Genomic DNA, 143,677 nt, shown 5'->3' with positions numbered 1-143,677 from the left:
ATCAAAGAAAATATCAGTATCCTCCAGCGTTAGAAACGAAGTGGCCACCCCCTTCCTTCCTGCGCGTCCTGTTCTTCCGATCCGATGCGTGTACGAGTCGATAGAGCAAGGCATGTCATAGTTCACTTGCGCAACATCAGCGATGTCGATACCGCGCGCCACGACTTCGGTAGCCACAAGAACATTGAACCGGCGGTTCCTGAATCCTTCAAGGCTGATGTTTCTCTCGTTGCTCGACATGTCTCCGTGTAAGGCTGTGACACGGAAGCCTGCGTTTTCAAGACCCCTAGCACAACTATCCACTTTCTTCTTGGTGTTGCAGAACACAATGGCTGCCTGCTTGTCCCTGAGATCCCTGAGCATCCTCTGGAGCCGCCGCATCTTCTCCGACTCCTTCACCATGATCACAGTCTGGGTGATCAGATCGGTCGCCGTGCTGGGCGTGCCAATTGTCACGACAACCGGGTCCAGGAGGTACTTCCTCGCAAGCCGCTCCACCGCAGGCGGCATGGTGGCACTGAACATGTAAGTAGTCCTCCTGTAAACCCTCTTCCCCTGAAGCTCCTCCTCATCCTCACTACTCTTGGGTTTCAGGTTGCTCCATGGCATCACGTCAAGGATACCGGCAACCTGCGGCTCGAAGCCCATGTCGATCATCCGATCGGCCTCGTCGAGCACGACCTGCACTGGTTGAGCACAAGATACCTCCTCTCTAGGAGATCAAGAAGCCGACCCGGTGTCGCAACCATGATCTCACAACCATCCTGATACCTCAATCTCTGACACTCAATGTCCTCACCACCAACAATGGCGACAACCTTGTTGATGCCTAGATAAGCTGCGAATTTCAGAGTCTCCTCCTCAATCTGCTTAGCGAGCTCATGCGTTGGCACCAGGACCACCGCGTAGGGACCCTCATCCTTGTTCGCCATGGTTAGGGGTGGCAAGCAGCGGGCAATGTAGGCGAGCATGGGCAGCACGAAGGCCGCCGTCTTGCCGGAGCCGGTCCCGGCGACGCCGATGGCGTCGCGCTGCTGCAGAACAAGTGGAATGGCGGCCATCTGGATCGGCGACGGCTTCGTGTACCCGGCGTCCTCGACGGCACGGAGGAGCTCTGCCCCGAGCCCGCTCTCGCTCCAGCTGCGCATCGGCCGGGGCACGCGGGAGCCCTTGCAGGAGATGCTGAAGTCCTCGAGGAAGATGCGCCAGTCCCGGTCGGTCATCTCCTCCGGCGCCTTCTCCGACCAGTGCCTGCCGACGGGCATGTCGCAGGCGGCGTCGTACAAGGCACCACCGGCTGGAGCCTGCTTGTCGTTCTCCGCACCCACCTTGCGCCGCCGCTCGTGCGCGGCGGCGGCGGCGGCGGCTTTCTTCTGCTCTCGCCGGTCGATGCCGGCGAGGAAGCCCCGGCTGAAGAGGAGCCGTGCGGCCCCGTGCGGCGACTGGCCGTCGATGATGCCGCCGCCGCAGCTGGTGTCGTCGGAGCGCTCCCAGTCGAAGGAGAACCGGAACTTGTCAGAGGGCTTGGCGATGGCCCGCTTCTTGGGCTTGCCGGACCCCAGGTACTGCTCCTTGATCGCGTCCAGCTCGTCCTGCCGCTCCCTCGCCGCCGTCTCCTCCGGCCGGTTCAGCTCCCGCCGCCGATCCCAGTTGTGGTCGCCGCTGCGGCCTCGCTTCCGGTGACCCCGCCGGTCTCTGGAGGACTCGTCGTGTTCCTCATGGCCACGGTCGCGGTCTCTGCCCTGATCGGAGGTTCCACGAGAAGAGGGGTCGGAGCCGGACGCGGGAGGCGCCGCCGGGGGCGCGCGCGGTGGCTGGCCGGAGACGGCGGCCTGGCGGCGCTCGACGGCGAGGCGCTCCCGCTCGGCCTTGGCGACGAACACCGGCGGCTTCATCGGATTCGTAACGTCCGCGGAGTGCATCTCGATTCTCGACGACGAGGCTGGGGAGAAGTTGAGGTAAAAAAACAGGGCAGCAGGATAGGAGTAACCGGCCTGAATACGGGCACCGACTTGAAACACGGCAAGTGAGATTAGAGCTCTACGTACGAATTCTATTATACTCGCACTTCAATAAGTTCTACCATGGTCAAGTTTAGGATGGATTGAATTTTCGTGCTGCTTTTATTGTGATTTTTTTTCAAATTGTCATCATGGTTATTATTTTAGAAAAAAACGAATTGTTTCCTTCCTATGCAAGTGCACCTAGCCAAGTTCCTACATAAATCTCATCAGCACCAACACTGATCATCATTAATAAAAGGGAAGTACTAGCGCCCGGACGACCGATCCATTGGACGCTCTGTCATCCCACTGTAACAAACATTACACGAAAAAGTAGTATCTGCAACATATGAAAAAAATAGCTACAACAGGAAAATATTGAGTATGCAACATTGAAAATGTACATCAAAAAATACACCTCTTCAATCGAATCCACGAAAAAAATTCCCACCACAACATTTGCACCATGTTTCTTGCAACATTAGTCAATAGCAAGAGAAGGATGTTTGCAACATCAAAAAAACATAATTGCAACATCTTCAAAAAAATAATTGCAACAACAAATATCTATCACGAGGCATTCATTAAAACATCCCAAAATCTCTACAGTAACATCATGATACATAACTACCGATGCCCCCTTGTCGCGCCTTCGCTCCTCCTCTGCAACCTCCCGAAGCTATCCACCATGGCCACCGCCCTAGAGCTCCTCCGGCGGCCGAAGCAACTCGCCGCTGGCGTGGAGCGGCGACCGAAACGGGGAAGGCGCGGGGAGCTCATCCGATTCTATTTTTCTAGACGGTGGGCTCAAAAGTAGCAGCAAAAGTGGATGAACGCATCTAGACGGTGGAAGCCTGCTGGGAAGTGGGACCAAGCAGCGTCCGATTTGTCGGACGGCCGGACGGTACGTAGCATTATCCTTAATAAAACGAAAAAACAAGCACACATCCCGTGTCTAGCTCGCCAAACATACGGACGGCCTCTCTGGAGCAATGATCGCAGAATTATTTTAATTTTTGTCAAAAATCAAGTCATTATGTGTACGCCAAATAGTAGCACATAATCGCTGCAACCCTAAAAAGATTAATTTTCTATCTTTCTTTTCAATGCTTGTTAACCCTATAGCTGCCGCTATAGCATTTAGCCCGATAAAACGGATATAACCCGCTAAATGCCAGCTATAGCCCGCTAAACGTCTTAATGGCAGCTCTGCCGCTAAACGCCTTAGCCGGCGATTTAAAACCATGGTTGTTATCATTGTTATACTTTAGATGTTGTCCATATCTATTTTTCATGCCATAAAATTAAATAAATTATGCTATAAGAAACTTTGAACATCGAGATGTACCAATAATGACATTATATAAAAGTTTTACGAACATTTCCAATGTATGACATATCTAATAAATTATTTTGAAACATTTATCAAAATTTTCATAGAATTTGTTTGTGAAACAATTAGAAAATCCTTGTATTTTTTAGACTGAAATTTTACTGGATCAAATTTTGGTACGCAACTACTCCATTTGCTTCATATTAGTCACTGTGTTTTGTTATAGATTTACCATGTTTTGAAACATATACTCATGATATACATAATTCATGTTGCTAAACTATATGAATTTTTAGGAATCGATGGTCAAAGATACAACTTTTTGACATGGGACAAAGATACAATATGACAACTAATTTGAAACAATGTGAAAAAGTGAAAGTTTAATTAAAGGGAACAGAAATTACAAGTGAAAAACGAATGAGATCGAACCAATGTCTCGTTTCAAGTAAAAAAAGATATAATCAAGGAGAAACCTTGGCCAGGAGGTCCTTGATAAGAGAGGGAAAACTAGTCATTAGATGGTCAAAGCCATCCGTCGCCATGACTGCCACTGTATTGCCAGGACACTTGAGGAAATTGATGCACCGTTCCTTGAGACGACGGCAGCCGTGCTGCTCAGCCAGTACCAAAGTAGTCGCCGCGGTGTCGGTGTTGATGAAGTTGCACATCATGTCCTCGCAGATCATCTTGAGCCTCTCCAATCGGTACCGGGCCGCCGCGACGAGCAGATGCTGGGCCATCACCCTCCTGTCACCTTCGTCCATGTCGGGCAAGGAGTCGGTGTAGATGAACCGGAGCATGGCCCGAAACACCCTCGGCTCCATGTCGTCGATCCGGACCTGACCGGCCTTCCTCTCCTTCATCCAGCCGAAGAGCTCGGCCCGGAACACCGGGGAACGGGCGGCGAGGGTGCTCCGGTGCGCCGCGAACGTCTCCTTCCCGACCTTGATCTTGACATCGGCTCCCACCTTGCTGTCGAGGAGGTCGCCGAGGAGCCGGTGTACGTCCATCGGCGGCGCTGGAAGGAAGTGCGGCGCACTTGACTCCTCTGTGCAGATCTCGTGGACGGTGACGTGGCAGCTGACTTGGAAGGTGTCGTTCTCGAGGTGCGACGACTCCTCCAACGCCTCGTGCTCGATGAACTTTGTCCAACCGCAGGAGCGCGATTTGGGGACGGAGAAGCTAATTCGCTTGCTGCAAGCCTGGTGTAGGACGGCACGGCGTGTCCCGTCTGGTCCAGCAAGCTGAACCCGAACGTTGCCTCGAGGATGCTGCTCCGGCTGGACCCTCCATGATCGTCGAGCAGGAGGAACAGTGAGCTCGTGCGAGCCGGTCTCCGTGGCGGTGGTGATGGTCGACGCGCTGCCGCGGCCGGTGGCGGCGGCGACGACGGCAGGGGCACCGGGGGAGCTGGGCATCTGTGTTGTATTCTCTCTTGTCTTTGGTTTTTGGAGGAAAAAAGAAGAAGGTGGATCGAGCACGGACAGATCTACTAGCTACTTTGTGTCGAGACACGGCGTCGTCAAACTATTATCGTGTATCATACTCGGAGACGGCTCTCTGTTTACTCTTATCACGAGAGCCCACCTAATCACCGTCCATCCGACGTGCACATGTTTTTTTGAACTCGAGACCCACCGGACGTGAGAGCGGAATCCAAATTGATTTTGAGTGCTTCAGGCTTCAATGGCGGACGCAAGGAGCGATTCCATTTCGCTCCTCTCTCCCCCCAATCACTTTTCCCCATCCATTCCTGCCCCAGTGAGGTTGGGGGCGAGGGAGGTGATGCTCGGGCAGCGGAGGTGACGCGTCGCTCCTCGTCGGGGGAGTCCACACGTTGTTTCTCGTCGACAGTCTTCGCCGCGCAGCACCACGCAGAAGGGAGGCGAGGCGGAGCCGGCGTGCTGTACCACGGCGAGGCGAGTCTACGTGCGGTGAACGGGGTCGGCATGCCGTACCAGGACGAGGCGACCCTACGCGCGGCGAGCGGATCCGACTTGTTTCATCGTGCCGTACCACGCCAAGGGAGGTGATGTGTGGCAAGCGGAGTCGACGCACCACACCGCGCCGAGACAAGGCGACTCGCGGTGGTGCTGGATCTCTGCTATTCCATACCAGATCAAGGGGAGTTTCCGCCTCCGGTCAGGTACGCATGAAGGAGCGGCTTCGACCAAACGCTGGGTGATTTCTGCAACATCATTCCACTGGTTGAAATCAGTCAAACCTATTTCTTGCTAGTCTACTTATGACATGTTCATCTCCTTTTCATTATCCCAGATGTTGATTTTGTTCTGCCTACTTTTCTCTAGGGTTTCCTGATTAATGTAGTCTACAATTTTTTGCTAACGCCCATCTAGATTATGGATGCTCAAATCAAATCTTATGTTACGTTATGTTTAGAAGTAACTGGCGATATTAACTATGTTTTATTTGTTCAGCACCTAGCAGTCAACCCTTCAATTGGTTTTGGGTTCTAACTGGGTTTCATTGTATTTGGGTTTATTTTATGGATCTATTTTGTTCGGTGTGAATCAGTTTGAAGTTACCAACTGGTCTACATAGTGTTGCTTTGTACTAATCAAACTGGATTGGCTTTGTTCTACGCATTGACCTATAATTTTTCTAATTTGTAGTTTTCCAATTATGGTACACTAAGTTAACCTTCTTGTCGTTGATCACTTATTTTTTTTCCCAATTGTTTGAGCTTATGCTTTGTTACGTGCAATTAGCAAGCAGACAAGTAATTTAGATACCTTTTCTTATTCAGAACTATGTTTCTCTGAATTTTCTCAGGTGCCAAACAGTACCCATGGATAATGCTTTGATATGTTTTATACTTTTTATATCATTTTAACAGAGTAACTTTTGATGTTAGCCGTATATAGATTTATCTGTATTTTCAAAGGTTAATCTGTCACTATTCTTTGCTAAAATGTAACTTGTCAGTATTTACATGAACAAGGAAGTATCTTTCAATATTCACATGCAAAAGAAAAGTAATTTGTAAATGATTTGAACATTATAGGAAGTAACTTCTCAATTCAATCTAGAGGGGAGTTCTTTTTGTGGCTATTCAAATGACATGATAACTAACCTTTCACTAATGTTTCCTTCTGTTAATTTTTTTTTGGAAAACTTGAAAAACTTAAATTCCAGTCACTCACCAATCTTCTCGTACTGCAGCCACATCTTTCCAATTGATATTTTATATCATTTTTTTAAAAGTTTGTGCTTGCTCATGACTATTTTTTGTAGGTGCAGCTAGCACATTTCCGTTCAAAAGTCTTTTTTTAGCTCCTCTTTGATTTTGGTGCATATCGTGGAAGAGTTTCTTTAGACTTAGTGGTTGGCGCATATTCATTAGGTATCTACCAAACATATACTTCCATCTATGATCACTTTAATTTTGCTTTGTTCATACTTCTTTCAATCCGATATGTTTAGTTTTAGGCACTACTAATGCATCAGTTGTTTTAACTCTTAGAGAATTTCCATGTCGTGATCTTATGGAACTTTGCATTTAGGTGGAGAAGAACAATTACATGCAGATGATCTTTTATCATGCCTACTTTTTTATTCATCAGCTGATTATGTATGATTAGAAAATTACAAAATCCGAATAAATAGTGTTAGCAGTAGCTTTGTTGTGATTTCATTTATCCTCCGATTTAACAAAAATAAGATGTAACTCATTCCTTTTTTGTATTTTGAATAGCATTGAACCTGTCACTGCAAATCTAGTTTAGAAAGTAACTTATATTTTATTGACATGAGTTACAAAGTAACTTGCCCCTGATTTGTAGCACATAGGAAGTAACTTTTATACATTTATCAACATGAGATTGGAAGTAACTTGTCCCTGATTTGTAGCGCATAGGAAGTAACTTATCATTGTCTTACACAAGATAGGCAAGTAACCAGTTCCTGATTTGCATGGAGGAAATAACTAAACTTTTATTTACATCAGATAGGAAGTAATTTGCCCCTGACTTGGAACATGTATGAAGTAACTAAACATTTATTCACATCTGATAGAAAGTAACTTGTCCTTGATTTGAAACTTGGTAGGAAGTAACTGAATATTTATTTACATCAGATAGGAAGTAGCTTGTCCCTTATTTGAAATTCAATAGGAAATTACTTATCAATAAATTTACATGAAAATAAAGTAGCTTTGTTCCTATTTTTTCTTTTTTTTTCTCCATGCCTAGTTTGACTCCGTCAAATAGATGGTATGTTTGTGTTTTTTTATTATTTTTTCCTTTTCAGCAAAGCTGGTTTTTAAGAAAGACACTAGATATGCACCATGAACCCAACCCATAATTCCGTTGGCACTGCTGAAGAGCAGTCCACCAGCAAAAATAAAGATGATAAGTTGAAGGAAAAGCTCAAGCCAATTCCTATCAAGATGAAGAAAGCAAATCAAGGCACTTCTGCTGTTGGTGATGTACTGATGTAAAAAAAACCAAGAAAAAGCTTCAGGTTTGTTTCTATCACATGTTGCCACTATTTTAGTAGTGAGGTGCAATGTGAACCTTCTGTCACTAAGAAGTCTGATCAGAGCCTTTGCAGCAATGGAAAACAACAGTTGAGCAGTAAAAATAAATTAAAGTTGACAAGTTGAAATACAATCTGAGGCCCCTGGCCACTAGGATGAAGAGAGTAAATGAAGATGCTTCTTTTATTTTCAGGAAATAATACTTTTTAAGCTGTATCCTGATATGATTGATTACCATCATTTGTATGTTAAATATACTGATGTACCCAGCAGTGGCTGGAAGCAAAATATGATGTGCAAACAAATGTGTAGTGGGTTTTCTATATTACTTGGCAAGTTCCATCAAGAATTTCACCAGCCAACAACCTGACCAACCATGAACTGAGTGATAATGAAGAAGATAAGGAAGAAAATGGTGACATTAAGATGACTGAGTAATGTCTTCAGATGAAGTAAAAGGAGAAAGGAAACTTTATCCTCTCTTCAAGGATTGCTGTAAGATCTTTCTCTGTCTCTCCCCCCTCTCCCTCTGCGCCTCTTCATCTGCTTTATACTATGAAATGAAGAGGTAACTTGTCACTATTTGGGTTAATTAGGAAGTAACTTCGATATTATTTATCTATTTTATCAGGTGAAGATTAAAAGGATTTAGATGCCCAAGAGACAGAAGTAGCTTTTTTTTTAGGGGAGGGGGAGGGGGACATGTACATGTATGCAGTACTATTTTCTTGTTACAGATGCAAAATTCCTTGCGGAGTTGATTGCCAGGCTGTTGGTGCGAAAAGACACATTCACATAGTTCTATAAGGTGTTTGTAGGATATGCAACACATCCTCATAATGCACTAGTTAATTTCTCTGAATTTGAATCACTTATGTTGAATTTTATAAGAATTATTTTGTGTTGTTGAATAGAATCTGGACCTGTCTATCTACATTGGATGGATGCTTCTATCTCCATTTTGTTGTTCATTCTATTGCTTTCTTCTTTCTTACTTTTTGTCCTCCTAACTTGTGGTTTGATGCGGATCGTTGTCTGGGTCTGTTGTTACTTCCATGGCTGTCAGATTTTTGTACATGCGAACGAGCCGTAGCTCGAGTGGCACGCTCGCCAGGTGCGCGAGCGCGCCCACCCGCGTTCGATTCCCATCGGGAGCAACGCGATTGTCGCACTAGGACCGAGCAAGTGGTGTGCGTGTGTGCGTGAGTTTGCTCGGTAGGTGCATCTCGAGACTGCTCGGGCAGCCTAGTCTGCGTTAAGTCCGGTTAGCGTGGGCACCCAACCTCTTACATGACTCCCCAGTGCTCCTGGGTGCTTTCAAAAAAATAAGATTTTTGTACATCGGATCTATCATTTTTGGCGCCGAATTGTTTTTTGGTCATGCTAGATAGGTGCTCCGCACGGGCCGCTTGCGCGAAGCTAGCAGCACTAGAACCATGTCACGTGCGTGTGCAAGGGGGATTGTTTTCTTTTCCGGGGAGGAATAATTGTTTTTCCATTTTCGATGCATTTGCTAAATATGGTAACTAGTGAGGCTCTCCGCTTAGCGCTAAGTGGAGAGGGCTCTCCACGTAGTTGCCTCCAACTATTATTTGTGACTACAGGCAGGCCGGCTAGGCTATACTCCTCTGCCGATTCGGAAAGGTCAGGCTCATTCTGCAATCAACTGACGTGGTTGAAAGGGAATTGAAGCGAGTTTACTACAATGCGTTTCCGAGTGTGGTTTGAATCGCTGCCAAGAACTCGTCGATGAGTCCTAATCTGAGTTTGCAATGCTAGACTGACAAGTCTCCATACCGGCCAGCCGTGCCGAGATTTGTACTAGGTATGACACGACTCGTACGTTTGTGCCAATCCAACATGGCTTAACGTTGGACGAGATCTGGCCCAACTGTTAAATCTAGTTTTTTCTCTATGCACGTCGAAATCACACCTTTATCTATACCATCTATATTCTTTTTTCTCTTTTCTTCTCTTCTCTTCTTACTATAAAAGTTGAAACAATTGATTTTTTCTTCACCAAAATTAGACCCACCGTACCACTCACGGGAGTTACATTTGTCGGGCCAAAAGGTTTAACGAAAGAGGATGTAGACCCACGAAATTGATAAAAGGGAAATGTTTCAACCAAAATCCTAATTCTTTTTACACCACAAACATTTATATACCCACCTTTTGTACCCGCATATTACTTTCCTTTGGCACAAATTTTACTTTCCTTTGCATATGCATTCACACATTATTCGTGTCATTAATTGTTTTGGAAGGATAATAATTGTTTTTTTGGAAGAAAAAGAAAGATGTGTATTACTCTTGGAAGGAAAATGAATGACATCGTCGCAACGTGTGGCACGTACATCTCCACTAGTGTTAGAAAAAAGTAAGTTTGTGATATGTTGTATGCAGCTTATGAATGAAAATTAAATTTGGGCTCATGATAGGAAGTTTGTGATTAATTTATATGATAGACCACAAATAAAGTAAGTTTTGTTCTTTAAGAAATTAGCTTCACTATTTTGATCTGCACATATTCAAGGAGACTTTTTTCTAACGTTCTTGCTAACACGAACATAATGATGTAATCGTACGTTTGTAAAAACTACAGTGTTTTCGATTTGAATTGATCATCAATCTTGTCTTTTTGTCCTTTCATGTGCGTATCTACTCTTGCGCTGGTTGCTACATGTTCAGTGACGTTGCTGTATTATCGATTGCTTGGGTAGAATTTGACGCACACACCTGGAACACACTATTGCCTTTTAACCGTTCTGTCTTGACAATCTCAATCTGATTGCACGAACAGCAAATCAAACACTAATGCATGTACTTGCAAGCGCATCCTACTAGAAGTACACAAGACCCATCAATTAATGAAAATAAAACTAACTTGCTTGCTACCATCTTAATAATGAAAAACATGCTCAGACACGGTCGAAAAAAAATACTAACTTGCTCGGACTCCTGACTACAGATCGGTGCCACACTGCTAACACAAGAACACGGCCAACGATACGCGACTAACAATGCAGTAAATAACAAGATAAGTCCAACAGGCAAGGTTGGAGTTGGATATGTGTTGGTGGTATATTGAAGCAACCAACTACCCAACAACCGTCAACTAAGATTTTTGTATGCCAGAAAATTTGACGCACACGACCAACTGCAAAACGATGAACTCGAGACTACTGCCTTTTAACCGTTTTTCACTTGATAGTCTTGTTGACGCAAAATCTGGTCACACACTCGAATGCGCTAGAACGTGCAAGATCGTCAAAACGATCAACACTAGCAGTCTCCCTGCGCCGACCAGTTAGACCGGTATAGCGGACCGGTCAGACCGGTACTCCAGGAAGACGGCGAAGACCTAGAACCAAGAGCTCGGGAGGGACCCCGTCGGAGCTAATGGAACTAGGGTTGCTCTGAGGTTGGCTGGCCACTCAGAACGCCATCGAACGCCGTGGAGACGAGCGAAAAACAGCAGATAGGATTGAAAAAGTTAGAGTTTAGAAATAAAAAGTAAGTTAGAGTTGATGAATCGATTGGGATTACCCTCAATCGGCCGTGGCACTTCATATATATAGGGTGGGAAGGTCTGTACCCATTAGGAGTCGAAACCCTAACAAATCTCGTGTCAAAATACAACTCCTAACTTGGATTTTGTGTTTTGGACCAGTCTGACCGGTCTGACCGCCCCTGGACCTGTCAAACCGGTTAGACCGGGGTGCAGGTCTTCCGGGAGGCATAACTTCCTCGTCCGGACTCCAAATTGAACGTTCCATATATGCATTTCGATCATCTCGACTAGATCTACGCAATGGTGCAGTCCAATTGGTGATTTGACAAACTTTTCCTAACCGGTCTGACCGGTTTGTACAAGAGGTATGACCGGTCCGCCCAGATTATCCAGAAAACCTGAGTCGTGCCAATTTTGGGTGTCAACATATGCCCCCTATTTCTTAGTAAAGCTTGCGTGCCAAGAAATATTTCTCCAAGCCAAAACTGCACTGAAACAATGAAAAGCACTTGTGCACCAGTCACATCTTGTCTCTAATGATGAAGAAATCCAATTAACCACATATCTTGATATGGCTCAAGACGATGGTTTCACCTTACTGCTCATATTCCTGCATCTCCCGTAAGATATGAATCTGAGTACACACCACTTCGGCAATTATTGTTTGGAATACGGTCCAAAGTCAATCTCACACTTCAAATGACCATGGATGCACAAACCGACCCAATTACAATGAATAGCAATTGGTCTTTTGTCTCCTATAATCACAGCTAAGAGCGTATAATGAATATATATACCATCCACTAGCCTCATATCCATGAATCATAAACTTCTAGTCGAAATAAAAGAACCATATTCAGCTTGCTTGTTAGTGCAAAATATTCCAATCGACCTCATAAATGAATATGGCACAATCAGGATGCAAATTGCCAAGATTAGATTAGTGTCAAGAACTAATCTGCACTGAAACAATGCAAAGCACCTACGCGCCAATCACGTCTTTTGCAAGAGCGATATTGTATATCGGCCATGTCATCTTGTATAAATGAGACAAGCCTGAGTATATATTACCTCGGTTCTAAATCATGCTCTTCAAGGGAACTGCTTCAGTTTATTTAGTAAAACAATATGTAGCAATTAACACGAAGCAATGCACTTTTGAGTATAGAGGATTAATCTGACCAATGAACTCCAATCCTCAATCTCGGAAAGACCATAATTTGATAATAGGATGTACCAATGCAGCGGGCACCAACTGTAAATCACCAAACCGCCGACATCCTTTACAACCCTTATATTATTTGAAACAATCAGACATCATGGTAGGGCAAAAAGTTGGCTCTTCTAAACAATCACTTCATCTTGGGAGGCGATTACCGCGTACACCAGTGCCTTCATGATCTTTCCTTATGGAAACTCTGGCTTGATCTGAGTCTAAACACTTGAGAAACAAATATTCGGCAGTTCAAAGATAGAGCTCACTATCGATCAAACAATATTCGAGTTTTATACGCCGAATATTCCTCTCTGCACCGTGACTAGGATCTTTTAGATAAGAGATTATAGGATCCCTTCAAATCCTGATCTTCGGCTTTAGTGATTAAATGATTTTCATAGCCGAATTTGTGTCTCTAGTAGTCTGGGCGGTCAGACCGGTTGTATTGACCAATCGGACCGGTTCGTCCAGAACCTGCAACTCGGCTTTTGCTTACATCGGCTTTCGAATGTGAAAATATTTCTTCACACTTGCGCAGCCAGATGCTTGCTGAGTCAGAGTATTAGCCTGTCCATTCTCCTTCCTTGGTATACGTCTTATAACAAATTGATGAAAGGAAGAAATAATATCGAGGCACTTGTCAAGATATGCATTTAAAGATCCATTGTAACATTAGCATACCTTGGATACTTGCTACACCACCAGAAGTAAATCATCAATGGCTTCCACATGATTCACGCCCATAGATTGCAGAAATTTGAAGCCAAATAAAAGGGCTTCATACTCAACTTGATTATTTGTGGAATCCTCTTTAACCGGTTTGAAAACTCAAAAATAGCACCACTTGGAGAAATCAAGACAGCACTATATCCTTTACCATTATCCCAAACCAATCCATCAAAATATAACTTCCATGGTGTGCAAGTAAAATAGCCGACTCCCAAATCATGTTAATCATTAATCCGATGCTCAACAACGAAATCCGCTACAATTTGGCCTCTCATCGATTTTAAATATTCACAATCCAAATTGTATTCAACTAAGACATATGCCCATTCGCCGATTCAACCATTCAAAATTGGCTTTTGCGACATACGTTTGGTCATATCGGTTTGACGCACTACTATGCAAGCACTAGATAGTAGATAACACCTCAATTTGGTACAAGCATAATAGAGAGACAAGCATAATTTCTCAATAAAAATATACCTTGTCTCTGCATCAATAAGTTGTCGGCTTACATAAGTGAGCATATACTCCTTGCCTTCGGTTTCTTGAGTCAAAACAGCCATAATACCTTTGTCTTCTATCTCCACATAAAGCCTGAAAGGAACCCCTCTCCTAGGCGCCTTGAGCACCGGTGGTGAAGACAAGTATTGCTCAATCTTCTCAAATACTCCTTGCTGTTTTGCCCCCCAAGTGAATTCGGCTTCATTCTTTAACCGAAGAATAGGAGTAAGAGCATCAATATGCCTAATTATTAACAGTTTTCCAACTTTCTAGCTCGAATTGAATAAACTTCTAATTCGGCTTTATTTACTGATGTTAAACCTTTCAAACAGCTCAAGATTTTGAAATAAAGCATAGTCAAGATCTTGAGAGCCTTTTGCAAACTGATCTATTGAATAAAAACTTCATGAGGTAAATTATCACCTACCAATAATTTGCCCTCCGAGCACTTAAATGTCGTTGAGCCCCATATTGTTGCGTTTTTGGTGTGACCTCATGATCCACTACCTCCTCACCACCTTGTGCCGAGAATGATAGTGGTGTATCTCCATCGCAAGGAACCGAAACAGGCATTGCTGATTCGGCTTTCCGCTGAATTAATGGGCCAACTGGTCTGACCGGCTGTTCAGGGCGGTCAGACCGATCGGATGTACCGGTCAGACCGGTCGCCTGAGATGGCTTGACCGGTCGTGCTGGCTGGTCAGCTGATTTGACCCTCCATACCTTGCCCTGAGGGACCATGGGTCTGCACTGATTGAATTGTTTGTCCCTCAGCCTCTGGATCTCCTGCTCCTTCTTCTCTTGAAAGCGTAGGCGTTGCAGCTTCCTCTTTTGAGTACGAGTCAACCCCGAAGGACACCACCTTGGTTGAAAGTACTTCGATGCTGAACTACTGCTGCCGGCCTGATGATCATTAGCCCTGATCAGCCTCTGAACAGGAGAATTAACCAATTTATCAAACATTATCGGTTTTTTACCCACATTATCAACAGCCACTTTAGTATCACCAATCTAAACAACAGCATTGGTTTTAATCTTCTTTGGGTCAACAATAGGCTACACTTCTACTTTCTTTCCCTTGACACGGTACTCTTGTCTTGGGAAAGGAGCTTTGCCCGGCCTCCGATGAGACCAGTCTGACCGATGCAGGCTGTTGCCTTTGACCGGATTGGTGGGGTCCCAATCGGTCGTGCACTGGTCTTGTCACCCTGTAGAACATAGGTCTTCTGTGATCCTCCTCCCTTCGGTGAGATGGTGGGTGTAGCATCGGATAACAATACATCCAAAATCCTTCATGTTCCCATGCAGGATAAGAAAAATCCGATGTCGGTGGTGCCCATGGCGTAGTAGCATACACCTTCTGAGGAGGAAACATTGTAGTGCTATCTCTCCTATACTTGCTGGATTCTCTCCTAGGAGAAGAATGCTTGCCTTGAGGCAGAGATGAACTTGATTCTTTTTTTAGTGGCTGATCTTTTGGAACGGTCCTCGTGTACTTGTTCAATAATTGGTCAAAGGTAAGTTTTTGCTTCTCAACCTTTCCCACGTTTGATTCATTAACCTTCCAAGTACCAACTTCCGGGCTCTTAGGCTTGAAAGTTTTGGGTCGGCCTTTTGGCTGACCGGTCTGACCAGTTGAAGCGACCGGTCGGACCGGACGTGCCTGGGCAGCAGGCCGACGCGTGTCTTGCGAGGAACTCTTTTGCCCCCTGGTCTTGAAGCTTTGACAGTAATTTTTAATGACTCCTTACCATCAGGAGTCTTCTCCAATGTTACTTCCCTTACCAGAATTTTGTCATTAATATTCTTCGGCCTTGGCTCACCAATGATAACATTTTTTCCTTTAGCTCCTTCGGTTTGTTCTAGCTGAATGAGCGCCTTGGCATTATCTAAATCAATGGAATGAACTGGGGATGATGCCTTGTCAACTTGCATCTCATGCATTGCCAATCGTCCTTCATTAACGGCCGATTGGACTTTTCGACGAAAAACATTGCAATCATTAGTTGCATGAGAAAAATAATTATGCCACTTGCAATATGCTTGCCGTTTCAACTCCTCAAGCGGCGGTATGACATGAGAACACTTGATGTTTCCTCTCTTAAGTAATTCATCAAATATGCGATCACACTTAGAAACATCAAATGTAAAACGAACTTGTTCTTGCCTATTCTTCGAAATCGGCTTAAGCGATGAACAAGCGTATGGCTTAGCTTCTGATGGCCATATGAACTCAGCAACTTCCTTTTTCTCATTGTCCGAATCAAATTTACAATCAACATACATGGACTGATGAGTTTCGAAAATATCTTTTGCATTCTTAAATTTAAATTCTAAACCAAGGGCTCTCATTTGCAAATGATTAACAGTAATAAAATCAAAACCATCGAATTTTTCTTTCAAGTAAGAACGCAAACCATTGTAAGCCAAGTTTGCCAAATCTTTTTCAGAAATTGTCAAATTAAAGCATCGGTTTTTTATAGTTTTGAATCTTTGGAAATAATCCAAGACAGACTCATTCTGACCTTGCCTAACCGATGTCAAACCTTTAAACTTAGCTTCATTGTGACCAGCCAGATCTTCTTTTAATTTAGCAAGATCGGCTTCGCATCTACCACTCGTGGATGCTTGTGATGCAGAATTAAGACGATGTGCTATGGGATCATCTTGTTCCATCGTCTGAATCGAACTCACCGGTGCACGCCCCAAAGAATTTTCATATACATTATCAAAAATCGGTTCATGTGGAGAACCAGATTCTTGTAAAAGCAATGGCGGCACAGAATTTGTTAACTCATTCATTTGGCTAGGAGCTGCCGAACAAGGAGTTGACGCAATCGACAGGCTGACTACCAAAGCATTGGTCAGATCGGCCATCTCGCCCATTTGACCAGTCTGACCGGTCACATGGACCGGTTTGACCGGTCCTGCGTGGACTGATGAAGGAGGTGGTGTTTGCCCTGCAAAATAATCTATCGGCATGCCGTATTGTGGTTGCTGAGAATATGCTGGCATAGCCGATAAGCAAGGAGTTTGAAAAGCACAATTATCATCTATAGATTTGCCTTTTTTCATAATTTCTACCTGACCCTTTAAATCACTAAACAAATCATTCGTGGGTTTATACATATCGGCAATTTTCTGATCCACAATAGATGATAACTAGCTAAACAAGTTGGAAGATGAAGTGCTTACGTTGCTTATTACATCGACTTGCTTATCCTTAAGCGTGAAGGAGGGTATCACGAAGTCTTCAACCTTCGTTACTTGGCCTTTTTTGTCTTTCTTGAATCCCTTCAAGAATTGTGCCTTGAGGTCCCTGGCCACCAAGTAATCTTGGCGCTCCTCCTCGCTGAGATCCTCGATAGATGCGGGGATGTTGCCTTCGTCGAGGTCGGTGATGACGCCCATCTTTTCTAGGGAGTAGATTAGATTGGTTTCGAATAACCAGATTAATCGATCCCCAGCAGAGTTGCCAAAAAATATGTTGATGCAAAATCTGGTCACACACTCTAACATGCTAGAACGTGCAGCAAGATTGTCAAAACGATCAACACCAGCAGCCTCCCTGCGCCGACTAGTTAGACCGGTCAGACCGGTACTCCAGGAAGACGGCGAAGACCTAGAACCAAGAGCTCGGGAGGGACCCCGTCGGAGCTAATGGAGCTAGGGTTGCTTTAAGGTCGGCATACCACTCAGAACGCCATCGAACGCTGTGGAGACGAGCGAAGAACAGCAGATAGGGTTGGAAAAGTTAGGGTTTAGAAATAAAAAGTAAAGTAGAGTTGATGAATCGATTGGGATTACCCTCAATCGGTCATGGCCCTTCATATATATAGGGTGGGGAGGTCTGTACCCATTATGAGTCGAAACCCTAACAAATCTCGTGTCAAAATACAACTCCTAACTCGGATTCTGCATTTCGGACCGGTCTGACCGCCCCTGGACCGGTCAGACCGGGGTTCAGGTCTTCCGGGAGGCATAACTTCCTCATCCGGACTCCAAATTGGACGTTCCATATATGCATTTCGATCGTCTCGACAAGATCTACGCAATAGCGCAGTCCAATTGATGATTTGACAAACTTTTCCTGACCGGTCTGACCGGTTTGTACAAGAGGTTTGATCGGTCTGCCCAGATTGTCCAGAAAACCTGAGTCGTGCCAATTTTGAGTGTCAACAAGTCTCAATCTTATTACATGAAAACGAGCAAACACAGATGCATCTACTACTTCATTAATGCAAATAAAACTAACTTGGACAGATTCCTGACTACTCGATCCGTGCCACACTAGTAACACAGGAACACGGCCCAACGATACGCGATTAGCAATGCAGTAAGGAACAAGATGAACCCAACAGGCCGCCTGCTGCTGCTAGATCTCACTGGCGGCGGCGAGGTGGTGCCGGCGGTGATCATCACCCGACCCGGTGGCATCACCCGCTCCTCAAAATGATCTCCATTTCTAGGGATAGGTGATGCCATCACCCGTCCTTAGAAATGTATTTTCAGGGGCGGGTCAACTGCTACAGTAGCTCGGCTGTCTTTGTAGGAGCATGTTACCTTTTGACCCGTGTCTGGAAAAAAAGTGGAACGTTCATACAAATCCTTCTTGTAGTAGTGTGTCACGATGCCATACGCAACCTTTGCAAGCGTGGCCGGGATGACGTGAACATCGTGCTCTCCGGCCCAAAACCTATTCCCTTGAGAGTGACCAGTTTGCACTGAGACCAGTTTAATGTTGCACGTCACCTATATGAAACTTATAGGTGACGTGCTTTGATATTGCACGTCGCCTGTGTAATAACAAAGGAGACGGGCAACATTTTAGGGAGGCCCTGAAGGGGTCAAAGGTGACGTGCATCATCTTCGCGCGTCACCCATATAGCAAAGGTGACGTGCGACAACAACGCGTCAACTTAGGGCGTTTCTTACATAGTGAAACTTATAACATATATTATTGAAGCCGTAGTCTTACAGAAAGGCGACCTCAAAGAGGAGCCAATTAAAAACCAAGTCCAAACAGTCAGACACACGTGAACACCTTCACGCATTGCAGAAGCATGACCTCGAATGAATCTCCACGTGCAAGCTGCGAAACACCATTGTCACCACCGTGAAGCTCGCCGGTGAAGGCCACCAAAGGCAGCGGCGTCCAAAGTGGCCCACAATGATGCTTGGAGCCAATGCGGAGAAGCCTGCCATGAGGCTCGAAGACATGGGGTGATGCGTGGAACATGGGCTTGTCTGCTCCGTGCACTTGCTTTGGCCTTTACTACGACACTTCTCCGGCCAGTCGGAAAGCGACAGCTCTCGGTCTAAACTAAACAGTGTCCAACGATGGCTCATTACACACTAACAACGTGCAAACAAATGTCCATTTCATTGAGAGAAATTTGATACCTTAGCAGGTAGGTATGGCAAGTTTCTAGATGCCCTCAGCAAAACCCTGGAGCTCGAATAACCTCGTAAATTAAACGTTGTGGGGCTGACGTGAGCATGCAATGCCATGCATACTAGCTACCTGCTCTCCGTCCAAAAAATTATTAGTGACGCTCCTGAAAAGCGGGGCTCTTTTGTGTTCTTCAACATTGTGTGTTTTTTAGAGGTGATATGTATTTTCGTTCTCTGCTTCATCAATAATACAAACATATGAATTGCCTTATGCCATTCATTTGAAAAAAGCACATTAATCTATTATTTTAATAGGGGAGTGTTAAAAGAAGTCACCATGTTTGCCTAGAGGGTCTAGAAATTCCCACATTAATCTAAAAAAAAGAAGAATTTACACCATTGGATTTTATAAAGATCAAACAGTCTAGACTAACTTAAGAGTCAATATCAAATATGATTAATAAATAGCTCATTTCATAATTAAAAATTTAAGAAAACTTAGGATATGATCAAAGAGTCCATACCGAGTACGACTAGTAAACAAATAAATTTGGAATTAGAAAAATAAGAAAACTCAAGAGTCCATATATATCAAATACAATTAATAAATGGCTAATTTAAGAGCTAAAAGATTACAAAAATTAGGAAATGACCAAGGAGTCCATACCAAGTACGATTAGTAAATAGATAAATTTGCGATGAGCTATTGATGTGTGTTTAGTAAAAACTCTACAAAAATTAAAGATTAATTAGACAACACTTAATTATTGCAAAGCATAATTAGGTGACAAGGGAAGCATAACCGGTAAACATCAGATGTGTCTAGCCGCAACATCATCAGACAGTGATAAGAAATTGATGAAGATGTGGATTGGCTGCATTATGCTATTTTAAAAAAAACAAACAAATACTATGTAAGAAAAGCCCTATAGTGACGGGCATTATCGCGCTAAGTTGATAGGCATTATGTCCGTCACCATTATCACATCACTAATGACTACTCAAAAGTGACGGGCATCAGTATTAGCCCGTCACCTATGGTAGTTTTAGCCCGTCACCTATGTCAACACGTAGGTGATCGGGCATCATTCTTTTGCATATTAAAATAAATATTTTTAGTGCAAATAAAAATTAAAAAATATTTTCTTTTTCCCACCGCGCTCGTGTGTCAAGTCGCAAGTCGCGCGATTTTTCCACCGTTATCAGGATTCGAACCCATGGCCTTAGCCTCGCGCGTACCCTTCCTTACCACTGGGCTACACCATCACATGTGACCAACAATGAGATATTTTTCTTTTATCATCACTTTTAAATGCCTTATATAACCCATTTTACAACTATAATGATCTCAAATGAAAATCTTTTCAACTATAAAGTTGTAGATCTGGTCGGGCCTGCAACTTTCATATATACTATTTTCCCATATGAGGTCATTTGTAAATTTTGAAAATTTAAAATTCAAAAATGAAACCATGTATTTGGATGCCAAGACAACCTCAACTTAAAAAATTTTCAACTACAAAGTTGTAGATCTGGTTGAGACCTACAACTTTTGTATAGACCATTTTTTAATCTGAGACCATTTGAATTTTTGAAAAACCGCGTGTTCAAATATTATAAAAGTCACAAAGGTGATGCGCCTTGATGTTGCATGTCACATATGTCATCACAAAGATGACGCGCTTTGATATTGCCTGTCACTATTGTCTTGTCAATGCCCGTCACTTATACTAACCTTATAGGTGACGTGCTTTAATGTTGCCCGTCACCTATATGAAACTTATAGGTGACGGGCCATAAATGTGGCCCGTCACCTATAACAAAGGTGATGTGCTTTGATATTGCACGTCGCATGTCTAATAACAAAGGAGACAGGCAACGTTTTAGGGAGGCCCTGAAGGGGTCAAAGGTGACGTGCATCATCTTCGCCCGTCACCCATATAGCAAAGGTGACGTGCGACAACAATGCGTCACCTTTGTGCGCGCATCACCTTAGGGCGTTTCTTACATAGTGAAACTTATAACATATATTATAGAAGCCGTAGTCTTACAGAAAGGCGACCCCAAAGAGGAGCCAATTAAAAACCAAGTCCAAACAGTCAGACACATGTGAACACCTTCACGCATTGCAGAAGCATGACCTCGAATGAATCCACGTGCAAAGTGCGAAACACCATTGTCACCACCGTGAAGCTCGCCGGTGAAGGCCACCAAAGGCAGCGGCATCCAAAGTGGCCCATAATGATGCTTGGAGCCAATGCGGAGAAGCCTGCCATGAGGCTCGAAGACATGGGGTGATGCGTGGAACATGGGCTTGTCTGCTCCGTGCACTTGCTTTGGCCTTTACTACGACACTTCTCCGGCCAGTCGGAAAGCGACAGCTCTCGGTCTAAACTAAACAGTGTCCAACGATGGCTCATTACACACTAACAACGTGCAAACAAATGTCCATTTCATTGAGAGAAATTTGATACCTTAGCAGGTAGGTCTGGCAAGTTTCTAGATGCCCTCAGCAAAACCCTGGAGCTCGAATAACCTCGTAAATTAAACGTGCTGGGCTGACGTGAGCATGCAATGCCATGCATACCAGCTACCTGCTCTCCGTCCAAAAAATTATTAGTGACGCTCCTGAAAAGCGGGGCTCTTTTGTGTTCTTCAACATTGTGTGTTTTTTAGAGGTGATATCTTGTATTTTCGTTCTCTGCTTCATCAATAATACACACATATGAATTGTCTTATGCCATTCATTTGAAAAAAGCACATTAATCTATTACTTTAATAGGGGAGTGTTAAAAGAAGTCACCATGTTTGCCTAGAGGGTCTAGAAATTCCCACATTAATCTAAAAAAAGAGAAGAATTTACATCATTGGATTTTATAAAGATCTAACAGTCTAGACTAACTTAAGAATCAATATCAAATATGATTAATAAATAGCTCATTTCAGAATTAAAATTTTAAGAAAACTTAGGATATGATCAAAGAGTCCATACCGAGTACGACTAGTAAACAGATAAATTTGGAATTAGAAAAATAAGGAAACTCAAGAGTCCATATATATCAAATACAATTAATAAATAGCTAATTTAAGAGCTAAAAGATTACAAAAATTAGGAAATGACCAAGGAGTCCATACCAATTACGATTAGTAAATAGATAAATTTGCGAGGAGCTATTGATCTGCGTTTAATAAAAACTCTACAAAAATTAAAGATTAATTATACAACACTTAATTATTGCAAAGCATAATTAGGTGACAACGGAAGCATAACCGGTAAACATCAGATGTGTCTAGCCGCAACCTCATCAGACAGTGATAAGAAATTGATGAAGTTGTGGATTGACTGCATTATGCTTTTAAAAAAAACAAACAAACTTATATCATATATTATAGAAGCTGTAGTCCTATAGAAAGGTGACCCTAAAGAGGAGCCAATTAAAAATCAAGTCCAAACAGTCAGACACACGTGAACACCTCCACGCATCGCAGAAGCGTGACCTCAAATGAATCCACGTGCAAGCTGCGAAACACCATTGTCAACACCGTGAAGCTTGCCGGTGAAGGCCACCAAAGGCACCGGCATCCAAAGTGGCCCATAATGAAGCTCGGAGCCAATGCGGAGAAGCCTTCCATGAGGTTCGAAGAGGAAGAAGATCCCTTTGGTGAAGACCAACGCAAAATCCGCAACACGAGCTAGCAAGCAGATCTACAGTGACTCTAACCAAAATAAAAACTAAAACAAGCAGATTCAGATAGAAACATGGAAGCAAGAGAAGGAGGGAGAAAAGAGGAGGGAGGGAGAAAAGAGGAGGGAGGGAGGAGGAGGAAGTGGAAGTGGACCCAAACCATGGGACCGAGAAAATGGAGGAGAGGGGAGGAGATTTGGTTGGGCGAAGCAAATGGAAGAAGAAGAGGGAGAGAAGGAATCTTTATTCGGGTTTGCCCTGCACCCACCAAATTGGAGAAGGCGACGAGGACGCCAGCTCATAGGGAAATTTCGGTTTCAGTAACTACACCACAATACCAAATTAGCGACTGCTAAAAATCAATAATAGCCGACGAGCCATCCGTCGGTATAAGATTGATGCAAACCATCCATCGTTACTTCAAGCTCTGCCTTGTTATTAGTAAGTGAACGAAATAGTAGCAGTACTAGCCGATAGCCCAATACTATATGACAGTTAGTGTTGTGTGTGTACATAGCAAGACCACACCTTTGCTTCTCCTATAAATATAGGAATGAAAGCCTGAGGAAAGGCACCCAGTCCAGCACAAGCAACCATTCGCTCCTCTCCTCTCCTCTACGGGTGTATTTCAGCGTCAGTGAGTGCGAGAGTGCTACTGGTATCCGGCGTGAGTTCTGTACATGATCAGTGGTGAGATTGAGAGGCACAGTACTTCCAACGTCCGATTCGGGAGCCTCCGGCGCGGCCTCGAGACGCTTGCTTGCATGCCTGCCCGGGGGAAGGAAGAGATGGCCTCGCTGCATTATTCCGGCAGCACTGCTGGTGGGGTTGACTCAGACCAGGTCCGGCATTGTTATGTACGTGTGTGCAGTTATTTATGTTAAATGGTTTGGAGGTAGTTTGAATAATTTTAGAGAAAACAAGCTATTTTTCTTTGATTTTTGAGCAAAAAATTTGTCTACCTCTGATAAATTCCGGTAAAGCCGATAATCTCGTTTGTTGATCGGTGAGCTCCCATAATTTTTTTCTACTGGTAAGGAAAAACCAGGTCTACCTGAGGATTCATGATCTTCCCCTAGCTCACTCTCTCCTTTTTGTAGCTTCTGCTGGATTGATTTTTTGCTAGTTGCTTGATCTTTTGCGTGAACTAGCTGTAGTAATCTGGGAAGAATGAATAGTTAGGCTTCGATGATTTAAAAAATCCTGCTACGATGGCAAAATGGCCATCAGTCAGCGAGTCGTATTGTAATGCCATACTTCAGGGTGGGTATTCGGTTCTTCAGTTCGGTTTGGTTTGGTTTCTCAGTTTTTTGAAAAAATTTGGTTCCTAAAAAACAGAAACCGATCGGTTCCAAGAAATCTCAGAACCGAGTATTTTGGTTCGGTTATTGGTTAAATTTGCCCACCCCTACCCATACTTGATGCTGAGATCTAATTGGACCAATCAGCAGGTTAGTGAGGTTTCTGAAGCTGTTACATGCGAATTGTGAGATGAACATGTGCATGCTCCCGTGAGTAGTACATTTTCGCAATATGTATTGGACAATTATACACTGAGATCTAGTCAACAACATGCTCAACTTGCTGTACTAGAAACGTTTGGTGGTTGTTACCAGAACTGAAAGCATTTTTTTCCTATACTCTATTTGGCAGCTTTTGGTAGAAGCAAATGGCTCTACCCGGACACTAATTTTGAACAGGCCAAAGCAGCTTAATGCACTTTCCTCCACAATGGTATGCTAAGAGTTCACTAGTATTACAGTACCCAGATTTATTACTTTTAGAATAGTGGGTACAGGATGATTGTTCTTTCGTGTTGCAGATTAAGGAACTCCTGAGGAGTTTCATTGCTTACCAAAAAGACGATGGAGTTAAACTGTTGATTATGAAGGTATCTCCTTTGAGGTAGCCTAACTTAGATTTTAGATGTCTTTTAGTGTTGAAGTATAAGTGAATAGGCCACTCCCCACCCCCACCCCCACCCACCCAAAAAAATCATAGACTTTTGGTTTGAATTAGTTGTTGCATAAACTCAAATAATTAGAGAGACAGAGTTCCAACAGAAATAACCAAGTAGCAAGGTAGTGATGGGGAACATGAGTTACCCAAGCATCTCCCATAGCAATTATTTACTCTTATCTAATTTTAACCGTGTGATTTGTATTGAACTTATATGAGGTACTAATTATGCCTGTTGCCATGCTAAGGTCTGCAAAAAGGAAGGGAGCGGTATTTATAAATGTTACTGCTTGTTTATATATTGATTCTAACTTGCTGTTTCTTTTCCCTTCAGTTCAGTTTCTTTCTCATTTCCTTCTATAAGGTCCTTTAGATTGACTTGATAGTCACGATCCCTTTATTGCCATCTATTGATCTTATGTTTTGTCATTTTATTGAATCGTCACTCTTCCAGGGGAAAGGGAGAGCATTTTGCGCTGGAGGTGATATTGTTGTATACTCCCAGGCTATACTTGATGGTAATTACAGCTTTAGCTTGTCTCTGCGGTATCCAATACTATCCAAAGCTGTTTTTTTACATAATTTGCAATTGTCTTCTGTTATCTGACTTAGTACTAATGTTACATGTTACATATGGGTCTAATTTTGTTCGTTGTGGTGTGCGTTTAATTCTTAAATCAGTTGGCTGGAAATGGGGTGCTGATTTATTCGAAAATCTGTATTTCCTAAATTATATAATTGCAACTAGTATCAAACCTCAGGTGAGCTGCATTCCTTTGTAGTTGTTATTCATTTCTCTATTCCTTGCCGTTAAAGTCATAATTTGACTATAGGTTTCTCTTCTAACTGGAATTGTCATGGGTGGAGGTGCTGGTATTTCTTTAAATGGAAGATTCAGAGTTGTCACTGATAAGACGGTACATGCTACAAGCATCCCTTTTGTGAGCTTGATCATTGCTAGTCTACTCGTTTGGAATAGTATGGAGAATCTTGATTGCTTTTTTATTGGAAAATCATAATAGTTTCAAGTGCCAAAATCTTTATCTTTTACATTTTGAATATTCATGCAGGTTTTTGCAATGCCCGAAACAGCTCTGGGTTTCTTTCCGGATGTCTCATATTTTCTATCTAGGCTACCTGGGTTCTATGGTTACCATATATCTCCCTTGTTAATTCAGTTCAAGCATATGTAACCATGCCATTGCTATCTACTCCCTCAGTCCCAAATTATAGTCATTTTCACCTTTGTAGATTCATAGAATTTGCTATGCACCTAAACATAATATATATGTAAATGCATAATAAACTTTATGAATCTAGAAAAGCTAAAGTGACTAATAATTTAGGACGGATGGAGTACTTAATATTCCTGGATATTTTTTCATAGTCCTGAAATATTATGCTCCTAATAATCTCATTTGCAATTTTAGAATCACCATGAGCTTAATTGATTTTTAGCAATTGTGCCTCTTGTGTAAATTAGCTATGGAATTGGTTTTGGATAAATAACAATATATAAAGAAACAAAGAGTGACCTAATTACTGGTTTTCTATTTGATTTGGTGGTTCCATAAGGTTAGTTATTATTTGTACAAAGTACGGTCAGCCTTCTAGTTAATGGCAAAAGGTTGGCTTGTGATATCTTGTTCACTAAACTGTTACCATGTATTTGTCCAGGAGAGTATGTTGCTCTTGCTGGTGCAAGACTGGACGGCGAAGAAATGCTTGCATGTGGTCTGGCTACTCATTTTGTCAGGTCAAATGTGGGTTCACTTGTGACTTACATCTTTAACTATTGCACCACCAAGCACCCTTTTTTCTGTACACTGCAACAAAAAACCGAACACTAAAGCTATCTGGAACATGCTACATAAATCCTGACATCATTGATATAATATTTGGATGCTTTCAGTTTTTATTCGTTTCCATCATTAACATTATGTATGTACTATATCAGTCGATAACTCCTAGTAAATACTCTTTGTTCCCCAGAGGCTGCCATTGCTGGAAGAATCGCTTAAAAAGGTGGATACTTCCAATACTTTTGTTGTTTGTGGTATTATCGATCAATTTTCCGAACATCCATCACTGAAAGAGAACAGCTCTTTGAAGAGGTAAGAGTGTTTCCAATTGAATGACTGAAATATGCCCGGATTCACATTTCATTAACTTGATTCAATGGTGCTCCCTAGCAGGTTGGAAATCATCAACAAATGTTTTTCCAAAAGGACAATTGAAGAAATTATATCTGCTCTTGTGAGTTTAATATAGTAACGACTGCAGCTTTATATGGGTTCACCTGTTCTGTCCTGCAGAATTAATTAATGTGCATCTTGTCAGGAGCAAGTGGCCTCAAATTTGTCTGATGAATGGGTTACTGCAACAATCCAGTCCTTGAAAAAGGCTTCTCCTACTAGTCTGAAAATCACCCTAAGATCGGTATCCTCAGAAAAACTCATATCCATAATATTATTCTGGTACCTCAGTTCTGTCCATGAGAATATAGGTGTTCCATTGTTTGTTTTTAACTGTAATTTCAGATAAGAGAAGGGAGAACACAATCTGTTGGGGATTGCTTACGTCGGGAGTATAGAATGGTTTGCCATGTCGTCCGTGGTGACTTCAGCAGAGACTTATTTGAAGTAAATATCCACATATTCGACACTGCTCATTTTCTTTCAAGATCTATCTACATTCTCATCTTTCGGGGCAAGGTTTCCATGCCTAACATCCAATTCCTCCTGTTGCAGGGATGTCGAGCTATAATGATAGAGAAAGATAAAAACCCAAAGGTTCAGATAATTTTATATTTAGCACATCTAGATGAAAAATTACTTCTGCTGGTGTATTTCAACTAAAATAACTTTTTTGATGGTGCCATGGTGGTGATCTTTTTCATGCTGGTACTTGCAGTGGATGCCTCCAAGTTTGGACCAAGTGCATGAGGAGGCAGTTGAACAATATTTCTCCAAAATTGATGATCCACAATGGGAAGAATTGAACCTACCTTCCAGACATTCGCATGGAAGAAATATCGAGTCCAAACTTTGATTGAAGTCTTGGGCAAACGAGTTGAACAGAGCCTCGATGGTGGCCGAAACAACACATCATTTCAAGTTTGGAGAGTCTCTGCAAACTACCGATGAAATAAAAGTAAATATGCCGTATAGGTCACCTTTTATCACAGTAGAAACTCTGTGTTGTTTATTCGTGAAGTTGTGCCCATTTTACAATAATTATAGCCGGCTTGTCGCTGCTATGATCTCTTTTGTTTTGGTGACAGCACATGACCTTTGTATTGTCATTCTAGTGTGGTCGTTCTATCTTCAGAGTTCAGTTCAGACGCACTACCACTAACTCGTCGCCGGGTGAGGGGATGATCACCGTTATGCTGCAGATATATTTTGGACGGAGCAGTCGTCTGGGCTTTGGAACATAGACATGTGGGCTGCCCCAATTCTATATATCTTCTGAAAGATTTTTTCTTACACAGATTTGTTCAACCAATCTCATCGATCCATCATTTTCTAACCCTAACCCTACTACCCCACCCGCCTCCTCCTACCCACCCCTTGCGCCGCTTCTGCTGTTCACCCCGCGGGCCGCCGCCTCGAGCTCCCTCCGCCACGTGTTGCGCCGCCGCGAGCTGCGCTGCTGCGCGCCCCCCTGCACCACATGCCACGCCGCGAGCTGCGCTGCTGCGCGCTCCCCTGCACCACATGCCACACCGCGCCAGGCCACCGCCGCACCCGCACACGCTGCTGCCGGCCTCGCTCCGCCGCACACTCAATCCACAGGAGAAGAAGACGCACAGCTCGTCGGAGAAGAAAGCTCATGTTCAACATTTCTAGTATTTTCAATATTTTATTCTTCCGATTTCAACATTTCATCTTTATAGTTTGAACATTTTATAAGCAAGTATTGAACCTGTTTAAGAAAATGCTGAGTTAATTCTATCAAAATATTGAACATGTTTGCAGCAGATAATAGTCCAAATAGATTTTAAAAATGGATGACTTATCTATCTTCTCCAAAATAGATAGGAGCCTTCGTGGGCTGGATCGCCACTAGCCTATCCAAAATGGGCTGGTATTCACCTGCGCAATCCAGCTACACTAAGCCCGGCGCCAGATATCTTTATGGGCTTTCTCACTCCCACCATTTGATTGGCCCGCCAGCCTATATGGTGCCTGGGCTTCAAAACCGGCCTGCTTTGTTCCTCCTGGGCTTGAAAGACCGGGCCAAAATTGGATCGTTGGGCCTCGTTTGGACGGTGCGAGCCAATATGAGCCGGCCAGGCGCGTCAAGCTAAGCCATTATTATTCCGGTCGGCCTGTTTAGGGCCCATATGGAATTGGAATGTGCGAACCTAAACCCTGGTCCCCCGAAGCCCATCGAGACCCGTGCGACCCGGCGCCTCCTCCGCCGCCGCCGCCGGGCGCACACCCGAGGCCGTAGGGCGCGTCCCGGTTGCTGGCGTCTCCACGGTCCAGAAGGTACGCCTTCCTCCCGGTCCCCCTCCTCTCCCTCCTCCTTCGGCGGCGGCGGCAACAACCTAGATCGCCGCCGCCGGCTTCGTCTAGCCTGCCTCGGATCTCTGGTCCTCTCGGAAGACCCGCCGACCTGCCGAGTGGCGCCGGCACCCGCCAGCCACCCAAAACCCCAGCCCGCGTAAGGCCCGTAGAGACAGAGTTGCAGAAATGGAAACCTCGGGCTGCTTTTTTTTCAAGAATATGCAGGAGAACTACGTATCATTGTATTAAGAAGAAATAGAATAATAGCAATTACAACGCCAGCCTTAAGGGGCCGCACGCACACCTCGACCTTGACACTGATTAGCGGACTATACGGCACTAGATTACAACAACAAAAAACGCGGAAAGGAAACCTCGGACTGCTACTAAAATCTCTCGGAGCTTTAGAATCAGCAGGCTACACACATCGCTCATAAGTATTTGTGTGCAATATGGTTTTAAGAAAAAAAAAAGTGTACCAACTAATGGCCCATTGGCTCCGTTCCGTAAGGACAGGAGCAAACGCTCAATCGTCTGAAAAAATGGTTTCTTTGTAAGGTGTAGCGAGAAAGCTTTAGATTTGTTTCGATATGCGTCCATGTCTATACATTTCAGTCTGAGAGCATGTCTTGATGTATGGCAGGATATATGCTGCAAAATGGCTCAACCTGTTGGATTGATCTCCTCGGCCTATTAGGCCCTTAATCCGCGCTCTGATCGGGGGCGCCCAACCCTTAATTGTTGGTGGGCCCCCGCTGTACAGCGCAAAAATAAAAGGGGGTGAGCGACCGGGGCACTCGGTACGAGGTTCACCACGCAGCCTACACCCTCACCCACAGAAACCCTAAGCCGATCTACTAGGGGGCGCTGGAGCAGCAGGAAGTTCCACCATAACCGCCGCCAGCTCCGTCCCGCCGTCGCCGCCACCTTCCTCAACGCCGTCGCGCCGGCATCGACCTCTCTGCGTCACTCGTCGCCGCCTTTGAGCGTATCTCCATCAACGAACCCGAGATGGCCAGCTCAAGCTCCTCTGCAGGCGCTGAAGGTCCTCTCTCTGTGTGTGTACTTGTGTAGATCTAGGAACTTCTCGTACTCAGATCAAGAAAAGAGAAAGAGATCCTCACTGATCTATGTTCTAGTCGATCCTAATAGTATAACAATGGTATCAGTCGCCTTGCTAGCGCATAGATCCAGTAGGGGAAAGCATGATTCAAAGACGAATCAAAAGAAACCAACAACAGAAACGGCAAATCGATCATGGATCGAAAAAGTGACAAACCCTAACCCTAGTCAAAGAACAGAGACGGCGAGGCTTACCTAGGCTCTAGTCGCCAGCACATCAAGGGCACCCGCGACGCCGGTACGCCGGCGCACGGGATGGACCCGCTCCGCCGCTCATCCGCAAGCGGCACAGAGCCGGACTCCGCGCGCGCGGGTGCTCCGGAAAGGGCTCCACCGCCAACCCGCTCGACGGCGGCGCGCTCCCGCACGGGAGAGCGCGCGCGCCGGCGAAGGGGGTGACGGCGGCGCCGGTCGTTTCCTCCTCCGCCCAGAGAGCCGCCGGCCGTGCACAAAAGAAACGGGGGAGGAGAGAAAACTGATTAGGGTTTGGTTGGGGAACCGGCCGCCAGCCGGTTTTGCTCCTCCGAGAACACCGTCCAGTCGTCCGATCAGCGTGGACGCCTGAGATCGCCCCAGTGCGGATTGGGCCGGCTTTCGGCCCAAGAGGGCGAAGGGGGCGCGCCGCGGCGGGCTGAATTGGCAGCCTGTCCGTCGGCTGTTGGGCCGCGGGCCCAGGCAGGCGCGGATCGCCCTAATCCGGGCCGAAAGGTCGTTTGGGCCACGAGCACAGTCACGATTACCTTATGAATTTCATCTTTATTCAGAAGTTTTTTCTTATTATTTTGTGAATAGTTTTGATCTCTATTCAAATTTGAACCAACGAGATAATTTGTTTAGAGAAAAGTAAAGTTGTACAGTTATATTGCTTCTGAATAAATGTGTTTTACATGTTTCCGCTACAAAGATTAAAGTTATTGCTCTTTAATTTAATTCGAACCAACGAGACAATTAAATTTAAGAGCATGTTTAAAGAGTTTTCTTGAGAAGTGAATTATGATATTGTTATTTTCTTACCAACGTTGTTAATAGAAGTATTATAATTTTTGGTATAGTTCTTGTGCATTTATTTCTATTTCTGCCCAACGGTGATATAGATTTAATTGCATAAACAGTTGTATGTTCTATTTTGACCAATGTTGGAATTATTACATGCAATTGTTGTTATTATGTTCTCACTATTTTTTGAAATTTTCAGCGGGGATGAACTTGATGGGATTTATTAATCACATCCCAACTCTAAAAGGAGACAACTATGGCGAATAGATCAAGAAGGTTGATCTTGCTTTCGTCTGTGGAGAGGTGGATGAGATAATCACCACTCCAAAGCCCACTGAGCCACCGGCTCCAGTGAGAGGGGAATCTGACACTGATGCTAAGTGGCAGGAAAAGGAAATGGACTATGCTCCTTTAAAGATGGCTTATGATCTCCAAAAGATAAAGTGGAATAATGCCAACAAGAAATGTGTGGCAGTGATAAAGAACACAATTGATTCTAACATTTTGGGTTCAATTGGAGAGTGTGATTCAGCTGCAGAGTACCTTAAAAAGATAAAGAACCAGTTTACTGGTTCTTCAAAGACTTATGCCACACAGATCATAAAACAGTTGGTCACAAAGAGGTACTATGGCAATAACGGTACTATAAAAGATCATATCATGGGGATGTGCGCCTTGAACTCCAAGTTCAAACCAATGAACTTGGATCTTAAGGAAGAGTTTATGGTGCACCTGGTGTTCGCCTCTCTGCCAAAAGAGTTTGCAACATTCGTTGTAAACTATAACTCACAGCCAGAGAAGTGGAATATGGAAAATGCAATTGGCATGTGTGCGCAAGAGGAAGATAGACTCAAGAAACAGAATGGTGGGTCTATCAATTTTGTGCATAATAACAAGAAAAGGCCCTTCCATGCTGCTTCTTCCCCGAGGTCCAAAGACAAAGCCCCTATGCCACAGAAGTATTAGCAACAGCGCCCTCCAGCTCAAGATGAGTGCTTCCACTGCCATGACAAGGGGCATCGTAAAGCAGATTGTCATGGCTACTTAAAGATGATAATGGCAAAGAATGGTGAGAATGTAATTTCATTTGTTAATGAATCCCTGTATATACATTTTTCTAAATCTACTTGGTGGATTGATTCTGGTGCAACTGTGCATGTTGCAAATTCTTTACAGGGGTTCCGTTCGACAAGGACTACGCTAAGAAGTGAAAGCCACATTAAAGTCGCGAACAGAGTACAAGCAGATGTGGAAGCCGTTGGCGATGTCTCCCTCGAGCTAGTTAATGGTTTCATGCTTGTATTAAAAGATGTTTTATTTGTTCCTTCGCTTCAAAGAAACGTGATCAGTGTATCACGCTTAGACACAGATGGTTTTGGTTGTCATTTTGCGAATGGCAAATGTGAACTATGGTTTGATAATAATTGTATTGGTGATGCTTTCCTTTACAATGATCTTTATTTATTATCTATGCGTGATAAAGTGCATTCTGTATGTGATGTGAATGTAAATGAATCCTTGACAGAGAAAGAAACAAAGAAAAGAAAGAGAACTCAAGATACTTCATCGAAATTATGGCACTGTCGTTTAGGCCATATTTCGAGGGGGAGAATTGAAAGATTAGTGAAGAGTGAAATTCTTCCTCAGCTAGAGTTCTCTGATCTTGAACAATGCATTGAATGCATTAAAGGAAAATTTGTAAAGCAAATTAAAAAGGGTGCCAAACGAAGTGCAGTAACATTAGAAATAATCCACACTGATATATGTGGCCTGTTTCCTATGAAAAGTGTGGATGGCTATGATTCGTTCATAACATTCACAGACGATTACTCCCGCTATGGTTACATTTATCCAATTAAAGAAAGATCTGAGGCATTGGATAAATTTAAAATATTCAAAGTTGAGGTTGAAAATCAGCTTGACAAAAGAATTAAAATAGTAAGATCAGACCGTGGAGGGGAGTACTACGGTCGACATACCCCTTATGGTCAAATTCCTGAACCTTTTGCAAGATTTTTACAGGAAAATGGAATAGTTGCCCAATATTCCACACCGGGGGAGCCTCAGCAAAATGGAGTAGCTGAAAGGCGCAACTTACACTGATGGATATGGTGCACAGTATGATGAGTTATTCCACACTACCATTGAGTCTGTGGATGGAGGCGTTAAAAACCGCCATCTATATTCTCAACAGAGTGCCAAGCAAATCGGTGCCCAAAACACCAGGGTTTATGGGGGTGGGAACTAAACAGGGCCTAAGGCCCCGTTTAGTTCCAGCGTAAAATTTTTTTACGTTTGAATCTTACTAATTTGAAGTACTAAATAAAGTATATTTACAAAACTTTTTGCACAGATGGGTTGTAAATCGCGAGACGAATATAATGATACTAATTAATCCATGATTAATCAATAATTGGCGGATGGTTACTATAAAATCACTGTTGTAAATCATGGGTTAAGTAGGCTCATTAGATTCGTCTCGCAATTTACAGTCCATCTATGCAAAAAGTTTTGTAAATAGACTTCATGCATGAGTCGAAATATTAGATGTGACAGTTTTTTAGTGTTTACGGGTTTATGGGGTGGAAACTAAACATGGTCTAAGTAAATTTTGAGTAGTTAAGGCTTGACGAGATGCCTGCCGTCGCGTCAAGAAATTTTACCGTTGCTTGCTTTTTTGTTCCGGGGAAAAGGGAGCTAGCAAAGCTGTGTTTAGTTCCAAAATTTCTCTCTCTAAACTTCACTATTCACTTATCACATCAAAATCTTGCTTTATGCATGGAGCATTAAATATAGGTAAATAAAAAAAACTAATTGTATAGTTTTAATATACACGACGAGATAAATTTTTTGAGGCTAGTTAGGTCATGATAAGACAATAATTATCACAAATAAACAAAAAATGCTATAATATACTATAATGTCTGATGTGATTTTTTTTACCACTATTTTAGGAATCTAAACACAGACTGTGTGGGGGAGTGGAGGTGAAGGTGGAGTAGTAGAGAAGCTAGCCCTAGGACCAGGAGGAGTACAGCCAGGAGTGTCAGTCGCCAGTGTTCTTGGCGTGCTCCTGGTGGCTGGATGGATGAGTGTCAGAGCAGGTATTATAAGTCCCTGTTTAGATTTTTACCTGTAAATCTGTAAACACAAAAAAAATCATCATATCGAATGTTTCGATACATATATGGAGTACTAAATAAAGTTTATTTATAAAATTTTTTACATAGATGAGCTGTAAATCGCGAGATGAATCTAATGAGCCTACTTAATCCATGATTTGCAACAGTGATGCTACAGTAACTATCCGCTAATTATTGATTAATCATGGATTGATTAGCATCATTAGATTCGTCTCGCGATTTACAACCCATCTATGCAAAAAGTTTTATAAATAGATTTCATTTAGTACTTCAAATCAGTAAAATTCCAATAAAAAATCGCTCGAACTAAACACAAACTAAGCCTGCGTAGGCGGGCGAGTTGCTGGACATGTCAGCAAAAAATTTTATTGGCAGAGAGGGAAGAGAAAAGAGAGAAGGGGTGTGTTTAGATCCCACAAAATTTCCAAATTTTCCATCACATCTCCTATCACATCGAAACATTAAATATAGCAAATAACACATGCATGAGGTACTAATTATAGCTAAATAAAAAAACTAATTGCATATTTTGATGTATGTTGCGAGACGAATTTTTTAAGCCTATTTAGATTATAATAAGACAAGGAGGCGATGTGACTTTTTCTCCCACATTTTCCCCGTCTAAACACAGCCAAGGAGGCGAGCGAATATTGAGACGCCGGCGTAAGCGGGCGCATATACATGCTTCCCGGTCTGCTATTGGCTGCGCGTTGCTGCTGAGGGGCGCAGCACATTAAAAGCTTGTGGACCCAGCCACTACAAGCTGTGCGTTATTTTTGAGTTGGAGCACATGTCGCCGGCTAACAGGCGCATCTATAATCCTTGCTCTCAGTCGGCAGTCAGGCGCCCAGACGCCCAGTACTCCTCCTCGGTACCTGGAGGCTGGAGCAGAGCACGGAGAGAGGGGACAGAGCCTGGCGCGCGTGACGTCCGCGCGCGGCGAGCTGGGCACCGGGGCGCCATCCATCCATCGGATCCATCCCGAAAAGGGGCGCCTGCGCACCGTCACCACGGCCAGCTCCGGCGCCGACGCGACGCGCCTGCCGCCGCTGACGGCAATGACGTGCGCGCGCTGGCGCCAGACGAGGCACCTGGGGCACTGTGCCATTCCAGTTGCGGTCGCCGATCCTCTCCTCCGATCCAGCGGGGGCCCGGGGAGCGGAGAGCCGGACGACGGGCCGACGTGATCGGCCGCGACGCGCGCGCGCCTCCGCCTCGCCTCGGGAGGGCGGCGGCGCATGGCGCGGCGCGGCGCGGGCAATGATGGCGCCGGGACGGGCGGCGCGCGACGGCCGACGCCGACGCCGACGCGACGCAACTCACACTCGCGTCCCGTCCGTCCGGCAGTCCGCCCGGCGGGTGACCGGCCGACGGGACGGTTGGACTCGCTGGAGCACGGCTAGCTGCCCTGCCAGCATTTACGACGCTGCCTCCCGCTCCCGCAGTCCCGCGCGCAGCTCGCCGTCTCGTCCGGGGACAATGCAGTCAGCGCTGTGTTTAGTTCCAAAAATCAAAATTCTAAATTTTTTTCCCAACACCCGCATCGAGATTTAAATCTAGACAAAATAAAAAACGCATTGCGACTGCTACATGTAAATCGCGAGACGAATCTAATGAACCTAATTAGACTGTAATTAGACGCTAAATTAATACAGTAATGCTACAGTAAAAACCTCTAATGACTGATTAATTAGGCTCATTAGATTCGTCTCGCGATTTACAGACGAGTTCTGTAATTATTTTTGTGATTAGTCTACGTTTAGTACTTCAAATATAGAAAGATGTATTTTCAAAAACTTTACGAGAGGCAACTAAACACGGCCTGTGAAGGAAACCGCCAAATTAAAACTCCAAATTAAGCGTAATGGCCGTCATTTGAACACATCGGGCGCATTAACTTAATGACTTAATTTGGCGATCCTTTCTCAACCCACGGCCCGATCGAAACAACACCAGAAGTCCCACGCGAAGGCGGGCGCAAATGGTACAAGCACGACAAAATACTTGAAAATATACAAGGATGACAACCGATAACGAGAGTTTTACAAATTTAGTTCCAAACACAAGCTCACGTAATTTACATAAATTACATAATTTACAAACTTTACATAGCGTAGCCAAGCTCAAACGGAAAAGAAAACATACAACTACATTACTTCACTGGTTCCGTTCTAACACCACCGGTTAGACCGGTACGTCTCACCGGTCAGACCGGTCCACTGATCGGTCAGACCGGTCAAAACAAAACTGAGGGCTGCACACCCTGCCCTCAAGTGTGCAGCCCACCAAATCCCTAATTTAAGGGTCTCTATCCACCACTTCCCACCCCTCTGTATCTATGCGGATGAATTTGACGCAGCAGGGCAGAAATCAACGTCCGGGTGTCCTGTAACAAAAATTGGTGGCAACAAACCCTGAGCAACTAATACTCAGCAAGACTTACCTGACCAGTGGGTATAACTTAGTCCACATACCTAGACATGCGAGGCTTTTGGCTGGTGGTTAATTTTTGCAGAACAAGCACTAGAAGTAAGTCCTTATTTTTCCAAGTTTTAGCTTCCAATTATATCAATAAATTGACTAACCATCTATGAATTGCAAGGCTACAACAATCAAGGTGAGCAAACATTCATTAAATAATATCAGCCCTCATTGCATCTCATCTCATTCTTATTCCAATTCCTTTCTACGATGTGACCAAGAGATCAATGCCCTCATAACCGCGAAACACGGCGAATCGATTCGATTTAACCTTGCAAGGTGGACCTAACGAACACAGCACGCAAAAGCCCCGTCGGACCCCACGCACCGACTTTTCCCCTCCCCGCCTCGAACTACAGGAACCAGCCGAACGACATATGGTCAGCCGAGCTCAACGTGAGACCACCAAAAGTAAACATACGCATCCCCATTTCTCTGCGACTACTCGACTACCCCAAGAGTTGGTAGTGGGTTCCTGTACTTTCGAAGCAAAGCAGTACTCGGCTTACCGGTTTCGACTAACTCCTACTCCCGGCATGCGGTTAGTACAGTTCAATCCCCGATCAGCACAGCCGACAACAAAACGGTCCTTAATCAACACAGACGGGGCTACACCTTCCCCCATCCGGTCTCCCATCCCATACCTTCCATCTTGAATATAATAATTCATATATTGTAATATAAAGACATCCTATATCTCGCGAGTGACAGAATTATCACTCGACTTCTATCGAGCCCTATTAAGCATAGCAGTGCTAATGACCTATTCATACTAGTATAAGGCCCAGGAAAACCTAAGGATCATGCAACTAAGGTTTCAAACAATTCTTAAATCTAATGCACAATTATTAGAGACATATATAGGTGTCATAATTTGAAATAGTAGGATGTGCACCGGGGCTTGCCTTGAGTTTGCTGCTTAGCACTAGGGTGAGTTGGGCCTTGGGCCGACTCCTCGCGAGCCTCCTGCTGCGGGGCTTGCCCCTGGGGCTCCTGTGGCTCCGCAACCACTTCGTATACCACCTCCTCTGCCGCGGCTGCTACACGTATGCATATGATATGAGTTAATACAAATACGATTTTATAATTACAATTAACCATCGGCCGAGTACAACTACTAAGGATCTACCCCAATTGCTCTTGTCCACCCAAAAATACCCAAAAACCCGGAGTATCCGGACACCTGCTCGGAGTATCCGGACTCCCAAGTCCGGAGAATCCGGACCTAAACCCGAAATGTCTAAACCACCACAAACCCGGAGTATCCGAACCAATGGCCGGACTGTCCGGACCCCTACCGGTCAGACCGGTCCCTCCGGCCGGTCAGACCGGTCCTGCCCAGATCAAAACCTAGAATCCTTGGCGCGGCAAAAATCGCCCACAAATTCTAAAACCCTTCTAGGTACTAGTTCAGGGATACATTTGGACGTTTTTTACCAGAGGAAATCTCCTAAAACCTCCTAGGAAAAGAGATCGGCTGACACAAGCGTCATACCTTGAGTGAGCTCCTTTGTGCACAAGAACTTGAATCCCGGCCACCCCAGGGAGGAAATCGTGGGAAGGGTGATCCACCACGCCGATTTGATCCTTCCTTGGACTTGGAATCAAGTGGAAAGGGTGGATTGGTGGATTTGGACTTGGAGAGAGGGAGAGCTCGGGGTGGGAGCGTGAGGGAGCTGAGGGAGGTGGATGAACTGATGAGAAAGAGAGAGTGAGTGATTTAAATGTTGTGGGCCCAACCAGTTGAACCCAGTTCAACCGGTCAGACCGGTTGCCCCGACCGGTCAGACCGGTCCGGCTGAGCTGAGACCAAAAACTTTGGTTTTTTGAAGTTTGGTCGTATGGGTTTGTAACTAATGACTGTGCTTAATCCTAATTATCAGTGATTAACACCTGAGGTGTTACAATCCCTCCCCCTAAAAGAAATCTCATCCCGAGATTTAATGGAGAAGTTAAATTGAGAGGTAGGTAGGAAATTAGGTACCTTTGTAGGCTTGTAACAATTCCGGATATTTAGATTTAAGAAACTCTTCAGTTTCCCATGTGGCTTCTCGCTCGGAGTTGTTGCTCCATTGCACCTTATAGAATTTGTTGGTTTGATTTCGAGTAACTCGAGTCTTGAAGTCAGCAATTTTGACCGGGTGCTCTGGATAGACGAGATCCGTCTCCAACTGTAACTTCTCCATCTCAACAACATCAGTTGGAACTCGAAGACATTTTCTGAGCTGGGACACATGAAAGATATTGTGGACCGCCGACAAATGCGGGGGAAGTTCCACACGATATGCCACCGGCCCACAATGCTCAATGATAGGAAAATGCCCAACATAACGGGGTGCTAATTTGCCTCTCATGCCAAACCGCTGCACACCCTTCATTAGAGACACCCGAAGGTAAACATGATCACCAACTTAAAAAATCAGAGGCCAGCGCCTCTTATCTTCATAGCTCTTTTAGCGGGCCTGGGCAGTTTTCAAATTTGCTTGTATAAGGCGGACCTGGTCTTCTGCTTCGCCAACCAAATCAGGCCCAAAGAAATTCTGCTCACCAGCTTCTGATCAATTTAGTGGAGTCCTGCATCTCCGATCATACAAGGCTTCAAAGGGTGCCATTTTGATACTTTCTTGATAGCTATTATTGTAAGAAAATTCAGCGAGCAGCAGACACTCATCCCATTTCTTACTATATGAAAGTACACAGGCCCGCAGTATATCTTCCAGAATTTGATTAACTCTCTCAGTTTGACCATCTGTTTGAGGATGTTAAGCTGAACTGCGGATCAATCGTATGCCCAAAGCGGCATGGAATTGTTCCCAAAACCATGCAATGAATTGTGCACCACGATCTGAAATAATGGTTTTAGGAATCCCATGAAGACTCACAATACGGTCCAAGTATAGCTGGGCATACTGCCTTGCCGTATAGGAGGTCTTGACCGGAAGAAAATGAGCTTCCTTTGTAAATCGATCAACTATTACCCAAATAGAATCATACCCTTTAGAGGTGTTGGGTAGTCCGACAATAAAATCCATACTGATATCCTCCCATTTTCCTGATGGAATATTCAAAGGTTGAAGCATACTGGCGAGCTTCAAATGGCATGCTTTGACCCTTCTGCAGGTGTCACACTCGGACACATATTTAGCAATTTCTCGCTTCATCCTCGTCCACCAAAACCTCTGTTTCAAATCTTGGTACATTTTATTGCTGCCCGGGTGGATTGAGTATCTAGCAAGGTGAGCCTCATCAAGAATCTGCTCCCTAAGCTCCAAATCTTTAGGTACCACTAATCGATTCTTGAACCATAACACCCCCTCATTATCTTGATGAAAACACTGAACTCTGGGATCATTTTCACTGAGCCTCTGTCTAATCTTACCCATGCCCACATCACTTTTCTGAGCAGCAATAATCTGATCTCGAACTGTAGGGATAAGGGTAATATTAGCAATTGTGCCTTCAGATACAATGGCCAAATTCATCTTCTTCATTTCTTGGCACAAAGTTTCTTGCAGAACTGTAGCTGAGACATAGCTGCTACTCGCCTTGCGGCTCAGTGCATCGGCAACGACATTAGCCTTGCCGGGGTGATAATGAATCTCCAGATCATAGTCCTTGATCAATTCTAACCACCGTTTCTGGCGCAAATTTAGCTCACTCTGGGTAAAGATATACTTGAGACTCTTGTGGTCTGAGTATATATGCACCGGATTGCCCAGAAGGTAATGGCGCCAAATTTTTAAGGCACGCACCGCTGCTGTCAGCTCCAGATCATGGGTAGCATAATTCTCCTCATGCCTCCTGAGAGCTCTGGAAGCATAAGCAATTACCCTCTGATCTTGCATGAGTACACAGCCGAGACCCGTGCCTAATGAACTACAATAAATATCAAAGGGCCCAGGAATAACGGGCTGAGTCAAAACAAAAGTGAGAACGCAGCGAAAACTCGTACCTGATGCATCACAATATACATCAAAGGGCCGAGTAATATCCGGCTGAGCCAGGACAGGGGCAGATGTCAGAAGCTTTCTCCGGGTCTGAAAAGCCTGCTCACATTTGTCATCCCAATCAAATCTCACCCCTTTCTTGAGTAATTCAGTCATGGGTCTAGCAATTTTTGAAAAATCCGGTACAAATCGGCGATAATAACCTGCTAGCCCAAGGAAACTCCGGAGGTAGGCTAGCGCGAGCCTGCTAGGCTAGGCCATCAGTAATGGCAGCGACACCTTGGAAGAAGCCACAGGAGTTGTACAGTGGTGAACAGTGCGCAGTGCCATCCTCGCGTCAAGGCTCACAAGGACGAATTGCATGCTGCACCCACAGCTCCCCACTCTCGTGGCACTGCGCCACTGCCGTATTGCCACGAATGATCTTTTCGCAGGGAACCGTCCACGCTTATAGATTTCCAAATGGCAGGCCCGATGGGTGGCGCGAGCACGGCCCTATAAAGCACAACCCTAACCTGACCCTAGGCACGACTGATCGGGCCACGGGCTGGCCCGGCCTAATGTATCGTTAGTGTTTGGGCCGCCACCCCGGCTTATAGTGCCGGCCCGATAGCAGCTCGATAAAAAATATATACTCCCACCATCTACCAACACATGGCCCATTAAAACAGAAACTCTAGTCTTATCCTCTCTCATTCTACTCCACCCCCCTCTCTCTATCCAGTCGCCCGCCCACCTCGACGCCCGCCCTTTCTCCTCAACGGCGCAGGTCGCCTCTGCCCCCGCCCCTGCCCCTGGCTCACGCGCCTATGCCAGCCGCCCCTCCATGAACGTGCCCGCGCCCGCGCCGGCCACCGCCGCCTTCTCGCCGGGCGCCACCCTCCCTGGACGCGCACGGTGAGGTGGAGCCGCGCCAGCCACCGCCGCCGTCTTCTCACTGGGAGCCGGAGGCCGCCGCCGTCCCGCCCCCTCGGCCCCTCCTACACCGGCCGCTGCCCCTCCAGCCCTACCTCCTTCAAGCGGGGAGCGCACGGCTGCCTCCGCGGCGGAGCGGCGCCAACCTGCCTGTGCTACTGCCGCCCCTCACACCGGTGTAAGCATCTAGGCCCTCTAGGTATGTTTCGATGATTAATGACAACCATTATTGTGACTAATGAGTTTGTGCAGCTTAATGAAACATTATCGCTCATTTGGTCATATGTCAAAGAGGCCCCTCAATTTCATTATTCAAAAAGGCGATCTCGGTATTCAACTCAAGTATGTATCAAGACTAAGGATCTTTCTAGTCCTAAGTGTCGTAAGGTTGAGAAGGACACTTAGGTTAGTATAGGTTTTATAGTTTTGTAGAGGTCGCACTATTAAGAGGGGTTAAGGCTAAGTAACTTGAGCATGGACATGCTCAATCAAAAATGGATGCACACTATGGTCACTCAGGTTCTAAGAAGTTCAAATAAGTGGTTTTCAACTTATATCTCAAGAATATTTGGATTTCATTCAAGACTCAAATCAGAAAAGTCAAAATTAGAAAAAGTCTACACCGGTTTAACCGACGACTCTATTTTTCTATACGTCGGTTAAACGCAGTTATCAGAGTCTGGACAAGTACATACACCGGTTAAACCGACGATGTTTGAAATTAACATCGGTGCAGTTGTCCAGAACGTTGGTTTTCTAGGATGTTTTAAGTTATATTCACTGGTTAAACCGATGATATTTGAAATTAACGTTGGTGCAATTGTCCAGAGAGTTGGTTTTTCCAGGGATTTCAGAAGTTATACTCACCGGTTAAATCGACGATGGATTTGAGTTAATGTCGGTGCAGTTGTCCAGAGAGTTGGTTTTTCAGTTGATCAGTGGACAACTACACTCACTGGTTACACCGATGATACGTCGGTTAATCTGCCCGAGTTGTAACGGCTAGTTTTCCAAATGGGCAGTTTACATTCATCGGTTAAACCGACGTTGACTATTGGAGGGCCGTCGGATTAACCGGCGTTGCGTACTTTTCTGGCAGCTTTTCTCCAACGGCTCTATCCGCGTGAGCTGCCTATATATACCCCTCCAATGGGTCATTTTGAGCTCTCTTGACACCAGGCAACATTCATACACTCATACTATTGTTGAGAGCCACCTTGAGCTTCATCTTCCACATATTTGATCATTCAATCATTCAAGAAGCAAGACTAAGGACTTGAGTAGAGAGAAGCTTGTGTGCATCCGTTCTTGGTGATCGGTTCTTGCTCAAGTGAAGACCCTAGCTTGTTACTCTTGGTGATTGGCAGCACCTAGGTGATCTTGGTGATTGAGGTGTTTCTTCCGGAGCTTGCCAAGTTGATTGTGGGAGCCCGAAGAAGTTATGTACGTGGCTTGAGCTCCACCACGCCGGGATGGTGAACGGAGACTCTTAGTGAGCGCCCTAGTCTCGGTGACTTGGGAGGTGACAAGACTCTTAGTGAGTGTCACAACGTGGATTAGGGTTGTGTGCCAACACATCGACACCACGGGAAAAAATCCGGTCGTCTTTTGCCCACTCTTTACTTTCAAGCACTTACTTTCATGCAATTATTCATGTGCTTGACCTTAGAGATCATAACTTAGCTCTACCTTGCTTAATTTCATAACTTGTTATATCCTTTATAGCTTGTGTAGTTTGCTTAGTTAGCCGGTTGGTGAATTGAGCCTTACTAATATTGCATAGGTTAAGGTTGTTTTACTTTGTCTTAGAAATTTGAAAAAGGCCCAATTCACCCCCCCTCTTGGTCCATCGATCCTTACAATTGGTATCAGAGCCTCGTTGCTCATTTGGATCATTAGGCTTCACCGCCTAGAGCTATGGCCAAGATGGGTGATTCACCGCCTCACTTCATGGGCAAGAACTTTTCTTATTGGAAAGTTCGCATGGCCGCATATCTTGATGCGATTGCCCCCGAAGTGTGGTTAGCGACAAAAACCGGGTTCACCGGAAATCCCACTCCCGAACAATTAAAGTGGAATGCTAAGGCTAGAAATGCAATTTTCGAAGCTATTAGTGAGGAAGTCTTTGCTAGAATTAATGGCATGGACTTGGCAAGTGATATTTGGAAAGAGCTCATTGAAATTCATGAAGGCTCCACAAAAAGTTCGTGAGCAAAAATATCACTTGTTTAGAGCTAAGTATGATTCTTTTAAAATGCTAGCTCATGAAAATTGCAATGATATGTATTCTCGCTTGAATGTCATTGTCAAGGACATTAATGCTCTTGAAGTATCTAAAATTGACAGTGGCTCCATTAACCGCAAGATTCTCATGCTCCTTCCGAAGTCCAAGTACAACATCATCAATGCTATGCTTCAAAAGGAGAATCTTGATACGATGGAAGTGGGAGAGCTTGTTTGCAAAATTCGCGCTCATGAAATGGGTATCCTTGGTATGTACGAAGAGCCAACTACAAGTAAAACAATCGCTCTCAAAACCAAGGCCAACAGCACCGCAAGCTCAAGATGATCAAGCAAGAATCAAGCTCAAGCAATGAAGAGGATGATCATCATGAAAGCTCATCTGATGATGAAGATGATGGAGAACTTGCTCTTATGATGAGAAAATTCACCCACTTGAGTGACAAGATCAACAAGAAGGGTTACAACTTTAACCCTAAGAGAAGAATGTTCCGGCCAAGGGAAGATGTCAAGAACAAAACATGCTACAATTGTGAAGAAAAATGTCACATCTCTCCCGATTGCACCAAGCCGGACAAGAGAAAGAAGGACAACAAGAGCAAACATCGCCCTGATTCAAGCGATGATGATGAAGATGAAAAGAAGAACAAGAACAAGAAACTTGGGAAGAAAAAGAGCAATGACAAGAAGATCAAGCTCTTCCCAAAGAAGAAAGGCCACACCAAGAGAAGTTTCTTGGTGGAGAAACAAGAATGGGTGACCGATGTCTCATCAAGTGAAGATTCAAGTGATGAAGAAGACATCGTCAATATCGCTCTCACCAATGGAGAACCATCGCTACCTCCACCTCCCATGTGCCTCCTGGGCAAAGGTAACTCTAAGGTATGTGAGAGTGAAGATGATAGTGATGATGAGCTTGACCCTAATGAGTTTACTAACCTCATTAATGAGTATACATCCGTTATCAAGAGGGAAAAGGGCAAAGTCAAGCTTCTTGAGAGCACTCATGCCAAGTTAGAGCTTGACCACTCCGATTTGCTTGGCAAGTATAATGATTTGCTCAAAAAGCACAATGAATCACTTGTACTTGCTAAGCAAGTTGAAGAGAGCCACAAAAAGCTTAAACAAGAGCATAGGGTGTTGGCTCACGAATATCAAGAACTTGAATTTGCCTATGAAGCAATTGACCCGAGTCTTGAGAACTCTATCAATGAAAATGTTGAAAAGGTCAATGCTTCTACTTCATGTGATGACCTACTCATTAATGAAGATGCTACTAGTGTTTTGCCCAAGCTTACACCTTCTAGGGAAAACGAATTGATGGATCAAGTAGCAAACCTCAAGACTAGTGTGGAGAAGCTATCACGAGGAGAATACATCCACAAGGAAATTCTCTTCAACAATGCTCGTGACTATGGCAAGAGAGGTCTTGGTTCATTTCCGGAGCCAAATCAAGGCACTACTCCATCTCCGGAGATCAAGACTAGCTTCATAAAAGAAGTTTGATCATATTGCCAACATTGCCAAGTCACCGGGCACCACACTAGGTAGTGTCCCTTGCCATCACGTCATTTCCCTACTTTACCTAAGAATTACTCATCTATGCATCAAAATAACCATTTTCTTTTGAGTAAGGTAAAGGGCAAGGTGAAGGCCAAATTCATTGGCAAAATCACAAAGGAAGCAAAGAAGAAGCTCCCCAAGCAACTTTGGGTCCCCAAAGCACTTGTCACACATGTGCAAGGCCCAAAACTCGCTTGGGTTCCAAAAACTCAAAATTGATTCTCATGTGTGTAGGTGAACTACAAAGCCGGTGGAAAATATTGGGTACTTGATAGTGGTTGCTCTCAACACATGACCGACAATGATAGCATGTTCACTTCTCTTGAAGACCCATTTCGTAATGAACAACTTCATGTAACACCCTGATCTACGGTAAATTTACATTTATATCAGATTAATATATTAGTTTAGATGCACATTCTCACTGCGACCTTCCATAGAACAATTGGGTACTTTTCTGTTCATACAAAAAGTAGATTTGGGTACTTTTTCCACATAATACTCATATTTCATTGCTCAACCAACGGAACAATTTTACAGAAAATAAAAATTTTGCACAAGGAAGCTAACTAACAATTTTGGATAACAAGGAACCATTTTAAGGAGAACAAGCAATTATTTTGGAACAATCGGTGTTTTAGTGAAACAATTTCTTGCGAACGAAAGTCGGATCATTTTACAGTTTAAATTGAAAGGCAGGTTTGGCCGCGTACTAATTTACCGTGGTTGGGGCGTGTGGATGAACAAGAGTGAGGAGTAGTAGTTATATATGATAAGTTCTAATAACTGATAATCTGATACATGTATGGCACTGATCAAGAAAACAGTCAAACCATAACAGTAGACTTTCTAGTAGAACTAGTTGGATGCTTAGAGAATATGTAGAGCTCACGGAGCAACGTTGGCGAGCAGCTCGTTGAGAAGAGACGGGCAGCTGCTCGTCAGATGCTGAAACCCATCGCTACCGATGATCGCCTTCAGATTGCCCGGAGACCTGAGAAAACTGAAGCACGCTTTCTTGAGCCCTCTGCAGCCATGCTGCTCGGCAAGGGCCAGCGTAGTCGCCGCCGTATCAGTGCTGATGTAGCTGCAGAGCTTGTCCTCGCAGATGAGCTTCAGCCTCTCCAGGCCGTACCTGTCCGCCGCGACGAGCACATGCTGCGCCATGACTGCCGCGTCGCCAGTGTCCGCCGCCTCCGGCAGCGAGTCGGTGTAGATGTAGTGGAGCATGGCGCCGAACACCCCTGGCTCCATGTCGTCGATCTGGATGGGGCGGCCCGTCGTGCGCTCCTCCCTCATCGGGCCGAAGAGCTCCGCCGTGAACACCGGGGACCGGGCGGCGAGCACGAGCCGGTGCGCGTCGAAGGTCTCCCCGCCGACCCGGAACGTGACGTCGGATTCTGCGCCGGACGAGAGGAGACGGCCGAGGTGCTGGTGCAGGTCCGACGGCGGCACGGCGACGAACTGTGTGGTGTCCTCTGCTCGGAACTCCTTGGAGACGATGATATCGAACCTGATTGCAAAACAGTTATCTTTCAGATAAGCTGATTCCTCTAGAGTCTTCTTCTCGATGAACCTTTTACATCCCCATTGTTGGCGTGTCGAGAGCGTGGCTATAGCGCCCCAATTAGTGCAATGCGATGGGACTGGTTCTCCCATCTCGTCGAGTAGACTTAATTTTAAGCTTGCCTTCACGCTGGTAGCATCTGAATGTTGGAGTTGCAGATAGAACGATATCCAGCCAGCGTTATCCGAGCCGTAACCATCCGGGTAGTATCTGATAAACCACCGATGGCCTCCCACATCGAATGTGCTGGATTGGATGAACTCGCCACCGCCGAGTCCCTTGGTCCGGGAGTACCCCTCGATGTTGAGCACGTGTGACCCGGTCACGGCCTCCGCCACAATGGCCGACGCACTCTTCATCACCTCGCCGCCGCCTCCCGGCTAGGAGCTTGGGTGGTCTTGTGGACGACGCAGCAAATTAGAGCAGGGTGAAGAAGGAGGATTTGTAGGCGAGACGACGGAACAGATGGGGAAAGCTTCGGAGGGGAACGGAACGGTCGTGCCCACGAGGAGACTGCGCGGCGGCGATCCGCGCGCTAATCAGAGGAGGAGACCGTGGGGAAGACAAGTTCGGAGGAGACTATACTACTCAAGATGGTAATGAGCACCGAAACCGAGTACCCAACGGGTTTTATTCTGTATGGAACAATTTTTCTATCCGTCGATATGTTATTGGGCAAAATTCTATACCCATCGGGTATGACTGGTATGGGTACTGATGTGTACTACCCATACCCGCAGACAAAAACAAACCATCCTAAAAACCTAACTCATTTGAGTCCATATAGCCTATGAATTTGGCCCAAATGCTCCTAGTATATATATTGTTGAACCTCTGAACCCTCTTCCTAATCCCCACTCTCCCCTTCCAGTCCCAGCCGCCGGCCGCCGCAAACAGCCTCGCGGTCGCGGCCTCGCGCGGTCGAACCTCCCTCGCCCCTCACGGCAGCGCGTTACTTCTTCCGTGGCCGCGCCTCCTCCCTCCAGCAGCAGAGCGCGCGCCCTAGGCTCCCAGCCGCCGCCCGCATCACACACGCAGGCACGCAGCGCGGCAGCGCCTCGCGGCCTCGCCCTCATGGCCGACTGCGGCTGGACAGGAACCTCCAGCTCCCGTCGCCGCTCGTTTGTGAGCTGGCCTCAAGGCCCCCTCACGGGGAATCAAAGGATGCAAGAATTGGTTGAAGTACATGTGCTTCCTTTTGATGTCTTATCTATTAATTGTATTTTTGAACTTGTAAGCGTCTCTCTTTAATTCATGGTAGATCAATGAAGCTTGGAATGACTTATTTTTCATGTGAATGTCTCATATTTATATGTGATTGTCAAGTATGTTTTCGGGTGCGGCTTACCCGTCGGGTACGAATTACCTGCCATGTACGGGTATGGAAGTATTTTTATACCCGTGTGCAGGTGCGGGTAACCCGACGGGTAAAATTTTGTCCTGGTGGGTACAAGTATGGGTGGCTACTACCCGTCGGGTATGTACCCATTGCCATCTTGATATACTACACATGGCCAGATAGGCCACGCTAAGATGGCGTCGATCAAGTCGTCGAGGACAATGGCGAGTCAAGTAGGCGGTCCCTGAACGACTCGAAGGAGGCTTTGTGAGAGGTCGGACACGCGTCGACATCGGTGGTTTGGCCGGTTTGGCCTCAAAACCAGATAGTTAGTCACGTCGTGTGTGGCGTGCGAGAGGGTTTGACCGGATTGGCCTCAAAACCAGGCGGAGGCAGGTTTGCCGGTTTAGGCCTCAAATTAAAACAAGGGCACGCCCGGTGCGGGCGGATGGCGGTTGCGAAGGGCACGTGGCATCACCGCGAAGCTTGCGTCGACGCGAAGCGAAGTTGTGAAGGCCGTCCGGTAGTGTCCAGTAAAAAGTTGGATGGTTTTAGCCCTAGAGGGTATATATATAAGAAAATTCCTTCTACACTCGCTTGTAGCTACTCCCATGTGTGTATCTCATGTTATATGACATATCTGATCCAACGAAAAGCATGTATGTGGAGTATGTGTTCATACTAGAATATCTATGATGATATATATATATTGGGTAAGTGACCATACATTGAGTATATGGACATACTTATTTTATAAACTAATACTAAGGTATAATCATAGTATATTTAAAAAATAGGGCTGATTTTGAAAATTTTCATGTATATACCTTTGAAGTATCTTAGAATAAGTATATGAACATACTCAAAGTGATAAATGAGTATGCAGACATATACATGATTGTATACTGGTGATGAGAGTAGCTACACACGAGTGTAGAAAAAACTCATCATATATATATATAACTACTTGCAGTGTGTTGAATATTATTCAACACACCGGCGGCTCCGTCCACAACTTCGGCGAGTAAATATGCATTCGATATTTACTACCCCACCAACACATACCGCATTCAACGCAATTAAAAGCAATACCGTGATCACCCACACATGCAAACCAAAGCTGTGAAAATCTAGACCATAATTTTACGATCCAAAGATCAACCTTTTACGGTGGTGTGGTGGGATTGGTTTTTTGGATAAAAGATTCCGGAATGGTTCAGAACGCATGGAAAGCACACCATTGATTGCTACTTATTAATGGCAAATAATATAGGCATAATTACCATATTTATTATGGTTATTTTGCTCTATAATTGGTGGCAATTAATTATCTTAATTTTGTTTACCTTAATACTCTCCTCACTCGTCAAAACTGCTATGTAACAATGCATGGATTAGGACAGCAACCGTAAATATTTTAGTAGAACCGTAAAATGCCAATGGTGCAGATATATAAACAAAGGGCAATCACCGTATGTTTCGTTCTGCATACACCGCCACCATCCCTTCTCTTGTTCTTTTCACGAGCCACTCCATCACGACGGCGTCGGCAAGCACTAGTGGTGGAGCATGCGGAGGTTGCAGCCTGACCTACCCAGCCATGGTGCGTGTAGGCAGTAACCCAGGTGTGAGTTCAGGCGCCACCTCCCTCCCCCTTCCTCCGGCCCCGCCATATTCAACCCAAAGCTACATTCGATGAACACACAGGCCATGGTTTCTAATTCACCGGCCGGAGGCCCACAAACAATTGCTCCCACACACATGTATCCCTCACGCGCATTGGAATTGACTGCCCTAGGCATCCTTGCTGTTCTTGGATATTTTTAGGCAATGCTTTCCGTGAAGGAATTGCTAGCCTTTTCTAGGTAATACGAGCTGTGAAGATTTAATCTACTCATGTAATAGTTAAAAATTACCGCAACCACTACATCTATTTACTATCGTTCTAGAGCATTCATTATTTTTTAGGGTCTTGAAAACACCAATTTACTGATTACAACCGATTATATGTTTGGAGTAATATATAACTTCATTAGTGTCTCGATTGCTGATATTTTTTGTTGGCCAAAGTAAATTGTATATCAGCCTGACCTTTTGTTTCTAATGTCGTGCAGATAACCTTGCATACCTTGTGTTCGAGAAGCTTCAAGCTAGAAGGATGCAGGGACATATGCATGCATGGATATTTATTCGCTTTCTTTTGTTCCTGGAAAAAGTTTTGTCAAGTTTTGTTCATATGTGTATGTGGAAATATCTAGGAGTAATTATTTGTTGTATAAATATTACTTGTTACTACATTTAAAATTACTCCTCGAAAATTACTCCATTTGAGGGAAAAAGGTGTAAGTACTCCTTGTTTCGCATAGAAAATTACTCTGCTTCCAAACTAAGTCTTATTCCGAAGTCTAATTACTTCTCTCCTTCAATTATATAGTCCATTCACTAAATGAAATAAAATTGAGTTAGATTAATTACTCCATGTATAACTAGTTTTGTATGAATACTTACTCCAGGCATCTTTTACAATCTACTCCTTTTCCCCATGACCAACTTTTACAAATTATTCACTGTTTCACTCATTACGGTTTAATTGCACCTAGAATCTCTTCATCAACTGCAATAAATCTCCATGGAGAACGCACACACTGTATGCAAAAAAAAAATCATGCACGCATCTGGCAATGAAAATCTGGCAATTAAAAGGATTATAACTAGAATGCTGCATGATTTTTTACTATCCGTGATGAATAGGAGTAAAAGTCCATCGAATCACCCTGGGTATACGTGCAAGGCCAGGTCATTACTCTTTACTTCCGTGGGCTCACACTGGGTATACTGATGTATACTGATGATTTTTTCCGTTCACTGCGCTAAGACCATCGAATCACTAGTCTTTACTTCCGTGCGCTCTAATTTACACTCCAGCGGTATACGTGCAAGGCAGCCCATAATATACACGTCTCCAACAAAAGAGTACCTATAACCTAGATTTTTTACTTTCACATCTTCTGAGTTTATACTCCGTCAGCACAATTACATCGTATTCAGAAAGCAATTAACCGCCGATGGAGTCCATTTTCCTGCTTCATTCAAGGGGTTCTCAAATCACACAGGAAAGGGAAAATAATAATTTTATACCCTTCATTTTACGTGCATGCAAGATTGTGTGCCATAATCACGCTTCCTCGGTTCATTTCCTCTCAAAGTCTGCTCGTCGCAGCTGACCCCCTTTTTTTCGATTTTTCTGGCCCTGATTGCAGGCAAGGTTAGATACAGATGCACCCACACGACCAACAAAACTCAGACGTACCTTTTTTACTTTCGCAGAGTATTGTTTATAGAAAAACACTACTTTTTACTTTCATATAATCTAATTTATACTACAGAGTTATGCGGGCAAGGTAGCCCATAAGACACATACGACTAGACCAAAAAAAAATTTGGGTGCCAAGACCCGCACGTAACTGTAACCTAAATTTTTACTTTCGCATAATCCAGTTTATACTCACTCTTCACATCTACTTAAAATTCGAAAAGTAATGAAATGCTGATGGCGCCATATTCATTGGTCAACCAATGCTCAAAAAACATGCAAAAAATTGAAACTTGAAACTGTAATAAATACTCCAGTCCCGCGTCAAAACCATGCGAATTTGACCAGACCCAGCGCAATCTACATTAAATACAAACTCAATGCTATATTTTACTCCCATCTTAACAAAGCACCATAAATACCTCTCGCCAGAGGAGGGGCGGCGCTCCGCCGTGGGTGTCTATTAATAAAACGGACGAACCACTTATTTTTACTTCCACACATGGCACTTTAAACACAACCCGCCCATTTCCATGCATCTCTGAAATTACTGACTTGACCGTAGCTGAACGACCCCTGCATGGCGCCCTTTTTCCTAGTAATTCAATGGTTTATTGATGTGCGAGAAAGTCATACGTGCATTAATACAGTCAATAACCGCGACAAATTAAGGTCTTCATGGCCAATTATGCATTGAAAGCATATAATCTAAGGATTTTACTACCCTCACATTGTTGCACCGTAATTTTCCCTCGCCGGAATGCTGGTGGTGCTTCGCCGTGGGTGTTGAATATTATTCAACACCCGGGATGCTAAATAGACCAGTCGGGATGCTATATATGTATATATATAGTTACTATTCACTGCACTATTTAAATTCAACCATTACTATTCAAATTCATGGCACTATTCAAAATATCATGTACTATTCAAATTCAGAATATGAATAGCGCTCGAGCACTTCAACTGAGTGGCTCAGGCACCCAAATTCACTTACTATTCGATGCACTATGCAGAGCACTTCTTGTGATTATGCAAATTATATGGTACTTGATTATGATAAGTTGATGCAGTATGGGTGTGCAATACTATTCAACGATAGCGACCTTCGTGGATGGTGGACGAGTGCGTGATTATTATGCGGGTGACTAGCGAATATTAGGAGTAAAAATTCAAGGCTACTGGCTATAGGATGATAGCGACGTATGTGGATATGTGCTCGATTAGTATCTAATATGCAGGCGGGTTATGGTGTACGTGCGATTCTCAGGATCTTTGGCAGGTTGGCGAAACAAAAAATTCAGCCGGTGGAGTGTCTTATGCTTGTGTAAATCCTACTCAGTACTCACCGCATGCATCGCTAGCTTGCTTCAGAGTCAGGCCTACCCGGTCTTCTCCCGAACTAACCCCGGCCACGCGCACACAGGACTCAGGCTCTACCGTCTCCCCAGGCAGTTCCACCCGAAGGGAACACTTCTCTGCAGACACAGGCTCTAAGACGCCTCTCCGTGGGCTAAACGAGAGCAACTCAACGCAGAGGTTTCTCCTCAAGGGTCCCTAGCGTAAAGACATCGCCCCGTATGAACGAGTTCAAAGGAAAGTAGGGAAATTCACAGGAAAGCTTAATCCATTTCCACAGAGCAAACTTACATACGGCTTTTCCTTTCGGGAAGCCCCAAGCACTTACACAAACTAACTTGGCCTGAAGAATACATAAGCTATGAAAATAGAAAGGGGCAAACTTGTATTAGGTTTGTAGATTATAAAGAAAAAAGTTTGGATGATTTAGAAGCATCTAGTTCTGAATCAAATGTAGAAGAAAATAGAAGACATAGTGTATGTGAATTTATAGAAAAATTAGACATTGATAATGAAATAAAACATTATGAGCAAAAGCTAAGTAAAATTCCTAATGAATATAATATTCCTATGCTATGTGAATGGTCTGCTATAAGAGAAAAGGAAATTTACTTTAGACGAGAAATTTATAGGCTTAACAAAATTAAAAAGGAAAGAGAATTAAATAGTAGAAATGCTTATTCACCAATAAAACAAAATAAAAATGAGCTGAAACTACAAGATAATTTAGATAATAAAGAATGAAAGTTGCAAAAGGAAAATGAAGTAAAGATAGAGAATACAGAAGATGATATTATTAGTGAAGATGAACAGTGGGAAATTAATAATAAGTATTTATTAGAAAATTATGAGGAAAAGGATGAAGATATAAATGAGTCATATAGCAAAGATTTAGAAATATATATGTCTTTACAAGACAAAGATAATTCTATAGAAGCAATGGACCTTGACTCTAGTTCATCTAAAAGAAGACGAGGTCCAGAAATAAAAACTGAAGGAGAAAAAGAAAGACCTTCTAGAATGTCAGGAACTTGGCCAACAGAAAAGGAAGAACCTGCATATAGCTATATACCTGGACAATATAAATATATGGGTTCAAAAGGAAGACAATTTGAAAAGACAGTTCAATTTCAAAATTATAGAAGTGATGGTGCTATATTAAACTTAGCAGCACATGACCCTATAGATTAGCCGAATATAAACAGTATATGGAAAGGATTGATAGTGCAAAAATACATACAAAATCAGCATAATATTGGAAATAGAGTAGAAGATATGCTTACATATTTAGAAACATTTTTAGGAGAATCAGCTAAGGTTTTATGGGAACAATGGATAGAAGCCTTTCCTAATTATTATGAAGAATTAAAAAGAGCTGGTAGTAATCCATATAATTTTGCAAATATTATTTCAAGCATTGTCATAGGAGAAGACTCTCAATTAGGATGTACTACATTACAAAATGAAAGATTAAAAGAAATAGAAAAGCTAACGTTAACAATCTGGAAAGGAATAAGAGAATTCTCTTAGCACTATTTGTATAATGCTACGACTGGTAAGCAAGGATATAATAAAGGAATTGTCGAAAGATATTTTAATAAATTGCCAGAATAACGTTAACTCCATGATATTTGAAGAATATAAAAAGGAATGTAAAGAATATAATATTTGTCAAGCTATAACATTTGTTTTTAAGCAGCTTAGAAAGATATGCACGAATATACAAGCTCAAAGGTCGATGAAGCAATCAGATTATAATTTTTGCAATAAGATAGTTCAAATACCTTTGACATATGGAGAAGATAAATCTAGAAATAAAAGATATCCAAAGAATTACAAGAAGGGAAATGTAAAAACAAAGAAGAGATATTTTCTGAGGAGATCAGATAATAGAGCTCCTTTCCTTCATAAAAAGAAATGTACGAAGATATAGTCCTAGAAAGAATTATGATAGCACATGTAGGTGTTTTATATGCAATTCACCAGATCATTTAAGTAAAACTTGCCCTAATAAAGATAAGAAAAGATATTCTAGTAAGCAAGAAGAACAAGAAAAGGTGTTAATAATAGATAGTGTGAATGAGAATATCTTAGTTTGTGATGATGATATAATGGACGATGAGTCAATATATTCTATAATAGAGACAGATGAAGTAGAATATGATGAAGAAAATGAATCAAGTGAGGAAGAATTAGATTTAATTGATGAGCTAGCTGGACTAAAAATAGAAATGATGGATCAAGTAATTAGCAAACATAAATGGCATTATTAAGAAGGTGAGTCTAGTATAAAATGTGTTCATTGCATATATTACCCAGACCCAGAAGAAAGAGCAACATGTACTCTCTGTTTACAGGAAGCCTGTAAGGCATGTCTAGAACAGAAAAATAATGAGAAAGTAGAAAATAAAATAAAACTAGTAGAAGAAGTTAGTTTAGAGAAAGATAAGAAGGAGAATAAATATTTAGGCAAAACTCCACAAGAGTTTCTAGTTCCTAGAATAAGTTTTAAGACTAAGCAAGTCCTATCATGTTTCACGTAGGATATTATAGATCTAATATGGAGCAAATATGATGAAAGACAATACAAAACCTTTTCTTGATATACAAAATTATTTTATAAAATTATATCAAGGAAAAGAAAGGCAACTAGGAATAATTGCCAAAGCAAATATCTTTCCTTTACTCCATATTGATGATAAATTAATTGTCAAGCATCGTCATAAATTTATAATATTCAAGGCTGATATAAATTTAAAATACTTCAGAAGTATACAAAGAAATACTGGAAATGATATCTCTTTACAAATTATTATAGACCATGGTTTAGCTCATGATATATATGGAACACTTGGAGAAATATGTCAATCAAACCTTGGAATGGCTATTAAAGAAGTAGCTTAAAAAATTAGCTTGTGTCCAAGGAAGATATAGAATTAGATTCTGCTCTAATCCACCAAAATTTACACAACCTATAAGACCAGCAAGCCATGATATTTATATTACAAAAGGATCATATAAATTTCCTAATACTTGGTCTTCTGATATATGGCAGAATTATGAAGAGTTATTCGCCAATAATGCAAATCATGACAAGTGGAGGATATTTACTGAAGCAAGAGAAATAGAAGGAAATATAAATTTTGATCCTGAATATTATATGATGTATCAAAATAAGATAACAAAAATATTCCTACGAGAATATTATGACAAAAATAGTATCATACAAAGAGAAGTGGGAAGACTGATAAAGCCTAATTATGGTACAGAATGTGAACTAAGAAAAGAATATCGAGAATTGTTGGCATCGTATGAAATATGGCAGCTAGAAGACCAAGTTAGTTTGTGTAAGTGCTTGGGGCTTCCCGAAAGGGAAAGCTGTATGTAAGTTTGCTCTGTGGAAATGGATTAAGCTTTCCTATGATTTTGCTGCTTTCCTTTGAGCTCGTTCATACGGGGCGATGTCTTTACGCTAGGGACCCTAGAGGAGAAACCTCTGCGTTGAATTGCTCTCATTTAGCCCATGGAGAGGCGTCTGAGAGAGCATGTGTCCGCAGAGAAGTGTTCCATTCGGGTGGAACTGCCTGGGGAGATGGTAGAGCCTGAGTCATGTGTGCACGTGGCTAGGGTTAGTTCGGGAGAAGACCGGGTATGATTGATTCTGAAGCGAGCTAGCGATGCATGCGGTGAGTACCTCACCGAGTAGGATTTACACAAGCATAACACACTCCACCGGCTGAAATTTTTGATTTCGCCAACCTGCCAAAGATCCTGAGAATCGCACGCACACCATAACCAGCCTGCATATTAGATACTAATCGAGCACATATCCACATACGTCGCTATCATCCTATAGCCAGTAGCCTTGAATTTTTACACCTAATATTCGCTAATCACCCACATAATAATCACACTGTTGGCGCTCCTTAAGTATCCATTTTATCCCTTGTTTATCCTTGATAATGGCATGAATTTAATATCAAAATCACTAACCGTCCTAACCCCGGCCTAATTATTGGTCATTTTCACATTTGAACATATATTTTGGAGGAACTTCATTTTTGCAGGTTTTTGGCCTATTTTGGAGCATGAAATGACGAGGCCTGTGATTGAGCGCTAACACGGAGAAAGACGAAGGCCAAAGCCCAAAGGAAGGACCAAATCCCATGTTGATTCGAAGCCCATTCATGCACATCCATCCTCCAAGAGAGCCCAAAGGACCAAGCCCACGAAGATGAGATCAAGATACTTCGGGATTAAGCAAAGCAAATAAAGATTTAAGGAAGGATTCCCTATCCTATCCTTTACTCGAAGATATCTCCAAGATAACGACAGTCCAAAGGGGTGCAATCGTGAAGGACATAAACTCTAGAAGATGCGAGGAGTCTACACGCGAAAGATGAGACCGAGGCGGGCCTGAAAGAGGGTAGGCCGGCTGGCCTAGGCCCATGATCCGGCCGGCCTAGCCCGTTTCCGAGGCGGTTCGGCCTCCCCTTCGACCGGTGGCTTCCTCGGCTCATAAATAGCTCGGACCTTATTCAACTCGCGGCATCCATCCACCCAGAACTCGACGAAAACCTAGGGCCAAGACTAGATGGAGACGACGGCCGCCGCAAGTCTTCGAAGTTGTCTAGGAGATGGCTTAGGCCACCCCTAGCCGCCATGGCCTCCATGCGTGGTTGTGCCATGGCGGAGTTCATGAGCTAGTTGGATTCATCAATGGTGTGCACACGGCGGTGATGATCCAAACACATCTATTATGTGAGTAATGATAATCATGTCTTCCGAATCTATTAGCGATCATGTCTCTCCTTTTTGATTTCGTTCTTGCTTTGGGTGTGCTTATTCCTAGATCTATTCTCGAGATAGATTGCATGGGATGTTCTTGTAGCTATGGTGGCTAGGAGTTCATACCGGATGTACCCAAGGGGGTTCGACACGTCTAGCATGCTTCGGGGTGCTTTTGTCCAAAGGGAGCGTCGTGACAGGGCATGGCCTGAGTAGAGGGGTTCCCGAGGAGTTGGATTGGAGGTTTTGATTTAAGGATGCTATTGATTGAGATGCATGATTTATTTGCTCGTTAGCTTGAACTACAACTAGATGACGATAGGCCTAGTCATGTCTTTGGTTTTGCTATGGTTACGCCTATGTTCATGGATGAGATCAACCTTTACACAACACTCATATCTATTAAAGGTTTACTCTATATGTGCAATTCATGCTTCATGTTAGGATAGATCCGTTAGATTAGATGGAAAACCTTAGGTAGTTCTTTGTCGATCCACGGATTGATAAACCTTGGGGGAGTACTCTAAGGGAAAAGCTACCACGATCCGTGTGCTTGCGATACAAAAATTGGGGCGCTAAGGAGCATCAACAAGCTTTTCTGGCGGCCGTTGCCGGGGATCGGCAACTCGAGCCCTAGGGCGATCTATCTAGTTTTTTTGGACTAACCCTAATTTTTATTATTGCATATACCCTTGTTTTCTTGTTTGTGTCCTTGAAAGCAGGATGGAAAAAGCTAGACACCAAACTTGGACTTCGAGAAGTCCATAATCCACTTCAACAAATTTCAACAATCGGCAACAAGATGATCGAGGAGCCTCGACATGGAACATCGACAACGTCCACATCGACATGACGGCAACAACATCAAGATTCGCTCTTTAGTGGTAGGTGCTAACTTTTGTTAGTGGACCATAATCCGCTATCGAGTCCACACTCCCCAAAGCAAAAGATGATAAATAAGGTATGCTGCCGTGTCAATTAATTTTAAAGACTAATGTTTTTGGGAAGAATTGTTTGTTCAAGCAATAGGTATGAAGCAAGCCTGCGAAGAAAATCATGCGATCATCATCACCTATGAGGTGTTACTGTTGTGATGAGTTTTTCGTCCAAGATCAGAGAAGTACCATGAGCAAATAATAGATTATTTTGAAGCTCCATCAAGTCTTCTTTCCAACGGATCAAGAACCATCAACTTTGGAGATCGGTGTGAAGAGTTATGGTAAAATATTTCAACGTTGCGCGTTCTGAAATCCCTCTGAACAGATTGCAGCGCCGTAATAAAACAAGCATAACTTCTTTATCCGGAGTCCAATTGGGGCGAATGACCACTTGTTGGAAAGATAATTTGATGCACCTTGCAATGGAGCAGAAGTTTGGTACATGTTCTGCACTGGATGAAGGGGAATTGAACGAGGACAGAGGCAGTAGCAACCAACGAAGAAGGTGATGACGATGTCAAAGGATGATTGGAAGGCTGTGTACGCAAAAGATGATGATTTGAAGTTGACCAAAGCTGGAGGCAATAAGATTAGAAGAACCACGACACCACCTATCTTCTCTAGTGGGATGCTCGATATACTTCTAATCGAGTGATGCTATCAAGGAAGGAAACCGTTCATATCATCAACACGAAGCACAGGAGCATCTTCCAATCCCGACACCTTGGGTAGAGCAAAAACAATGGAGAAGACACATCATTTAAGCCGTGATATTTGCTAGTAATCAATGGTGATGACCTTGAAGCCTACAGACGCACGACACTACGTTCCAAAGACCACATGATCGAGATCATTGACATCTTCGGATGAATTCACAAGAAGATATTGTTCTCATCAATGTCCAGCTCGACCTCAGAAGCAAATAGCAGCATATTTTTGGATATTCAAAATCTCCACGAAGTTCCCGTTTTAACGAATCAAGAACCAAGTCAATCAGAAATTCCTACAAGCGGGTATGGCCAAAATATTGAAGGTTGTGCACTCTGAAAATTTCTGGACAGCACGCAGTGCCAAAAGTGAAACGGGTATAACTCCCTCGTTTGGACTCGGTTTAAGATGAATGACCACTCGTTGGAAAGGTAGTTTCATAAACAATTCAATAGGTCTATATTTTGGTATATGTTCTGTTGAGTATACAGGAGAGATTCCACGAAGAAGAGGCAGGAGCAACACGATGAGAACAAAATAGAGAAGATGACGATAACAACAATGAAGGGGAGCTTGGGCGATGCTCTCATCAAGCGTACATGATAAAATTTAGAGGCTTGGAGTAGAGGAAGAACCCCAATGACATTGGCAAATGAAGACATAAGTGGTCGACCTTCGACAAACGAAGATGTTGCAAACAAACCACGACGGATTACAAGAGCGCAACATTCAACACATGGAGACGTGAGAAGCAAACCACGACAGACCACGAAGAGTGCATCAAGATGACATCTCGCACAAAGCACCATGACTCCAATGAGTATGAAAAAGCTCCGAGGCCAAGGTATACATTGAATTCTCAAGCTTCTATTGGTTTTGTTGATAATCTTTAAAAATCTCATGCTCGAACCGATAGTCGGAATGAAAGTTTAAATTCTATGCCTTGTTCTTTTCATGATGATAGGCTAGAGTTTCTTGAGAATGTTGATCTCATACTTAAAGAACCTCTGCCTAATAATGAGCTCCGCGCTATACAAGAAACACTTGCTGCATTTAATTACACCATGCCTTGTTGATGAAATTTAATTAAGGATGTGATTATGTTGCATATGTTTACAAATAATTGTAAATCTCGATCTTGCTTTGCGCTTGGTCAAGCTCATGACCCTAAAAGAGCACATGTCGGGAGAAGCCCCGAATTTCACTAACCATGCAGGACATGAAACTCAAATGATGAGGAGGGAAACCTGTGCCCAAAATTTTGAACACCATCATCAACATCTTCAAGTTTCAAGAACGGACGTCGCTAAGCCTCATCAATTTTGTGCACAAGTCCAGAGATTTACAATGCAAGAAAGTTGAATATTCATTATCTCCGTCAAGTCCTCGGTTCAACGCATCCATGATTGATACAATTGAGGACCCACGGGAGGAGCTATGTCTCAAACATCGGAGATGCACGTGCTGAAAACAGCACGGGGCAGATTGCAGTCACTGGAAAAAGGGGCATAACTCCCTCAATTGAAATGCGTTTTGGGCAAATGAAGACTTGTTGGAAAGAAGATTTCATGCACCTTGAATTGGATCAATTGGTTGGCGCATCTCCTAATCTGGACAGAGAGGAAAATCCGTGAAAAGAAAGGTAGCGACGAAGGACAACAAAGAAGGAGGTGACGATGATGTGAGAGACGATTGGGCAAGTTTTCCATTAAGCGTGATTGATCATGTCCAATATGGGAAGTGGAATAAGAGCTGCATGGAACACCTTCACCTCTTGCATGAAGGACCATGGCTTCGCATCAATTTGAAGGTAAGAAAGTCGAGCTCTATGACTTTAAATGAAGCGCTTTGCGGGAGGCAACCCGATCTTTTATTTTATATATATTAATATGACCGTCTACATTGCACTCTTTAATTGGAATATCAAGTAACATTGTACCATTGCTCTAACTAAAACCACAACTTCATGTTGTTCATTCTAATTGTTATTGAGGGAGCACTTTGTTATTTGATTTTGGGAAACTTGTAGACCTTTTTGTGTGCCTATTAGTGTTTTGAGTCTTTTTCTTTGTGTCTTTTTAGAGAGATTTATGAAGCATTGCACCACCCTTTGATTCTAAACTTGTGGCTAGTTAACTTAGGCTAACTTTTTGTTTTGTTTTAGACCACCTCATCATGTCATATCATTTTGTTCACCCACCCCGTGTTGCATTTCATACCATGTTGTTCGTCTCACCCTTCCATTGCATTGCATGTTGCATTTAAAAAAACTTTTTCTAAAAACATTGACTAGGCTCGCTTTTGAGATCCTAAGACCCTTAGGAAAACCACTCATAGAGCAATCCTAAAACCATAGGTTATGTTTTTCATTTAAAAAAATCTAACTTCTGTTTCTCTCTAGTTTTTTTTAAAAACCACCTTAGATAGAATTTCTATACCCAACACTCTCTCTTCAAAATTTTTGTTTTAAGCCAAAAATATAGGAAACCCATAAACGTACTTCTAAAACTTTGTTAGCTCGGTTGCTTGGTCCTTTTCGATAAATAACCTTTTCATTGACAAAAGCCTCACTTCTTATGAAGTGTCGCGGAGGCTTTTTGTCACTCTTAGCAATTGTTTTTGAATAAGCTAGTTGCGGAAAAACATCGAAAGGTCCTTTCAACCGTGCTAACACTTGTTTTTGCTAACTTTGCATTTGCACTTTGCATCCATTCCATTATTTATACCCTCATTTTGCTAGCTTGGTCTCAATCTTATTGATGTATGCTTTCCTATCCATGTAATGCTTATCATTATAGCATTTACCTTTTGCAATCTTGTGTAAACATGGTGTTTAAACTTGTTTGCGGATCTCCATCTTTAAGCTCTTTTGACCAAGATATCAATCCATTCTGTTCTCATGTTGCTTTAGGTTGATTTATAAGCTTTGCAATGCGCTTTACCTTTCTTGCGTCATGAAGAATTTTTAACCTTGAAATGAATATGGTGTTTTGACCTTGGCTATATCTTTATGGCTATACAGAAAATAAAGCAACCTAGTTGTAAACATGGTGTTTAGAACTTGGTGCAAACATTATCATTGTTTATATATCTTCCTTTTATCTGCATTTACACTTGCACACACGTACACTCATCAGATTTCGCTAAGCTAGCTATCCCACAAGTTGAGATTCTAGGGATGGTTGGTTTGTTGGCATTTGTCTCTACTCCTGACTGTCACCCCAGGGGTAGTGTGTGCACTTGATTGTTTTGCAGGCATGACAAAGCGTTCCCATGAATTCGTGATCAAAGAAGAAATCAAATTCGTCAACATCTCCAAAGTTCGAGAGCAAGCCCCGCTGTTTTCATCAAATTTTGCACATGGACAGAGACGTACAAGGAAGAAAAGGTTGATATTCAAAAGCTCCATGAAATTCCCGTTCCAACGCATCCAAGATCAATGAATTTGAATACCCGTACAAGGAGATATGGCAAGAAGATTGGACGTTGCGCGTTCTGAAATTCGTCGGGACAGATTGCAGCGCTGGGATAAAATGGACATAACTCTCTTCCACGCCTAGCATCATGCTAAGCATGGGGGAGGATTTCGTGGACAAGTAAGAAAGATCTCTTGGAGTAAGATAATCATGGTTGCCACAAGATGCTCATGATTCTTCTTCCATGCTTAGCACAATGCTTAAGTATGGGGGAGGCCGCGCTACACTTCATTACGAGCATTGAGAAGGACGGTAATTCTTCCTCAACTCTCTCTTTTTCTAAATGCTTGTACATATATGCCTTCAACCATAGATGCAACCTTTGTATATATCTCTCAACCTATCACATGGCTTCTAGGAGGACAACCTAGTTTTGTTTTTATTTTCAATAAGTGTAGGATCACCATAATTTGTGCTCACCACATTGATACATTTTGGCAATGCCTTTTGCTTATGGAAAAATGATGAAAGTTGCTGCTTTGTTTTATCTACGCTATGTTGTATATGACTTGACCATTTGCTCTCAATTAAATGGAATTAAAATAATTAAATACCGGCTCTTTTATTTGTGGAGGTTAAATTACTAAATTCTAGACCCACATATTCTATGTTGCTCTTTGATTTAAGTCTACCGATGACCTTACACCTTGTGTTGTTTAATTTGAAAACTTAATTCCTATGCTATCTACATTTGTGAATCTCTTGCAAAGTTCTACCTACCAAAGCCTATACATACATATTCTTTCATGATGAAACCTTTAGATTACAAACTTATATTTTGATGAGTTGGATTAAGATTGATTTCTTTGGTATGAGACTAAGAAGCTGGTCATTCCATTTTTTTGTGTAACCTTCTTTTTGCTAGCCTATTTATTCATGCATTGTGAGTTTCTACTTCGGGAATTTTGCAAACCTCACTGGATATCCACCCTAAACCAAAAATATCTTTTTGTGATTACCTCCTTGACCACAACCCAGTTTGAGTATGGATTATCATTTCGACGGAATCAAAAGAATCAAGGGCAATATATAAAGAAAAGTTTTGGGAGACAAGGCTCCGCGGAGATTCAAGAGGCTCTACGAAGAAGAAGGTAAATTTGAGATACTTACCCTAGCTAGTTGGTTCTCCCACTATTCATACTCGAGGACGAGCATTCGTTCAAGCATGGGGGGATGGCTGGGTAAGTATTCTATGTTATTAAAAGTTCTAAGGAGCAAAAAGAAAGAAAAAAAGAAAGAAAGGGAAATAGAAAAATGAAAAAAGGAGAAAAGAAAAGAAAAATGAAAGAAAAAAAGAGAAGAATAAAATGCACTTTAGCTCTTTTTGGCTTTATTAATTTTCCAAGTTACTTTGAAGAACTATTCCATACTCAAATCTTCCAACCATGTGCAATCCGATAACGAGAACTTCATTTGTGTCTCGGGATCATCCATTTGCCACTTGCACATGTCCACCTATCTAAATGTGTGTGTTTCATCTTTCTCCCTCTCCAACATCCCTCTCCAACATTATTTTCCAATGGACTTTTTGACTAGTCTCGGTAATTCTATTAGATCTCTCTCTTAGTTTGATAATATTTCAAGTATAATGTTTTGCTAGGATTGTTTTTACCTACCAAGCTCTACATAAGCCTTCGACTTTTATATATGAGTAGAATAGGTTGAAGACAATCTAATGTAGGCTTGAGCGACTTGATGAGATGAGTGTTTCCATGATCTTTTGCATGAGAACCTCACTTATGTTTGATATGCATTCTTTTGAAAACTCTTCACGATGAAACAAGGTAAAGGTTTGAAGTTCGCTTTAAGTTTGAGAGCATTGCATTTATTTATTATTGTGGCTTGTTCTTTAATTGCTAGTCTATCTTCCATAATGAAAAAGTAGCTGATCACAACATGAACTTAAATGCTAAATACTTGAGAGAGCAATATGTCTTGTTATGTATGACTAAGTACAGAGAGGACATTGAGGGGCAACGCTGATTTCTTTATAAGCAAAGCTCCTAGACATACTCGAGGACGAGCAAGGTTTAAGCATGGGGGGAATGTTGGCGCTCCTTAAGTACCCATTTTATCCCTTGTTTATCCTTGATAATGGCATGAATTTAATATCAAAATCACTAACCGTCCTAACCCCGGCCTAATTATTGGTCATTTTCACATTTGCACATATATTTTGGAGGAACTTCGTTTTTGCAGGTTTTTGGCCAATTTTGGAGCATGAAATGACGAGGCTCGTGATCGAGCACTAACATGGAGAAAGACGAAGGCCAAAGCCCAAAGGAAGGACCAAAGCCCATGTTGATTCGAAGCCCATTCATGCACATCCATCCTCCAAGAGAGCCCAAAGGACCAAGCCAACGAAGATGAGATCAAGATACTTCGGGATTAAGCAAAGCAAATGAAGATTTATGGAAGGATTCTTATCCTATCCTTTCCTCGAAGATATCTCCAAGATAACGACGTCCAAAGGGGTGCAATCGTGAAGGACATAAACTCTAGAAGATGCGAGGAGTCTACACGCGAAAGATGAGACTGAGGCAGGCCCGAAAGATGGTAGGCCGGCCGGCCTAGGCCCATGAGCCGGCCGGCCTAGCCCGTTTCGGAGGCGGTTCGGCCTCCCCTTCGACCGGTGGCTTCCTCGGCTCATAAATAGCTCGCACCTTATTCAACTCGCGGCATCCATCCACCCAGAACTCGATGAAAACCTAGGGCCAAGACCAGAGGGATACGATGGCCACCGCAAGTCTTCGAAGTTGTCTAGGAGATGGCTTAGGCCACCCCTAGCCGCCATGGCCTCCATGCGTGGTTGTGCCATGGCGGAGTTCATGAGCTAGTTGGATTCATCAATGGTGTGCACACGGCGGTGATGATCCAAACACATCTATTATGTGAGTAATGATAATCATGTCTTCCAAATCTATTAGCGATCATGTCTCTCCTTTTTGATTTCGTTCTTGCTTTGGGTGCGCTTATTCCTAGATCTATTCTCGAGATAGATTGCATGGGATGTTCTTGTAGATATGGTGGCTAGGAGTTCATACCGGATGTACCCAAGGGGGTTCGACACGTCTAGCGTGCTTCGGGGTGCTTTTGCCCAAAGGGAGCGTCGTGACAGGGCATGGCCTGAGTAGAGGGGTTCCCGAGGGGTTGGATTGGAGGTCTTGATTTAAGGATGCTATTGATTGAGATGCATGATTTATTTGCTCGTTAGCTTGAACTACAACTAGATGACGATAGGCCTAGTCATGTCTTTGGTTTTGCTATGGTTACGCCTATGTTCATGGATGAGATCAATCTTTACACAACACCGAGTAGGATTTACACAAGCACTACAACACCGGCTGAATTTTTGGTTTCGCCAACATGCCAAAGATCCTGAGAATCGCACGCACACCATAACCCGCCTGCATATTAGATACTAATCGAGCACATATCCACATACGTCGCTATCATCCTATAGCCAGTAGCCTTGAATTTTTACTCCTAATATTCGCTAATCACCCGCATAATAATCACGCACTCATCCACCATCCACGAAGGTCGCTATCGTTGAATAGTATCGCACACCCATACTGCATCAACTCATCATAATCAAGTACCATATAATTTGTATAATCACAAGAAGTGCTCTGCATAGTGCATCGAATAGTAAGTGAATTTGGGTGCCTGAGCCACTCAGTTGAAGTGCTCGAGCGCTATTCATATTCTGAATTTGAATAGTACCTGATATTTTGAATAGTGCCACGAATTTGAATAGTAAATGTTTAATTTGAATAGTGCAGTGAATAGTAACTTGTGATTTTGAATTTGAATTTCGAATTCCCGAATCTTTTGTGAGTACTGGTATCAGGTGAAGGAAGTGGACAAGGAAAAAGCAATAAACAGTAATTTGAACAGCGTGTTCTACTGTAGCCAGGACAATTATTGAAGCCAGCACCGCCGTCCAGCTGTCCAGGCAACAGTAAAAGAGAATAATTGAAGACGCCGGGTGTCCAGGCGCTTCCTTAAGCCTGAAGGCTCCTCCCGTCTATAAAAGGAGAAGCCAGACGCACGCATTCATCGCCGGACCAAGAAGAGGAGAGAAGACACCGAGCCTAATACTCAGAGCGCATCCACCACCACTCCACCTAATTAGTAGCCATCTCACTCCCATTGTAATATAGAAATAAGGGAGCTGTTGTAATCACCCTTTGCCTATAAGGTAATCCCAGGTTTGTGTAAGTGCTTGGGGCTTCCCGAAAGGGAAAGCCGTATGTAAGTTTGCTCTGTTGAAATGGATTAAGCTTTCCTGTGAATTTCCCTGCTTTCCTTTGAGCTCGTTCATACGGGGCGATGTCTTTATGCTAGGGACCCTAGAGGAGAAACCTCTGCATTGAGTTGCTCTCATTTAGCCTAGGAGAGGCGTCTGAGAGAGCCTGTGTCCGCAGAGAAGTGTTCCCTTCGGGTGGAACTGCCTGGGGAGACGGTAGAGCCTGACTCCTGTGTGCGCGTGGCCGGGGTTAGTTCGGGAGAAGACCGGGTAGGACTGATTCTGAAGCAAGCTAGCGATGCATGCGGTGAGTACCGAGTAGGATTTACACAATCATAAGACACTCCACCGGCTGAATTTTTGGTTTCGCCAACCTGCCAAAGATCCTAAGAATCGCACGCACACCATAACCCGCCTGCATGTTAGATACTAATTGAGCACATATCCACATACGTCGCTATCATCCTATAGCCAGTAGCCTTGAATTTTTACACCTAATATTCGCTAATCACCCGCATAATAATCACGCACTCGTCCACCATCCACGAAGGTCGCTATCATTGAATAGTATCGCACACCCATACTGCATCAACTCATCATAATCAAATACCATATAATTTGCATAATCACAAGAAGTGCTCTGCATAGTGTATCGAATAGTAAGTGAATTTGGGTGCCTGAGCCACTCAGTTGAAGTGCTCGAGCGCTATTCATATTCTGAATATAAATAGTACCTGATATTTTGAATAGTGCCACGAATTTGAATAGTAACTGTTGAATTTGAATAGTGCAGTGAATAGTAACTCATGATTTTGAATTTGAATTTCGAATTCCCGAATCTTTTGTGAGTATTGGTATTAGAGTCTGATTATTAAAATTTGAATTTAAGGGAATTACAATACTCTGTCAAAATTGAAAAACTACATTATTTGAATTTAGAAGTCAATACCGGAAAGTCTGTTAGTACTAAAGAAAATATAAATATTAGGTGCAGAATAAATAGTTCTAAAGAGCATACTTGGCATACCTCTCACGGTCAGATAAATTTAATAGTTGATTTAATTCATAACTTTTACATAACTTGGGGTAAAAGGCAAGACAGTTTAGAATTAAAATTTGAAAGATTACAGAAAGAACATAAGCATTTAGAAGAGCAATATTTTATAACAAATAAAAAAATAGAATTAGCTTTGCAAGCATTAGAAGAAAGTAAAATATTTCTGGGAAAGATTAGTCAAAATAGTGATTATATTAATAAGGATATATCTTATCTGTTCAATAAATTAGAAAGTAGTAATATTGCTGAGCATAGTAAGGAAATTGTGTTGTCATCATCTGGAATAATAGAGGTTCCTAGATCATTAAATTCTGACAAATGGAAGTATCTGAAAGCCTCACAAGAAGAGACAAGTCTCTCCAATTAGTCCAAACGGATACTAGGCCTTTAAGTCTAATGGACAAATTAAAAGGAGGATGTGACAATATTGAATCTTTAGAGGAAATGATAGATGTAGAAAGAGATCTTGAAAGATACCAGAAGGATACTCTAAGGAAAATAAGACCTCAACAAATATATCATATGGGTTGGTTTGAAAATAAAAGTGGATTATACAGGATATCTAGAGAAGTTGAATTAAGTGTATTGACAGAACCTGTTCAGTTAAGAATTGTTAGTAAGCAAATTGAGAATGGATTAAAGTATACTGGGTACAAATATATACACCAAGATATGTATATTATAGGAATTAAAGGGATGACAAGGAAGAAATTAGGAACAAAAGTCTTAATCACCCTGTTAGATAAAAGATGGGAATCAATAAACAAAGCAGCATTAGGATTTTTAGAAGGAGACATGAATGAAAATATGCTAATAACATATATAGCTCCAGATTTATTGATGCCAGTAAAAGAATTTATAGATAAAATGGTATTTGCTTTTCAGACCAAAGGTTATGAAGACTTTAAAGGTACCAATTTATTAGTAAGCATAGAATTCATTGGAAGATTAACCAATAGAAGTGGAACTCGATATAAAGTAAATGTGAATAATGTAATAGAAAGTATGCAATCCAAAGGAATAAATTTTAGGAGTCCTCTTAAAATCAGCTCTGAAGAAAGAGCAGGAGAAAAATAGAATATTGCTGCTTTAATAGAACCAAAGATTTTAAAGCAGCCTGAAGAATACATAAGCTATGAAAATAGAAAGGGGCAAACTTGTATTAGGTTTGTAGATTATAAAGAAAAAAGTTTGGATGATTTAGAAGCATCTAGTTCTGAATCAAATGTAGAAGAAAATAGAAGACATAGTGTATGTGAATTTATGGAAACTTAGACATTGATAATGAAATAAAACATTATGAGCAAAAGCTAAGTAAAATTCCTGATGAGTATAATACTTCTATGCTATTTGAATGGTCTGCTATAAGAGAAAAGGAAATTTACTTTAGACGATAAATTTATAGGCTTAACAAAATTAAAAAGGAAAGAGAATTAAATAGTAGAAAGGCTTATTCACCAATAAAACAAAATAAAAATGAGCTGAAACTACAAGATAATTTAGATAATAAAGAATTAAAGTTGCAAAAGGAAAATGAAGTAAAGATAGAGAATACAGAAGAGGATATTATTTGTGACGAGGAACAGTGCGAAATTAATAATAAGTATTTATTAGAAAGTTATGAGGAAAAGGATGAAGATATAAATGAGTCATATAGCAAAGATTTAGAAATACATATGTCTTTAGAAGACAAAGATAATACTATAGAAGCAATGGACCTTGACTCTAGTTCATCTAAAAGGAAGACGAGGTCTAGAAATAAAAACTGAAGGAGAAAAAGAAAGACCTTCTAGAATGTCAGGAACTTGGCCACCAGAAAAGGAAGAACCTGCATATAGCTATATACCTGGACAATATAAATATATGGGTTCAAAAGGAAGACAATTTGAAAAGACAGTTCAATTTCAAAATTATAGAAGTGATGGTGCTATATTAAACTTAGCAGCACATGACCCTATAGATTGGCCGAATATAATCAGTATATGGAAAGGATTGATAGTGCAAAAATACATACAAAATCAGCATAATATTGGAAATAGAGTAGAAGATATGCTTACATATTTAGAAACATTTTTAGGAGAATCAGCTAAGGTTTTATGGGAACAATGGATAGAAGCCTTTCCTAATTATTATGAAGAATTAAAAAGAGCTGGTAGTAATCCATATAATTTTGCAAATATTATTTCAAGCATTGTCATAGGAGAAGACCCTGAATTAGGATATACTACATTACAAAATGAAAGATTAAAAGAAATAGAAAAGCAAACGTTAACAAACTGGAAATGAATAAAAGAATTCTCTCAGCACTATTTGTATAATGCTACGACTGCTAAGCAAGGACATAATAAAGGAATTGTCGAAAGATATTTTAATAAGTTGCTAGATCCTTTAGGATCCATGATATTTGAAGAATATAAAAAGGAATGTAAAGAATATAATATTTCTCAAGCTATAACATTTGTTTTTAAGCAGCTTAGAAAGGTATGCACGAATATACAAGCTCAAAGGTCGATGAAGCAATCAGATTATAATTTTTGTAGTAAGATAGTTCAAATACCTTTGACATATGGAGAAGAGAAATCTAGAAATAAAAGATATCCAAAGAATTACAAGAAGGGAAATGTAAAAACAAAGAAGAGATATTTTCTGAGGAGATCAGATAATAGAGCTCCTTTCCTTCATAAAAAGAAATGTACGAAGATATAATCCTAGAAATAATTATGATAGCACATATAGGTGTTTTATATGCAATTCGCCAGATTATTTAAGTAAAACTTGCCCTAATAAAAATAAGAAAAGATATTCTAGTAAGCAAGAAGAACAAGAAAAGGAGTTAATAATAGATAGTGTGAATGAGAATATCTTAGTTTGTGATGATGATATAATGGACGACGAGTCAATATATTCTATAATAGAGACATATGAAGTAGAATATGATGAAGAAAATAAATCAAGTGAGGAAGAATTAGATTTAATTGATGAGCTAGCTGGATTAAAAATAGAAATGATGGATCAAGTAATTAGCAAACATAAATGGAATTATAAAGAATGTGAGTCTAGTATAAAATGTGTTTATTGCATATATTACCAAGACCCAGAAGAAAGAGCTACATGTACTCTCTGTTTAAGGCAAGCCTGTAAGGCATATCTAGAACAGAAAAATAATGAGAAAGTAGAAAATAAAATAAAACTAGTAGAAGAAGTTAGTTTAGAGAAAGATAAGAAGGAGAATAAATATTTAGGCAAAACTCCACAAGAGTTTCTAGTTCCTAGAATAAGTTTTAAGACTAAGCAAGTCCTGTCATGTTTCACGTAGGATATTATAGATCTAATATGGAGCAAATATGATGAAAGACAATACAAAACCTTTCTTGATATACAAAATTATTTTACAAAATTATATCAAGGAAAAGAAAGGCAACTAGGAATAATTGCCAAAGCAAATATCTTTCCTTTACTCCATATTGATGATAAATTAATTGTCAAGCATCGTCATAAATTTATAATATTCAAGGATGATATAAATTTAAAATACTTCAGAAGTATACAAAGAAATACTGGAAATGATATCTCTTTACAAATTATTATAGACCATGGTTTAGCTCATGATATATATGGAACACTTGGAGAAATATGTCAATCAGACCTTGGAATGGCTATTAAAGAAGCAGCTAAAAAATTAGCTTGTGTCCAAGAAAGATATAGAATTAGATTATGCTCTAATCCACCAAAATTTACACAACCTATAAGACCAGCAAGCCATGATATTTATATTACAAAAGGGTCATATAAATTTCCTACTACTTGGTGTTCTGATATATGGCAGAATTATAAGAGTTATTCGCCAATAATGCAAATCATGACAAGTGGAGGATATTTACTGAAGCAAGAGAAATAGAAGGAAATACAAAATTTGATCCTGAATATTATATGATGTATCAAAATAAGATAACAAAAATATTCCTACGAGAATATTATGGCAAAAATAGTATCATCCAAAGAGAAGTGGGAAGACTGATAAAGCCTAATTATGGTACAGAATGTGAACTAAGAAAAGAATATCGAGAATTGTTGGCATGGTATGAAATATGGCAGCCAGAAGATGTTGATAATGAAGAGGAAGAAATATTACCAGATGAATATCAGCAAGATTAATATTAATGCTTCTAGAATGTTGATAAGGTGTTATCAACAATGTCGCCGTGGGATAAACATGCCAGAGTGTTTGCTTGATATCCGCGACATCAATCATTCGGGCGTGGAAGACTATACACCGAATATATTCTCGAATATATCCAGAGAATATCACGTGAAGGAAGTGGACAAGGCAAAAGGAATAAACAGTAATTTGAACAGTGAGTTCTACTATAGCCAGGACAATTATTGAAGCCAGTACCGTCGTCCAGCTGTCCAGGCAACAGTAAAGGAGAATAATTGAAGACTCCGGGTGTCCAGTCACTTCCTTAAGCCTGAAGGCTCCTCCCGTCTATAAAAGGAGAAGCCAGATGCACGCATTCATCGCCGGACCAAGAAAAGAAGAGAAGACACCGAGCCGAATACTCAGAGCGCATCCACCACCACTCCACCTAATTAGTAGCCATCTCACTTCCATTGTAATATAGAAATAAGGGAGCTGTTGTAATCGCCCTTCGCTTGTAAGGTAATCCCAGGTTTGTGTAAGTGCTTGGGACTTCCCGAAAGGGAAAGCCATATGTAAGTTTGCTCTGTGGAAATGGATTAAGCTTTCCTGTGAATTTCCCTACTTTCCTTTGAGCTCGTTCATACAGGGCGATGTCTTTACGCTAGGGACCCTAGAGGAGATACCTCTGCGTTGAGTTTCTCTTGTTTAGCCCATGGAGAGGCGTCTGAGAGAGCCTGTGTCCGCAGAGAAGTGTTCCCTTCATGTGGAACTACCTGGGGAGACGGTAGAGCCTAAGTCCTGTGTGCGCGTGGCCGGGGTTAGTTCGGGAGAAGACCGGGTAGGCCTGATTCTGAAGCAAGCTAGCGATGCATGTGGTGAGTACCGAGTAGTATTTACACAAGCATAAGACACTCCACCGGCTGAATTTTTGGTTTCGCCAACCTGCCAAAGATCCTGAGAATCGCACGCACACCATAACCCGCCTGCATATTAGATACTAATCGAGCACATATCGACATACGTCGCTATCATCCTATAGCCAGTAGCCTTGAATTTTTACTCCTAATATTCGCTAATCACCCGCATAATAATCACGCACTCGTCCACCATCCATGAAGGTCGCTATCGTTGAATAGTATAGCAACACCCATACTGCATCAACTCATCATAATCAAGTACCATATAATTTGCATAATCAAAAGAAGTGCTCTGCATAGTGCATCGAATAGTAACTGAATTTGGGTGCCTGAGCCACTCAGTTGAAGTGCTCGAGCGTTATTCATATTCTGAATTTGAATAGCACCTGATATTTTGAATAGTGCCACGAATTTGAATAGTAACTGCTAGCAATGCATGAGCACTATGCTAGTGTGTGTGTATATATATATGTGTGTGTATATATATATATTATTTATTTATTTATATGTGTGTGTGGAGGCCTTGTGTGCGCAACTCACCTCTTGCTTCTCATTTGTGGAGGTCTTCTCTTTTGCTGGTGAGAGAGTTTGGATAGAGTTTGAGAGGAGAGAGATGTGTGGATCTTTGATTTGATCTTTTTGTCATCTTAGATTTGATTGTGCTAAAAAATGGCTTGTAACCGGACCTCGTGAACGTGTCCTTTTCTTTGCATCCGGAGCTTTTCTTTTTCTCTTTTTTCGAAGCTATTTTCATGTGATTTTCGATTCGTGAGTTTTATTTCATCGTTTTACGAATTTCTTGTTGGGTCTGTTAGATCCGATTCTCACGAGTCTACGGTTTAAGTTTCATCCGAATCCATAGAGTTTTGATGGAGTAATTTGAGTTTGAAGTTATCGGGCTGTTCTTATTTTCTCCCTATTTCCTTTCTATGCTTTTGCTCCAGGAATTTTTGAGCGGCCGGCGCCTGCCTCGGCAGCGCTTGGCGAGGCGCTCGGCAGCGCTTGGCCAGGCGGCGGCGCTCGATCCGCGTGCACGGGTGGAGCAGCAGGCCAACGCGGGCCAGCAAGGGACGCTGCTTGCGGCCCGAGCAGCTTGGGACTGCCCGGAGCAGGCCGACACAGGCAAAGGCCCAATCAAGGAGCAGCACGTTTCTTCTCTGTTCAAGATATTATCATCACTTAATTATTTACATGAACATAGTCACTCGTCGCATGCTCAGATGGTTAATTAATTGTTAGTTTAATTCCTTCGTACCTAGTGCTCCTTCACTTCCTAATTAGTTTATGGTAATTAGATTTTGCTCTAACCCTTGCATGCTTAGTTATTTTAATTAATGAGTATTTGATCTTGCTAATTGTATTTTGATCTTTGCTTGTTTTGAAGGAGAGCTTTTGTTCGTGTTTCATTGCGACTAGTCCTAGTCTTTTTCGTGAGACTCTTGATCGGCTTTTGGATAAGTTTTGTTTCCGCTTGATTTTGAGATGTGCTAATTGTTGAACTTTTGTATGCTTAGTAAGTGAAGTTTTGGTGATAGCTTTGCTAGAGTAAATCGCTATACTTTGGCTTCTGCTTAGTGTCAAACTTTTGCGTTTTGGCTAATCTTCGATGTTCTCTTTGCATTGAACTATTTCGGACCATTTCTAGGGTGAACTCGTCACGAGTTGGCTTGTCTCACTTTAGCGATTAGTTGAGAGACGTGTTGGATTAAAATTGTGACATAGGCTTTGTTCTCTTGAGCAGAATTTTTTGAAGGCCTCCCATTCACTTTCTCTTCTGGTCGCCCGTCCCGACCATTGGAACGGCACCTATTTCTGGCATGGACCTCTCTCTCTCTCAACGACGCCACACATATCTCTTCTCCAACGCGGGCTGATTCTTTCTCTCCCCCATGTGCGGCGGACTGTTTGGCATGCAGCGGCGGCCTGGTGTGCGGGAAGCCAAGCTAAGGTTGCCCTCCGGACCGAGCAAGCCGAAGGTGAATTGTATCGTGGCGCTGCTGCCTTCCAGGAGGAGGAACAAGGACATGCAATCGCTGGCCTCCTCGTCGTAGACATGGGGGTAGAATCGGATGCACCAGGTGTGGCCTGCGGCCAAGAACTTGCTAGAGCTGATGCAGCTGGGCGTCCCATGGTTTCGATGTAGCCGTTGATCATGAGGACGTGTGACCCGGTCACTGTCGCCGCGGTGATGGCCGACGTGCTGCTACCGCCGGCGACGGCAGACGGCCAAGACACGGCGGAGGCCATTGTTGACCAAGCTCTATCCAATATGGCATGATCGACGACGTTCACTACCGGACTTGCGTACTTTGCCGAGTGTCACAGACACTCGGCGAAGGCCGAAAAATACTCGGCAACTTCTTTGTCGAGTGTAGCACTCGCCGAAGCGCACACGGCCTTTCTTCTACCGGCGAAGCCGGCTTTGCCGAGTGCTTTTTCTCGGGCACTCGGCAAACCTTCGCCGTGTGCCAAGCCGCACTCGGCAAAAAAAGTTGAAACGGGATGGACGAACAGGCGAACGGGACGAGCGGGACGGGGACGAAAACTTTGCCGAGTGCAAGACGCATGGCACTCGGCAAAGATTCAAACTTCACCGAGTGCCAAGCTGGCAGCACTCGGTGAAGTTTCGAGCTTTGCCGAGTGCCACGCGTCTGGCACTCGGCGAAGTTTTGCTCTTTGCCGAATGCCACGCGTCTGGCACTCGGCAAAGTTTCAAACTTCGCCGAGTGCCTAAGTAAATGCACTCGGCGAAGCGTTTTTCCAGTAAATAGAAAAATAGTTGCTTTGCCGAGTGTTTGGGTAAAAACACTCGGCAAAGCGTGCTGTTTTTTTATTTATTTTGTTTATTGTGTAGTAACCACATTCATCATCACAAATACAGCATATATACATTTCAGACATTTAATACAGCATATATAAGGTATGTCCATCATAAATATCACATAATAACACAAATATCTCACGCTACATCGCACGAATATCACAAATAGCACAAGTCCAACATCGATGCCATAATTTTAACGTTCAACAAGCACAAGTCCAACAAATTAAACAAGTCTAGTCCAACAAGCACAAGTCTGTAGAACAAATACCATGAACAACTCTAAATCAGCTAGGTGGCCACTGCGACGCCGCCGGTGCCGGTGAATTCTTGTCCGGAGGCTCATTTGACCCCCCCCCCCAATCGATTGATTCTGCAAAAAAAAAATAGACATATGATTACATCTTGAGAAAATTGTAAGAGTTCATGTCCCTCTTGATAGTATGACATTCCTAAACTCAATTTGAAAAGATAAAATATTAAATGAATAGCCGCTTTTCAACTTTCATATCCTTGACTTAGCTCATGTATATATCAGCTGTGATACCTTCTAATCATTCTTATTAAAGCATATGTCATTAATCAACCAACCACTAAGTGAGTCTAGATGTTCTTTCATATATAGCATATGATATATTGACATAAAGTATCTCAAAATTTGAATATGTATGTGCAAGCAAAGTAAATCTATATATCATACTCACAGGAGTGCCTGTAGCGCCAGATGGAGGAAAGATAGAAGGAAGGCCTAGCGGTGGCAGCGGTGGTGGAGGCCAGGGCATCGTTGGCGGCGGTTGATAGTTGATTGTCGCGCCAAGGCCTTGGAGGTATGAGAACATGGTCTGCATCTGTTGTTGCGCGGCCTGTCGCTCAGCAAGAAGCGCCGGCTCCATCCTCTGCCGCTCCTGCATCCGCTCTTCCTGCCACCTGCGCTCTTGCTCCTGCCTTAGCGTCCGCTCCTCCTCCAGCCTCGCCTCGATCTCCTCCCGCCTCTTCGTCTCTTCGTCCATCTGGGCCTATAAGATTTCACCCAAATGTTACAATGCAAACAAAAGATAACTAAAAGCAACGAACGACAAATGGAGCAGAAATAACCTGTATTGCACGCATGCTGGACACTGAAGTCTCAGGCCGTGGGCGTATTGGCGGGGTCGAGTCGGTGGTCCTTGCCCGAAGCTGGGAGAGAGTCGGTGTACTGGCTGTGTCGACAAGGCTGTTGGCGATCCAGTAACGGCCGTGCTTCTTCCCTCCTCCTGCCCTCATGATGGCTTCTCCAGAAAGGGGCTGGGTGGCCGGATCCCATGTGTCCCCATGGAGCGCCTTTCCTATCTCTGTGTACTCAGTGATGCACGTGTGGACGCTCGGGTTGCTGTACGCCTCGGGTGGATCCGCTGGGTTGTAGGAGACGTCGGACGTCGCCCTGCCCTTGTGCGCCATACAGTATGCTTGGAAGTCGTTGCATTCCTGGTCTTCATGTGACTCCGACTGCAAGCAAAGCAAAAGAATACAATGATTAGTGAGAATGCAGAATTTAGAGTTTGAAAGTACCAAAAAGTGTAATGACTTACCCAAACATCCCTGTACTCGGGAAGGCCTCGGCTGCCTTGATGGTGTGGCGCACCTTGCATCATCAAGCGGCGCTCCCGGCATAAGTTGTGCCGCTGAATCCACTCCTCGCTAAGCCACCTGTCCACCATCATTTCCCAGCACGCGCCCTTGCCGGCGCACCAGTTCGGAGGCACCTACACGTAATGGAAGCAAAGTGGATGACATTTCCGAAAATGAAATTCAAAAGAAATGAGTAGTGATTTCGTCATTTACCCTCAAGTATTGTTCCCGCGTGAGGAACATATTTCTTGCTACGTCCTTGCCGACCTTCCTTTTTTCCACATCGGCGCAGTAGGTAATTACGGTCTGAACAAGCGCCTTGTAGTGCATGTCTTTCACTAATTTGTGACATGCTGTGTCAGCCACCTGAGCCGCTATGGCCTCATATCCTGGCTCGCACCTGTAGAAATCCTGCATATAGACTCGATAATTGCAGTCAATATTCAAAGAGTTTCAAATATATAGTAACTATTCACCAATATAGTGCGACGACTTACCCAGAATTCTCCCACCACCCATCTCGTCTTGTTGCCGAAGGACCTCCCTTCCCGATCTTCTGCATCTGGGACGGCGATGTAGTGGTCCCACGTGTATGCCGGCTCCAAGATCCCGGCATGCATCACCAGCCTAGGGAAGAGCTCCCTGCATAGGGTTCCCAGGATGTCGTTGGGCTTCCTTTTGTGGGCACTCGCCTGCACGTGCATCCAATACCTGTAAAAGTGTATAACAAAAAGTATTAGTGTCTTGTCATTTTGAACATATGAATTAAAAAATAAATGTCATTGTGCATAACATAAAGTATTACCTGTCCGGTACCGGTCGAATCATCGGGCGTCTCGCAAGAGGTATCGCCCGCTGCGGCAGTTGCGACGGTCCTCGCAACCACACCGCCCTCGTATCTCCTGCTGCCTCCTCCTCCTCCTGGTCCTCCTCCTGGTCCTCCTCCTCCTGTCTCGGCTCCTCCTGCTCCTCCTGCTCCTCCTGCTCTCGCTCCTCCTCCTCGTCCTCCTCCGTTGCCGCCGTCGTCAAATCTGGAGGTGTCCTCTCCCTCCTGCTCCTTCTCATCCTCCCCTGGTCTCCACCACCTGTCTTACCTCCTCTCATTCTCCCTGGCCCTTGTCCCCAATGCCTCCTGGACCCCTCTGAGGCATTGGACCCCCTGCTGCACTAGACCCCTCAGGAGCCTCTTGCTCTCCACCACTACTCCTGTACAAGGCACTCAGGAAACCAATCTTGCCCCCGCCTGGCATTTCGAATCAATAACCTGCAATGAATAATTGTAAACGAATCAGCAAAAATGAACAATATGTACTTAACAAATTATAGAATTAATAACATGCAATGAATATATATATCTACAAATATGCAAAATCAGTTCATAGAATTAAACAATTCGGTTCATAGCAAATTAAGCAAAATAAAATAATATATATACATAGAATTAAATAATTCAGTTCATACATGTACTAGAAATAGTCATCATGATCGGGATTAGCTGGATCATAATCCTCATCATCACTATTAGGCTCCTCGACGTAATCAGCATTATTCGAAGGAGGAATGTCATCTTCACTGTCTCTGCCCAAACGCAGCCGCTCGAGTAATTCTAAATCATGAGCATTTTCAACCTTGTCTCCAACTTCCTCGTCAGCAATCCTTTCATTGTCCACTTCCATTCCCATCATGTCACTTAAGTCTATCTCAAAACTCCCTTATAGTCCTTCTTCTTGAAAGAACTCTCTGCCATTGTTGTAGTCTTCCTTGTCTGGGACAGGAAGTTTGCCGTGTGGTGATACCTTATACACAACATCCCAACCCTAAAGACGTTTGTCGGTTTGGCACGGATATGAGAGATAATAAACTTGTGTGGCCTGTTGAGCCACAATGTAGACATCGTCGCCTGGTAACTTTGAATCCTGACGAATTTCGACTAGGCCAACATTTGGGGGTCCGCCTGGTTAATGTAGGATCAAACTAATGGCATTTGAAAATAACAGGAGTCAGTGGTACGGAACCTTGAAACTTGAGTTCGTATATTTCTTCAAGTCTTCCATAATACTCGACCCCATCTTGGCCTAGCGTAAAGACTCCAGTATTAGTGGTTTTTCGATTGGGCCGACTTTGCTCGTATCCTGTTGTGTGAAGTTGCCCTCGGAAAATGCTGATTTTGCCGAGTGTCGGATGAGCGGCACTCGGCAAACATTAATTTTTCCGAGTGTCAGGTTTTTGCCGAGGGCTTTTTGTGAAGCACTCGGAAAATGTAAACTCTGCCGAGTGATCGATATTATGCACTCGGCAAAGTCTCTGGCACTCAGCATACGTGTTGTTTCCGGTAGTGGTTGTTGCAGCGAGCCTATATATTTGTGTACTCAAAAGATAGGAACTCGGATACAAGTTGTAGTCCAATTAGGAATGCAATGTTTTCTACCCGCAAAAAAAAAGAATGCAATGTTTTCTAACGGTCCCGAAAATTGGAATCCTTGATTATATTATAATTACTTGGCCAGTTTGGGTGGGATGTCATCTATTACGGAACTAAATAAATTAGTTTTTTCTTGCAAATAATAGATATTATAATACACCATAGGAAAAATTGCTCGTATGCCATTAGTTAAACTCTAAATTTCTTATATATGCCAGTATCAATGACTGCCCACGACCTACTGAAAGCGATCGGGTGCTCTAGCCTAAGAGGGGGAGCGGGTGAATTAGGCACTCTTAAAAACCTTAACCTATGACTCCAACTAGTTTGCACAAAACTTAAACTAAAACAAGTTATCTAGATGTGCAACTACGGTTCACCTTAGTGTGATACCCTCATCCCAAAAGAATTTTGCAACCTATAGCCAATCCTAACAAGATACTATACTAAGAAAGTAAAGGCACACAAGTTGCAATATGAAATGCGGAAGCTTAAATAGAGGGATGAGAGGAAGCGAACTCTCGACACGAGGATTTATCTCGTGGTTCGGATTGCCACAAAGACGCCCCTACGTCCACGTTGTTGAAGCACTCACGAAGAGTATCGCTTCCCGGCAATCAAGTCTCTTCCGTGAACACAATCATGGTCACCTTGATCCCGATCTTCACTAAGGGAGATTGCCCAAGGAGGAGGGGTCTCCGTCCCCCGCACAATGTCGTCGATGCCGCTCCACACCAAGCTGGAGGGTCGTTGACTTGTCGGTAAGCCACCAAAACTCCAAGGATGGCCGGCACACCAAAGTACAAGGATGGTTCACTCTAGAACCACAGCACAAGGATCTAAACCTTGCTTGATCACTCACTCAAGGGCTAACCTAGCACTAACACTCACAAAGCTTGTGCTAAGGACTAAGGATTTGATTTTTATGCTCTTGGATGGCTTGGAGTTGTTCTTGGATGTGTATGAGATGTCTTGGGACTCCAGCAAGCTCAAAATGGTCGGGGTGAGGCGTATATATAGGCCACCAACTCAAGAGAGCCGTTACTAGCCGTTGGCCAGTTTTCTGCGTAGGCATCGGAACTTCCGGTGCATAGGGCATCGGTTCTTCCGGTCACTCTGCGCTCTGAAGTAGCCGTTGGCCTCTCTGACACTGCTGCAGCAACTTCAGGGACCATCGGATGAACCGATGCTATAGTGTCGGAACTTTCGGTGACATTTGATCTTCATATAGCCGTTACACCTTGCTGATCTCATTGCACCGACGCATTGATCCGATGGCCATTGGTTCATCTGGTGCTGAAGGCTTGGCTGCTGCACGCTTGACATCGTCTCTGGAACATGGTACATCAATTGCACCGATGCCTCTGAATGGACCGTCGGTTCAACCGGTGCTGCACTCTTTCTTCAGTTGATCTTCCCTTGATCTCCAGAGGCGCTCAGACTTGCACCGATGACAGGGCGTCGGATCTTCCGACAACCATCGGATGCACCGATGCTCATGCATCGGTTAAACCGGTGCCTCTGTTTTCTGCCGAACTCGTCCAATGCATCGCAGCGATCAATTTGATCCTTCAAATTTATTCTGTCTCTGGATTTCCACTATGCTTTTACATCTCTACGGCAGATTGGACTTGTCATCTTGATGGTGGATTAGACTTGGCGTCTCGACGATAGATTGGATATTTCGTCTTGACGATGAATTAGACATGTTGACTCATATCCATGGGACCTAAAAACTCCTACAAGTGTGATCTCACAAATTCATTAGTCCCATTGATTATGTTTTTACTCAATCACCAAAATCACAAACAATGGTCTAAAAGGGGCCATGTTTCTTACAATCTCCCCCTTTTTGGCGATTGATGACAACACAATCAAAACAAGCATAAATTTACAAAAAATTGATAAATTTAACCACTTACACTTGCTTGGATGCTTACCACCATCCAATGTTGACTTGGCCTCCCCCTAAAGCTATGATTCCCCCTTTTCTCCTCCTATTTTCTACTCTTCTCTCATATGTTGACTTGATCCAGTCGGCATTTCCCCCTTTGAAAAATACTTTTCTTTCTTGGGAACATTTCTCCCCCATCTCTCCCCCTTTGTTGGGAACATGCCTTGCTTTGATCCACATTTCTCCCCCTTTGGAATCAAATCACCTAAAAGGTCTTGCAAAACAATATAGCTCAAGAGAAGATTAGTAGCCTAGAGAGTTAGTTCCATGACTTATGATCCAATTGTATGATATCGATGAAGATATCAATTGAAAATTTACTATGGTGGATCACCAAATCACGAAACTAGCACGATATGAGCTAAGCTTTCCACAAGTGTGTACACAACATGATAATGTGAAAATCAAGTGTACAACTAAAAGATTCAACAAGAAAGTTTAGATCATATCATGCACGGATGTAGCTCTAAAAAATAAAAAGAGATTGACAAAAATATCAATTGAATGAATTTAGAACCTTGCATACCTCCGGGGGTTACTTTGTTTATCTTGCATGTACCAATTGAAAGTGACTTGCAACCAATTGAAAGTTTTTAACCAAAGAGTACTTGGTACACCAAGGTTAAGCAAATGTACGAGCACATAGCCTTTGAACTTAGATAAGAGCATTTAAGTTCAATAGAGCATGGCTCAATATGCATGAAGCACAATCTATCTAATCACTCTTATAGAGTTGTTTGTTCACATTAATCGTGAATAACATTCTCTTAGAGTGTTAATTCCATCGTGAGACTACAAAAGATAAACTTGTAAACATGTTAGTCTCAAAATCACAAGCCATAGGATGAACTCCCCCTAAATGTGTGCATTTAGTGCTTGAATCTCCAAGCAAATGTATGCATATCGATTTTGACACAATTGAGAAGTTTACTCTATAGCTTGTGTTCATGGTACACATATGAAATACATACCTCATGAGATCCATGTACCATGAAGGGTAACCTTATGTAGCTTTCTACACACTTTTCAAACCATGTAGGTTGCTCATGGGTTAGAATCATGGCATAAGCAACCCACCATATATAACACTAGGAGATGCAAAGCATGCAAACAACCTAGCAAGAGCAATGGAGCTACATGATGCTTGAATTGAAATCTAGCTACCATTACCTTATGGGGGACTTGGGCAACGAATGTCCAAGTTGTGAGCTTAGCTTGTTTTGGCTTGAACCTTCGCTTCAACTTGTAAGCTAAGCCTCCAAATCCCCCGAAGCCATTCTTAGCTTTAAGTCTCCTTTGGAACCCGCACCATTTGAGGCCCCTTCATGTTGGTGATGATGTCCTTGGGCACCCAAATGGAATGGTTCCAACTCCTTTCCTTCTTCCCAACCTTGTGAGCAACCACCTTGCCATTGGTCTTCTTTTTTATCACATAGGAGGTGCTATTGCTTTTGTTCCTCCGGTTGGGCTTGGTGTAGATGAGAGAACTCTTGATTGTGAGTTTTTTCTTGTTCTTCTCATCCGGAAGCTTCTTCCTTGGTTGAGGACACTTGTTAGACTTGTGGCCTTCTTTGTGGCACTTTGAGCAAGTCACGGTGGACCCATTCTCAAGCTTCTTCACCATGTCTTCATGGTTATCTTTAGAAAGTTGGACATTGCTCTCTATGCTTTTACCCTTCAATCTATACAAGTCCTTCATGAGCCTTTCCACTTCTTTCTTGAGCTCATCATTTTCCTTGGCAATGAGATCATCACATGATTCTACAACAACATTCTCATAGCATTTCTCATTGCAAGGGTTAGAGCAAGATTCATTAATTAAATCAATGGAAGAAGTTGAAGCATCTACCCTAGAGAGAAGAATTGCACAAGGGATAGTTTGCTTCATTTCCAAAGAGTCATTTGTATCATTAATGCTCTCAAATTTTAATTTAAGCTCTTCATGCTCCTTGCTAAACAATTTGAATTCGCACATCAAATCTTCAAAATTTGTAGCAAGAGAAGCATTTAGATCTTTGAGAGCACTAAGGTTTTTGATTTCCTTTGATTGCTTCTTAATGACTTTTTGGTGCTCATGAACAAGGTCAAGAAGTTCATCAATTGAAGGAGAGTCGGAGTCATCATCACTTACATCGCTATCCATACCTTTGGCCATAAAGCAAGTGTTGGATGATGATCCCATGCGGGTGGTGAATTTCTTGTTTGATTCATCACTTGAACTTGCACTTGATTCTTCACCACCGCTTACCCATTCACCAAATACGGCATATGATACATGCTTGGGCTTCTTCTCCTTCTTTTGCTTGTTCTTCTTGAACTTCTTCTCAACCTTCATGAGTTGATGGTGAGGCCCATCTTTGAGGAAAATCATATACCCCATTGAATTGATTTCCTTCAAGCATTTGTTCATCTTCTTTACTTGCTTGTAGAGGTTGGGGTTCATTGGCTCTTTTTCATCATTTGAGGAGCTTCTTGCATCCTCTTCTTCCTCATCACTTGAGCTACCTTTGATGGCCATCTTCTTCAACTTCTTGAGTTGTTTGCATGCAAGAGCGCTATGCATTGGTGAAGAAGAATGCGCTTTTGCCTTGATGTCATTGCGTAGCTCATGGGCGATCACCTTGTTGAGGACTTGGTTTGGTGTCATTGTGATGAGATCTTTTTCATATAGAATTGTTGTCCCCAAATCATAGTCCGGCCTTCGGAGTGAGTGAAGGATCTTGCGAATGAGTTCCAAATCTTCAATTTGCTTCACACCTAAGGAATTTACCTCATTCACAAGAGTATTCAATCGTGAGTACATAGATTCGGCATTCTCATCATCAAGTTGCTTAAAACTATTAAGCTTGTCAATGAGAACATGATATCTTTCGTTAGCAATATCCTTCGTGCCCTCATGGTTCTCGATGATAGTTTGCCATAGCTTTTTAGCATTTTCACAAGAATAAACATGATTGAACACATTATCACTAAGAGAAGACAAAATTATGCATTTTGCGGTGACATCATATTGCTTCTCTTGTTGACCATTATTTTTTAGGCCCTCACTCACAACTCTCCAAACGTTTAGTCCCGTTGCTTGGAGATGGGCTTGCATTATCACCTTCCATCGTTGGAAGCCCGTGCCGTCGAACCGTGGAGCGGGTCAAAAAGGATCCATTCTTTCCCCCTAAGATCTAACTCACTAGGCGGTGAAGCCTACCGATTTAATGAGCCGGTAAACACAAATTTGCTAATGGAATTGGCTTTCTTTGTGAGAGAAGTGAGTCCCGGCTCTGATACCAATTGAAAGCGATCGGGTGCTCTAGCCTAAGAGGGGGAGCGGGTGAATTAGGCACTCTTAAAAACCTTAACCTATGGCTCCAACTAGTTTGCACAAAATTTAAACTAAAACAAGTTATCTAGATGTGCAACTACGGTTCACCTTAGTGCGATACCCTCATCCCAAAAGAGTTTTGCAACCTATAGCCAATCCTAGCAAGATACTACACTAAGAAAGTAAAGGCACACAAGTTGCAATATAAAATGCGGAAGCTTAAATAGAGGGATGAGAGGAAGCGAACTCTCGACACGAGGATTTATCCCGTGGTTCGGATTGCCACAAAGGCGCCCCTACGTCCACGTTGTTGAAGCACTCACGAAGAGTATCGCTTCCCGGCAATCAAGTCTCTTCCGTGAACACAATCACGGTCACCTTGATCCCGATCTTCACTAAGGGAGATTGCCCAAGGAGGAGGGGTCTCCGTCCCCCGCACAATGTCGTCGATGCCGCTCCACACCAAGCCGGAGGGTCGTTGACTTGTCGTCAAGCCACCAAAGCTCCAAGGATGGCCGACACACCAAGGTACAAGGATGGTTCACTCTAGAACCACAACACAAGGATCTAAACCTTGCTTGATCACTCACTCAAGGGCTAACCTAGCACTAACACTCACAAAGCTTGTGCTAAGGACTAAGGATTTGATTTTTATGCTCTTGGATGGCTTGGAGGTGTTCTTGGATGTGTATGAGATGTCTTGGGACTCCAGCAAGCTCAAAATGGCCGGGGTGAGGCGTATATATAGGCCACCAACTCAAGAGAGCCGTTACTAGCCGTTGGCCAGTTTTCTGCGTAGACATCAGAACTTCCGGTGCATAGGGCATCGGTTCTTCCGGTCAATCTGCACTCTGAAGTAGCAGTTGACCTCTCTGACACTGCTGCAGCAACTTCAGGGACCATCGGATGAACCGATGCTATAGCGTCGGAACTTCCGGTGACATTTGATCTTCATATAGCCGTTACACCTTGCTGACATCATTGCACCGACGCATTGATCCGATGGCCATCGGTTCATCCGGTGCTGAAGGCTTGGCTGCTGCACGCTTGACATCGTCTCTGGAACATGGTACATCAATTGCACCGATGCCTCTGAATGGACCGTCGGTTCAACCGGTGCTGCACTCTTTCTTCAGTTGATCTTCCCTTGATCTCCAGAGGCGCTCAGACTTGCACCGATGACAGGGCGTCGGATCTTCCGACAACCATCGGATGCACCATGCTCATGCATCGGTTAAACCGGTGCCTCTGTTTTCTGCCGAACTCGTCCAATGCATCGCAGCGATCAATTTGATCCTTCAAATTTATTCTGTCTTTGGATTTTCACTATGCTTTTACATCTCTACGGCGGATTGGACTTGTCATCTTGATGGTGGATTGGACTTGGCGTCTCGACGATAGATTGGACATTGCATCTTGACGATGAATTAGACATGTTGACTCATATCCATGGGACCTAAAAACTCCTACAAGTGTGATCTCACAAACTCATTAGTCCCATTGATTATGTTGTCACTCAATCACCAAAATCACAAACAATGGCCTAAATGGGGCCATGTTCCTTACACCTACCTGCCATTGAAACAACGATGGCATATGAGGGATTACGAAATTTCTCCTAGCATATAAGGAAATTGCCCTTGCACATTCTCGCTGCCACCTTCTATCCAACATTTTAGTACTATTCTGTTCATACAAAATGATTTGGCTACTTTTTCCGCATAATATTCATATTTCATTACTCAACTAACGGAACAATTTATAGAAATTAAAAAATTTCACAGCTAGAGAAAATGTTATTAGTACCGGTCGGGAACCCCTATTTAGTACCGGGTGCCCTACCCGGTACCGGTAGTCCGGTATTTAATAAGACATCATTCTTTTGAGAGAATGAGACGTCATTTAGTACCAACCAAAATGCCTGGTACTAAATGGTCCAACAGACCGATACTAAATGGTTTTGAGTCCAAAAAATAAAGAAAAAAAATTGAAGGTCCACACAGCTTAATCTTTCACGCATGTACTAAATGGCCCAACAGGCCGGTACTAAATGGTTTTGAGCCCAAAAAATAAAGAAAAAAATTGAAGGTCCACACACGTGAATCTTTCACGCATGGTCCAACAGACCGATACTAAATGGTTGAGTCCAAAAAGTAAAGAAAAATATTGAAGGTCCACACAGGTTAATCTTTCACACATGTACTAAATGGCCCAACAGACCGGTACTAAATGGTTTTGTGCCAAAAAATAAAGAAAAATATTGAAGGTCCACACAGGTTAATCTTTCACACATGTACTAAATGGCCCAACAGACCGGTACTAAATGGTTTTGTGCCAAAAAAATAAAAAAAATTGAAGGTCCACACACGTGAATTTTTCACGCATAAGTGTGTGTGCATGAGGATTTGAACCCATGACCTCCGGCCTCACACATTGCTTCCTTTTTACCATCTCACCTATGCATTATATGTGACTAGGTGGGAGATGCTTTCCTTTTGAACTAACCCATGGAGAACCATCTAGTACTGGTCGGTGTCATTGACCGATAGTAAAATGGCCGCGACCGGTACTAAACAGCCTCCAAGGACTAGAAATTTCTACCCAGTACTAATTTCACATGTTAGTATCGAACGAAAATGCGTCCGGTACTGACATGTTGGATGAATGCCCATTTTTGTGGTAGTGTTTGTACAAGCTAATTTATAATTTTGGATAACAAGGAACTATCTTAAGGAGAGAACAAGCAATTGTTTTTGGAACAATCGGTGTTTTAGTGAAACAATTTCTTGCGAATGAAAGTCGGATCATTTTATAGTTTAAATTGAAAGGCAGGTTGGGGCCGCATACTAATTTACCGGTCGTTGCATTGGGGCGTGTGGATGAACAAGAGCGAGTAGTAGTTATACTTCTTTTTTATTAGTAACTGATAGTCTGAATGTCTGATACATATGGCACTGATCAAGCGACTTTAACCAAAAAATCAAACCATAACAGTAGACTAGAAATAGCATTAGTAGGATGCTTAGAGAATGTAGAGCTCAGGGAGCAACGTTGGCGAGCAGCTCGTTGAGAAGAGACGGGCAACTGCTTGTCAGATGCTGAAACCCATCGCTACCCATGATCGTCTTCAGATTGCCCGGAGACTTGAGAAACCTGAAGCACGCTTTCTTGAGCCCTCTGCAGCCATGCTGCTCGGCAAGGGCCAGCGTAGTCGCCGCCGTGTCGGTGCTGATGTAGCTGCAGAGCTTGTCCTCGCAGATGAGCTTCAGCCTCTTCAGGCCGTACCTGTCCGCCGCCACGAGCACATGCTGCGCCATGACCGACGCATCGCCGCCCGTGCCCGCCGCCTCCGCCGGCAGCTAGTCGGTGTAGATGTAGTGGAGCATGGCGCCGAACACCCCGGGCTCCATGTCGTCGATCTGGATTGGGCGGCGTCTCCTCGTGCGCTTCTCCCTCATCGGGCCGAAGAGCTCCGCATTGAAAACCGGGGACCGGGCCGCGAGCACGAGCCGGTGCGCGGCGAAGGTCTCCTCGCCGACCCGGAACTTGACGTCGGCTTCCGCTCCGGACGAGAGGAGACAGCCGATCGAGGTGCTGGTGCAGGTCTGACGGCGGCACGGTGACGAACTTTGGGTGTCCTCTGCTCGGAACTCCTTGGAGATGATCACATCGCACCTGATTGTAAAACAGTCATCTTTCAGATAGGTTGATTCCTCGAGAGCCTTCTTCTCGATGAATCTTTCATATCCCCACCCGCGTCGTGTCTTATTGAACGTTTGTCTGACGCTCCAATTCCTTTCATACGACGGGACTGCTTCTCCCATCTCATCGAGCAGACTGAATTTGAATCTTATTGCCTTCAAGCTCGTACAATCTGAATGATGGAGAACCAGAAAGAAGGTGATCCAACCAGCATTATCCGAGCCATAACCATGCGGATAGTATCTGATCAACCAGCGATGGCCTCCCACAACAAATGTGCTGGAGCTGATGAACTCGCCATTGCCGAGTCCCTTGGTCAGGGAGTACCCCTCGATCTTGAGCACGTGTGATCCGGTCACGGCCTTCGCCACAATGGCCGACGCACTCGTCGCCTCCGCCGCCGCCGCCGCCGAGCTTGACATGCTGTGGACGACGCAGCAAATTTAGACGGAGGAGAGTATTAATATGGATGCCAAATGGGCCCCGCCGACCTGACACAAAGAGCACAGCACAAGCTCAGCCCGGCCCGATAGCTGGGCATCCAAAAATTCAATTTACTCCCCCCAACTATAGACAAAGTTTGGATAATCCCCTAAACTATAACTTAGTTCAATTTACCCTCTAAACTATACCATTTAGCATAGTTTACCCCATAATGCAATTTATCTGTTTTGTTTCTCCGTACAAAAATTGAATTTTAATTTCAAATTTTGCAGAGAAGTAGTGGACATCGCAAATGCATATTTAGATAAAAAATTATAATTTTACACCATCAGTCATCATACAATTTTGAATCCAATGGTTAATTTATTATTAAATATCCTAACCTATGAAAATAATGATAAAAAATTATGATGTATTTTTTTGACATGCGTTATGGTGTGTACTATTATCTTATAAAATTTTAACTTAAAACCCACCAATGCATGGAGAAATAAAAAAACAAATTATATTAGAGGTAATTTGAACCAAATGGCATAGTTTGGGGGGGTAAAATAAACAAAACGATAGTTTAGGGAGTTATTCAGACTTTGGCTATAGTTGAGGGAGTAATTTAGACTTTTTCTATAAAGTTAAGAGCATTGTCAAAAGTTATTATAGAATTTTAAGAAGTGAAAAGCTAGAAACAACCTTTCAGAAAAAGCTCCAAAAATTATAACTCAAACAAATAGGCCCTCAGTAAGTAGTCAGTATTGCAGTAGACTCATTTTGAGTCTAATTGTGTAAACCCTCACTAGAAGCACTAAAAAAATATAAAAAAATACATGAAAAGCATAAACATCTAGTCATCAATGTGGTTGGCTCTAATCATTATTGACCAAAAAATGTTTGAATCTAAAATCTTATCAGGTTTTCTATTCTGAAGACATTGGTGAAGTAACCATCAAAACTTCTTAGAAACTACATACTTCTGCTATTGTAAAATATTAATAAACTAACCACCTCCGATGTAAAAAAGCCTAAATTGCTTGGCTCTTCATTACAAAAATATTCTCCAAATTTTCTATCTAAATTATCCACCTGTGTCATGTAAATTATATGTTTTCACCATTGTTGATAAAAACCATCCAAAGTACTCCACTCCTGAATTAATAAGAGCATCTCCAATAAAACCCCTACTTGAGTCCCTATTCAAAAAGCCCTAAAAAAATCCCTATTAAAAAAGTAGGGCCTGGAGATGAAAAAACCAGTCTACCAGAGACCCTACTCCTATCCCTATTCTAGGGAGGTCCTACTCCCTCCTCCTCAACCCCTTCTCCCCGACCGCTTTGTCTCTCGCACTCCGCATAGCGGCTTCCGCCAGCGAGCCGCGCGCAATCTCACGGCGGCCTGCGCCCTCGAGCCGCCGTGCCGTGGCGCGAAGCTGGAGCTCCACCGCTGCCGCCATGTGTCGCTGGAGCTTGCTCGCCCGCCACGCATCTTGCTCGACCGCTCGTCAGCTCGCACATGGTGGAGCTTCCACCCGCGCGGTGACGGAGCTGCACACAAGCAGCGGAGCTCCGCCCGCGTGGCTGGCCGCTCACACGGCGGCCTCCGCCTGCGCAACAGCCGAAATGCCACTTGCCCCGTGCCAACCCGTCGATTCGAGCCCTTCTCCAAGAACCAGCCGAAAGAAGATGCATCGAGGGGGAGAGAAATACAAAGAAAGATACATCGGCGATGGAGAGAGAGATAAATGTGAGAGAGGGAGAGATGCATCGGGAGAGAAGAGATGGATTGCACATGATGCGCAGAGGAGGAAAAAAGAAAGGATAAAAATATATGAGACACCAATCGATGGGTCCCACCAGTCATAGGAGGGTGGGGGCAGAAATTTGAGGACTTGCTGGAGTTGAGAATAAAAGTTATAACTCCTAAAAGTAGGAGGAGCCCTTATCGAAAATAGAGGCTATTGGAGATGCTCTAAGCAGGCCACACCAAGCCGCGCTCCTTATCCCAACGTGCTGCCACGCATATAGGCCAGCCATGCGCACCACTGAACCGTTCCGTAGTTGTTGTTCGATCAGTTTATAACTTGATAACACTGCTAATAATAAATGGTCCTGTTTGGTTCCCTGCATGAGTGCTAGGAAACTTTGACTACTAATTACGGTGTCAAACAAATTCATTTTACAAAACAAACTTCAGAACCCCTGCGTTAGGAACCCTGAAGAATCTAATGAGGCCTTTGACCGCGTGATTAGAGGATGATTACTGTAGCATCACTGTATCCAATCATGGATTAATACCGTCATTAGATTCGTCGCGAAAAGTTACTCACATCCCTAAAAAAATTTTACAAATAGATTTCATTTAGTACTTCATGCATGCGGAATTTTTTTCGAGGAACGCGCGTGCTAGTCACTAGCATGAACCAAACAAGGCCGACTTATCGTCAAAACACAAGTCAAACTGCTGCGGAATAAACCACAACACCAGATGCAAAATGAGTTGTGGTACTGAATCCTGCTGGTTACCTCATCAATAAATTGAAACATGTATAGTGGATGACACAAAACACATGTTAAACATGAATAGCTAGCAAAAAAAAGGTGTAAAATCAAATGTGCACAGTTTGGCGAGTACAAGTATTCAGCAGGTGTTTCGACTCAACCGTCAAACCATGCATTAGCATTACTATTCCACATTACAACCACGTAAAGAAAAATAGTAATATTTGTTTAAGATAGGAAAGTGTTCCAGCCTTTCATCACACTGATCGATGATTGACACATACGAAAAAATAGGCACCTTGTCCCTGATTTTGCAGCTAGCCATCAGGGACATGGAGCAGCCTTGGCCAGCAGCTCCTTGATCACAGATGGGCAGCTACTCAGCAGATGGTCAAAGCCCTCACTAGCCATGGCTTCCTTGAGATGGCTCGGCGTCCTGAGAAAATCAAAACATGCCTTCTTGAGCCCATGGCAGCCATGCTGCTCTGCCAGCGCCAGCGTCGTCGCCACCGTGCTCGTGCCAATGTAGTTGCACAGCTTCTCCTCGCACATCAGCTTCAGCCTCTCCAAATCATATCTGTCCGCCGCCACAAGCAAATGCTGAGCGGCCGCCGGCGCGTCGTCGTCTCCCTTATCCGTACCTGCTGCCATGGTGTCAGTGTAGATGAAGTGGAGCATGGCCTCGAACACCCCAGGCTCCATGTCGTCGACGCGTACGTGGCTCGTGGCCTTCTCCTTCATGGGGCCCAAGAGCTCGGCCATGAACACCGGCGACCTTGCGGCCAGCACGCACCTGTGCGCGGCGAACGTCTCCCCGGCGACCTCGAAGGTGACATCCGCCCCTTCTCCGGCCTGGAGGAGACGCCCGAATTGCACGTGGATGTTCGATGGCGTTACGACGACGAACTGCTCGGTGGCCTCGGTGCGGATGTCCTTTACGACGGTGACATCGCACCTGACTCGAAGGATATCATCTTTCAGGCAGGCCGATTCCTCTAGGGCCTTCCTTTCGATGAATTTGTCGAAACCCCAGCACCGAACTTTGGCGGAGTAGGCCTTCAAATTGCCGTTCTGGATGAACTTTGGCACTGGTTCACCGATCTCGTCGAGGACGCTGAAACTGGATTGTGCCTTGGCGTCCACAGCATTACAGGTATCATCGTGCTGCAGATAGATGGATATCCAATCGGCACTGTCTAAGCCATCGCCATCAGGGTAGTACCTGATGCACCAGCGATGGCCACCCACGCTGAATGTGCTGGAGCAGATGAACTCGCCATTGCCGAGTCCCTTGGTCAGGGAGTACCCCTCGATCTTGAGGACGTGCGACCCGGTCACGGCCTCCGCCACAATCGTGGACGCGCTCAGCGCCTCGCCGCACGGAGGGGAGGAGAGGAGCCGCGCCATGATCTCCGGCGGTGATGTGGAGGAGGCGTGGAGTGGAAGACGAGAAGCATAAGACTCTTGTTCGTGTCCACGGTGGGTGCAACACGTTGTGGAGGCTTCGTGCTTCAGTCAGGGCCGGCGGCGCTACTCCAATCGAAAGAATAAGGCGGCGGCGCACCTTGGGGTGGGGGCCGGCGGCGGACACGGAGGATGGAGGATGGCCAGCGCGAACCCGGGGTCACGGAGGACGGCCGGCGCGAATCCGGTCGGTGGCGCTCGCCGGAGCGGAGGGCAGCCGGTGCACCTTGGGGGGCGGCGGCGTCGACGATCTGCAGGCCTAGCGGCCGCTTCAGGGCATGCCGTCACAGATCCGGGCTCACGGAGGACGGCCGGCGCGATTCCGGTTGCTGGCGCTCGCCGGAGCGGAGGGCGGAACCGCGGCAGGGCAGGGGCCGGCGGGGAACGGGGCGCAGGGGAGGTGTCGGGGGAGGAAGGACTATCGGGGAGAGAAGGGCAGTTGGGGGAAAGTCGGGCGAGGCTTCTGGGAGAAGCGGTCCTCACGTTGTATTCGAGATTGCTGGGGAATCGGCGGCCGAGATGTTAGGGTGTGTTTAGTTAACTTGTATTTTGTGTTTTTCGTTTTTATAAGAAAATTTTTAATATTTAAAATATTAAATATAGACTAATTATAAAATTAATTACAGATCTCGTTTGTAAACTACGAGACGAATTTAATGAGTCTAAATAATTCATCATTAGAGCATGTTTACTGTAGCATTAATGTATCAATTTAATGTCTAATCACGTTCTAATTAGGCTCATTAGATTCGTCTCGCGATTTACAGTCTATTTTTGTAATACGATTTATTTTTTGACTACATTGAGTACACTATGCAAGCGATTTACAAAAATTTTGCGTTTTGCGTTTACAAGATTTAAACACGGCCTTATACTAATCTAAATTTTTAAAGTCACATTTCACCAAAAAATTTGTTACGCGTCTCTTACATTCTCCATCGCTGTCCCCATATATAAACAGACTGGACATAAAAATCTAAAATATTAGGAAAAAAACTACTCTTTCTAAAATGTTTCCCACAGATTAACGTTTTTTTCTTCACCCTGGCGGCATCTACCCGCCCACGCGTACCCACCCAATCCCTACCGTCGATCACGGTGCGTGCCCCCTCTCCTTTCCTTCCATGTTTCCCACCTGCAAGCCGCAGCAGCGCCGCCCTCGCGGCGTCCACACGCCGTCCCGTACGTCGCCCCCGCTCCGTGCCCAGCCGATGCTATGTCCACGCCGCCGCTCCCCGCCCCCGTCCACGCTCCCGTACGTCGCTTCCTCCCCCGGCGTCGCAGATCCGCGCCGTACGTGGCACCGCTCCCCCGTTCCCGGCCGCCGGCTGCCGTCCCGCCTCCGGTGCTCCGTGCCCGGCCGCCATCCGCGCCGCCGTTTGCTGGAGCTGAAGTGCAGCTGGTGGAGGCAAGGGCTCGAGCATCCAGCAAGGCGCAGCTCGGAGCGGAGGAGGACGGGGTGGGGCGGATCTGGCGCAGGAGGCGTCCTAGCCGTCGTCCGCGCCGTCCCGGCGGATCCGCGACGTCCGGCGCCGATCCACGCCCAGCCGCCGCTCCACGCCGTCCTCGCCCCCGGCCGTCGCCTCCCCATCCCAACACGGTGTCACCCGTCCTCGCACCCGAGAGTGAGGGCGCCGACGACCATGGCGAGCTGGCCAAGGCGCAGGCCTTGCCTGTGCACCATTCCTTCGCGTGCCGCGCAGCGAGCTCCGGCGGCCGCCCATGTGCCCCTCCTTCTCGCGGCACGCAGGGAGCGCTGGCAGCAGCCCGTCTGCCCCTCCCTCGTGTGGCGCAGGGAACGCCGCCGCCGGTCCGTGCGCCCCTCCCAGTTCCCCGCAATCAAGGGCGTCCAGTAGCGCACGGAGCTCTGTGGTCGGGAAGGCCGGCGCGTCCTCGGTCGACTCCGGCGGCACGTAGCTGAGGCAAGGGGAGGGCCCCGCAGCGCGGCCACGGCGGCGAGGGGCGGTGGGGCGGAGAGCGCGCCGGCGGCGAGGAGCCGCACGTGCCATCCCCCGTGGAGGTGAGGCCGAGGCCTGCTGGGTAAGCGCTCAGCTCCATTCAATCCCCTGCATACGATGTGTTTGATGAAATGCCTAATAGAAGAATATAAGTAGGGACTTGACACTAACCGGCTAATTTGTGCACAGATTGCAGAAAAGCAAGTGTATTTAGGTGATTTGCTGAGTCCTCACATTTTTAACTTAACCATTCAGTTGTGCTACGGTAGGAAATATTACAGTTCATGAACTGGTTTTGTTATGTACGATAGAATTTTTCTGGTTCTTTTCATAGGTCAATAGAGAATTGATTTTTTTTTAATTTTCTGTACATAAAGCATAGAAGATGATTTTGATATTGTTTAATGGTTGGTTCCTCTTCTGGGATACATCTAATAATTTTTTACTTGTGCAGGATTATACATGGTCCATCTATTGGATCATGGGTAAAAATTTTCTTTAACCATGATTGCTTGCAGTTTAAATGTGGTTGTTTATGAAGTGAATCTCCCTCGATTCTAAGAGCTCAACTTTCATTATGCCAAAAAAAGAAAATGTTCACCAGTAGCTCAATATATAATTTCACTCTCAAATAGTCTAACATGTCATCAGCTTGATCGGATTACAGAAGCATGAGGGCCTGTTCTTTAACTTCATGTGATCTTTCTATATTTCCTTTCCATATACTAAATTGTGTCAGGTTGCTGTTTAGATGCATGGTAAATTGACTCTCCTGTGTCGGCTTTCACATATAACATAAAATAGTTTGGGGTTATAATCTCTTCTAATCCCTACTCAGCGAGGAACATTTAACCTAAAGGATGGCATGAAGTTGATATAGGACTTCTTGTCCAACAGAAACGATTAGTCTGTGTGTATAGGTACTATATTTTCTGCTTGTAGCATTTCAGTTTATTGCCAGTGTGCATCTCAAAGTATAAATATGAGATTTGGCATTAGCTTTGGCGAGAAAACTGATCCAGAAAAAACTTTTGAACCTAAAATGTGGATATCATTTTTGTCATTTGAATATCTTGTAACGCATGATGTGCGATTTCAGCGCGACTAGGCATGAGGGGGGAGACGTTAGTCTAGATGGGCAAGTGGTGGTCTAGAAGGATACTTTTCGGTATTTAGGATCGGTGCTACAAAAGGATGGCGACATTGATGAAGATGTTAGGCATAGAATTTCAGCTGGCTGGTTGAAATGACGGCAAGCTTCTGCCATCCTTTGTGATAAGAGGGTGCCACAAAAGCTAAAAGGCAAATTTTATAGGATAGCAATTCGTCCGGCGATGTTATATGGTGCTGAATGTTGGTCTACAAAAAGGCGACATGTCCAGCAACTGAGTGTAGAAGAGATGCGGATGTTGCGGTGGTTTTGCGGGCACACAAGGAGGGATAGAGTCCGGAACGAAGTTATTCGGGATAGGGTCGGGGTGGCACCAATTGAGGAGAAACTTACCCAGCATCGGCTGAGATGGTTTGGACATGTCCAATGAAGGCCTCCTGAGGCGCCGATACGTAGTGCGGTTCTTGAGCGGGTCGATAATGTAAAGAGGGGTAGATGTAGACCTAAACTGACGTGTGATGAGTCGGTTAAGAGAGATCTTAAGAATTGGAATATCTCTAAAGAGATAGCTTTGGATAGGAGCGCTTGGAGACTAGCTATCAATGTGCCTGAACCTTGAACTTATTTCTTTCGGGTTTCATCTCTAGCCTACCCCAACTTTCTTGGGAAAAAAGGCTATGTTGTTGTTGTTGTTGTTGTTGTTGTTGTTGTTGTTGTTGAATATCTTGTAACGCATCTATAGTTTTGCGGAATTTGTGACATCTAGATAGAACATCTACCCATTTATCAATTCAACCTCCAGTGTCCAAGCCATGCTGATATTGATGAGAGGATAGACATCTGATGTCTAGGATTCACTCGATGTCTTGTGGATTCACTCTTTATGCAATCATTTAAGTCTACCATGGTTTGCATGAGCAAATCTGATAACCCTTTATTAAGCTACCTTAATGATGATTTAAGTGTCAGGCTAATTTTAACGAATTTGATTGAACTGGTGATCCTATCAGGTTGTGTTCTTCATAAACATTATTTGTTGACATTCCGATGTTTTGTGCCATGTTCCAATTGTTTTTTTTTTTCATTTCAGTTTTGTCGGTATGCACTATTTGATGGTATATATATTATGGGAAATATCTTTTCATATGCCATGGATGGACCTAGGATTGAATATTATATAATTTAATTAACCCCAGTTTATGTTGATCTTAGCCATGAAATCGTTGGCCTTTTGGGACATACAAGTAGTACTATCTACTTTTCTGCTTTTGCAGGCTGATATCCGTGACAAAGATGGACTGGAACAGGTTTTCGCTTCAGCAAGGTAAAGTTCATTGCAAATTAGTAGTCAATGTATTTCTGTTCAGTAACACTTGTTTAATGTTTAGCTTGACTTCTGTGTATAAATGCATATGCGCTGAAAGTTTATTCATATTTGTACTACCATTTTCTAGATTTGATGTTGTTATTCATTTTGCTGGACTGAAAGCTGTTGGAGAATGTGTGCAAAAGCCATTGCTCTGCCTCTATTATGATCATAATGTTGTTGGTACAATAAGTCTTCTGGAAATTATGTCAGCTCATGGATGTAAGAAGGTATTTACCATATTTCTGGGGTACCTTGTGCTACATGTAGTCTTTTGAGCACGTGCAATGTTGATGATAGTGAGCTTAGAATTTTTTTACTTTTGATGACTAGCAAGCAATTAATTATTCTCTCTTCTGATTACCATTAATAGTTTTCCAAATTTGACTACCCTTCTTTTATGCACAATGCTTGATGACATATTGCCTTCTCGTTCGTTTGTCATTGAGCCATGCAATTCTATGCTTGATTACGTATTACCCTCTATTAAACTTCGTGTCTCCATTATTGCGAACAAATGAATTCATATTCAGGATGTTGCTGTGAAAAAGGGTCTTCCTATTCTTGGTGTCTTTAGGTTCACTTTTACATTTGGCTGATAGGCATGTAATTATGATTGGTGGTTTGTGCTAAAGCTTTGGAATGAGTGCAATTATTTGATCTGAACTATTGGAGAATATGTGATTCAGTAAGGTGAGAGCTACCCTGATGGTTGTCGTTTCCTTCTCTCTTATTTTTGCAGCCTTGATGAATAAACGACAACTTTATCCCCTCGGTGTAGATGCTTAGGATGCAAAGTTCAGTCGTAGGATTGAGACTGAGCTGATTCAGAGTTGCAAGCGAACCTTTTTATGCCACCATAATTCATTTCTCTTTCTCTTTTCTATGACGAAGAACACAATCGTCTTTTCTATGACCAGCAACAATATCTACTCTGCAGTAATTGTTTGCTAACCTTTATTTATTGCTATTCTGTTTTCTGCAGGGAAGGATCGTGATCTATCCAAAAATTGAGGAGGTGAAGGATAAATCTATTTCTTTGTTTTTACATCCAACTGTAGCATCAGTGCTGTAAGCAGGTGCACAATGATGGGGATATTTTCTGTTCTTGTAAATTCCTATTGTTTGGGGGGGGGGGGTGGGGTGTTGCAGATTTCGTCAAGTATTTATACATGCGAGTAATTTAATCTGTTATATGTTCCAGCAGAGACATTCAGTTCCAACATTGGTCTGGGTTCTGTGATCAAAGGTAATCATGTCACAGTGCTATTCAGTTCAAATATTACACAATCACTATCTGTTAATTATCTTCACACAGATTCCTAATTTGCTATAGTTTAGTTCTATTGCCATCACCTCTAATGGTCCATCACTTAGGTTTATGGTTTGTTAAGGGGATTCAATTGTCCGACCTCTCTGATTGCTTTCGGGCTTGCTGTATATTGTATTCTTTTATCAAACTTGTACTTTCAATATTTATTAATAATAAATGGAGCATGAACTTACTTCTGATGATGTTTTACTTTTGGTAGAGCTCCAAACATGCACTGTTTGCCTTTGCTTCTTATGTTATCTTTAAGCTATGGTTGTCAATCATGTTTTCCTGATGAAGTAGTAACTCTCTTGAAGCCTTGTTGGGCACCTTTGAACCATTTTAGTTCTTTTTCACCCAGAAGTGATCTGTCATTGTTCATGGGCAGTCCCAGACTCCAAGTCCAGTTTCACATCAAGGTTGCGCTAACTACTTCGTTTCTTATAGGATGGGATGAGGGAGTTATGACCATGCAAGTGGGTGAAGTTGCTCATATCCAGGTATACTCCTGAGATGTTAAATTAGCTTGATTGCCTGAATTTGTTTGTTTTACTCTTCCAATGTATTTCGTCTGTACTGCAACGTGCTGTTATTCATGGCAGTTCTCTCTCTTGATGGAAGTAACTTGTTCAAAAACAAAAAAGCATGCTTTTATTGTGGATTTTAGGCCTTTTGCAATGCATTTTTATGTAATTATATGTACCTATGTATTTGCATTGGTATGTTTTACCCGCCAAAAATAATATTGTTAATTTTTTTTTGTAATAGATAATGGTAGGATGAGAATGTGGACCCTAATGAATGCCTTCGGCAAAAAAGGAGACAAAGGTACGCTACTATATCAGAGGAAGATAAGGAGAAATGCGTGAAAACACATGAAAATTAACAACAGAGGAAGCCAAATTCCATGAATCAGAAACAAAGCCCAACAAAGAGCCAATCGATTGATGTTTCCGGTAATCTGATTGGCTATAGTTTTAAGATGCATTCACATATTTTTTTTAGTTTCATATATTTCTGTGATTTGTTACAATGTACCTTAATTTTTGCACAAGAAACAAACACAAGTGGCAGTATAACCCAGAGTCCCAGACACCAATATTGAGCAGATTGGGAGCAACCATAATTTTTGTTGGCTGCTAGAGTTGTGTTTGGATCAAGAAAGCTTAAAGATAGAGAGATGATGCTGTGTGCGTGTTTGGTTTCTCGCCATGAGTCGCCTACATTTCGTAGACCTCCTCTCTTTCATAGAAGCTTGCACGCACAAGCAATTCATAATTCCACCCATTGCTTGTATTAATACTGTTGTAAGTACAAATTAATGTGATATTAACATATGTGGTTTGTCAAGTGGATTATTAAACATGTGTGGCACACGCACGTGTACCCTATATAAACAAGAAACTAAGTTACGGGGATTTAAGGGACATTTTTGGAATTAGGAAGTAAATGGTAATTAGAAATTAATTATTGTGCAAGAGTGATGTCAACAAGATATAATTGAGAAATAATCAAATAAATAAGACAAGTATTAGTTAAAATAAAAGATGATAGATTTTACGGATCAAAGGAACAAAGATAGTGAAGATCACAAGATTTCTAAAATTTGAATACAATGGAATACATCGAACATCATAATTGTTTTGCTAAAAGATAAAGTCATGTCTACTGCATAGACATGAGTACTGAGCTTGTACACAGGGACTGAGGCATTGCGCCTCAAGATTTCTAAAATTTGAATATAATGGAATACATCGAACATCGTAATTGTTTTGCTAAAGGAAAAAGTCATGTCTACTGCATAGGCATGACATCAACGAGTATTGAGCTTGTATGTAGGTATAGAAGCATTGCGCCTGGCATATTTGCAGAAGAAATGACGATGGCCTTGTTTGGTCGTGTGCATATAAACATGCACATGACCATAGTTGATTACACTTGCATAGTTGCACGTGATGGCCCGGTGCCGGTTGCTTATAACTATTGACGCCGGCCATTGAGCAGCATGCATCAACGTGACAATGTCCGACAATGTAGGAAGCATGCAGCGACGCTTATATAGGGTGAGCAGCGGTGCGGACGGGGAGGCATGTCCAGTGAGCGGTGGGAAAGTATGCGGCAAGCCAGACATCGCCTGTCAAGCCCCCAGGGAAGAACGCAACTTCGCCTCCTACTCGGCGAGAGCTATTTGGAGTGTTATTCAGTTCATTTGCAGCGAACAGAACGCAATGCATTATTGGAAAAGAGCCGTGTTCGTAGTGTTATCATATTTCAAACATACTTTTATAATTATATAATATATATTTATACATACCATTATATACTATCTTATACACACCATTTACCTATTTTTATAATTATATATTTTTTATGTTTCGAATATTTTGTTTATTTTTACCACAATTGAGACCTCATTGTTTGTTTTCATCATATATAGTTTCTCAAAAATGCTTTTTGCAACTAAAATTTAATATGATTTTTTTGCAATATTGTTCTTCAGACACGTGTGATGCCGCACGTGCACCGTACTAGTAAGCGAAAAAAAATTGAAGAGTTTGGGTGGGATTTTCTCTTTTCTCCAACCAGAATCCGCTTATAAGCGGAAACAAACAGTGTCATAATCTCTAGGGATCCGTACAGTACATAGTCAGATAATAGTAACTAGTAGAACTGAATATGGATAGGGTACAAATGGCTAGGTTACCCCCTCCTCATGCCTCTTGGATCTTGATCCGGTGGTTCAGATTGGAGTTTCCATAGTTTGTATGCGAAGATAGTTTGCATAGCATACATTGCCGGTTACCTATTTGTAGTTAGGAAAATAGGATTGATAGGGAAAAAATACATCTATTAGCTAGTAGCACGTGATGTAATTTGATTCCAATAATTGACAGGTAATCATGCCTTACGTGATCTAACGTGTCACACATGCAAATAAAAATCTAACGTGATGATCTAATTTCCTTATATATATATATGGAAGAAATTCAACCTTTTAGATCTACCTCATAGTATGTCTTTAGTTAAAAAAAAAGATAGTATGCATGTCATCTACCATGATCTAATTACCATGACAAACAGAGAAATTCAATCGATCTTCAATCCGGACTGTTGCAATCTTCTCCTTCGCGCCGGCGAGTGACACCATGCCGGGATCCTTGTCCACCTCTCGTGCCTCCAATTCGCCGGCACACGTGGGCTCCCGTTCCACCTCGTCGCCATTCTCCTCCATGCCGTCCTTCATCCCCATCCCAGCAGCCTCGTCGAAGCTCCGTCGCTCCTCCACCTTCAGCGCGGACGATGGGTCTGCTTCCTCTGCTCCCTCCCCTCGCTCGGTTTTGACGCCGCCTATCCGTTCCTTCCTCCTCTTCCACCTCCCCTTCCTCCACTCGCCCCTCCTCCCCTTCGTCCCCTCCTTCCTCCTCCACGGATTCGATTCCTACCTCTGACTCTGTGCCAGATGCTGAGGATCTCTTACCTCCTGCTCGACCTGACTATGTGGACACATATATGCCTTTTGTCTCCATGCCTCACTTCGACAATCTGGCCTTTGCCTACACTGAGCCTCTCGTTCCTGCACCGGCCAACACCATCCGCCGCGCACTCCAGCTCCTAGGAGGTAACCCCCTGTCCACTTGGCTGCCTCCTCCCGTGGATCCCAACTGCTGATCTTTGGCAATGCCGTTGCTCGTGAGGCCACTATCCACAGAGCTCCCTTCCACCACCTCGAGCACACTGTGTTCCTTGAGCGTCATGACGAGTCAGACAACAGGTTCCTCTTCCATCATGAGGCTTTTGTCGCTCTCTCTGTTGAGGATTACCACCTTTAACACTGGAACCGCGACCACATCATCAATTGTGTTGCTCCCTTCGCAAACCCCCCACTACATCGATCCCATTTTCCTAACTTGCATGGATTATTCTGTTGTCAATGTCGTTGTCAAAGCTGAGAGCCCTGCAGACATCCCCCACCACTTAAACTTCAAGAACCACGATAGCTCTGGCTCTGTCGGGCGTGTTCACATCATCCACATTGAGGACATCGACATTCCCAGTAACGACTCTGGTCCTGACTCTGATGGAGAGTCGAATGGGCCTCCTTCCCCCCAACTGAACTCCTTCTCCGCTGGTTCCCCTTCAAACCCTCCACCTCAGGCATTGGACTCCCCCCTTGCCCTCTCTTCCCGGCTGCATCTTCTGCTGTTTGCGCGGCGCCTTTGCTAACCCGGCCGAAAGCTGTCCGTGTTCGCGCCTTCCCTTGGTGGATTGAAGTCACTGCCCTTGGCCCAAACGGCAACCTCGGACGCTTCCGCATCCCCATGACTCCTCTTTCCCCCACAAATGGCCCCCGTGGCATGGTGGTTGTCAACTTCGCCATTGCCTCTATTAGCCTCATCCAAGACATCACCACCGCTGGTCCCCGCCGCTCCTTAGTTCTTTCTGTTGCTCCGCTCTGCTCTGGCTAGGGCCACTCTTCTTGGGTTTGTGGGCCAGCTCGCGACTCCTTCGCCCTCATGGACCTTGGGCTCTCTACTTCGGCCTCTTCATCCTCCTCTGGCAGGCCGCCTCACACTGGGCCTGCCACTCGAGCGGCTTCACTCCTTGGGCTGGCCGCTCCTCCTTTGGCTGCTCCAGGTCGTGCAACCTGCGCTACAGAACAGGATGCCCCTGCTGCTCCTGTGGCTGCTCCGATAGCGGAATTTCCTGATCTGGATCTACCGGTTGCTCCGGTTTCCCTGCGTGCTTTCGGCCCTTGCAGGAGCTCTCGCCTCGCAGTTGCCGAGGAGCCCGGCTACCTATCCATGCTGGACAAGGCGGCCATCCTCAAGAAGCGCAAGCTGGAGGGGGGCGCTCGCCACAGCGACGTCCACCCTGCTGCCCATCCACTGGAGCTTCTGGAGGTTGCTGCCTCTTCTGATGATTTCATCCCCCTACTGGATCTCCGGATTCTTGGAGCAGCCTGCGGCATCCCATCTGACGAGCTCTCCTCCCTGGATGACATCGACCCCTTCTTCGACAACTCTGTCCTGAGCGCGCCCCGGGCGGCTTAGTTTCCACATGGAGCTTGCTACTGGCCTCTGGTGCTTTTGCCGAGCCTCTGGGTTCGTTTCTCGTTGTACTCCATCCACCAGTTGTGCCTGGTTTGTGCTTGCTGGCGCATGTTTGCCACATTCTCAGCTCTTTTGGACGCTGTCTGTTGGCGCCTTCCTCAGAGCTCTCTTTTTCTTTGTTGTTCTCCGATGGCCTGTTCGCTTAAAAATTCTATGGCGCTCTACTAGTTCTTATGGTTAATTGCTCTCTTCCGATTCTTTTCTGGAATGTTCGTGGCCTCGGCAACTCAGATAAATGATCCGAAGTAAAACTTGCTCTCCTTCATCACAAGCCTACCGTTATTTGTCTCCAGGAGTCGAAGCTTGTGGACATTCCACACTTTAAGAAGCTTTCTTTCCTTCCTGATGCCCTACAGTCCCTCATCTTCCTTCCCTCTATGGGTGCTTCGAGGGGGTGTGATCACTGCCTAGGATCAAGCGTCCTACGAGCTTACTGGTCACTCCATCGGAACCTACTCTATCACCACACACTTCCATGCTTTGGCTTCTGACCTCTCCTTCTCTTTAACTAATGTTTACGGTCCCTGAGCTCGTGAACTTAAACCGGCCTTCCGATCTGAAATCTCCTTTATAGCCTCGCACATTTTTGGACCTTGGGCAATCGTCAGAGATTTCAACTTGATCCTCTTCCCCTCTGATAAATCCAGTGACAATTTTGATGCTCACGAAGCAGTGTTGTTCAACTCTACCATTGACAAGCTCTGTCTAGTTGAAACCCCGCTTCTAGATCGCCTTTTCACCTGGACTAACCAACCTTCTCCTACCCTTGTGCGTCTTGACCGTTCGTTGGTCAATACGGCCTGGAACACCACGTTCCCGGATACCTCTCTCAAATCCATTACGAGAACGACCTCTGACCATGTTCCCCTACTCCTTTCTGCGGCCACAAAATTCTGCGCCCTTCCATCTTCAGTCTGAACAACCATTGCTTGTCCATCCCTTCTTTCTCCTCTCTCGTCCTCTCAAATTGGTCCAGTGTTGATGAGAGTCACCCGTGCGCCACCTCCTCCTCGGCACTTCTTTGCCTCCGTCTCAAGCGCATACGCTGTGCTGCTCGTGCTTGGGGGAAATGCTAGCGTCCCCTAGAAGTCCTCATCTCCAACTGTGAGCTCATGATCAATCTGCTTGATCTCTTAGAGGAACGCCGCCATCTTAGCAGGCCTAAATTCTCCCTACGCACTCTCATCCGTCTCTCCCTTGGTCGACTCAACAACCAACACATCACCTTCTGGCGCCAACGAGGCAAGGTCAAACAATGCATCTGGGTGACAAAAATATTGCGTACCATCACCAATGTGCTACTATCTGCTTTCAGGAAAACAAAATCAAATCTCTGACCAGCAATGGCTTTACGGCCTTTAGCCACTCCACCAAAGCTCTTATTCTTCATGATTTTTACACACAAATGCTCGGCTCAACGTCTCCTTCTTCTCTCACCTTTGACCTTCACTCCCTTTTCTCCTCATTTGCCTTGGACTCCTTCCAGGCTGCATCCTTGATTTCCCCTTTCGACGCCTCTGAGGTCCGCCTTGCCCTCCTCGGCATGAACTCCAACGCAAGCACCGGCCCCGATAGCTTCGGACCAGCTTTTTTCAAAAAATTCTGAGACCTATCGAAGCTGAATCTTCTTTCCTTCCTCTCTGACTTTCACTCTTGCCACACTGATCTGGGATGAGTCAACAAGTCCTACATCATCCTAATCCCGAAGAAACCTGGCGCTTCCACTGCGAGCGACTACCGCCCAATCTCGCTGCAAAACACCTCGCCCAAAATTGTGACACCCCGGCCCAGGGCTTAATAGGATTAATAGGATACTCATACCAACAAGTTGCAACTTCTTTTCCGGAAGCCGGTCTCCAAAGAACTCCGAGGTTAAGCGTGCTTGGCCCGGAGAAATTTGGGGATGGGTGACCGACCGGGAAGTTCTTCCCGGGTGCGCACGAGTGAGGACAAAGTGTGCAGAAAAGACTGGTGTTGGTCTGTGAGGACAGTCTATATCTTATAAAGCAGCTAGATGTAAGCGGGCTTGGCCTCGGGGAGGCGGGACGTTACAAAAATCGCCTCCAAAATGCTCACCTCCAGGTTGCAGCCTCTTGTCCCTTCTCTAATCCATGATGATCAAACGGGCTTTATTAAGGGAAGGAGCATCTCTGAAAATTTTGTCTATGCTGCTGATATCATACAGTCTTGTCACAGGCACAAAGTACCGGCCATTGTCCGAAAGCTCGATTTCCGCAAAGCCTTTGACTTTGTCAGCAGGTCTGTCCTCGATCTTGTGCTCGAGGCCAAGGGCTTTCCTCCCCTCTGGCGGCAATGGATGACTTCTCTCCTCTCTACCAGTTGTTGACGCTCACTAACGACCATTTCTGAGCGTCAATATTGCCATAATAAATGGATGGACTTGCATTTCTTACACTCATGCTACTAATAAATCACCGAATTCCACATATCTCTCTAGATTTCTATGAGTGCAGGTTTTAGCTGAAAATGAAGGGCAATCACACCTTTTTGGTCAAGGAGTGAACACCGACTAATCAGACATCACCACATATGGATAAAAAGGCCACTAGAGAAGAAATCCAGCAGGAACAAGGCCAGGCCACACACCAGTGACAAGTGCGCCCCGAGTGCAGCCCATAGGAAAAAGGAGAAGGTCGGTGGGCCCACTGGGAGGCCGGCCGACCTATAGGATAGGTCGGCCGACCTGCCCATGGGCCCCACCGCCTTCAGGCTTCGACGTGGCACTCCCTGATTGGCTTACAACATTGGTTTCAGAGGCTCCATGCAGAATTCAAGGCTGAGGAGAGGGTGGCTCCCCTCTATATATATGAGGGGAGGGGCTCCATTTCACACATCACCAAGCATCCAAGCAATCAAGTTACTCCCTCAAGATGTAGTTCATCTTCTCTTGTAGAAGTCTTAGGACTAGAGGAGTTCAGGTTCGAGTCGTAGTTCGAGGTCTTAGAGTCTTCGTGGAGAGTCCGATATGTCTTTTACCTTCTCTTTATGTAATTCTCTGAGTTTGTTCTAGATGCTTATTTATTCTATTCAGTACTTTGGTTGATATGCTCTTGTTGTGTATGTGATCCTTCTTGTGAGTTATGATTGTCTTGAGTGATTCATATGCATAGACTAGTCGTGTATCATGGCTTTGTTTCATCTTCCTTAATTGGGCGCTCTAGAACTAAGCCCCCGGATAGACAAGGGTGTCCTTGCGCAAGGCTAGAGTGGTGCTCGTTAGCGTAGGCGTGGTGCCTAGGTTGATGACCACGTTTGAATGTGACTCTATCCCACGATTTATTGAGGTAGCCGGCAGGTGGTGACAGCCCTGTCCGAGCCCAAGTAATCCTCCATGTTCGGGTAGAGGAGTAGGAGGTACATAAAGCCATCGGATGTTCAGGCTCCTCCTGTTCATCTGGATGCGGCCTCCCTAGTCCATTGATCAGGCTCTTCCTTTTGCTTGTGAACGACTCAGTCCAGTTGCTCGTGAGAGTACAATAGAGTATAGATTTATTCACCCTTGATCTTGCTCTTTCCTCTCCGATGTCCTAAATATGTTATCTGGTTGTGCTTGTGTGATCGCTACCCCCTTTTTATCATGAACATTATTCCCCTGTTCGGATCATTGACATTAATCCATAGTGGTTCCTCCTAACTTAACTAAATTCTATACACCACCGTCTTCCCTGAGGAAATATAAATGACACCCCGGGCACTCTCGGGTAAAATGCTACGGCGGTACTCCATGCGCTTGCGGATTTATTCGTGGCCCATGAATTACCTGCCACTCCATTGACATATGCGGACGCCATCGCTGGTTCCCAGTGGTGACGTTGGTAGGCGTCAACAAGCATTTTTTACGCCGTTGTCGGGGAAGGTATAGGTTAAAAGAATTTATTTAAATAAGGAAAATCTCTATGGTTAGTGGCCAGTGATCTGGCAGGACAACCATGTTGTCTTCTTTTTGTGTGAAGACAGGGGTAGTCTCCGATCAACTTCAATCCGCCAATGAATTTCACGACGAATCTGAGTCGACTTCAAGACAAGCGTGACTTGGCACTTTTGATTTCGAGAAGTCAACACTTCGGCAATTGAATTGACCATGATTGCATCCAACCTTGGAAAAGGCTCGAATTCTCCGTTTGAAGAAGTACTCTATTGCCGTTGCCTGATCACCAACAACAAGGAGCACTGCATCAATCGAGAAAGCGGCCACATTATGGTGCAATCTAGGTAAGTAATTTCTAACATTTCAGGGGAAGTATCATGGGATGATATGTATCATGAGAAGTTCAACCCGATCAAAAGAGGACCAAATGATAACCCCGAGTACCCCAGACACCACATCAAGGTATGAATTTTTCCGATAATTTTCATAAAGCGGTGTCACACTTTGGAATTATTTCGTCAAGGTAATCAAGGTTGACGGAATAAAATGTCTCGTTCAAAAGACTCTAAATTTTGAGCCCTTGCCGACAGGTAAATCGGTAGTTATCCCATATTTGATTTCAACCATTGTATGTTTGGATTTCCCTCATTTCCATCTGCTTTCTTGCATGAACATTGCATCTTTTGCATGAAAACCCTTGCATATTTTGTTTTCTCATCTTTTGCATCATAAACCCTCATGAATCTTGGGATTAGACAAGTGCTCAAGGGGCAATTTTGGAAGAAAATGGCAGCCACAAAAATTTGGAGTGTAGTGCATGCATGAACTTGGATGATTTACATGTCCAAGTGCATTTGGGGCCACTCCTAGGCCTGCACCGGCCTACCCCTGCGCTCACTCATGCATTTTTGGACCATGTGGCAGCCATTATGAATCACTGAAAAAAGGAGGACGAAATTGGGGCCAGCCACAGGCGGCCGACCCCTTGGTCGGCCGACTCAGTGGTGGCGCTCCTCTATAAGAACCGGTGCACAGGGAGCCCATGGCACTCCCTCTGCCCAGTTCTACCAGTTTCACTCCGAGCTCCTTCTTCCTCTGCTCTCTTTGCTCTTGTTTCTCTCCAAGTTCATAAGAAAAAAAAAGATTTCCCTCTTTTGCATTCCCATTTGCATCTCATTTGCATTTCGTGTTTACCTTCTTCTCTTCACAAGAACGTGTTTGTGGTGGTACTACTACCCCGCAAGAATGGTTTTGTGGTGCGTCATCGCCCACAAGAACGATTTTGTGGAGTGTTGTCACCCACAAGAACGACTTTTGTGAGAGGCAACCTTGCCCCACAAGGACTACTAACTCCTGGACAGCTGACTTGGTTTTTACTAACTCTCACATAATCCTTCCGAGTGTCTGGCTTGTTTGTTTGCTGCAATATCTTTCAGGAACATTGAAAGGAAGGTGTCGGGAGCGCTCAGGAAGGTGACCGGGTCGAGCTCAAGTCGATCAAGCTCGCATCGCTCGTCCACCCCCACGCCAAGCTACACTCATCAAGATGAGCAAGCTGAGTCCCAGGCACCAGAAGAGCAGCCAGCACAACAAGAAGAAGAAGAGGCGCCGAATGACCCCCACCTCGACATTCGAGGGAAGCGAGAACTCCAAGTGTACAACATCCTGAAGGATCGAACCTTCGGTCATACATGGGAGTTCGATGAGGACCTGCTGGAAAAGACAGGTATGAAAGCTGAATTTGCGAGTGTTTGGAAAGCCGTGGGTTGGTCTTCATTTGCTAAAATTTCTGAGTTGGGTTCGAGAGATTTAACCATCCAGTTTCTTTGCACTCTTGTGGAGATAAACAACGGGATTTCATTCCGATTTTTTGGGAGGAATTTTCTTTGTCATGGAAAGAGTTGAGTACTGTTCTAGGTTTTCACCACAAGTGTAGTCTTGAACTTGAGCACGCAACTAAGGGATATCACCGGGAAAGTTTTTGGCACACCATCTCTGGGCTAAACGCATACACGCACCCCCATTGCAATGATATTCAGCATCCAACTCTATGTTTGATGCATAAATGGGTTGCTCTTACGTGTTTTCCTAGAGATGATGTCCGGACTGTTCGCGTGGACGAACTTTGTATTCTTTATGCCATGGTGAACAAAATAAAAATTGCCCCTGTGCAAGAAATGGTTCGCTAATGGCTCGAAAATTTTCGAATGTCTGGACCAGTTGAGTGTACTTCTTTGGTCACAAGAATTGTCACAAGTTTGGGCGTGTTGAATTGGGCTCGATTCTCTTTTATCACTACTCCATGCCCATCGATCGATTTGGCATATTTTGTTCAAGGACATACTCTGAAAAGTGCTCCAGACGGCTCTATTATATTTTTCTTTCCCAGCTATGTAAACGAGATCCCGCTTCCTAACCCGGGACTCCGTTTATATAAAAGCCGTGGTTATACTTTTGAGTTGCAGCCCGCGGAAGTACCTCGTAGGAGTAGTGTGTCAGGAAGGATGACCAGAAGCCGGTCGCGGAATGTTGCGATGGATATGCCGCCACTACAACCACAAGCTTTTCATGGTTATGCAGGTTATGCACCCACTGCTGGAACAGCCGGACCCTCGTCAGGACAGCAGTCTAGTTGGGACCGATATATCCCGCAACCTGAAGCTGGAGGTTCATCCTGGCAGAGCGGTGGCAGCTCTGAGTGGGATCAACCCAGACGAACAAACTGGGCATATGCCAGTGGTTCTAGTTCGAGCGGAGCACCTCCACTCTTTGCTGCCCGACGCTCATTTTCAGCTTGAGGTTATCGTGATCTCTCTTAGGGGATACACGACATCAACATCCGAGTCGATGGCATTGATGATAGGACACAGCAGACCCACGGAGCTCTCACTCAACATATTCAAGATACCGAAAGATATCACGCACAACAACAAGCAAATCATGAAGCCACCATGGAACTGCTTCAAAAGCAGTATCAGGACGCTCAAGCATTCTATCGGCACTATGGGTATTACCCTCCACCCGGTCAGTAAGCTAGCTTGGGGGGAAGGAGTCCCCGAAGGTAACATGTATCTTGCATTTGCATATTTCCCTTTTCATCATCTTGCATTGCATACTAAAAAAAAGTCGAGTCAGATATCTTTATTTCCATTTAAGTGTCATTTGCTTTGTTTTTTCATGAGCAGTAAGAATGTCTAAGTTCTCCAGTTGAAATGATGAACAGTTCATCTGTTTTAATTTCCTTGTCATGCATAGTTTACAACTCATATTCTCCAAGAACCGAGTTCGTTGGTTGCAAAAAGTTTATCCTGAACCTGAAATTTTGTGGGTTGCGAGTGCATGATCTGAGTCTAAGCTGTTGAGAAATATGATATAATGAATTAGAGTTGCTACAAACATGTTCTGAGCAAAATTTTACGTCTGGAACCTTTATCTTTGAAAACTACAAAATAAAAAGTTCCTCGGTGATGAGAAATACCTACAAGAGCCATATGCATGAAGCCTACAAAGAAATATCTTTTATACATGCTGCTTGTGTCTTTTTGAGCTTTGTCAAATTTTGTGACCCTTGTGAGTTGCTTTTCATACTCTCATGATCGAGAATCACGTACACACCACCTCCACATGCTTAAACTTCCACACCGGAAGGATAGCAATTTCAAACCATCCACTCATTCATATCCTCTTTTATGTTCCATATTCCATAAAGTCTCTCCCAAAATTCTCTCCAATAAGGGCATGAGCTATGTATTGAAAAAAAAAGAGAGGGCACATGAAGGCCCATGAAAAAAAAATATGGACACATGAAGGTCCATGCAAAAAAAATAGCCATGCCAAAAATATAAGAAGGGAGAGACAAAATCATGGAACACCTTATCCTTTTTCTTTCCACTCCATCCACCACATACCCACACACATGCACTCCTCGATCATGGTTGTATGACTTGCTTACTCTTTGGGTCCGATTTTTTACTTTGCAAAATATTTGATACAAGTATGCCTTAGTTTTTCTTCCTACCTTGAGCTTTACAAAAAGCCTTAGAAGTAGGAGAAAGAAGGCACACAAAAGGCCTTGGTGAGGATACAAACACCTTTGAGCGAATGAGAGTGTCATTTGAGGAACTTGTTTTTTATTTTCGAAAACCTTTTGAAAACCTCCGGACGTAATCTTAAGCAAGGAATGGGTAAGTGGTGCTTTATGAATCATTCTATCTCTCAACCGCCCAAGACAAGGAGAAGGCCAAAAGCCCCATGGAGATTAAGGTAAAACGGGTGAGCAGATTTTGACCAACTTATTCATTTTGAGATAGAATGTTTTGTTGTAGCTTGTGCATGATGAAGAGATGAAGCATTACAGCAACTCCTGATCAACAACCTAAAGTTTAGCTTTGCTCAGGGACGAGCAAAGTTCAGCTTGGGGGGTCTTGTTGACACTCACTAACGACCATTTATGAGCGTCAATATTGCCATAATAAATGGATGGACTTGCATTTCTTACACTCATGCTACTAATAAATCATCGAATTCCACATGTCCCTTTAGATTTCTATGAGTGCAGGTTTTAGCTGAAAATGGAGGGCAATCACACCCTTTTGGTCAAGGAGTGAACACCGACTAATCAGACATTGCCACATATGGATAAAAAGGCCACCAGAGAAGAAATCCATCAGGAACAAGGCCAGGCCACACAACAGTGACAAGTGGGCCCCGAGTGCAGCCCATAGAAAAAAGGAGAAGGTCGGTGGGCCCACTGGGAGGCCGGCCGACATGCCCATAGGCCCCACCGCCTTCAGGCTTCGACGTGGCACTCCCTGATTGGCTTACAACGTCGGTTTCAGAGGCTCCATGCAGAATTCATGGCCGAGAAGAGGGTGGCTCCCCTCTATATATATGAGGGGAGGGGCTCCATTTCACACGTCACCAAGCATCCAAGCAATCAAGTTACTCCCTCAAGATGTAGTTCATCTTCTCTTGTAGAAGTCTTAGGACTAGAGGAGTTCAGGTTCGAGTCGTAGTTCGAGGTCTTAGAGTCTTCGTGGAGAGTCCGATATGTCTTTTACCTTCTCTTTATGTAATTCTCTGAGTTTGTTCTAGATGCTTATTTATTCTATTCAGTACTTTGGTTGATATGCTCTTGTTGTGTATGTGATCCTTCTTGTGAGTTATGATTGTCTTGAGTGATTCATATGCATAGACTAGTCGTGTATCATGGCTTTGTTTCATCTTCCTTAATTGGGCACTCTAGAACTAAGGCCCCGGATAGACAAGGGTGTCCTTGCGCAAGGCTAGAGTGGTGCTCGTTAGCGTAGGCGTGGTGCCTAGGTTGATGACCACGTTCGAATGCGACTCTATCCCACGGTTTGTAGAGGTAGCCAGCAGGTGGTGACAGCCCTATCCGAGCCTGAGTAATCCTCCACGTTCGGGTAGAGGAGTAGGAGGTACATAAAGCCGTCGGATGTTCAAGATCCTCTTGTTCATCTGGATGCGGTCTCCCTAGTCCATTGATCAGGCTCTTTCTTTTGTTTGTGAACGACTCAGTCCAGTTGCTCATGAGAGTACAATAGAGTATAGCTTTAGTCACCCTTGATCTTGATCTTTCCTCTCCGATGTCCTAAATATATTATCTGGTTGTGCTTGTGTGATCGCTACCCCCTTTTTACCATGAATATTATTCCCCTGTTTGGATCATTGATATTAATCCATAGTGGTTCCTCCTAACTTAACTAAATTCTATACACCGCCGCCTTCCCTATGGAAATATAAATGACACCCCGTTCTCCTTAACGGCAAGCCAGGTAATTGGATCCAATGCCGCCGTGGCCTCCGTCAATGAGACCCTCTCTCTCCCTACCTCTTCATCCTTATTGCTGACACCCTCAAGCGCCTCATCCTTTTGGCGTCCAACAATGGTGCACTTGAGCACCCTCTCTCCCCCACCCTTCCTTGCCCCATCCTGCAATATGCCGATGACACCCTCATCATCCTCAAAGGAGATCCCCAGCAACTTGTGTGCCTTAAGAATATACTGGACTCCTTTTCCTCCTTCTCTGGCCTACACATTAACTTCGATAAAAGCACGTTCATTCCTATAAATATTCCAGACTCAAGTGCTTCTGCTATGGCAGCTTCTCTAGGGTGCTCTTTCTCCTCAACCCAACCTTACCTTGGACTCCCTCTCTCCACCACAAAGGCCGCTTCGCTGACCTATAGCCTCTGCTTGATTGTTTTGACTCCTACTTCGCTGGGCATGGGCACCTTCTCAATCAAGGTGGATGTGAGGTCCTGGTCAATTCCGTTCTTTCTAGCTTTCCAATCTACGCAATGTGCTCCATCCTCCTCCCTAAAGGGGTCATTGATTATATCGACTCTAAACGCCGCGCCTTTCTTTGGACAGGTGACAAGTCTTGCACCAGAGGTCACTGCAAAGCTCCTTGGGATTTAGTTTGCATCCCAAAGGAAAAAGGAGGTCTGGGGATCAAAGACATACACACTCAAAATCGCTGCCTTCTTCAAAAATTCCTGGTGAAACTCCACACCCTGTCTTCCTCCCCTTGGCACTCATGGTTCACTACCAACTATGGCTGGTCCTCTTCTCATGACCTGGGTGACACCAAACGTTCTGATACCCCAGTCTGGTCTGCCCTTGTGTCGGGACTTCAGGGTTTCCGCGACACCACCTCTATCACCGTGGGCTGTGGCACCTCTACCTCCTTCTGGCTTGATCTCTGGCTTGATGAAACAACTTTAGTGGATCGCTTTCCTACCCTTTTTTCCCACTCCCGCCGCAAGAACGCTTCGGTTGCCAGAGTCGCCACAAGAACGCTTCGGTTGCCAGAGTCGCCGCAATAACGCTTCGGTTGCCAGAGTCCTCTCTTTAGACAATCTTTGTCTGGACCTCCAACCTCGTCTTTCATCCACTGCATCGTCTGAGCTGGCTGTTCTTACCTACTGTCTCAGCTCGACTACTTTGGATCCAATTGTAGCTGACTTTTGTTTCTGCCGTGGCTCAGTGTCCTCCCCCTTCACTATTGCTGCCAGCTACTCCCTTTCCTTCTCCCATTTGGAAGACGACCCCTTTGCTACTCTCATTTGGCGCAACCTCTGGTTGACGCATCAGCATAAACTCAATACACATGTCCGCCTAAGCTCCCGACGAGCCAACAACACCGGTCGTTGCCACTTCTGTGCTGTGGATGAAGATGTTCCCCACCTTTTCCTTCACTGTCAGCGTGCTCAAAGCTTCTGGTGCCTGCTGAATGTCAACTCTTCCTCTGTTCCCCCCACTGAACGGCGCTGGTCTACTCCTTTCCTTGGTCCTGTCATCCCCAACCAAAAACTGCGCTCAACCTTTATCACCTGTATTTTGTGCAATGTTTGGGAGTGCAGGAACTCCAAGGTGTTTAACGACCTCGATGACTCCAACAAAGTCGTGGTCAGGCGCTGATCCGCTGATCTTCGGCTTTGGGCCAACCGAGCGTGCTCTGCTGCTGGCCGACTTTGCTTAGACCATTGGAGCCTTTTCTTCTGCTCTATGTAATTTTTTTTCTTTTTCTTCTTAGTTTAGCCTCCTCTTCCCCTCTGGTAGGTTTGTTGGTTTTTTATTCTGTCCTTATTGTCTTCTCCCCCTTTTGTTTTCTCTGCAATCTGCACACTTCTTTTCAATGGCATTGGTTCAGGCTGACCCAACGGGTTCGCCGTAGTTCTTGCCAAAAAAAAAAAATCTTCCCCTTCACGGGGCCAAAAAGCCCCACGAGTATGTCACTGTTTTTTTAGCTAGCCAGGAGATAACCGGAGTCATCTCTCTAACATGAATGCTAGATTGCGGTCACTAGTACTCCCTTCATTTATAGATGATAGTATTATTTGGGTGGGTACAATGACCAAGACCAAAAACTTTACCTCTTAATCCTACTTATCCGTCTTATTTACCTAGTGAAAAAAAGTGATCTTTAATGCTTAAACCTCGTGAAAATAAATAGTATTTAATGCTCCCTCTGCATGCAGCCAGTTTTTATCATATTGTATCGTTTTCCGAGGCACAAATTTACTCCCACACACTTAACGGGCGTTGGGTAGGTGGGTGGCCTCAAATAAGACTATTAATCTTAAATTTTTCAGATTTTAAAACAAGACTATCATCTGTGTGTTTGACGAGATTTTGTACTAAATGAGCTATATATGTGATATGGATCATGCGTACTATATCTCTAAGCAAGAAGAGAAAAGAAGCAAGAAAAAGAGAAGAAGCTGGCAAGCTCGTGGGCTTCATATGCATGTGCCTGGTGGCAGGCATATACAAGTTGAGTCACGTACACAAGGGGCTGTACAAATCCTTGACAAAATTAATGCTCTCGATTAATATAAAACACCCAACGACCATGATGCCCACGCACGTATACAGCACGTGTTGACATTTTGTCACGTATCTCTGGACCCACGCGGCAGCCAGGCCAGGCCTAGAACGTTCTAGAAGCAGCGGAACATCTGGAGTCCTCTCGCCGTGGCAACAACTCAGCATTGAACCCATAATGAAATGAGAGATGTGCGCGTGTTTGCACATTCTATTGCCTCCTAGCTTCTCACGCACGTGTGCTGGAAGATTCCCTTGCTCAGGCCCAGAATACAGCGAGGGGTGACTAGGATGCTTATCGCTCCGCTTGGCACGCTCGGCAGATGAGGCTCGCGGATTTTTCTCAACCATCCAAAGGCGGCGTCGGGTGGGAGAACTCAGGAAGCACGTCACCCTAATCAGCCTATATAAAGACCCGTGCCTTCTCTGTGGAAGGGGGTCCTTTTTTTTCAATCGTGACAGCCGGGTCGAAGGAGCCAGGGGGCAAGGCGCGCCCCCAGCCGTTCTCCATCGGAGATACCGGCATCGTGTACCTCCTGCTCGCGTTGACGAGCGGAGGAGGAGGAGGCCAGGAGGCAGGCGCACTCGTCCATCGCCGCCGAGCTACGCGGAGCCGAAGAGCCGATCTTCAACCAGGCGCTTGAGCATGCATTGCCATAGGTGCACGTGTGTTGTTATCAAGAAGCTAGCAAGCTACAGTGGCATGCGCGAAGAAGTACCCGCCTACGTACAGATGCATCTACGTACAGATGCCTTATCACTACAAGAGGATGAAGCTCTCTGCGGACGGTCTTCCCGTGGGACTTCTTCCGAGCTACGCGGAGCCGAAGAGCCGATCTTCAACCAGGCGCTTGAGCATGCATTGCCATAGGTGCACGTGTGTTGTTATCAAGAAGCTAGCAAGCTACAGTGGCATGCGCGAAGAAGTACCCGCCTACGTACAGATGCATCTACGTACAGATGCCTTATCACTACAAGAGGATGAAGCTCTCTGCGGACGGTCTTCCCGTGGGACTTCTTCGCCCATCGACGCCCAGACTACTGGTGGCCCTTCTCGGCCGGGGTTCCTCTCCATCAAGCACGCGGTGAAGGAGCCGGCGAGCGGCCGGCATCCGTCATCTGCTATCAAGCCGACCGTCAGGACTCCATCAACGCGAAGGGGAAAGGCAGCGGCGTGGTGCCTCCGGCTCATGGTCGACGTTCGCCTGCTCATCATCAACAACCACTTCGGCTCGCCCGCTAGCGGAGCGGCGACCCCCTCATCGTCGACGACTACTTTGTCTCGGCCGTCGGCAGAGCGGCGGCACCCCTCATCATCGATGGCCACTTCCCTGGCATCAGCAGCCAGAGGCGCTAGGCAGTGTCTGGAGGCCCATCTACTTCAACATGAAGTGCAAGTACGTGGGGGCACTCTGCAATTCTGCATGCACATATGTGCGCATGCACTACCACAAGCTAACAAGTCAGTTAGCTGATTGTGAAGTTTCCGGCGGATGGGATTTCTCTGCTAATCTACAATGCTTGCAACGACCAAATCGACCACGACAAGCTGCTGCGACAATGACTTGGTCTAGCTCGCGCGACCATGCATCGCCAACATACCCCTACTACGACTACTCCGCCGTTCGAGACCGACGAGGCCGAACGACACAGGCGGGCGCCGCTGATGTTCCAGCTGCGCTACACCGGCTCATGGACACTGACGAGGCCATAGACGACGCCAACGCCCACATCTAGACCACCACCATCATCATGCATGGAGAACGTGAAGCGAAGACTGAAGATGACGACCACAACAGCTTAATCGGAGGTCCTCCAGCAAACTAGTCTTGCGGAGGTAATTAACCAGGAGCTTCTCGAGGCCCTGTGAACCAGAACACCACACCGCCCAAGTCAGATCTGCCCAACGGCGTCAGGCTATGGAGCGCATGCATATGTATGGGAACTGATATTTGTATTTTATAAAATATGAATAAAGCTTGTGTTCCCTACCTTTTGTTCATTTTGTGTATTTTATATATACACTGGCACGCCCGCATCTTTATTTTCCACGCAGAGAGAATCTTTTGTGATTTTTCTCTCAGAACACTGTGGGTCCACTCACCCCGACAAATACCCCTAGCTCTGCCCTCACTTTTGAAACTTTACTAAACAGGGTCTATATGTCGAACAGGAAACTGATGAGTGGCGGTCTGAGCCCTCGCTGGGCTCAACGTAGGTTAGGTGGAAACTTTGGTGACCCATGGGTTTTGGAAAATATTTTAATTTATTTTTACTATCAATATATAATTGCCACACAAAACTGCCGCCCCCGCCGCAGCCGCCTTTTATTCTGGTATACAAAGCCAAACTGCGAACCAAAAATCCTTTTATGTTGATGCATATGCATCAACTGGCTACTCTATCCATGTTCATCATGCTCATGGACCCTTTGGGCTCTAGCGCAGGCCGCAGCGACCGGCTGGGGCCGTTACCATGTTTCGAGCAGTCTACGCAGATGCAGTTCTTCCTGGCGTCGCAGAACCCGCTGTCGTTGCCCTCGTCTTGGCACCGAGGTTTGCACAGGTCGCAGATGGAGAGCCTGCTGGGGTAGAACTTGCAGCCGCCTGTTTGCAAACCAGCCTCTACGCCTACATGCATGCTTAACAGATAAGAGGCGTCGATCACAAGCAGGAGAGTGGAAGATGACGAAGAGCAAGGTCAATACATTTGTTGTTACCCGATAGCAGAAGGAACGACAGTATTAGGACGGCAGATGCAGCTGCAGGGGCGATCACCTTGCGAGCCATGGTTGGGAGATTAGCCTGTGTGGCTGTATCTCTCGATCAATGGATCTGGCTGATGACCTGTATGTACCCTGCAGCTGTAGGATGGATGGAGTGTTATTTGTACATTGATGGGCCGGCCAGGTATGGATGTTTATGTACATTGCTTAAATTGGACGATCATAGTTTGGCTTTGTATTGATGAAGTTGCGTTTCTTTGGCAGTCAATGAATTAGGGGCGTTCTAATGCTGTAACCGTACTAGTATATATGATGTAAGAGAAGATTTAATTTAGTAGTGGTAAGATTAGAACCAAATTAAGAGCAGCTGAAGTCGGCAGCTTTTTACTACTTTGATGAGTCTGCTATATATAACTTGTCACACCTGTGGAGATGGAATTTATGTGAGCGTTACCTGCTTATTAAATATCTAGCTATATATAATAATCATGTGCAGTCAAATTTGAAAATTTTTGTAACTGTTAACCGAAATTATTTCTTCATTCTCCAGCGCCAAATACAAAATTCAGATGAAACATGTAGGAGAAATTTTTGGTGGACCATCTACTACGTATAAGACTTTTTTTGGTGGTGTGGTAAAAACTTATAAAAAAAAACAGTTTCCTGTATCGCTTGAGTGACCTTGCCGATGGATGGGCAACTACTTGTCAGATGATCAAAGCCATCGTCGGGCCCTACGGCTGCGTTCAGATTGCAGGGGGAGACTGAACCCTAAACGAAAACGAAACGTTCATCCTCGCGTCCTCCGATCCGATACACGAATCAGATTCAGATTCACCAATGCAATGTTGATTTTTTTTCATAAAGCACGCAAGAGCGTCGAGACGAGCATGAGCGACTTCCTTCGACTCCCCAATTAATCCACCCAGCATGAGCGACGAGCAGCAGGCGGCCGGCGGCCGCAGCAGCTCGCCGCTCGACGACGACGACCTCCTCCGCGTGCCGCCGAACCCCTCGTCGCTCCCCCGCGCGTCCCTCGTGTGCAAGCGCTGGCGGCGCCTCGTCTCCGACCCGCGGTTCCTCCGCCGCTTCCGCGACCACCACCGGCGGCCGCCCCTCCTCGGCTTCTTCGAGCGCCTCGACCCCTTGGTCTCCAACTCCGAGCAGGGCCCCCGCGGGAGCCACATCGTGTTCCACCCCGTCCTGGAACCCCCGGACCGCGTCCCTCCCCGGCGCTTCCCCCTCTCCGGCCCGGCGGGCCGGCGGATCGAACTGCTCGGCTGCCGCCACGGCCGCGTCGCCTTCCTCGAGACGTCGCTCATGGCCGGCTCCACCGTCTTGGTCTGGGATCCGGTCACCGGAGGCCACGCCCGGCTGCCGCCCGTCCCGCCGGAGTTCGCCAACGTGGTCGTCTTCAACTGGACGGTGCTCTGCGCCGCCGCCGGCGAGCAGGGCCACGTGCACGGCACCTGCCACTCGAGCCCCTTCAAGGTGGTTGCGGTGTCCACGAAAGATCGCCGCCCCACGGCCTGCGTCTACTCATCGGAGACTGGCATTTGGGGAGACATCGTTCACCATGATCGTCCATGTAGAGCTGTTGACTTCATTGAGCCCGGCGGCACCACCCTTATCGCCCACGCCATTTACTGCAAAATTTCTACTTGGGGACTGGAGGAGGAGAAGGACGATGATGACATGGCTGAGCCCGACGGCCTACTTGAGTTTGATTTGGATAGGCAGAGCTTAACTGTGATGGAGGGACCTCCAGTGAGCCGTGCCAACTACTGCCAAATCATCAGGACAGTCCATGGCGGCGTCGGCGTCGCGGCGCGGCCTTTCGGAACCTTACAGCTGCAGGTGTGGCATAGGGATGTCAACTCTCACAATGTTGCTACATGGCTGCTTTCCAAGACAGTTGACATGAGAAGTGTCTTTGGGCTTCAGGAGCATGAGAGATGGCCACGGGAAAGCAGGAGGTGTGATATAGTGGGATATGATGAGGATGATGGTGTGATCTTCGTATGCGTAGACTCCACTTTGATCATGCTTCAACGTGACTCGATGCAATTCACGAGGCAAAGGATGGAAACATATCTTACTACCTGTCATCCTTTCAGGAGTTTTTACTTTTATTAGACTATGCTGCAGGTCATCCTCCCTCAGCCTTGCTCCTAAATATCCTCCTATTGTAGAAGAAGAAACTCAGTATCATTGTTTTTTTTTCATACATGGTTGCTGGAATAGCTTTATTTTCCTTCCTAGGTGTTCAATAGCTACTCAATTTTAGTTATTATTAGTTATTCCAATTTTTTAGTAGATAGACATCATCCTATTTGATTTTTTTTCATATATGGTTCTTGAATAGCATTGTTTTGCTTCCTATGTGTTCAACACCAACTCGAACTTAGGGGCTGGTTCTTGAATAGCTACCCTCTCACGTTTTCCTCTACTTGTCCATCACGAGCGTCTTCTTCCTCCCTTAGTTTCCCTTACGCTCCAGCGCCAAACACAAAATTTATATGAAACGTACTCCCTCCATATATACTCGAAAATAAATTTATTTTGGACAGCGACACAGTCTCCAAAACTTAACTTTGTCTTCTTAATTTTATAAAAATATTTATCACAAAGTGGTGTATTATATTTTCAATTTTCATGATAGTATTTTTCAAAACAAATCTACTCATAGAGTTTTTGTATTTTGAAACTCAACAACTTAAAAATTATTCATAATTTATATTCTCAATGTTTGAACCAAACCTTGTACAAAACGACTTTCTTTTCGAGATGTAAAGAGTATAGAAGTTTTTGGTGGATTTTACGCATAGCATAGGACTTTTTTGGTGGTGCGGTAAAAGAAAATCAGTTAGATATTTCTTGAGCTCGATATATCGACAGATGATCAAAGCCCATCAGTCCCTACTCCCTACGGCTCCATTCAGATTGCATGCAGGGGAGGACTGAACCCTAAACGAAAACGAAACGTTCATCCTCACGTCCTCCTATATATCCGGATCCGAATCACCAATGCAATGTTGATTTTCATCGGCCAGAGGACACGAGGCGCCACATAAAAAGCTCGCACCCCAATCCGCCCAGCATGAGCGACGACCAGGCGGCCGGCCGCCGCCGCCGCCGCAGCAGCTCGCCGCTCGACGACGACGACCTCCTCCGCGAGATCCTCCTCCGCGTGCCGCCGAACCCCTCCACGCTCCCCCGCGCGTCCCTCGTGTGCAAGCGCTGGCGGCGCCTCGTCTCCGACCCGCGGTTCCTCCGCCGCTTCCGCAACCACCACCAGCGGCCGCCCCTCCTCGGCTTCTTCGAGCACCGCTACATCCCCTTGGGCTCCGAGAACCATCTCCTGTTCCACCCCGTCCTGGAACCCCCGGACCGCGTCCCTCCCCGGCGCTTCTCCCTGGGACCCGACCTCGCCGGCGCGTGCCGCCGGATGGAACTGCTCGCCTGCTGCCACGGCCGCGTCGCCTTCTTCGACACTTCGGGCGGCTTCACCGTCTTGGTCTGGGATCCTGTCACTGGAGGCCACGTCCGGCTGCCGCCCGCCCCGCCGGAGTTTGCCAACCTGTTGCTCTTCAACGGGACGGTGCTGTGCGCTCCCGGCGGCGAGCACGGCGCCTGCCACTCGAGCCGCTTTAAGGTGGTCGCGCTGTCCACATCCACGAACGATCGCCTCCCCATGGCCTGCGTCTACTCATCGGAGACTGGCATTTGGGGAGATACCATCTACCATGATCGTCCATGTAGAGGTGTAGACTTGATTTATCCCGGCACCACCCTTATCGCCAATGCACTTTACTGCAAATTTTTCACTTGCAGCCTGGATGAGGAGATGGGCGATGACATGGCTGAGCCCGACGGCCTGCTTGAGTTTGATTTGGATAGGCAGAGCTTAACTGTGATGGAGGGACCTCCAGTAAACCATGCCGACTACCACCAAATCATCAAGACAGTCCATGGCGGTGTCGGCCTCGCGTCACTGTCTTGGCGAACCTTGCAGCTGCAGGTGTGGCATAGAGATGTCAACCGTCACAATGTTGCTACATGGCTGCTTTCCAAGACAGTTGACCTGAGAGATGTCTTTGGGCTTCAGGAATCAGGATCACGAGAGATGGCCCCGGGCGAGCAGGAGATGTGATATAGTGGGATATGATGAGGATGATGGTGTAATCTTCATATGCGTAGACTCCACTTTGTTCATGCTTCAACCTGACTCGATGCAATTCACGAGGCATTTTGAAAGGACGGAAAGAAGATATCTCAATACCTGTCATCCTTTCAGGAGTTTTTATTTTTATTAGGCTGCAGGTCATCCCTCAGCCTTGATCCTATATATATCCTATTGTAGAAGAAGAAACTCAGTATCATTATTTTTTTCATACATGGTTGCTGGAATAGCTTTATTTTCCTTCCTAGGTGTACATCCTGTTGGTGATATGCCCAAGAGCCCATCATCACAATACGGTTTAAAGGCCCAAAAGGATATTGATCCAAGAGGGATTAGGGTTACTAATGGGCCTATGAGATAGAAACCCATTAGTACGCCCTATATATACGAGGGAGGGGCTAGGGGGGCGAAACCCTGAGCTGCGCCACCTCCCTAGCCGCCGCCCCTCCCTCTCTCTCGGCCGCCGCCCTTGCCGTGCGTGCGGTGCTAGCACACCGACGCCCGGCGTTTCATCCCCGTACGTGTGGACTCCGTGGAGGCGCTGCTGCGACTACTGCGCTGATCGGCTGCTGGGGTCAAGTACGAGGAGCTCGGTTCGTGGGACGTGATCGACTACTTCCTCTACATCGACGCGCGACTTCTTCCGCTGCGATGTGCGTCTAGTGGTAACGATCTATGATCTTCTACTCGCAAGCGTCTTGGGTATATGCGGTAGTGGTGCTAGCGTAGCCTACCTGTTTCCCTACAGTGGTACCAGAGCCATCTTGCGTAGTTTTTGGTCTGGATCTTTTGCATATAGGTGATATGTTGTTGTAGTAGATTGGATCTATTACTTTTGCACGGTTTGATTAGATCAATTGGTCATAAGGGGTTAAAACTGGAGCGAGTTGATTGCGCGGCATGTGACAAAAGATTAGTTTGTGTTCTTTCTCTGTTATGCATACGACATGTCCCTACCGGCTGGAATCACCATCGGGACTAACTGTGTGCATAGTCAGCAGATTGAACCAACAGATCGAGGTCATGTGTAGATGCAGTCTTCTCAAGTGCAAAGTTTGCACGGTCAATGTGATTGACCTAGTGAAAATTGAGGCATTATGAATGGCTCGGATTTGAGGTGATGCGATCACTCTGATGAGATTTTCATAGGGATTCCATAGATGCGATCACTCTGATGAGGTTTACCAAAGTAGAGTACCCTCAGCTATCACTTTTTGTATAGGGTGGATGTCGGACATTCACAAGCATAGTATTGGTTTATTCAGCAAAGCTATCAAAACAGTTTTGGGCTTTAAGGCATAGGGTTGGGGCCGGGGCATTGGATGCCACCCAACAAACAAGAGTCGCATAGAGATGTGATTAGTAATTTGTTACTTACCTGTATCACTGCTTTTCTAGCCGTGATGCTAAAGCTCACTAGAATTTTAGTGATTATGGATCTTGAACCACTATATGTCATTAGAGGGAAGATGACTTTGATATAGTAGGTTGTCTTTTGTTAAATCAGTTAATGAAAGTCTTTTACATAAACTTAGTGCTGAAATCTTGCTTTACTTTAATGTTGTAGATCATGTCTGCCAGTAACAATTCCGCTTTCAATTTGTGTTCTGTTCTTGAGAAATAAAAGTTTAATGGAACAAACTTTATTGATTGGTACCGCAACCTGAGAATTGTTCTCAGGCAAGAGAAAAAGGAGTATGTTCTTGAGCAGCCATATCCTGATGATCTCCCTGACAATGCAACTGCTGCTGATCGCAGAGCTTATGAGAAGCACTGCAATGGCTCACTTGATGTCAGCTGTCTGATGCTCGCCACCATGTCCCCTGATCTGCAGAAGCAGTATGAGCATGCGGATGCTCATACCATGATCGAGGGGCTGCGTGGGATGTTTCAGAACCAAGCCAGGACTGAGAGGTTCAATATCTCAAAGTCCTTGTTTGCGTGCAAGCTGCAAGAAGGTAGCCCAGTCAGTCCTCATGTGATCAAAATGATTGGTTACATTGAGACTTTGGACAGACTTGGTTCTGAACTTCACCCAGACTTGGCTACTGATGTTATTCTCCAGTCGCTCCCGGTGAGCTATGAGCCTTTTATCATGAACTTTCAGATGAATGGCTTGGATAAAACATTGAGTGAGTTGCATGGGATGCTAAAGACAGCAGAGGAGAGCATTAAAAAGAATCCCAATCATGTGATGATGATTCAGAAGGGGAACAAAAAGAGGAAGCGTTGGACGCCTCCTAATCCCAAAGGTAAAGGCAAGGAAAAGAGTTCCGGTGGTGAGTCCTCGGGCTCTAAGCTAAAGCCAGCACCTAAGGCCAAATCTGGCCCTACTTCTGAAGATGAATGCTTCCACTGTCATGAAAAGGGACATTGGTCTAGGAATTGCAAGAAGTACTTGGAAGAAAAGAAGAAGAAGGGAAGTGAGACTTCCACTTCAGGTATAAATGTTATAGAAATAAATATTGCATTATCTTATAGTGAATCATGGGTATTTGATACTGGATCGATGATTCACACTTGCAAATCATTGCAGGGTCTAAGTGAGACTAGAAGATTTGCAAGAGGCGAGTTGGACGTTCGTGTCGGCAATGGCGCAAAGGTTGCGGTGTTGGCGGTCGGCACCTACCACTTGTCTCTACCCTCCGGATTAGTTTTGGAATTAAATAATTGTTATTGCATTCCTGTTTTGAGCAAGAACATTATTTCTTCTTCATGTTTGGAAGAAGTTGGTGATTTTAAGATTGTAATAGAGAACAAACGTTGTTCTATTTTTTGCAATGGTATTTTTTATGCTCATTGTCCATTGGTGAATGGATTATATGTTCTTGATCTTGAGGATAAATCTGTCTGTAACATTAATACTAAGAGGCTTAGACCAAATGATTTGAATCCCACTTTTATTTGGCATTGTCGCTTAGGTCATATAAATGAGAAGCGCATTGAACAACTCCATAAAGATGGATTGTTAAGCTCATTTGATTTTGAATCATTTGACACATGTGAGTCTTGTTTGCTTGGAAAGATGACCAAAGCGCCTTTCACTGGTCAGAGTGAGAGAGCGAGTGACTTGTTGGGACTTGTACATACCGATGTATGTGGACCAATGAGCTCAATAGCCAGAAGTGGTTTTCAGTACTTTATTACTTTCACTGATGACTTTAGTAGATATGGCTATATCTACTTAATGAGGCACAAGTCTGAATCGTTTGAAAAGTTCAAAGAATTTCAGAATGAAGTAAAAAATCAATTAGGCAAGACAATTAAATTTCTGCGATCTGATCGTGGAGGAGAATATTTGAGCCTTGAATTTGGTGATCATTTGAAGCAATGTGGAATTATTCCGCAGCTAACTCCGCCCGGAACGCCTCAATGGAATGGGGTATCCGAATGGAGGAACCGAACCTTGTTGGACATGGTTAGGTCCATGATGAGCCAAGCTGATCTTCCATTGTCATTTTGGGGTTATGCTCTTGAAACTGCTGCGTTCACACTGAATAGGGTTTCAAATAAGTCTGTTGAGAAAACACCATATGAGATATGGACTGGGAAGCGTCCCGGATTATCTTTTCTCAAAGTTTGGGGGTGTGAGGCTTATGTCAAACGTTTGATAAGCTCACTCCAAAGTCAGACAAATGCTTCTTTGTGGGGTATCCTAGGGAAACCAAAGGATATTATTTTTACAATAAGGCGGAAGGCAAAGTGTTTGTCGCTCGCAATGGTGTTTTCTTAGAAAAGGAGTTTCTCTCAAAAGGATTTAGTGGGAGCAAGGTGCAACTTGAAGAAATTCAGGAAACACCCGAAACTGTTTCAGCACCCACTGAAGATCCACGGGATGTGCAAGATGTTGCACAACCCGTAGTTGAGGCACCAGCCCCACGAAGGTCTATAAGGGCACGTCGTGCTACTGACAAGTTCAACCTCCTGATTACGGAGGAGCGCCACGTATTATTGATGGAAAATGATGAGCCCTTGACCTACAAAGAAGCAATGATGGGACCCGACTCCGACAAATGGCTTGAAGCCATGAAATCCGAGTTAAAATCCATGCATGATAATCAAGTTTGGAACTTGGTCGATCAAATTGACAGTGTGAGACCTGTCGACTGTAAGTGGATTTTTAAGAAAAAATTAGACATGGATGGAAATGTTCACATCTATAAGGCACGATTGGTGGCGAAAGATTTCCGACAAATTCAAGGTGTTGACTATGAGGAAACCTTTTCGCCCGTCGTAATGCTAAAGTCTGTTCGAATTCTCCTAGCAATTGCCGCATATTACGACTATGAGATATGGCAAATGGATGTCAAAACCGCTTTCCTTAATGGAAATATAAGTGAGGATGTGTATATGACACTGTCTGAAGGTTTTATCGATCCTAAAAATGCTGGGAAAATATGTAAGCTTCAGAGGTCCATCTATGGATTGAAGCAAGCATCTCGGAGTTGGAATATTCGTTTTGATGAAGTAGTCAAAGGGTTTGGCTTCATCAAGAATGAAGATGAGCCTTGTGTTTACAAAAAGGCTAGTGGGAGCGCACTTGTGTTTCTGGTCCTATATGTGGATGACATATTACTGATCGGAAATGATATTCCAATGCTTGAAGCCGTTAAAACCTCATTGAAAAAGAGTTTTTCGATGAAGGATTTAGGAGAGGCGGCTTATATTCTGGGTATTAGGATCTATAGAGATAGATCAAAAAGGTTAATTGGATTGAGCCAAGACACGTACATTGACAAGATATTGAATCGGTTCAATATGCAAGATTCCAAGAAAGGTTTCTTGCCAATGTCACATGGCATTACTCTAAGCAAGAGTCAGTGTGCTACGACACCTGATGAGCAAAAGAGGATGAGTACGATTCCTTATGCTTCAGCCATAGGGTCGATCATATATGCTATGCTTTGCACGTGCCCAGATGTTTCCTTTGCTCTAAGTGTTACGAGCAGGTATCAGTCAGATTTCGGTGAAGCTCATTGGACAATTGTAAAGAGTATCCTTAAGTACTTGAGAAGAACTAAGGATATGTTCCTAATATTTGGAGGCGAAGATGAGCTCCTTGTAAAGGATTACACCGATGCTAGTTTTCAAACAGACAAAGATGACTCCAAATCGCAATCCGGTTTTGTTTTCTGCCTCAATGGTGGGGCAATGAGCTGGAAAAGTTCCAAGCAAGATACGGTGGCAGATTCGACGACAGAGGCCGAGTATATTGCAGCTTCCGAAGCTGCAAAAGAAGCTGTTTGGATCAGAAAGTTTGTTTCTGACTTGGGTGTTGTTCCTAGTGCGTCCAGTCCAGTGGACCTCTATTGTGATAATAGTGGCGCCGTTGCACTAGCAAAGGAGCCTAGAACAACTAAAAAGTCCAGACATATACTGCGGAAGTATCACCTCATCCGTAACTTTGTTGAGAGAGGTGATGTGAAGGTTTGCAAGGTGAACACGGATTCAAACGTTGCTGATCCGCTGACAAAGCCTCTCCCACAACCAAAGCATGAGGCACACATGAGATCTATGGGTATTAGATACTTACATCAGTGATTCTAGTGTGCATGGGAGATTTTGTGTCATGAGTATGTTTATGTAATGATAAATAATTGTTATTTGTTCCATGGATGATTATTTTTTACATTGATTATCAAGTAAGTGACTTGTTCGTGAAACTCTTTGTTGACAATGATATGATTCTAAATTATCCCTAGTTTATGTCGTTGTGTGGGACAACAACGACGTTGAGACTAGCACATGCATTAATTGATGATCATGTTTCACGGATCATGGATATGGAGATATCGGATTAATGATGTGGACACATGTTGGTGAACATGGTGTTGGATTGACCCACTCCAAGACAATGTTGGGATTGTTATTTTGCATGTGCCATCAGTTGTTCTTGAGTGTTATACCTACTAGATCCTTAGACCTGAGATCGCCATTGTTTCTCACTGTGTGTAGTGGTGCATCTTGGGGCTGCTAAATGCTACTCCATGACTGGGTAGTTACAAAAGTAGCTTACAGGTGTGTCATGAAACATGGAATGGGATGTGAGCGGATCAAGATGGAATTTGCCCCTCCTAGATAACTGGAGAGATATCTCTGGGCCCCTCGAGATAGTTGGATTTGAAAGTGCATGGCCATGCCAAAGTGATTAAAGAGTTAATCATGATGACTAAAGGTTAGTTATGAATGGAATCCACTATTAGATCGAGAGAATGGTCGAGCTATCACAAAGGTGGCACGCATCTCGCTTTGAGCTTGACTAGTATCGTGTGGCAAAGGGATCAGTGTATGAGTATATCTAAGGTTCGGCCGATATGATCTTTATGTGTATTTGTGAGTCACTATGCCCTACTAGGTGCCACTATTGACTTGTGATTCGGAAATGATTTCCGATCACGACCACCTACACATGAACCTAACGGGTCACACACTTAAGGGGTTTGGAATGTTGGAAAGTTTGCATGTATGATTGTCTCTAGTGCAAGTGGGAGATTGTTGGTGATATGTCCAAGAGCCCATCATCACAATACGGTTTAAAGGCCCAAAAGGATATTGATCCAAGAGGGATTAGGGTTACTAATGGGCCTATGAGATAGAAGCCCATTAGTACGCCCTATATATACGAGGGAGGGGCTAGGGGGGCGAAACCCTGAGCTGCGCCACCTCCCTAGCCGCCGCCCCTCCCTCTCTCTCGGCCGCCGCCCTTGCCGTGCGTGCGGTGCTAGCACACCGACGCCCGGCGTTTCATCCCCGTACGTGTGGACTCCGTGGAGGCGCTGCTGCGACTGCTGCGCTGATCGGCTGCTGGGATCAAGTACGAGGAGCTCGGTTCGTGGGACGTGATCGACTACTTCCTCTACATCGACGCGCGACTTCTTCCGCTGCGCTGCGCGTCTAGTGGTAACGATCTATGATCTTCTACTCGCAAGCGTCTTGGGTATATGCGGTAGTGGTGCTAGCGTAGCCTACCTGTTTCCCTACACATCCTTGGTCCTATATACTTCTATTGCAGAAGAAACTCAATATCGTTATTTTTTCATACATTTGCTAATATAGCTTTATTTTCATTCCTTGGCTGCATCAGAGGCGACGCCAGCGAGATAGGGGCCGGGCTGGCTGCTGGGCGGGGACACTTACCTCAGGTGAGAGCAGTGGCGGACCCAGGCAGTTTTTGAATAGTCCTAGGACTACCTAGATTTTTGGCATTCTTTTGTTTACTAGTTAGATATCAACGGCTAATAGATAGCTCCCATACTACTGCTTTGCAGTCCTGCTTCAAATCTCTATGCTAGGCATACTTTAGGTTCAAGTTCTGGGTCCGTCACTGGGTGAGAGAGAGAGAGAGAGATCCTCGCCGGCATCGAAGGCAACGCTGGCAAGGGGGAGGTTGATGTAAGGTAGGACGGGGTGTGAAGCGGGGGACGAGGATGATGAACGGCTTGTTTTTTCCCGATAAAAGGGATAAGCTCGGGGGCTCTCGACTGATTCTTATCGCAAGATCCCTCTCTCCATAGAAGACTCCTAAAACTAAATAGGTGTGGTTTTAAGATCACTTGGCTGCAGCTTGGGCGTCGGCTCCCGCCATGGTGGCGACCGCGCAGGTTCCCTCGGGCGGCCTAGCGCTGCCTCCCCTTGCCCCCTAGGCGCGCCGCCCCTCATCTGCAAGAGGTCCGAACGACAGCGAGGGTGGCACGGCGTGTGGGTGATGGACGCCGCCGGGACGTAGAGCGCGGACCTCCCCGGTGGCCAACGAGTCCGCGGTGCCTGCTCCTCGGGAGCATGGCTCCCGCTAGAGACGGCTGCGGCTCCCACAATCTGTGAGAGAGATGAAGAGAGATTGGTGAGGGAGAGGAGCAAAGGGGAACAATATATACCAACGTGGCACTATGTGGCATACCACATCAGCATCGGAAGCTCGCATGGCATGTTTCGGACCTTGGATGAACCAATTAACACAGTTTAGGAACGAAGAAGAAAGCAATAGTTCTGAGAGAGAAGATGATGTTCAGTTTTGACACCACAGTAGTATTAAAAAATTTTGTTAAGTAGAATTAAATCGCCCTGGTTCTGAACTTTAATTTAAAGGTTCATACTTTATTAAGTCAAAAAAATTTAAAAATGCAAGGTTTATTTTATCGAACTTTAATTTAAAGGTTCATACTTTATTAAGTCAAAAAAATTTAAAAATGCAAGTTTTATTTTATCACTGACTACGCAGTTTTTTAGAATGATACACAGATTAATATAAAAATAATGTCATTGTGACAATAGAACAATGTTACCCAATCTTTAAACTAGACTAAATTATATATATATATATATATATATATATATATATATATATATATATATATATATATATATATATATATATAGTTACATTTGACAACCAATTGCAATACTCTGATGAAGTCCTAAATGTTGGTCCTTTCAGATGAAGACGTCACAGTGAGCTTGACGAGCAACTCTTGTAGAACCGAGGAGCAGCTGTTCATCAAATGCTCAAAGCCACCGGTCACTATGGCGGCTGTCAGATTGTTGCCGGTCATGAGGAAATCCGAGCATGCATTCTTAAGCCCGTGACAGCCATGCTGCTCGGCCAGTGCCAATATCGTACCAGCAGTGCTCGTGTCAATGTAGCCGCAGAGCTTGTCTTCGCAGATGAGCTTCAGCCTCTCCAACCCGTACCGGTCCGCCGCGACGAGCAAATGCTGCGCCATGGCCATGGCTTCCCCCTCGTCGTCGGCGTCGACGGGGAACTCGTCGGTGTAGACGAAGCCGAGCAGGGCCTTGATTCCTTGAACACCCTCGCTTCCATGTCGTCGATCCCCACGCGAGCCGAGGCGGCGCTCTCCGCCATGGGGCCGAGCAGCTCCGCCCTGAAGACCGGCGACCGGGCGGCGAGGATGCACCGGTGCGCGCTGAACGCCTCCCCACCGACCTCGAACACGACGTCGGCCCCGTCCCCGGTCGAGAGGAGATGGCCAAGACCCCGGAGCAGGTCCGGCGGCGGCACGTCCACGAGCTTCTTCGCCATGGCGGCGGCGTCGGCGGCATCCTCGTCGTCGTGGTGCTGGATGATCACCTGGAGAACGGTGATGTCGCACCTGATCCTTAGACGGTCGTTCCTGACGTAGCCCCGACGCTCCAGCCCATCCTTCCTGGTGAACCTTGGGAAACCTTCTCTCCGCCCTTTTGTTCCGGCGAAATGTGTCTGAACTCGCCGGTGGACATGCTGCAAATCGCCTTCCCGGCCTCGTCGAGGAAGCAGATCGCGAACCGCGCCATGACGTCGTGAGTGCAGGCTAGGTAGACGGAGACCCATTCGGAGGCGGCGGCGGTGGCGGCGGTGAGTCCGGAGCCGCCGTTGGGGAGGTACTTGATGGACCAGCTGTGCCCTGCGAAGGTGAAGCTAGGAGGAGCTGATGCAGCCGTTGATGGGGATCCCCTTGGCCCGGGAGTACCCGTTGATGGTGAGCACGTGCGACCCGGACACTTCCTTGACGTTGACCTCCGACGTCGTCGTGGTAGTCTCCCGTGCGCCGCCGCCGGCGGCAGGCGTGGAAGAGGACGACGACGACACCATGTGCGTGGTTGGAGGACGAAACAATGAGCAAACAAGTCTTTATGCAGGGTCACATCCGGAGATGGAACCGGACACGATCGACAAGTCTTTTTTTTTTCGTCTCAGATCAGGAGTTCGTGGCATGCTTTATTCCAGTCCACTCTTTATGCGAAAACGCAAACACTAGAAACTCATTTTTTCCCCCTTGAAACGCAAACAGTGGAAACTCGATCAACAGAACTTTAAATAAACAGATTTACTCGGTGTCAATCAGTTGATATTTTGTTTAGGGAACGTATCTGGTGCAAACCAAGGATCTTGTGCAAACCCGTGCAAACCTACTAAAAAAAGTTTCAAAAAATTCTGAAAAAAATCTTGAATGTGCTTCTCATCTTACCTCATCTATATACAAAATTTTATGGTCAAATTCATCTTACTCTAAAAGTTACAAAAAAGACAAATTTTCTGACAACAATAATGGTTCAAATGCATCTCAAATTTGTCTTTTTTGTAACTTCTAGAGTAAGACGAATTTGACTATGAAATTTTATATATAGATGATGTAATCTGAGAAGCACATTCATGATTTTTTTCAGAATTTTTTGAAAATTTATTTAGTAGGTTTGCACGGGTTTGCACAAGGTCCTTGGTTTGCACTAGATACGTTGCCTTTTGTTTATCCGTCAATCGATGTTCTGGTGCGTCGGTTTTGAGATCGGCGGCTCTGCTTGATTCACGCGCTGCGTTTGTCTGTTTCGGTGTACCCATTTGGGTGATAACGGGTGCGCATTGCGCTTCGCTTGCCCCCCCCCCCTCCTTCCTATTCACTCTCTCTTTTGTCTCCCTCCCGTGAGATGCGAGTGCCGAGTGGCAACAGGGGGAGATGGTGAACCGGGTTCCCGCCCGGAGCTATCCCGCGGCGCAGCAACACCAGCGGAGGTGCACGGCGATGGTGCAGGTCCCCCCCCCCCTCTGTTCTCTCTTGTTGCTCTCTTTGTGGTTCTCTTTGGTTTTATGTGGATTCGTGCTGCGAAATTGATTCGACCTGTGGATGAAGGGGAAAGGTGGAGTCAATTGGCGCATGGTTGTGCTGTGGATTTGTGATGCGAAACTTGATCTCGTTCATGCTTGAGATTGATTAGGGTTGTGTTTTCACTGTGGATTCTTGGCTTGGGACTTGTTTGTTCGGTAGATTATTGATTTGGCGTTACATGTGTGTATATGTGCAGAATCCAGGAGGTATGGGCAGGCATGTGCCAAATCTTCGATGGTTGAAATTTAGTAGCCTTCGAGGCTTGCTTCCCCTTGCCACCACTTCCTCACTACTACCCACAGTCGGTCACTAGTTGTTCATGGCAATCCTATCCCATTTTCCTTGTTGAGTTCCTTGAAATTTCAAAAAAAAAACAATGCTAACTTGTCTTGACGCCCTAATATCAGTGAAACTTATATTTTTGTGTTTTGTGAATTAGCAGTAAGAATCTATACATAGCAAGATTTTTGAGGTGGTTCATTGGATAGAGTCAGAAATGAGTATACCTCTTTTGTTGTGTGCTAAGAGCATGTCTGATAAGTGCACAGATAGAGAAGAGATGAGAGAGCTCTCCATTTCGCTAACAATTTGCTAACCCTTCTCTATACTTAAATAGATACAGATGCCAAGTTTGTTCTCCGGCGACCTTGATAAATGACAGCAACATTATCACCACTTTAAGCGGAGCCCATTCATTTGTGTCATTTACTTTTTTATTTCCAATTTAGTTAGACCTGGGCTCAGTTTTTTTAGTATTTTGCATAACTGACCTGATTTTTTGAGAGGCATATGAGGGAGCTGGGTTTCTGATTATGTTCCATTTGTAGTGAAGTTAGGCTACTGCAATTGTGTGTCAATTAATTTTTGCATAAGAGTTCTTCCAACTCATTTTGGAATCTTTTCTTACACCTTTTCTTTTTGTGTAAAGTGCCTTGTGCATAGTGTAAGATGTGTAGGTGACAATATAGACTGATTGGTCCCTGAATATTTTCTTTCAAATTATAATGTCAAAACTTGAAAGATTAATTTGATTTATGTGTGAAGTGAGCTCCATATCAAGGAGAAAGACAGGTTGTCGGACAGCAAACTAACATGATATGTTTCATGTTATACTTCGATCCAATGCCTATTGAATTTTTTTTTCTTTGAGAGGATCATCTGTCCAAGTCTGGCTCTCCTTTCCCCCAGATTTAACCTACCATTTTCATAATCTCTCTATTCTTTCTGTTTGTGCCTCTCTGTAGTTTGCATCACTACCACTTGTGTGTTCCAATTATAGCTCTTTTCATAATTGCAATATCATGTGTTTGGTTTATTTTAAACACATGATGTTAAACATCATGTATTTGACCTACTTATCTGGGATTTTAAACACATGATTTTTATTAAGTGGTGTTACTCAATCACACCATGCATCATTAAAGTATAAGTTGTGCAATTTTTGGAGCCAGAGTGGTGTAAGTTTTATTCAATTAACATAGCTTTTTTGAATAATTATTACCATTATATTTTTCTATGATTATATCTCCATCGTTATTTCATTTTTAATATGAGTACTTTCTTCACCCCACATGTACGACCATCCTTTTTTTTGTAAACATTAGTTATATCTTTTCAAACATTGGGCTGCATGCTGATATATGCTAAAATTGTTAAGATCATGTCGATATCATTGCCTTCCCTTGCATCTTGAATTATTTTTAGCACTATTATTGTAGTTGGCAACTCAATTATTATTTTATATATTTTAGGTTCTCATAAGCTCTTTGTTTTCGACGGTCTTCTGGGCACTTGCTTTTTGTTTTTGCACCCGCAATACCATGGTGTTGGTGTGTGATTGTCTGATTGCTGATATACACTCTACAGTGGATTAATGACTAGGTATGAAATTTACATATTCTCCAAAGAGGCTAGCTCTCGAACTGATGTTTCAAGAAGACATTGAGATTACACACATGTATCTTATATGACAGTTTTTGTACTTTCAGATGGCCAATATTTTGCAGCTATGGTAACTGTTTTCGCCTCTCATTTTTTTTCTCTGTTCTTTTGTTGATATTATACTCGCTCGATATAGATGTAGCTGCTGGAACTTTCAGTATAGAGCTACTGAAATCTGAAATGTATGATGTATCTTCCTTACTTGCTATGAGTCTAGGAACAATCATCCCTATCCACCTGCTGTTTTCCCAGAAATGTGAACTGTAGTCAATAGCAATGACCAGATATACTATATTTAAAAAATACTGTGGCACAATGAGTTTTCATTGTGTGATTGTGTGTATGTGTGATTTACAACCCCTTGTTCTCAAAGCCCTCATAAAGTGTGCATTACTGTGTTAGGTAGGGTCAGAGGGAGATTGCATTTCTGCTTGCTTTTAGCCTAGTGGCCAACAACAATTTTCATTTATGTGTTTATCATGTTAAGAATTTGTACTGTTCATACAAGTCATGTTAAGCAAGTAAGCAACTAGGACATTGTTTTTGAAGAGCAAGTCCACCCCAATTGCCCCCCCCCCTCAGACCGTACATGATGAGTTAAGCATTTCGATTGGTGGCAAAATAATCTCAATAACTTTGATTATTAGTTGCTTGGATATTAAGTGTTTATAGGGATATATTTGATTATTAGTTCACCTTGTAGTTTGAATATCTAATTTTTTATTTTTAACTATGATTTCGCACTGCAACTTTTCATAGTAATATATGCATCCTTTAAGCTTTTAAGTAACAAAACATGTATATACTTCAGATATATACAAACCACAAATCTGAAGTATGGGATTTTGTGCAGGCTAAAAGTGTGGGCTTCCTGAATTTTAATGTGATATTTTTTAATGATTTTACAATTAAGTGCAACTAACCAGTTTTGTTACTATGAAATGTGTAGTTCCTTTTTTTGTTACAAGCGATATAGTATAAAACTCTAAAACATTAAAATGATAATAACATGGTCCTTCTTTTTAATATATTAGGTATAGTGATGTAGTTCCTGGGACCATGATATAGTTTGTAACATATTGTATTACAAAGGAATGAGTAGTTCCCTATACAAGTGTTGCATCCTTCATATAGTCTGTAACATTATAATTTTTCATGTACATGTTTTCCATCATTATTAATAAGTGAACCAACATAATTATAGTGTTAAGATTCGAGGCAGGAACTCTTGCAGTTGAAGAAGCTATATATAGGTTTCGTGTTTGTGATAATGTCATTTTTTCTTCTTGATGAGATTGGCAACATCCTAATGAACCCTTGGTTTGCTTATCAGTTAAGCAGTATATTTTCAGTGGTGAATATTGATGTATGCTAGTTTTTTTGTTAATGACAATTTGTGCATAAAAAATTATAAGTATCTAGATCTCGATATTTCATGGTGTTATTTTTTTTATTTCTATAATCTCTAAAGATAATGAATGTACCCCTTTTATCTTCTGTGTACTGTATGTGGCCCCTTTACCTCGTGCTTCTTGTTAGAGTATATTGGGATATCTCCAGATATGGTAGATTAGGATTGTGTGTCCCGACTTGCCTTATCTCTAAGGGAGGCTTCTTGCCCCCTAAGCAATGTACTCCTATATAATCCGCCCATGAGGCTCACCAATACAATCCATCCATTACACCAATTCTATTCTCCCACACTTCTACTTTCATGTTTCTTTGTGGTGCGGAGGCCAGAAGGGTTATAGTTTTTTTCTCGTCAATTTTTTTAGTAATGGTGCGTATGATGTTACTAACCATACTTCCTTTTGTTTTTCTCCCCCTAAGCAGATAAAAAAAAATCACTCCACTGCAAGTCTGTGTGGGGTCCTTGTTCATGCAAGCAATGTATTTTTTAAATTATATTCCCAATTACAATTTATAAGCATGTTATACTTACAGAGAGTGTTTTTGGTTTATCTCGTGCATGCTTGCTGTAAATTTTTATATCGACGGGGGTATAATCAATTTGCTTTGATTCAGTCTTTTGTAGTAGCCTCTGTTCATATATGCATCCTTTTTTTGTTGGTATGTGCATCTCCTTTTTGAATATTTATCTGCTATTTTGTTGTGATGATGCTACTTTCTAATACTTGGACTTCTTTTTGTTTAAAACACAATTGCCTCCCAAAATTTCAGTGCATAATATGTGTAAGGTTACTTGTTAACAACCAGCAAACAAGTAGATTGTGTTAATTGCTACCTAGAGGCTTCCATCCAAGCTACTAATCTTTTTTTCCCAATTTAAGATCGCCAGCTCTATTTGATGAGCTGTGGGGGAGGAAACCAATGTAAGCAGCAAGTGGCTGCTCTTCTTTTCCCTAGTTTTGTGGTGTCTTGTATTTTGGGTATCAATTAACTATAATTTGGTTATTGTGTGGTCAAATGCCTTTGTCAAACAGGAAAAGGAGATATTCAGCATTGGTCCGCTGTCAGTACTGATGATGAGTGTCACGAACAATACCCAGGTTTGTAGATTTCAGCTATTGAGATATCAGTTTTACCTCACAATATGGTCTCCACTTTCAACTGTATGTCCATCACTCCATCTGCATTTATTTTTTCTACCAAGTGCACAAATGTCGGTATTCTTGTCATGTAGTTGTGTTAGCTAAAAGTTCAGTTAACCAAGGTGTGCACAGTAGGAATTTATTGTATCATTCGCAGTTGGCTTGCCCTAAAAATTATATCATTATTAACTATTAAGGTGTGTGACCATACTTTCTGTACTTCCTAGTGTGATAATTACTGACATATATCAACTTTTAATTAGCTTAGTCATCAGAGTGAGTTCAAGTGTTCAACTATGTGCAGCCTAATACTCACTTTAATAGAATCATAGGAGAGGCAGCTCTGTGTTTTCCCAACAAGTTACACCTCCAACCGGAAGTGATGTGAATTTTCCCACTCTGGACTCTAGCTTTCGCTTGTAAGCATATTTGTATATTACTTTGTTGGAGCAACCCTATTTGGTAATGTTGTTTTTTTGCTTCCAGTAGCATTGCAATGATTTAGATTATTTTCTCATGTACAAGCTAGAATAAAGCAATAGATAAGATTTGGTGTTTCAGTTTGCAACCACAAAACTGGGCCAATCCCAGCAGAAGCTCGGTCTCTCCAGCAACCACATTATAAGGTGCAATCCCTTAATCTGTGGCCCTCCTTGGAAGCCTCAAGCCTCTGATACTTGCGAGTGAAGGTGGAGGATACGCAAATTTATACATTAAATGTTTGGATAGCTGTAGTAATTAAATTTTAATTGTAAGTTTTGTTGCAAGCCACAAAATTCAACAGTGATATTTTCATCTATCGTGTTCCAAAAAATCAGGTAATGTTTTTTATTTATTGTGTTCCAAAAAGTTTACATGTAATTATATTGTCTGTTGTGTTCCAAAAAACTTACATGTATTTTTTTTATTTGTTGTGTTCGTAAAAAAGTTGCGTGTAATCTTTTTTGTTGTGGTTTAAAATTATTTGTTATGTTTCAAAAAAATATATACCTTTTCATTTGTTGTGTTCCAGAAAAAAAATTTACATGTAACTTTTTTTAGTGTTAGGAGAAAATCACAAACGAAACAGGTAACTGGGCCTAATGTTCTGTAATGGGCCGGTAACAAACCCCTTAGCAGGCCTCCAATCGAACAAAGACCAGGATCATAAATATTAGGGGAAAAGTTAACAGGTCCACAAAACCACAAAAATAAAAGCGCTCGGTAGAGGCATTGCTTGACGATCCAATGGGTGATTGATGGTTAGCTAAATTTCAATCGATTGTTGTGGAGACAGATCCTTAAATAAATATAGAAAAATTCAAATCGCCAGAAATAATGAAGTCACCTGCAACACCTTTGAGTACACATGAAGATGAAGATTGAGGTCCCAAAAGGGGGGCTCCATCTTTTCGCACCAGTAGTAATCAGGATAAGCTGAAATTTTGCTAAAATAGAAATGCCTCGGGTGTTAAACTATGATTTATGCTTGTTTCACTACCATTGTCTATTGAACTTTTTTCAAGAGTATATTTACATTTTCCTGAATATAATGCCCAAACTGAAATGCACAGGCAATTACAATGACAATCCCTAAATCTTCAAAGTTGCACGAAGATCGATGTCAGAGAGAGGTGACCTTGTCAAGCAGCTCCTTGAGAACGGACGGGCAGCTGTTGCTCAGGTGCTCGAAGTCCCCGGTCGCAGTGGCGGCCTTCAGGTTGCTGCCGGCCATGAGAAAATCCAGGCACGCCCTCTTGAGCCCCTGGCAGCCATGGCGCTCGGCCAGCTCCAGCGCCGTCCCGACGGTGCTCGCGTCGACGTCGTCGCAGAGCCTGTCCTTGCAGATCAGCTTCAGCCTCTCCAGGCCGTACCTGTCCGCCGCGGCGAGCAGGCGCGGCGCCATGGCCGCCGCCTCGCCGCCGCCCTCCTCCAGCTCCGGGAGGGTGTCCTTGTACACGAAGCGGAGCACGGCCCAGAACACCTCCACGTCGACGCCCTCAACCCACACGCAGACTGCGGCGCCTGGCGCTGGCGCGAAGAGCTCCGCCAGGAGGGCCAGCGACCGGGCGGCGAGGACAGTGGCGGAGCTAGAAATGAACGGTAGGGGGTCTATTTTTCCCTGACTAAGAACCGAGGAGGAAGAAGCCTGCTCTTGGTAGGCGGCGCTAGGCGGCGCTAGTGATTGGACGAACCACAAATTGATTGGAATTGGTGGATTGCGACAACTGGAGTCCGATTCATCTCACGGCCGCGCTGCGGAGGCGGGCGAGCAGCAGATGATGGAGACCGCAGACTAGGGGGAGGGGCGGTAGGGGGCTGATGAGGCGATGAGGCGTAAGCGACGATGCGGTCGTCACTCCGATGTTGCGTGCTGTCTGCAACTTCTTGCGTGGCTGCCAGCCTGGATAATTTGATGCACACAAGATGGACCTTCAATGTTTCAATTTTGCATATACCTATGTAATTTCATTTGGACAGGGGGGCATAGCCCTCTTTTGTCGACATGTAGCTCCGCCACTGGGCGAGGATGCTCCGGTGCGCCGCGACGGTCTCGCCGCCCACCTCGAACGCCACGTCTGCCCCCTCCCCGCTCGAGAGGAGGCGGTCGAGGTCCCTGCCCATGTCCGGCGGCGGCACCGCGACGTACCTCGCCGCCGCCGCTGCGGCAGCGGCGTTGTCCCTGGCGGTCTCCTTGAGGACGGTGATGTCGCACCTGACCCTGAAGGAGTCGTTGCGGAGGTAGGGCGACTGCTCCAGCTCCCACCTACTGATGAACTTGTGACAGCCCTTCCCCGGCGACGAAGACGATGCCGAGCAGGTGAGGGTTTATCTTATCGATAAATTAAAAATATCGGAGGTTGGTGATAAACGGAAATATCGGATATATCGGAATTCTATCGGTGATAGAGAAATTTTTTCGGACAAAATTTAGAGAAAAAACTCTCATTTTGTGTAGAAATGAACATAGATTTTTTTCAAACCATATAGCCTAAAAAACTATACATAATAACGTAGAAAAATGAAAGGAAATAGCTGGTAGGGTGACATGTCTACTACTACGTCGCTTCTCACTAGAATATGAAGGATTGGATGGTGGAATAAAAGCAAATAAATGAATTAGGGTCAAAAGATGGTTACATGCTCTTTTTACTCATTATAGTGGGTAAAAAGTATGTGCACAAGCTTGTGGGTTAGTCAAATGGAGTGTTAAATTTAAAACAATGATATTTTTAGATGATAAACTAATTTTGTCGGGGCTCACCGGTAAAATAGAAATATCGGAATTATCGGAAATCTATGGGTGATAAGGTGAACCGATCGTTTGCGCCGTGTAGGCCATGTGGATGTAGGACGGCACCGTCTCGCCGGTGGCGTCGAGGAGGCTCCACGAGACAAATGCCTTGACGGCGACCTCCCGGGCGTCGGCCGGCTCGAGGTGCAGGAACAGAGAGATGTACTGGGAGTCGTCCTCGTTGGTTCCGACGGGGTAGTACGAGATGCTCCAGCGGTGGCCGGCGGCGGCGAAGGCGGCGGAGCGGAAGAACTGGCCGGCGACGAGCCCCTTTTTGGTCCTGGTGTACCCGTCGACGGTGAGCACGTGCGAGCCGGTCACCTCCTCGACGGCGATGGTCGACGCGCTGTGCCCCGGGGCGGCCGCGCTGCTGCTGCCTCCCACGGCTAGCTGCTGGCCGGCGTCGAACATGGTCAGATCGCCGCCGCGCGTGTGGCTGGTGCGCTGTGGGAAGCCGGCGACGACGCGGCTGCTGCAGCTAGCTAGCCAACTCCGAGAAGCCAAGCAATGGTGAATTCCGATCGAGGATTAATTGGAGGGAGGGGCAGGGTTTTTAATTCCGGTATGAAAAAAAAATCGGCCATCACCGATATAGGCGAAATATCAGAAATATCGGGATTTTTTATTTTTATTTTTATTTTTTATTTTTTATCTTTATTTTTTAAATTTATTTTTTAGTAAAACAAATATTCAAAAAATCAATTTCGGCCGGTAAAAAAAATATCGGACCCCGCCGATAAAACCAAAATATCGGGTATACCGCGAAATTTCGAGCGATATTGTGAACCTGGGAGGGGTCGGGAGGGTCGCTGCGGCAAGAACGAACAGGGAATAATCATGTAAGGACACGGATTAGAGTAGCTGGACCACGATAAGCAGACTCTGACTCGGATCGGACACCGTTGCTGAAACGAGCACGACTGCTACTCTCTATACTTTACTTTAATTTACACCCAATCCTAAACGTGCTCACAAAAATTGAATTTAAGAAATTAGAAAAGTGGTATAAACTACTTCCTCCGTTGGCGTGGCTGTTATCGAGGCACGGGCTGCCGCGGTCAATGGCCACGAGCGCGGCCGAGTGCACGGTAGCGGTACTCGTCAAGGCTGTTGCAGCGGCGGCGGCGGCAGTAGCAGCAGCACGTGGTGGGCGGCATAGAGCTCAGCGAGCGGCTTAGGCCCTGTTTAGTTTAAAAAAATTCCTACAGTACCTGTTACATCGAATTTTTAGACACATGCATAAAGTATTAAATGCAATTGAAAAAATAACTAATTACACAATTTAACTGATTAGCACGAGATGAATCTTTTAAGCCTAATTAGTACATGATTGAACATTATTTGTCAAGTAACAACGAAATGTGCTACAGTATCAAAACCCAAACATTTTCGCGAACTAAACACAGCCTTACTCTTTTGGAGTTAACTGGCTATAGTAATATTCTTCCCATGTGGTGAACAATATTCGTGTCTA

General features: G+C 44.3%; 9 protein-coding genes, 1 long non-coding RNA gene and 3 pseudogenes across 41 annotated transcripts; 5 read left to right on the top strand and 8 right to left on the bottom strand.

Moving 5' to 3' along the window:
- Nucleotides 1-1,922, bottom strand: part of LOC120645859 — a 2,060-nt pseudogene extending 138 nt beyond the window's left edge.
- A 1,878-nt stretch (nt 1,923-3,800) lies between these two features.
- On the bottom strand, nt 3,801-4,757 carry LOC120645858 (BTB/POZ and MATH domain-containing protein 1-like). Its single transcript, XM_039922584.1, has one exon. The coding sequence runs from the start codon at nt 4,755-4,757 to the stop codon at nt 3,801-3,803; it is 957 nt and encodes a 318-aa protein (XP_039778518.1).
- A 232-nt stretch (nt 4,758-4,989) lies between these two features.
- On the top strand, nt 4,990-8,796 carry LOC120644973. Of its 5 annotated transcripts, none has more exons than XR_005664031.1 (3): nt 4,990-5,485; nt 6,601-6,703; nt 7,609-8,312. It is a non-coding gene; the product is annotated as an uncharacterized LOC120644973 (long non-coding RNA). The 5 variants fall into 5 exon arrangements; XR_005664029.1 differs by having other exon boundaries at nt 4,991-5,485; nt 6,595-6,703; XR_005664032.1 differs by lacking the exon at nt 4,990-5,485 and having other exon boundaries at nt 5,515-6,703; nt 7,609-7,821; nt 7,901-8,312.
- A 14,677-nt stretch (nt 8,797-23,473) lies between these two features.
- On the top strand, nt 23,474-28,324 carry LOC120644972 (3-hydroxyisobutyryl-CoA hydrolase 1-like). 2 transcript variants are annotated; one of them, XM_039921711.1, is made up of 14 exons: nt 23,474-23,734; nt 24,531-24,611; nt 24,700-24,768; nt 25,291-25,354; nt 25,518-25,597; nt 25,670-25,753; nt 25,907-25,985; nt 26,514-26,599; nt 26,829-26,950; nt 27,032-27,092; nt 27,177-27,275; nt 27,377-27,478; nt 27,587-27,628; nt 27,750-28,324. In XM_039921711.1, exons 1-14 carry the CDS (start codon nt 23,558-23,560, stop codon nt 27,885-27,887), a joined length of 1,284 nt encoding a protein of 427 aa, XP_039777645.1. In that variant the 5' UTR covers nt 23,474-23,557; the 3' UTR covers nt 27,888-28,324. The 2 variants fall into 2 exon arrangements, with proteins under 2 accessions (XP_039777645.1, XP_039777646.1); XM_039921712.1 differs by having other exon boundaries at nt 23,475-23,719; nt 27,750-28,300.
- Nucleotides 28,325-46,622: 18,298 nt separating this feature from the next.
- Nucleotides 46,623-47,684, bottom strand: LOC120645857 (BTB/POZ and MATH domain-containing protein 1-like). Its single transcript, XM_039922583.1, has one exon. The coding sequence runs from the start codon at nt 47,682-47,684 to the stop codon at nt 46,647-46,649; it is 1,038 nt and encodes a 345-aa protein (XP_039778517.1). The 3' UTR covers nt 46,623-46,646.
- A 28,898-nt stretch (nt 47,685-76,582) lies between these two features.
- Nucleotides 76,583-77,473, bottom strand: LOC120646378 (homeobox protein prospero-like). The gene is made up of 2 exons (XM_039922965.1): nt 77,139-77,473; nt 76,583-76,807 (listed from the first exon to the last, which is right to left on the bottom strand). The coding sequence occupies exons 1-2, from the start codon at nt 77,442-77,444 to the stop codon at nt 76,661-76,663; spliced, it is 453 nt and encodes a 150-aa protein (XP_039778899.1). The 5' UTR covers nt 77,445-77,473; the 3' UTR covers nt 76,583-76,660.
- Nucleotides 77,474-88,772: 11,299 nt separating this feature from the next.
- LOC120646377 lies at nt 88,773-89,951 on the bottom strand (annotated as a pseudogene).
- Nucleotides 89,952-92,490: 2,539 nt separating this feature from the next.
- On the bottom strand, nt 92,491-94,366 carry LOC120644968 (BTB/POZ and MATH domain-containing protein 2-like). Its single transcript, XM_039921708.1, has one exon. The coding sequence runs from the start codon at nt 93,774-93,776 to the stop codon at nt 92,694-92,696; it is 1,083 nt and encodes a 360-aa protein (XP_039777642.1). The 5' UTR covers nt 93,777-94,366; the 3' UTR covers nt 92,491-92,693.
- Nucleotides 94,367-97,618: 3,252 nt separating this feature from the next.
- On the top strand, nt 97,619-117,521 carry LOC120644969 (UDP-glucose 4-epimerase 4-like). 27 transcript variants are annotated; one of them, XR_005664006.1, is made up of 7 exons: nt 97,619-98,226; nt 98,357-98,498; nt 99,011-99,347; nt 99,473-99,517; nt 100,028-100,080; nt 100,349-100,536; nt 101,618-101,899. XR_005664006.1 is itself a non-coding variant. In XM_039921709.1 (4 exons), the coding sequence occupies exons 1-4, from the start codon at nt 98,102-98,104 to the stop codon at nt 112,865-112,867; spliced, it is 360 nt and encodes a 119-aa protein (XP_039777643.1). In that variant the 5' UTR covers nt 97,619-98,101; the 3' UTR covers nt 112,868-113,707. The 27 variants fall into 27 exon arrangements, 1 of the variants encoding a protein (XP_039777643.1); XR_005664024.1 differs by lacking the exon at nt 101,618-101,899 and adding an exon at nt 100,636-100,943 and having other exon boundaries at nt 99,254-99,286; nt 99,476-99,517; XR_005664022.1 differs by lacking the exon at nt 101,618-101,899 and adding an exon at nt 100,636-100,943 and having other exon boundaries at nt 99,254-99,286.
- Nucleotides 117,522-120,627: 3,106 nt separating this feature from the next.
- Nucleotides 120,628-121,791, top strand: LOC120645856 (the record flags this gene model as incomplete). The annotated part of the gene is made up of 1 exon (XM_039922581.1): nt 120,628-121,791. A coding segment is annotated over one exon (1,164 nt), but the record flags the coding sequence as incomplete, so codon positions are not given.
- A 1,012-nt stretch (nt 121,792-122,803) lies between these two features.
- On the top strand, nt 122,804-123,808 carry LOC120645855 (the record flags this gene model as incomplete). The annotated part of the gene is made up of 1 exon (XM_039922580.1): nt 122,804-123,808. A coding segment is annotated over one exon (1,005 nt), but the record flags the coding sequence as incomplete, so codon positions are not given.
- Nucleotides 123,809-132,252: 8,444 nt separating this feature from the next.
- LOC120645854 lies at nt 132,253-133,126 on the bottom strand (annotated as a pseudogene).
- A 7,406-nt stretch (nt 133,127-140,532) lies between these two features.
- On the bottom strand, nt 140,533-142,614 carry LOC120645852 (BTB/POZ and MATH domain-containing protein 2-like). Its single transcript, XM_039922579.1, has 3 exons — nt 142,457-142,614; nt 141,388-141,630; nt 140,533-140,998 (listed from the first exon to the last, which is right to left on the bottom strand). The coding sequence occupies exons 1-3, from the start codon at nt 142,612-142,614 to the stop codon at nt 140,533-140,535; spliced, it is 867 nt and encodes a 288-aa protein (XP_039778513.1).
- Between the last annotated feature and the right edge of the window lie 1,063 nt (nt 142,615-143,677).

This window comes from Panicum virgatum, chromosome 8K (genome assembly GCF_016808335.1).
Source record: "Panicum virgatum strain AP13 chromosome 8K, P.virgatum_v5, whole genome shotgun sequence".
Lineage (NCBI taxonomy): Eukaryota > Viridiplantae > Streptophyta > Magnoliopsida > Poales > Poaceae > Panicum > Panicum virgatum.
The sequence above is the reverse complement of the archived record's forward strand: the minus strand, read 5'-3'. Positions and strand labels throughout refer to the sequence as shown.

Bases quoted from the DNA above. Each gene is read 5' to 3' on its own strand.
- LOC120645852 (XM_039922579.1), bottom strand. From the start codon at position 142,614: ATGTTCGACGCCGGCCAGCAGCTAGCCGTGGGAGGCAGCAGCAGCGCG. The intron at 141,631-142,456 runs GTTCTTCCGCTC...CGACTCCTTCAG, and splicing joins AAGGGGCTCGTCGCCGGCCA to GGTCAGGTGCGACATCACCG. The intron at 140,999-141,387 runs GTCCAAATGAAA...GTTCATTTCTAG, and splicing joins AAAGAGGGCTATGCCCCCCT to CTCCGCCACTGTCCTCGCCG.
- LOC120645858 (XM_039922584.1), bottom strand. From the start codon at position 4,757: ATGCCCAGCTCCCCCGGTGCCCCTGCCGTCGTCGCCGCCGCCACCGGC.
- LOC120644969 (XM_039921709.1), top strand. From the start codon at position 98,102: ATGTTGATCTTAGCCATGAAATCGTTGGCCTTTTGGGACATACAAGTA. The intron at 98,227-98,356 runs GTAAAGTTCATT...ACCATTTTCTAG, and splicing joins CAGGTTTTCGCTTCAGCAAG to ATTTGATGTTGTTATTCATT. The intron at 98,499-99,253 runs GTATTTACCATA...TGTTTTCTGCAG, and splicing joins CAGCTCATGGATGTAAGAAG to GGAAGGATCGTGATCTATCC.
- LOC120644972 (XM_039921711.1), top strand. From the start codon at position 23,558: ATGATCAGTGGTGAGATTGAGAGGCACAGTACTTCCAACGTCCGATTC. The intron at 25,754-25,906 runs GTACATGCTACA...ATATTCATGCAG, and splicing joins GAGTTGTCACTGATAAGACG to GTTTTTGCAATGCCCGAAAC. The intron at 25,986-26,513 runs GTTACCATATAT...GTATTTGTCCAG, and splicing joins TAGGCTACCTGGGTTCTATG to GAGAGTATGTTGCTCTTGCT.
- LOC120645857 (XM_039922583.1), bottom strand. From the start codon at position 47,684: ATGAAGAGTGCGTCGGCCATTGTGGCGGAGGCCGTGACCGGGTCACAC.
- LOC120644968 (XM_039921708.1), bottom strand. From the start codon at position 93,776: ATGGCGCGGCTCCTCTCCTCCCCTCCGTGCGGCGAGGCGCTGAGCGCG.
- LOC120646378 (XM_039922965.1), bottom strand. From the start codon at position 77,444: ATGGACGAAGAGACGAAGAGGCGGGAGGAGATCGAGGCGAGGCTGGAG. The intron at 76,808-77,138 runs GTGAGTATGATA...TTTTTTTTGCAG, and splicing joins CTGGCGCTACAGGCACTCCT to AATCAATCGATTGGGGGGGG.